Here is a 118,297-nt window from a genome sequence, read left to right as displayed (position 1 = left end):
GAACATCTCAAACTAATGGAATAGATTTTTTTTTCTTAAAGTTAATAGAATGCAAAGAGTTATGAGAAAATATTAATCTAAAAAAAAATTTGTTTTTGGAACACAATATCCAAAATTTTGCTCTATATTCATTAGATACACACTGAATTACACACTGATCCATGGAAGATCTCACATCCAATTCTCATTAGCGTATTTAAAAACTATACAATTCAATTGCGATGGCTGCATTTAAAAATTACAAATGCTAATTGGTATACATCATCGAGCTCTACTTTATGAAAATACAATATCCAAAAATTTGCTCTATATTCATCAGCTGGACACTCAGCTGTCCTTAATAATTATTATATATATAGGAAAAAGAATCCCATAGAAATAAACCCTAATATATATATATATATATATATATATATATATATATTTAAAGATGTTTGCATTAGGGAACTCGTGGTTTAAAGACGACAAAGTACAAAATCCATATGCAAATCTACCTTGTATATGTAAAGAAAGAGAGGTTACTGTAACAACTTCTCTTTTTGTCATATGTATAGTCTTTTCTTTTAACAAGTGGCAGTTTCTATTTTTAGTTGAATTTTTTCTCCATTATTTTCTTTGATTAGCCAAAAATCATAAACATCTCTTCTCCCAATTTTTCTCTTCTTTCTGTTTCTTCTTCTGCCTTCAACCCTTATCTCTATCTTTTTCTTCTTCATCTTTCTTTTTTCCCCTTCAAATTTTTTCTTTATAATTAATTATACTAAAATTAGTTTTTTACTATTATTTTAGGTGATTATTGTTAACCACAGACCAGTATCACAACAATCTATGAATTTATATTGTCACTTCTTCTTCCATCAATTTTAACTCTTTAATTCAGTATTTTGCTTGTTCCCTTCATCTTTTTCTTCATCCAAATTTTTCTTTGCCTTTCCTCCTTCCACTCAATTGATGCATCTTTTTCTTTTTCCTTTATAATTAACTGAGTGTATGTTTTTCTTACACGAGAATAGATATTTCTTTTGTTCCTTAGTTCAAAAATCATGATTCATGATCATCTCTTTCTTTTAGAAGAAACATAGATAATAGACCTTTTACCTCCACTACTCCTATTGTTTGATATGTTCCATTTTCTTTTTATTCCTAATTTTCCCATGTTTCATGCTGCCAAATATGGACTTAAGTTTTTTTTCATCAACTGTATTTTATTTATCCTTTATCCTTTTTCTTTTTTTTTTTTGCCTCTTTATCCTATTACCATGATGTATTTATTTATTTTGGCTTGATCTCTTTGACATTCATTAAGCCTTCCATTATTTTGGTTCTGTAAATCGATTCTCCTTTTGTGAGGTTTGTTTTAAATCTAAATGCAAAATTTGTATTTTGTAATTCTGATGTTTTAGTTCCTTTTCAATGCTTAATTGAATCTTGCACTTCCTTTAGTAATTCTTTGCTACTGAATTTTTGTACCTTTTTTATGCATTGAAAAGCCTTTCATTCGAATTTTGTTACAAGTTTTGTTGTGAATTTATAGGATGGATGCTTTTACATGATGGTGTCTTGTTTGAGAAAGAAATAGTAGTGAAATTTTATGCATATAATTATTATTATTTTTTTTTTGTCAACAGGGGTGTCCGGGTCAAGACCCGAAGGCGGCCCGACTAATCCCCTGCGCCTGGAGTACAGCACCACCCCAACCGCACCCAGGCGTTAAGTGAGGTTCGATCCCACGACCTGCAAGTGCCGGAAGCAGCTACAGAGCGCGTGATCTAGCCCCGGGGGGTTTATGCATATAATTATAGTAGCATGATATTTGAGTTTTGTGAATCATATATCATTTATGTTAACATTAAACAGATTTTGCATGTCTCACGTGCTTGGTTTTTTATTTCTTTACTGTTGTTTGTCCACATAATATAGTAAGATAAATCTCTACTACATCATAATAAATAAGTTGGAGCAAACTTTTGGAACATTCCACTAAAAACAATCTTTATTTTTTATACTCATTTTTTAGCAATTATAATTGCTCTTTATTTGAAAGTAAATTATAGTGTGACGAATCTTATCCAGAATTTTATAGGTGGGCCTAGGCTGTACTTGCACAGCCCGGTTCCTTCTAGTTACCAAGATACTAGCACAAAAGGTCATAATTGGAATAAAGTCACAAAATCAAAAAGGAGGACAGGAGCAATGGCAAACAAACCGCTCCACAGTGGGCCCCTATGATGCAAAAAGACAAAAAAGTCCAAAATCAGTTGGAGAATTACATTGAAACTGGCACAATTAACGATAGCTCAAATCTTGACGCATTATGTATTTAAAGATAAGATACAATCCTTAAATTTTTTTTTTCATATTTTTGGTAGTCATTGTATCACATTAAACATTCTAGGCTCTAGCATTGCCGATTCTTTCTAAAGTAATTCCTTGATAAACACAGAAGAATGAGCCAAAACTCATAGCAATTGTTTCTTTATCGAGGCTGGTAAGACTTTTGTTCTTTGATTTTAAGGAATCCCATTGTAATTCCTTGAAATCATTTTGTTCTTTGATTTTTCGATTCTACCTTCTCTGGATTCTTACTTGCAAAATGCAAAGCTAACAAGACCCAAATGTTGTTTTCAACTCAAATACATACTTTGATGTGGACTAATGTAAATCTTGTGCAGTCGTTAATCAAGAGAGGGAAGTACGTTGTAGGAAAACATCCAACTGATGCAATAAGCAGATTGGCACCCGCTCCTCGCCTCAGATCCCCGACAAGAACCGTAGTATTGATATCTTTGTGTTTGGATAGCAAATTATTTACATAAAATATTTGGATTAACAGTTTTTTGGAGTATTTTTAAAAATTCTATTGTAACTGTATATATGTATATGTATATATATAACTTTACTGTAAATATTTTTGAGGGTATTTTTAGAGATTTTTTAAAATGTATTTTAGGTTATTTTTAGAATTTATAACGTTTTTAGAGTATTTTATAAAAGGTCTACACCACCTACCATCACCATCCCCTCTCTCTCTCTCTCTCTCTCTCTCTCTCTCTCATTCGTTCCTCTTCCTTCCTCCTTTCCCTTCTCCCTCTCCTTCCTTGTGGTCGGGACTAACGGAGGGGATGGGTGGTCTGGGAGAAGGGGAGGGAATGGCCGGAGAAGGAGAGGGAGGAGGAGAGAGAATGAGATAGGAGGGTGATAGCGATGGTGAGAGGAAGGTGGGGTGGTGGCGGTGGCAATAGAGGGTGGTAGGTAATGTATGGAAGAAGAAATATGGGAATTTTTTTTTTTTGGTTTTTTTAGGTGTATTTAAGATGTTCTTTTTGGAGTTACTTTTTAAGTTGTTTTTAGAATTTATTAGACCTGAAATACAAAAGCATTTTTTCAAAAGCACCTTAAATCCATACAAGGTATTATAAACATATTTGTTAACCATTTTTTTTATCTCACATATATCACATCATAAAAATGCTAGCATTTTTTTTTTCAAATTCTTATCCCAAATAATCTCCTATCAAAATCAAACATAGCCTACCCATTTAAAACTACCACTCAGTGTCTTATAGTGAGTGAACCTTTAAGTAGACGTACAAACGAGCAAAGAGAGATCAGCTTTAGTAACGAACGTCAATTGGCGTTGCATACTTTAAAAAAGGAACAAGCGCTAACTAGACTGAGTGGTTTTTGTTTGCTTTATTTATTCTCTCAAGTCGATACTTTCGCCTCCATTTCTCCGGTATGATGCCATCTTCTTCACTGACATGTCCGCTTTCTTGAAGGAGAGAAGGGCTAAATTCACACCCCCTGTACTCATTGAACAACAATGCCCTAATATGTTAAGTTTATTTGATGCTTCTTATAGTTCCAAGTAATAAAGGTTGACAAAGTGAAAAAGAGGGGGGAAAATGTTTCTACGAAGAAAATATTTTCAAACATTTTACAAGTGATTAAGAATATTAATTTTAATTTAAAATTTAACTTATCAATCAAGATTTTTCAATTACAAATAAGCATGTGCATAGCAACATCTACGGATTTCGAATCTCTGAAATTAAAATCTCAATAGTTTTCAAGGTGGAACATGTAATCATAATAATTTTTTCATATAGTATATGTTATTTGATTATGTGTAAATTAGCATTAAAAAACAGTTTAATAAAATAAAAGTAGTAGGCTCATAAAAGGAAAGAAGAAAAAATTACTTTAAAGCAACTCCAAAGAAATTTCTCTATAGAACTAACATAAAGACTACGGTATATAATTTTTTTTTTCCTTTAGAAAAGATATTATTATTTCTATTTTCATTATGTAGAAAGATAATTCAAATAGTACAAAAAGTTTTAGTTTGATATATAAAGACTAAGGGTATTAACATCTAATAATTTTTAGCATTTGGATTTAGTATGAAGGGGTGTGGATTTAATCCTTTCTAATAATTACATGTAAAAAAAACTTTGAGTTTCTAGTACGGTAAACTATTGTCAAAATGCCCAAAAAAAGATATTGTCAAAGTACAAAATCATCTTCCTCAAAAAAAAAAAAAGGCACAAGTTCATCTCTCTCTCTCTCTCTGGTGGCACAACTTGGCATCAAATTACAAATTCCTAAGGATGCGTAAAATCAAGAATTGGCTGAAAGAATCTTCATCCCATAACTAGGGATGGCAATGCGGGCATCCGCCCCGCCCCGCCCCGCCCGAGGCTAATGGGGAGGGGATTGGGGGTGGAGCGGGGACGGGGGGAATTTTTTTTCTCTCGCTTAGAAACGGGGCGGGGGTGTGGGAGTGTACCTTCAACCCATCCCCGCCCCGCCTCCCGCTTAAAAAAATAATATATAAAATGTATGTGTTAGTGTGTGTTGTGTGTGTAAGAGAGAGAGAGAGAGAGTGTGTGTGAGGGAGTTGCGAGATGATAGATGGGGTTGGTCATGGGGTAGTCAAAAGAACCCATGTGACTAGTGGGAACAATCTTCCATGGATGGATCTGCCTTCTCCGATCATGAGGCAGCAGTCTCAAACCCAATACATCAAAAACCTCTGTCCGTATCTGTATCTCTGCCCCTCTCTGCTCTGTCACTGCCACCTAGGGATGGCAACGGGGCGGGGTTGGGGCGGGGGACCCCTCCCCCGTCCCCTGCCCCATTGCCTATTAGTTCCCCCCGTCCCCCGCCCCGTCCCCCGCCTCCTGCTCCCCCCGCCCCGCCCCGCCTTGCCCCGCTTCCCCCGCGGGTGCCCCCGCGGGGTTAATAAAATTTTATTATATAATTTTATTATAATTAAATTTTAATAAATAATCAAGTACTAAAATATTAACACATCACCAAATTATTATTCATTGTAATTTTACAATTGAAACTCATAAAAATAATCAAACATAAGTTATTTGAATACAATCCAATATGATGAAATAAATATAACTAAAATAGTCAAGTTTTCACTTTTAGTACAAATGCAATCACTAATTCATTATTGTGTTTGTGCTTTTTTTTGAGAAAAAAGTGTTATTATATTAAGTGTAATTAGAAATTTAGTATAAATGTATTAGTAAATTTAGTATAACTAATTAATAAATTCTATTAGTAGACATGTAGAATTATTCATATAATTGATAATATCAATTATATTACATAAACTAATATACATTATATAATACATCTAACTAATAATATCATTATCATAAGTTTATAACTAATTAACTTACATATTATATATAATTATATATATATTTATATATATATATATATATATATATTTTTTTTTTTTTTTTTTTTGCGGGGGGCGGGGCGGGGGATGGGGCGGGGGTATACTCCCCCGCCCCCCGCCCCGTTTCTAAGCGGGGGGAAAAAATTCCCCCCCGCCCCCGCCCCACCCCCCGCCCCGAGAGCCCCCCGCGGGGCGGGTGCCCGCGGGCACCCGCCCCCATTGCCATCCCTACTGCCACCCTCCCAATGAAAATGGAAAATGCCCCAAACTCACTCCGCCCCACCCTTCTTCAACGTCGTCCATCTCATGGGCCCAATTGCCAAGCCCTTTTACGGAGTATTTGGTTTTGTATCAGTAAAAAAGAAAGAAAATTTGTACTCATTTTTGCCTTTATCAGCTATGGTGTTCTTCTTAATTAGCAGCAGCACAGCTGAGTCCAAACTCAATATTTGAATAGGTGGTGATCAAAGAACTCTCAAACACAAACTTTTATTAGCACCCGCGAGGGAAGCGGAGCGGGGGACAGGGCGGGGGCGGGGGATGGGGAGGAGTCCCCCGCCCCAACCCCGCTCCGTTGCCATCCCTAATCAGCCCTATTGAATATGGATACCCAATTTGTAAATTGATTTGAGGATTGACCCAAAAAAAAAAAACAATAGTTTTATTTTTTTTCTCCGTAGTTTAGTCCTTAATAAATTCTTAGAAGCATTTATTAAAGGGGTAGAAGGGCTTTTATCCAATTGTTTACGTGCTATGTGCGGTACTCTGCTTTAACAAGCTGCTAAGCACATTTGTAGTCGACCCAAAACAAAGGGAAATAAAAGTTCCCTCTTTGTTTTTCTAATTAATTTTTTTAGCAGAAAAAAATGAGATTGAAGATAGGAGAAAATAGCGATATTTGAGAGAAAAAAATAATGAATTAAAAGAAGAAGAAGAAGAAAGATCAGAACTTGTATCATGCCAAAAAGAAAACAAAAAAATGGTCGATAAATTATTACAAGAAACGTAAGTTGATAAATATACAGTGCCAAAAGATTAAGAAAATGTATGTGTAGTTAGAAAATCTAAAAGAAAAGTTAGTTAGTCTAACTTTACCCTGAAAAAGCTTTTTAATATAGTTCTGAAGAATGGACAATAGGTTAGTTTAGATGTCTCAATTTGAGCAGCAGTGATGGACCCTCTCCACCGAAAAAGTATGAATTCTTGCCTTTAGACATTTAATTCATAATTCATGTAAGTTATCATGATCAAGACGACGCCGTGAAAGTTTGAAATCATATCAGGCATGAAAACAATAAAGCAAGGCTTTCACTTTGCAAGTCTTGCTTCTTTTGTTGTTTGTGTGCCAATGAAAAGTCACGTGAGATACAATACAATGCCAACAAGTTCGCATAATTAGTAAGGACGGTATTTTTTCACAAAAGATTATCTGCTCGAGTCTAGCATCTCGCGTGAGAAGTGTATTGACGAGCGATTTATAAAATTTATTATAAGTAATTTATAGTTTTAGAAATATGTCTTGATGGGAGCAAAAAAGACAGTACATTGAGTTTACATTGACTTTATTGCATCTATTTTAGGTTGAATTTTGGGATAATTTCATAAACCTCTCCTGAAATTTCTCACAATTACAAAGAGCTCCCCTTAGATTTTAAAAATTACATATATCTCTCTTACTTTTACTGTTTAGTAACAATGTAGGTTCAAGAACTTTGATTTTCTTTCAAAAATCCTAAATTGCCCTTTTGTACAAAATTAAGAAAGAAAAATATAATATATTCAATCATTTTCTTCCACACTTTGCATAAATCAACAAAACTAAATTCCTAATAACCATCTAAGTTCTAAAATCAAGTAACCATTCAAAAGATCCTAAATTGGATATACTGTATCAATACTGGACACAATAAAAAAAATACACACACAAAACACTATTGACAACCAATTTTATACCCCCAAATTAAATATCAATGCTCACATACCTCTTCAATATAAGCTAATTTAACCTAGAATTACCATTACAACTCTCCTATGGTATTAAAAATATTAATATATCGAAAGTAGAGAATAAATTCTACCTCCACAATAAAATCATAATAAAAATTTTCTAATCCAATGAAAGAAATCATTATGTAATTATTGACATTTTATAAAAGTTTTTCTTAACAATAAACAAAATATGACAAATTCCACATTTTTAGTTCTTGTTCCTATTTCAATCATGAATTTCATTATTTATTTCTCTATTATTGCGAGTCTCTTCATTTTCTTCTAGTTTGAAGCATAATCTATTCGCTTTGTAGGTTTTGTAATTTCAATTTGCTAATATCCACAAAACTGAAGATAATAAAAAGAGGTTATATTAACTAGAAAATAGACAAAAGATGGAAAAATAGATCTTTTTAGGTTTTGTAAGTTTATTGCTTTAAATTTAAAATTGTCTACTAAGTGGAGGGCATTATAAATATTTTATTATATTAAGGGAGGTAAGTGTAATTTTTTAAACCTGAGAGGAGCCGAGTGAAATTGTTAGAAACCTCAAGGGAGGTTTCTGAAATTATCCCTTGAATTTTTTTAGTGTATTTCTGGATTGAAATTTACTGGTGGCTCACATGATAGAGTATCTTTAGTTTTTTTTTTTTAATTAAATTTCTGGTTGAAATTTTTTGGGTATATGATACTGTCACGTGATATGTCACCTTCAATCATTGCTATCAAAATAGATTCTTAAAGCAAAATAAGAACATCAATTTAAAATTACTACAGATCTAATGTAGCACATGAACATTATTAAAACTGTTTGTATTCCGATATGCATAAGCAAATTTTCTAATACCAGAAACTAAAATCAACTAAAAGCAGAGTCAGTTGAGAATAGGCACATAGTTGTGAAGCAGCTGTATGTTTTTTAGAATAGGCTTCCCCCTAGTTATTCAATTAAAAAAAAAAAAAAAGCCTTCGAATGACTACTGATTTTTTTTCCAATAAATGTTTTTTTTCACTTACTTAATAAGCATGCTTTTCAATTATTTTTTTATCTTTTTATTCACCTTTTTATCTTATATACATCACATTAAAAATATATATTATTGTATTATATTAAAAAAAATTTCCCACATAATGATGTATCAAGCACCCTCAATAGCCAATAGGTCACCTCTAAACCTGCAAAGAAATATGCCAATTTATTATTCTTATTTGGCGGCTTCAAATTTAGAATTCCTATTAGTGATGGAAATGGGGCAGGAACGGTTGTCAGTGACAACCGTTCCTGAAGGTTCACGGTCACGATGTGGCCTAAAAAATTTGTGCGGCTCAGATTACAGCATGTAACTCGATTTTCACGTCATGTGTGGGGCCCACAAAAAAGTATTGTAAAATTATATCGTGTGCAATGGAAGTTACGCGCAGTGAAAAATGAATACAACCAGCTCAATCGGTTGCACCTGCAACCGTCGTGCCACTTGTGATGTATGCACATTATGTGTGTGTGTCAAGAGCACTATCCAACAAAAACAAAATAAAGAAAAGCAAGATGGTTAAATTGCTCAAAAGTATTTGTGTTAAAAAGAATTAATCTAAATTTTCGTGTGAATTTGTTTTACTCTATAAAAATTGAATGTATGTCACATGTGAGTTGAATAATTTAACTTTAAAGAAAGAATTTGTCCTAATATAGTTTAGAAAATAATAACCTTTAAATATTTATTTTGGTAAGTATACTCCTTTCCCATAGAGATCATGTAGATAAGCAATCAAGTTTTGTGCCATTTTCAATGAAATCAATTAGGTAATCATCCAAACTAATTAACCAACTTGCCACCTAGTGGGCAAAGTGGAAGTAAACAGCTCAACTAAAAGAAAAGCAAGTTTTACCATTTGTTTCATTTTTTCCTTTTTTGGTTTTTGCTTTATGTATAACAGTATCAGCTAGATCCTAGACAATTTCACATGGCATGGTAATGAGTCCAATGACTAATGAACATTTCTCACATTGCTTCAAAAAAATAGAAAAAAAAAAAAGACATTTGTTACATCTTTAGAGACTAACATAAAGTTTGGATTACAATTTTTTACTACAAAATTTTTACCTCACTCGCAATAATATATATATTTTTTATAAAAACTTAAAAAAAGAGCCATCCAAACTACAAAACTTCACTGAAAGCTTTAAATGCTATATACAAAACCCTGAGTGTCAACACTTTTAATATATTGTTTTCTAGTGCATCTGAATTTAATTACATTCATCCAAATCTCTAAACTCTCCGTAGAAATTAAACACCACATTCATTGCAGAAATTAATATGATAATCCGACTATCTGAGTTTCTTCCTTTATTTTTTTCATCTCTAGATCGTAGGTAAAAAAAAAAATGGGGCCACCTTTTAATCTAATTTTTCTCCCTAACCAATCAAGCAATTCGTGCCGGACGAATTTCAATAATTTAATTAATAATATTTTTTATCCAAAAAAAGAAAAAAAATCCCTAATAAATCATTCAATCTCAAATTAGCCCAAAACAAGCAAAATCACAAATAAAAAAAAATAAAAAATTTTCTCTTTCTCCTCCCCAAATCTAGATCTTCTCTACTCATTAATCCTTAAACGAAAAACTTAAAAAAAATTATAGGATAAAGAAATAAAACAAATTCCAGATCGTAATCTTTTTTTTTTTTTTAATTCTAGATCATAATCAAAATAAAAAATCCCTATATAAACAACTTTTCCCCACACAAAATCCACCTCACCTTATCATCATCCCATCCATCTCATGTCATCATCGTCGGATAGTTGTAACTCTCGCCACTTTTCATGGCTTATGAAATCTTGTTTTCCCGATCCCCACCACCACCTCCACCTCCACCATCCTCAACCGTGTTCCACCGCCGCCCCCACTACCACCTGTACTGCCACCACCATTTCTTCCCTCCCAGATGATCTTCTTCTAGAATGCCTCGCTAGAGCCTCTCACTCCTCACTCCCTTCTCTCCCTTTCGTCTGCAGGAGATGGGCCCACCTCCTAGATTCCAAAGATTTCCATTCTCTCCGGCGACATCATAATCTCCTTCACTTTACACTCTTCTCCGTTTCTATCCACAACTCCACCCTTTTCACGGCTAGCCACCGCTTGGATTTTGATTCATCGTGGAGAGTTTCGTCTTTTCTGCCCTCTGACGATGCCGTCACGCAACATGGGTCGCTGCATTCGTTGTTTTCTCATTCCAGAGTGGCAGCTATTGGCCGGAAAATCTACATAATTGGCCGGACGGCGATGCTTCGGTGTGACACGTGGACCGGGACACTAGTCCCGAAACCAGGAATGCTCGTCCAGAGGAAGAAATTCGCAGTCGGTGTCCTTGGCGGGAAAATCTACGTCGCCGGCGGGTGTTCGAGATCCGCTGAAGTGGAGGAATATGACCCATTGGAGAATTTGTGGCGCGTGGTCTCCCACGCGCCGAGAAGGAGATATGGGTGCGTTGGCGCAGCCGTGGACGGCTTGTTTTACGTGATTGGTGGGCTGAGGATAGGTAATTCAGGGAATGAATGGTTGAGCTTGTCCTCATGGGCCGCCGGTGCTGAGGCGGTGCATCTTTACGCCAGCTCAATGGATGTGTATGATGTGGCGGCGCGTTCATGGCTGAGGAGCCGGTCAGTGCCAGGAGGCGGCTGTGTGGTGGCAGCTTGTGCCGCAGGCGGACACGTCTATGTGCTTTCAAGCCATGCAGTGGAGCTCTCATTCTGGAGATTCAATGGCATACGAAACAGTAGTAGCTTCGGAGAGTGGTGTAGGATAAAGAGTCCGCCGCTACCGGCGCAGGTTAGACTCGACAGCTCGGTGAGGTTCTGCTGCATCGGGGTGGGGGAAAAGGTGGTTCTAATTCAAGTAATGGGTTGCATAGATGACTTGTTGAGGAGGAGTGGGAGGAATGAGAGGGGCTTAAAAGAAGGATTGGTGTTGATCTACGATTGCACCGCCGGAGAGTGGAGCAGAGGGGCTGACTTGCCGGAAGTGATCAGACGCGCCGCCTGTGTATGTGTTGAGTGCTAATTTAATCTGCGCCAAAGAAGGGCTACCAGATTCCTGCTACTCTACGACTAAGAGATGCGCATTGGCTCACGAGTCTTCTCGTTTGCGTATGGAGCTTTTGACCATTTGTGCTTTTTAGGCGAGAAAAATGGAGCTAGGGAACTTGGTCTGAAAGCATGGGAATCACCAGTTACCACATTGAAGTATTCAAAATATTTTTTAGCCAAATTGGTACAAATTGACTATTCTTTCCTTTTCTTTTGTATTTTTTTTACCTTGCTTGGGTTTTTGGGGTGCTGAGAATGAATGGTTTATAGGGGGGTATATACCACATTGGAATTCCATTTTTGAGTTGGGAAAAAAAAAACAAGAATTGAAGGAAGGTGATGATAGGGTGTGGGAAGATCTAGGAGGGGAATCTGGATTGTGGAGTGTATCTAGGGATGGATTGGTAGAATGGGATTAAGCATTAAACTATTGATTATTTTTTTTTCTTTGAAAACTTAAACTATTGATTTGGTAGGTGATGGGAGGTGGATTAGTAGTCAAAATTCTTAGTCACTTGTTTGTTCTTTTGCTAATGTGGTATTTGTCAAATCTGACAAACATAAATGAAAAAGAAGACAGCAATTTGTTAGTAGTATATTCTGACAGCTTCTTGGAAGCATTCTATGTATAACTTAGTGTTGTCTATTCATCCCATTGTAGTTAATTCTCTATTTCTTGGCTTGAGAGAGTGTGTTTGTATAACTGAATGAGAATTTAGACCACTGCTTAATACAGCTAAGTGCAGATTTTTCATTGATATCTGATGCAACAGAAACTTGCCTTGTAGAGTTGTGAAGTCCGGCCTGCTGTTTTCCATTTTTGTATAGATAATCAGCAATTATAGAATTTTGAATCCAATTCTAGAATATGATTTCTTATTGCTTAAAGAGACTGCATGTCATTGAACTCAAAAGGGCAATTGCCATATGGAGAAATTCAATAAAACTTGAACCCCTAACAAAGATTACCTGCCAAAAGGCCAAATTACTTGTACTAATTTAGCTTTCATTCATCAAATAATGGATCTAAGAAATAAAACAAATTAAAAAACAAAAATGTTATGCTTTCTTGGGTATTTTATGATCTTGTAAGACATCACAATCACAGCATATGTTAAAAACTTCATGTAAATGTAACATATAGACCACGGAAAGTTGAAGAAAAGGATAAAATTGTTAGGCAAAGTTTATAAGCTTTGGAATTAGTAGTGGAAGATGTTCTTAGGCTGTCACTTTTTACTAATGCATCCCCTCTAAGATGTCTGGAATAGATTGAGATAATAAAATGTAATGTAATGCCAATTTATATACATCAAACTGAAGAGATCCTACTTTGTAACATAAGCTTAGGAAAGCCATGACAACCGTAGTTAGTTAAGTCAATTGGGAAAAAAAAAAAAACAAAAGAGGACGTTTTGAGTTTAAAACCTTTTATTTATAAAAAAAAATTAAAAACGCAGCACTACCTTGGTTTAGATTTTTTTTAGCACATATTCATTAGAAGTTTATTTTAAAATTATTTATTGAAAATTAAATTAATTTATTAAAAAAATTAATTTATTAAATTAAATTAAATTAATTTATTAAAAATTTATTTATTGAAAATTAAATTAAAAGTTAGAATTTCATCTGGAAAAAACAAAATTTTAAACCATATTGAAATGTTTTGTTGAGAGTTCATACTTATTGAGTCAACTTTCCTCATGCGTCCCACATCGAGTGTTTTCAAGGAAAAAGCACCATATATATGTACGCAAGCGATTGTCCATCCCGTCCCTTCGGGGACATCCGATAAAATTGGAACAATACAGAGAAGATTAGCATGGCCCCTGCGCAAGGATGACACGCACAAATCGAGAAATGGTCCAAATTTTTTTTCACTCTATTTTTCTTAATCTTTCATCTCTCATGGATCAACTAGCAATTTGCAGCAATTCTGACACGACTTGTTTAAGATTCTGCCTTCTTTTTCATTACCCGTGTGTTTCTGTCTATTCACATAAGTTGGTCTGGTGCTATCTTCTGCATCATCTTTCATTCAATTCTCGATATTAGTCACGGTGGACAAATATTGGAATGCCCAGGGTGCAGCTCTGGCAGTTTAATAAATTTTAAATCAGAAGCACCTCTCTAATTAGTAGAAATTTTGCTGTGGTGATAAAGTTCTTTTATCGGCACAGTTGCAAAAATATGAAACGAATATACCTTTATGAGAATTGATTAATCTTTTATATACTTACAATATATAAACAAGTTGATTTACATGCACAATAAGTAATATCAAGTTGAATTTGAACGACGAATTCTATAAATATATCATGCATCTCTATATATAGTTGTTAATGTCATTCAAAACTATTACCATCACTTATTAATTTTCATCTTTGGTTATCACAAGTCACTTGGGATGGATGTCGAGGGCTAATTTGGGGGGGAGGGCGAAAATTTCCCCCTGTTGAGAAACGGAGCGGGCCACCCTACCATTCGTTAAAAAAAATAAATATATATGTATATAATATATAATTTAATTAGTTACAAACTTATGATAATAATATTATTAGTTATATGTATTATATAATGTATATTAGTATATATAATATAATTGGTATTATCAATTATACTATAATTATACATGTCTACTAATATAAATTATTAATTAGTTATACTAAATTTCTAATACATTTGTACTAAATTTTATATTACACTTAACACAATAACACTTTTTTCTCAATGAAAAAAGCACAATAGTAATTTAGTGATTGTATTTGTGTCAAAAGTAAAAACTTGATTACTTTAGTTGTATTTGTTTCATCATGTTGGATTGTATTCAAATAGCTTTTGTTTGATTGTTTTTATGAGTTTCAATTGGGAAATTACGATGAATAATAACTTGGTTATGTATTGGTATTTCAGTATTTGATTATTTGTTAAACTTTGACTATAATAAAATTATATAGCAAATTTTTATGAGTCCTGTGGGGGGAAGAGAGATGGGGAATTAGTAGGCAGCGGGCCTGTTGCCATCCCTACTTGGGTATTGTCCAACATGATTATGACGGATAATGCTAAACCCGGAATCTTTGTTCGACATGAAAAAACTAACTAATAGATCAGGGATTTACAAGTCCCACATGTCCCACATCAACTAAGCAAATCGAAGCCTCTAATATCTATTATGATGGCATATACCTAAAAAGGACATCTAATAAAATTGAAACGATACACAAAATATTAGGGAAGAAAAAGACCTTTCTTACTTCCACGATGAATCATGTTCATTGGAAGTTTTACCAATGATCATTCATGTAGAACCAAAAGATTCACCGAAAATATATAAGAGATATATTTGATAAAATTAATGTATACGCCATACGGGGAGGCAATTTACACACATATCAATAATAATTTATTAATCACATCATAAGAACACGTCTCTCAAATTTCACTCTTTTCAACTAAACATAATAATACAACTTCCTATTTATAGACTAGATGACTTGATAAGCAAATCTTACGCCACAAGAAAGTTCCTTATAAGATACTAATTTCTAAACAATAAAACTATCATAATTTGACTTCCATAAAATTACTAAAACCCTAACTTAACTACGACACTACTAAATAAGAATATAAAAAATTTCTAATTTTGAGTCTTGATTTAATATGCCAACAATACATAATCTTCTGCAATTGACAACTTAGGGAAGAAAACAAAAAAACCAATGAAGTTTCTGTTTTTCATGTGGCCTCTCTAGCTTGTTTCTTTCTGTTTTTATTGTGGCCTTTCTAGCCTTGCTTTATGTTTCGTGGTTAATCATGTTTTTAAGAAATCTCAAACCTACATATTACTTCGTGGTCATACCTTCTTTTCTGTAATTGACAACTTAGGTAAAGGAAAAAGAAAATGAAGTTTTGTTATCTTTTTTGTTTTGGCCTATCTAGTCATTTTCATCTTTCGTGGTAAATCATGCTGTTTTTGGGATCACATCATACCTCATCTTCTGCAATTTAACCACTTAGAAGAAAAGAGTTGAAACTTTTTTTTTTGGGTGGTAAATCATGATGGCTCCAAGTCTCAAAACCTGTACTTTGAGATCGTACCTTGTCTTTTGTAATTGAAAAAAAAAAGGCTCTTTTGATCCTCCATCTTATGTTTTCTAAAAAACATCTCTCTTTTTTTTTTTTTTTCCTGATCTGAAATAACATCTTAGTTAATCAGTCAAGCATACTATGTGCATCCAGTTTGAGCTTTTTCCTTTACTATGTGCATCAGTCAAGCTATTTTTGTTTATCATCTATTTTAGACTTACACTATCTGTTGTTTTGGTCATACTGAACTGACATCTGTCTGAAATTGTTTGAGCAAACATGAACAAGATTGAAAGCTTTCTTGCCCTAGTCTGGACTCTTTTTTGCAGTTTCGACTTCCAAGCTTGGCAATATCAACCTGTTATATCCACTTCATTCTTATTGATGAACTTCAAGAAAATCAGTGTGCTTTTCTAGTTCAAGAAACTAGCTGCTGAGTACTACCGGAGATATATTGCCCATGCCTGTAATGAATTTACCAATGCACAGAAATTCAGTAACTCAAAAAAGTAGTAAACTCACAACAACGAGGTGCATCTTTGCTACTCTTCAACTATCCTGACAATTTAAGATCAGATCATTCCCTATAGCTCTAACCAAGTTATCAAAATAATATCCAGTCCAACCAGTTAGATTCACTAACTTATGGCGAAAATCATTGAATTCCTCCTGAAGAACTCCTTCGCAGAAATACTTTTGCAGTTCTGTCTCCGCACATTGATGAAGTCTCTCCAAAGCAGCCTCAGCTTCCCCTTGGATGTACTCAAAAAGCCCCTTTTTCTTGTGCTGATCCTCCGGTAGATAGTAGCCGTAGGCATAGGTCCATTTTAAAACCCTCCTGCATTCCACAATTTGTGCCCAGGCACGGATGATGAACTGCAATTCAGTCTCAGGTTCGCCCTGGATTTCACTCAGCTTCTCAAGATGGATGGCTTCCATCAGTTTCAAATCCTTCAATGCTTTTTTCCTTGACTTTTCATTACCAGCCCACCTCTCGTAATAATGTGTATATTTCCGCAATGAATTCTTGGCCATCTCCCTCTTGTTTTTATCTTCATCGTATTCTGCACTTTGCTTTGCTCGCTCATAGGCGTTGCAGGCATAATACCCGCCTGTTCTCTCGCCGTGGGCTGACCATGGACCTAAACAAAGCCAACAGAAGTGATGGTTGCACGGGGACTTACAGGTCATGTGCATACAACCCTGATTCTTCTCGATTGGTTTCTTGCACTTTGGACATGGCTTCGTATAAGTCAAGATCCAATTCGTATTCTCCGCTTCTGAACTGTTTTTTACAATCCACTTCCCTGTGGTGTCACAATCCACCGGACTATGAGCCACCTCCAAACAATTCCAGCAAAATCCATACGAACAATTGCATGTAACATCAAAGTTTCTTCCATTACTACTACTTCCAACAATATAATAAACAGCGCAATCACATCCAGGGGCAGGACACCACTTAGTCTTCTTCCTATCTTCAATATAAGATCTAACAAGATAATTGTTGTATTTCTCCTTGTCTTCATTAGATGCCAAAGAATAAATCAGCTCTTCACCAACCGTGGCTCTGCACTTGGGTTCAGGGCATCTCAACATCAAGCAGCCGCGGCCATCATTGATGGATGTGCTAATATAAGTTTTCCAACAGGTCTTACAAAAGAGATGACCACATGCAATCCCAACAGCATCATAACGACAATCATGATTCTCCAAGCAAATCCCACAAAAGAACTCTTTTATTGAAAGATCACGAGCCGAATAGTTCTCCAACAATCCAGCAGCTTTTCGGACCTTTTCTTCATTGGCAAACCATTCTTCACTGATTTTATCAACATCCCAATTGTAGTTGCACAATAAAATCGTTGCTGCTTCTCTTGAAACGAAGAGAATGGATGAAACTTTCGCGATTTCATCCTGTAGAAGTTTTCGGATGTCTTCAGCCTCCAACACAATAAAATTCTTCTCCGTAATTCTATCCATGGATTCTTTGTCTTCATCAATATCATCAGCGATGTAGGCGTCTCCATCATCTTCATCATCAACAGCCTCGTCCTCATATATGTCATGTTCATCTTCATCACTCTCGTTGCTAATATAGGTTTCTTCATCATAGTCACTACCCATTGTTCCTGATCTCGCAGGACAAACAAGTTAAAACAAGATAGAAAAAAAGATTTTACAAAATTTGTTCTGACTTATAAAGTAGCGCTTTTAAGTACGCGAAGTTCTAAACCCTAAAAGAGGTCGGATAGGATACTGTAGCTTGTAAAATAGGAACCAACCCCGGAGGGGTCAATTGGTGAATACCAAATCCATCTCTGAACAGGATTGCTAAAAACAATTTCCATCGTTAAGGTCTTGTTTGGATTGCTGTTTTCCGCCAAAAAATTATGTCGTTTTTCGTGATCACATTTCTCTGTTATCTTTTTTTCTCACATACATCAAATCGCTACAATAATTTTTTTTATGAAAAATAATAAAAAATTCAATCCAAACGGGGCATCATACCAAAAATTTTCTTTACCCATTATTCTGTAACCTTTGTGTGTTCAGGAGCTTCTCCCTCTTTTTTCTCAAGTTCCCTAATTAAAGATTCAATTTTTATAGTATAAACAATCTCGTTTCGTCAAGTCAAATCATTCATCAGTGAAGTTATAGCCACTTGGGCGAAAAGACAAACACTTTAACTGCAACCTTGTCACCAAAATTCTTCCCAAAATTATGACAAACTTCTTTACATCCCACTATTAATCTACCAATAATAAAAAAAAAAAAACTGACCCACAAAAAAGAAAGACACTAAAACTATGATCATTAGCTCATTACCGCCTTGAATCAAATTGTGCAGTGACGAAGTTTGTTTGGTAAGCAACCTTCAACTTTTTTGGACTCCTTTCCATTTCCCTAATCCAATAATTTTTGGGGTGTTTTTTGGGAGGGGGGGGGGGGGGGGGAGGGGGATGGGTTTGGATTTGTAAAGGGTTGAAGAAGCAGAGGAGGATTGTTTTGTGAAAGGGTTGGAAGAATAATTTAACTAAATATTTTGTTAAATAAAACACAGTTATTAGACTATAAATAATATCACTAAATATTTTTTTTGGAAGGTTTCGAATTTGAGATATATATTTGTATATCTTTTTTTTGTACTGTACAATCTATTTCTCACCCATATTAATGATGCGTTTGGATTGCAATTTTTTAAAGAAAATTATTACGCTTTCTGTGGATATATTTTCTAATAATTTTTTATTTCACATATATAATTTTTCTACAAAAAATTCAGAAAAATGCAATCCAAATAAAGCCAAGTGGGAGGTCGATTCCGGGACCTCTCAATCACACTTTCTTCCTATTGTATCACTTAACCTGCCCCTCTCCCAATATTTTGTTAATTATCAATAGTTATTAGACTAACAATATTTTGTTAAATCAATTCTTTCAATTGAAACTATGACTATTTTGTTACTTATTAACACGTAAATGAACTGAAACACAAGAAATATGGTAGGTATGCACTAATTCATTATTTAAGGCAAAAGGAAATTGGAGTTTGGAAAGAAAATCAACAAGGAAAAGTCAAAAGAAAAAAATGTGTACTACTAATACACCCAACTAGCGCAAAATGTTGGAGATGCAGGGGATCGAACCCTGTACCTCTCGCATGCAAAGCGAGCGCTCTACCATTTGAGCTACATCCCCTGTTTGTTTTGGTGAATGAACTGATATCAAAATATTATATATATTTTTTAACAATAAACCTCTCCACTCTCCAGCCATCTTTTTTCAAAGAATTAGGAGAGAAAGAAGAAAATACATACTAGCCCCCATCCCAGCCCCCAAAACCCATAATTCCTTAAGCCCTGAAAATCCATTCCTCTATCATCCAAACAATATAATTCTGCAACCATGGATTTTCAAGTGGTTGTATTAGCAGGAGGCTTCTCCAAGACCCTTGTCCCTCTTGTTTCCAAGGTCAGCTCCCCTCAATACATCTTCACACCTTCACTCTAATTTTTTTTTTTTTTGTTTTCCTTAGTTGTTGGCATTGATGCAAGAATAAAAATGGGATTTTTAATTGCAGGAGGTGCCCAAAGCCTTGCTTCCCGTTGCGAACAGGCCAGTTCTTTCTTATGTTTTGGAGCTTCTTGAGCAAAATAACCTTAAGGATCTCATTGTTGTATGTTTGTTTTTTCTTCTTTTTATCCAATTTGGATTTTAAATTTCAATTTCTATTGCTTTAAGAGGGGGAAAAAGTGTTCTTGATTTGGAATTTTGATGTGGTTTACGTATTCTGATGTTGGGATTAAGTTGAAGGATATGGCTGGTTGTTTATGTGTTTGTGTAATTAGGTTGTTGAGAGCGAAAGCGCGGCTTTGCTTATAGGAGGTTGGATATCAAGTGCCTATGTTGATCGCTTGCACGTGGAGGTTAGGATTGGTGATTTATGTATTCTTTGAGTTTATTGCTTTTTATTATTATGAATTGTTAATTGTGCTGTGCTCATTCTTTAGTAATCCATGGGTTGCGTTGACATAATATACAGAGGAGGAACAAAATAAAAATACCAAAGCAACCTGAAAACCGAAAAGGCGAGGAACAATAGAGAAACTCAATTACTGCATTGTTGGTTGAATTTAGAGTTTCACCTCATCCTATTAGCTTGTAGGTTGTATATCAATTTTAGTTTGGTTTTGTACATATGAGAAATTTGAATTTGTGTCAAGTGAAAACATGTTGTATTTTGAGAGTGCTGTATGAAGGATGATTATATGTCTATGAGAACATGGTTTTGTTTGATCTTAGAAGGTTAGTTCGGCATTTGGCTAGAAGAGTTGCTGTTTACTAAAGAACATTTTAAGTTCTTTAGGCATTTGGCTATTTCTTCGAGGTGCAATGCCCACTGTATATGCCTTGTTGCAAAAGGGTTAGAACTTTGAAGTAGTGGTGGGATTCCAGAAGAGAGAAAGAAGTAAAGGAAAACAAAGAACATAAAATGGAGAGCTTTCTGGCTTCTGAGTTAGTAATGGCAAGAACTTGTAATCATACTGTTCTTTTACAAGCCATCATTTTTAAATCAATATCAACGGAATTGAAAGAATTTGGAAGTTTGGAGGGTTGTTTTCACTTTGTCTTTAAGCTATTGACTGCTTTATTTGGGCATGTATATTAGAAGACCATGTTAGAGGATGCCTTCCTTGAATTACTGGTTCATCTATAAATAACATATGTAACAATGCAGTTTCACATTTGACATATTTGGAATATTTATTTTCTTGCCCACTTTGATTATTTCATTCTCAATGTAGTCGTATCATATTTGTGTTCCCGAACTCTGAAAAACTTGTTAAAGTGAAAAAATGGAAGAAACAAAAAAGATATACTGCAATGGCAGTGTAAAAGATCTTGTTTGTTTTGTGTGTGGACTATTGGATGTCAGCATCAGATATATTTTCTCAATAAGTCCAGAGCTTGGATGTATAGTTAGTTGAAAGAAACATATGGTAGGTAATGATCAAAGAATTTTTGACATGGCAGAATACATGTACTGTGATCTTTTAAATTGGGTAGTCCCCCCTTTTTTTTGTTTTTAAATCCTCAATGTAGCCGATTGATTCTCCGCATTGACTATACGTCACCCAAGTCTTCCAAGTTGGGAGGTTTTGTTTCTGAAAGGAAGCCTTCAATGTAGTAGTAAATTTAGAAAAAAACTTCTCAGACTCTGTGTATAGAGATGGAGTGTATGGATTCTCTGTTTGGTGAAAATGAATCCAAATTTACTTTTTTGTTAACATTGGGGCGCTATTTTTCTGATCATTATTTTCCCCACAACCACCTGATTAAATCTGATTTTGATTTTCATGACAAAGCTATTATAGACTGTCCACATGTCCTTGATTTTTAGTGTAGAAATAGATCTGGATGACCGTCCTGTTCTATTTGATCTTTCTTCATGTCAATTTTATTTTAACTTGGACACTTTATGCTTAATCGATAAGCACAATTGACCTAAAAATATCTCAAGTATAATCTGCAGTGAATACCATCATGATGAATTTGTGATGTCTGTTGTTGACATTTAAAAAAATCCAGGTGGCAGCAGTTCCTGAAGAAATTGGGACAGCTGGTGCTCTGCGAGCTATTGATCACCACTTGACTGCTAGTGATATCTTGGTTGGGCCTCTCACTAGAAACTGAATGTGATATTTTAGTATGTTATTTCACGTCATAACTGAAATCCAGTAATTTGGCAGGTTGTGAGCGGTGATCTTGTTTGTGATGTTCCACCTGGGGCTGTAGCTGCTACTCATCGACGACACGATGCAGTAGTCACTACAATGCTTTGTTCTAATCCTGTTAGTGGATCAACAGAATCAGGTTCCTCTGGCGGAAAGGACAAAGCCAAGAAACACTATAACATAATAGGACTGGACCCCACAAAGCAGTTTTTGTTGCATGTAGCATCTGGTGAGATCCTTTCATGTATTTGTCTGTTTGTTTGTTGTAAATTTGTGACAAATTCTTATCTTGTATTTCCTTTTAACTTGTAGGAGTTGAAGTTGAGAAAGATGTACGAGTTCAGAAGAGCATCCTCAGAGAAGTAGGCCAGGTAAAAGAGAATGCACTGGTCGTTGCATGGAACACCACTCTATTACTAAGATGAGGATCCTCAAGTTATCCTTTTTCAATTCTGCTCCCTCCTTTTGCCCCTCTTGTTAACTTGATTTTGGCTGGATTAGGTGCTGAATTCTTTGTTTTTATGTATTCAGTCATATTGTTGGTCATTTTTCATGTGGGACTGATGGTGCTTTGGCTTAGCCATTTTGTTTCTGTATGCTGTAGATTCCTTGGCAGTTAAAGCAAAAGGATTTTATGTATGCAGAAGAATTTGCACTTATGAATGCAATCCCCTTTCCTTCTCCTTTCCAATAGTATTGCTCTTCCTGCTGTGAAGTTTGATTACTTATGATTTGAGCATTGGCAGTTATTTGAAGGAACATGTAAACCTGATGTATTGGATAAAGAAAAAGTCTATCCCCAGGGTAATGGTTGATACATTCCTAGTCCCTTTAGCTGGATGAAAAAGCTTTGTATTTCTTAAAGAAAGAGAAGATCTCTTTGTTTATATACTCTCCTTACTAAGTAATCTTGAGTCCTTCTCCCTTCCTCTTTTAACATTTGTCATCATCCAATTGGAAATTTCATAAAATCATACATTTACATCCAACCCTATCTTATAAGCATCCTCTTTGTCAAATCCTCATGCAGATGGATATTCGTGCTGATTTAATGGACGCTCATATGTATGCTTTCAAGAGGTTTGAGGTTTTGCTCTTTGCTTTAAAGCAATTGGTTTTAGGGGTTGGGGGGTGGAAAGGAGAGGGGTTTCAGTTTGCTCTAGATGTGTCTGAAACTCACTATTCATTTTGTTTTAGGTCTGTTTTGCAAGAGGTTCTGAATCAAAAAGAAGCTTTCCAGAGCCTAAGACGAGATGTTTTGCCTTATCTAGTTAGAAGCCAGCTGGTTTGTTTTGATAGCATATTTTCCTCTTATTCTAATGCCAAATCTATTGTTGGTGCCCTTTAGGAGTTGTGACTTTTATTGTGATGAATCCTCAGAGATCTGAACTGTTGTTAAATGGAGTGCAATCAGAAGAAAATGGGAATGATAAGGATGCTTCCCAGAATCCCAAAATTGTGCTGTCTCAGCTTCTGGCTAATGCATCTACCCCAAGTTTTCATGAATTGCATGCCTTGGGTCCAAATGGTTTCTCTCTTAGTCCAAGGAAAACTCATAAATGCTGTGTCTATATTGCCAGCAAGAGCAACTATTGTGTACGTTTGAATACCATCCAGGCATTCTCTGACATAAATCGAGATGTACGTTTCTAAAAATGATGCTCTTCATAAGCTTCACTGTTCTTTTGCTTCAGCATTTGATAAACTTCACTGTTCTTTTGCTTCAGCTTTTCATAAACTTGGATGTTCTTTTGCTTGAGCTCTGGTTTACAGTAACTATTAATTACCTCAGGTCATAGGGGATGCAAGTCACATTTCTGGCTATTCTTTCTCTGCTCAGAATAACATTATTGATCCATCTGCTGTGCTTGGTTCAAAGACAACTGTGAGTCCCAATATTTTTATATAGTTGTACTTTCCCTAAACATATGCCTATCAAGTTATGCACTTCAAGTACTTCCTCCATATGTTAGGCATTATCTGCATGCTTGTGGATTCATCTAGTTGAGCTGAAAATATCTACTGAGCCATTTATTTGATACAGGTGGGACCACAGTGTATGCTAGGGGAAGGTTCACAGATGGGTGATAAATGCAGTGTAAAGAAGTCAGTTATTGGCCGTCACTGCCGGATAGGTTCAAATGTTAAGGTATCACTAGATTTCTGTTATTCGTAGAAACTTACTGTCAAAGAATTTCCACAACAAAATTCCCAAATGCGGAGTTAATTTTGTATGCATTATGATCGTGTTCTTGATTATTCTAAAGAAGATTCACATTTTGACTAGGAGCTCAAAGAATTTTAATGATCTGATTCCTCCCTCTTGGGGTCTGAAAGACAACCTTTTCTCTATTCGCTTGCAGATTGTTAATTCCATTGTTATGAACCATGTCACCATTGGAGATGGTTGTTCAATCCAAGGTTCTGTTGTTTGTAGTAACGTGCAACTCCTAGAACGCGTTGTTTTGAAGGACTGTCAGGTAACGTCTCCCTGTCTTCTTTTCTCCCTCCTTTCTGCATGTGTTTGTGGGTGTGTGGAGTGTCTTAGTTAACTTTCTATTTGCTTTAATCAGGTTGGAGCAGGTTTTGTAGTCACTGCTGGGAGTGAACACAAGGGAGAATCATTGGCAAAGAAAGAGAAGTAGTGATAGTTTTGTTTTACTTTTTTTTTTCCTTGTTAAACAAGGCTACCCTTGTATTTTTTATTTTTGTGCCATCTTTTAGGAAAATCAGGTCAAGATCAGTTTTGTTTGATATTCATGTAGCTGTAGTTTTCCCTCCCGTTAAGAGTAGAAAAATGCCATTTGTTACCTCTTTTTGGGGAGTGGGCTCGTTGTACAAACATCTACTTCACACAGATTGTAGCAAAAGATTGGAAAATCGTTGCTGTTTGTATTTTTTGCACAAAAAGGAAAAAGAAATGTGATTTTATGCTTCTTTTCCCCAAGTCAATTATGATATTTCCTTGCTCAGGCCTAGAATTGTCTGCATAATCTATGTTTTGGGAACAGGTCGATGCAGCTGTTGCCAATATTTGCAGAACGTAGTTAAGATCTTTTGAAATCCAGGGTGAAGTCTTCTTCGATTGATGTCAAGGACATCAGGAATATCTTTCATCGGCTATTCTTTCCTTTTCTTTTTTGAACAGTAAACAATCATTTCCTTGTAAAAAGTGATGACCATCACCACCTTTGAACTTTCATTATGGCATATAGATGGGTGTTAAACATTTTACATCAAGAATTGTTTGTGTCTTGAAAAGAAAAGAAACCACCCTTATGTACTGATTAAGCTTTTGCAGATGAATTGAAGCATACCTTATTTGATCACCAGACCTCCAATTCCAATTTATTATGCAGTTTCATCATAGACCCTTTTTTAATTTTTTTTTTTCAGTCCAACATGAATTTTGCAACACATATGGTTCGTAATAATATTGTAGAGATCTTTGTTTACAGGTGCTGTTCAACCATTGATACCGGAAACATGATGGAAGGTACAAAAACATTAGTTCTTGAACACAAATTTGGCAAGAAGAGCCAATTTTAAGGTTTTACAGATAACAGATGCTCGGATAAACAAACATAAATACGGCATCAAGTTGGTCGATTGCATTGATATCTGAAATGTATTTTAACAAAAAGACACAAAGGAGAAGGGGAGGATCCTTGCTTTTTAACACTAAAATCCATTTCTGCTGGTTCAGTTGAGACTACCTTAATTTTGTTGGATAAACATCATATTTTAGCAAATTCAATTGTCTGCTTTCTGTCATCCCTTTTACTCAAGAAGTAGTTGAGGTAATCCGAGTAGATGACATGCTTATAAATTGGTTTCTTTCCATTCTCCAGGGATTGTGGAAATGGACCAACAACTGTATCAGCAGCAGGGCTTACGAATATAGGCACTGAAACCCTGTTTCTCCTTCCGTTAACAATCACCTGATGCTCAATGCTCTTATACCGATCATTGCTCGCAATTTGTAGTATGTCGCCTATGTTAACTGCAAGTGCCCCTTTGACTGGTGATACATGGATCCATTGATCAGCTGTTGTTCCTTTCACATAGAGGCCACCTACATCATCTTGGAGGAGGATAGTGATACTAGAGATATCAGAATGTCGACGCGCTCCACAAGCGAGCTCAGGGCTTGGACACATGGGATAGTGAATGAGGCTGATAGTTGTACGATCTATGAGTTGAGATTCTTGTGATTCATCAAATTCCTTCACATTAAGTCCCTGTAGTAGCACCTCAACTAGCTTTTTGATGACAGGTTTAGCCCACTTCATGTATTCCAGCACTTGATCTCTGTAACAAAGAGTACATAACTAGCCAACGATGAGGATGCAGAAAAATGCAGAAATCCCAATCAAAGTGAATACAAGGAGCTACATGACATAAAGAAGCAACACTAAGCGATACAATACACATGTTTCTCAATGTTGGATCCAGTATTAGAGGGTGTTAATGTGGCATTTTACAAAACCTGATATAGACCTCACTGGTCAAGTCATTGCCAGGAGTGAATGCTACTGTCATTACTGGAATCAGGTTTCGGATTCTCAAGAAAGTGATCCCATTTAAGCTTGGCCAATCAAGATACATCATGCATCTGAAAGAGGTTTCTTATACATTACTAAAAAAGAGTCATTTTAGGATTTGCTGTCTGACTATAGTGCCATAGTAAGAATATCCTATTTCCTGCATTGCACTGGATTTGAAAAATTATTGGAGTGATCACTTATACTAGAAATGCAGTACTTTGAAAAAGACAACGTATTAGAAAGTGCTGCATAAACTCTTTAGTTGTATCAGGTTAAAATGCACTGTGCTTAAGGTTTCTGGCCTTCATCAATCAGTTCAAGGCAGGATACACTGTAAGCACGACAAAGTTACATGAAACAGATAATCACTCTCAATTTCAGCGGGAAATTGAAAATTCCTTCAATAACATTTTAGTTTTGCTCCACCATAAAGACCAGATGAGGTATAGAAGTACAAGATCGGGAGCACTTTATACTGTTAGGTTTGATCCAATCTCTTTCTGTGATTCAGAACTCACAATCAGTGTCCATTGGAATAAAAAGGTAGCCGGGAGAGTATAGTCTAATTTTGCACTATCCAGGAAAGTTCTTAAATACAAGCCTCGTCATCTCTTCAGAAATGTCTTTTTATTTGTGGTAGTTTAAAGAGACAGAACATCAGTACTTTTGTCAACCTCAGAAGAACCTCTCATCTATCTTCTACGCTCAGTGTAATAGATATGACAGGCACTTAAATATGCTTGTACAAACAAGCCTCATGCAGATTGCTTTCATATTGACTTACAATTTGGTTGTACTTTCTGACAAATGAAACACAGCATATACTATTCTTGACTGGGAATACCGAAACCTCTACAAATTTGACAAGTAAATTTTCTCCTATGCAAAATAGTGTTGGTTCAAAAATCAAAGTAGGTAAAAGCTGATGATAAATGCACAACTTCAAATTTGTCTACCAGACTTCTCTTATGGGCTGCATCACTTTGCATAGTTCCATAGACACTGACAATTGAGAAATGTACCTCACACAGGTTATTAACAGCTACAAGCGTAAAAGTGGCGATTCAGTTGTAAGTAGTCACTGTCATTTGTTTCAGCAAGTCCAAAACTTCTGGCAAAGAAAAAAGCCAGGCGCATGACTGCTAGCTTTTGGGAACTATCTATTTTCATGCCTGCTGTGACTTTGATTATAACATTTACAGAGAAAGTATCCAACTTTCTCTCAGCTTCTGGTCAAAATGGAAAACATATCAATGAATTAATGCAGCCCAAATGGTCATATTTGCCAAAAATTTTAATACTATCGCACTCTCTTCATTTAATTATTTACTATTATTCTATACATCAAATAGATACCTTTCCTCATTACCTGTCTTGAGAGATCTTAATTTCATAATCAAATGCTTATTCTGTCAGCTCAACTCTGTATATTTCCATAAAAAGCAATGTTGGCATACTTTGTTAGTGCAGCAATAGCCCTCAACTGGAAAGCATCACAATTTCAGATAGAGAGTGAGAGAAAAAGACTGCTTCTTGTCTAAGTTTACATATAGGCTATCCTCGTAATATCTTCTTTAACGAGAATTGAATAACTGAAACAACTAGACAATGATGATATGACAAAATTATGTGTTTCAATTCAATACTCCTAAAACAGAAAACCGGATCCTTCAGCAACTATGACAAGCTTATCAAGCATACGGATAGCTAGGTTGTCTTCAGTTCTTTTCATCTAGTAAAAGTGGTGTACTAAAACCTTGTTGCCCTGCATTTTGTGTAGAAATAGCACTCATTACTTCCACACGCAGGAATTTGGCTATAAAAACCAACCAGTTCACTAAGGCCAGGTTCAGCAATCACTGCCTAACTTGGCTATACCTAAATTTCTAATGCTCATCCATGTCACTATATGATAGTAAGAGAGATGCTCAGAGAAAATTGTTGTCCAAAATTCTGTCCAAATCTCCCAATTGACACAGAATTCTAATAAATTTTGATTGATTTGTGGATAATAGTATGACGTGCTGAACAGACATTCAGATATTTAAGTCATCTTTGTAGATGTATATCCCTCATTTTCAACTGCTGTGAATGTCAAATGCAGTAAGATAAAGAATTGTGTAAAATTTGACAACAAAAAACCGTAGTCCTGTAGTACACATTGTGGTTTAAAGTTGGTGTATAAATTCTTGACATGGAGGCAAAATGTAGCTAAAATTTGGAATTCACTTTAGTCCATAAGAAGCTAGACGTAAACAATAATAGGTAAAATGAAAAGTCAAAATACAAGAGCAGTCATTACATTACAATTTTCTGTTTCCCCTAGTTATAAGCTATCAGATTCCAGTGTTCCTGAATTGGTTAAGTTCAACATTTTCAAGAATCTACCAAACCATGTAAACCTAATTACATTATCAAAAAAAGAGGACAGAAATTTGACTGGAAAAATCACACACGACAAAACTGACTACAACTCCACATAAATCTAGTTCTTGGTTGATATTGGAAAACCAAAACAAGAAGAAGATCCGAGCTTTGTGCTGCTTACTTGGACACAGAAGGCCACAAGTCTGAACTCACATTATCAGGAACATAATGGTGCACAAGATAATCTTTCCACTCGAAAACCTTTCCTGCTAAAGGACTAAAGCCAGTCTTCAACTGCACAGTGGGAGTAGGGGAATTTTCCTTCAAATACTTCCTCCTTTCCTCATTTGGTAACTCAAAGAACTTGTGCCCAGCTTCCAGTACATCTTCAAGAACCTCAAGTGGGATGCCGTGGTTGATGATTTGAAAGAAACCCCACTTGGCTGCAGCCTCACAGATTGACGCTGCAACTTCTGGATCACCCCAGTTGGATACATCAATGATTGGTATTGAATCTTCAAGAACTATCTGGTTCTGGTTAAGTCTTTCTTCTGGGGGTAATATGTACCTATGAGGGATGGATTTTAGGCCTAATTTTGATAGGCCATTGACCCCATTTCCTTGCTTTACTGCAAAGTCTACGACATCAGTGTGTTCAAATTCAATAGATTCTGCTGACATTTCAGAAACTAGTTATAGAAGCCCCAAAATGAAACAGTCTGCTGGCTTTTAAGCAGGAATAGCCAAGCAAGGGTGCGTGCAAGTTCAAATTTGGCTGAGGAATGCTTAATTGATTACATTCTTGCAGTATTACTTTTCCTTTTTCTTTTACCCTGAATATGAACATCTCTTATGATTTTTTTTGGGTCATAAAAGTTGTTGTTTGTAATTAGGCTTTGGTTAATTTTCAATCAACTTTCATATGTTACCCAATTTGCACAATTCCACTCCTTTCATCTCAAGATTTAGTTACTTTTCAATTTTGTCTTGTTACAGCCTTGAATCATTTGATTACATCTTGGCAAGCCTCCTAGAATCATAATCATGCCTTTGCACATTTCATTATCTAGTTTTGTTCAGCATCGTTGCCAGGAAGAAATAGGAAGTAGGAACAATTTTATTTTAAATCCGCATTTAAGGATTAAATATTGCATAAATTTCTCCCATATTGGCTATTGCAAGGATGTACTCAAGTTCTTTGAAACCAATGGTGGTGTGAATGCTCTATCCATGTTCTAATACTGCAGAGGATGTTGCCTTTTGCGACTCCATTATATGTTATGACTCTTCTAATTTTGATCGATGAATGAATAATCCTCCTTACTTTAAACTATTACCATTAATTGCAAAGATTCATATCTTGTATACTTTTGAAAGCAAAAGTGGTATGCCCCTTGGGCTAATACATTAGCTTTTCTAGATTATTAACGTCAATGTTAGACCTTTTATATACACTCTTAAAGTATCCCATTTTGTGTACCACTAATTTTTTCCTACATACTTTCCAATAAGTTTTGAGTACCAAAATGTTTCAGAACTACAGTCTCTACCTAGTTTTGAGATATCTTGTGTACTTCTGGAATAGATGAGGTTAAACGAATAGAATATGGTGGATTATAAAAAATGTACAGGGACATTTCTACTCTACCTCAAATTAACAGGAATATGGCCACTGTGCTGAGATTACAAATATGTTTGGATGGAGATATAAACCCTTGAACAGATGCATTGCAATCAACTGACAGATAGGTGATTGAAGGACCTTTTTTTAACATAACATTCAATTAACACTATTATGGTAGAGGCTACCTTAATTACATTCATCCACATTATTATTGCCCCATAATATTTGGTGCATACCACACCTGCAAAGAAATTTAGGGAACAAACTTTAAGTAGATGTGTAACCTGCAATGGCTAGTATATACCTTTTTAGACTCAGGTTAGAATTGTAAAGATTGCAGAAGGTACAAAACATTTGTCGATAACCAAACCTTATATAGATGTTTGGCTAAAGGTAAATTGACAGACAGACATGGCAAGGGAAGGATTCTTGCTTGACAGTTGGCACAGTATTCATTTTGTACTATAACAGTTGAGATTACCTTTATTTGATGAATATCATACTTTGGCAAATTCAATTGTTTGCTTTCCTGCAGGCCTTTTACTAAGGAAGTAGTTGAAATAGTCTTGAGTAGACAAGATGCTTATAGATTGGTTTCTCTCCGTTCTCCAGGACTTCTGGAAATGGACCAACAACTGCATCGGCTACAGGGTTTACAAATATAGGAACTGACACCCTGTTTCTTTTTGCATTAACACTGACCCGATGCTCAATGCTCTTATAACGATCATTGCTCACAATCTGTAGTACATCGCCTATGTTAATTACTAGTGCCCCTTTAACAGGATTTACATGGATCCACTGATCAGCTCTGGCTCCTTGCACGTAAAGGCCACCTACATCATCTTGAAGGAGGATAGTGATACTCGAAATATCAGACTGTCGACCAGCCCCAGAAACGAGCTCAGGGTGTGGACATATGGGATAGTGAGCAAGGCTGAGAACCAAAGAACCCATGAATTGAGATTCTTTCAATTCATCAAATTCGTTCACATTAAGTCCCTTTTATAGCACCTTGAGTAGCTTTCTCATTATAGGTTTAGTCCACTTCATGTATTCCAACACTTCATCTCTATAACAAGTTAGAATCAACCATTAGCCAATTAAGAGGATGCAGAAAAAAGTAGAACCTGAATACCAAAGTGAAGTCAAGCAGCTATAATTGATACATGTACATAATAGAAGCAACACTTAGCAATACAATAAACTTCTTTCTCAGTGTGTGATCCAGTGCTAGTGTTGACTGTGTTGCTATTTTGTAAACCTGATAAACAAGGTTGAGTCACAGCAATGGTAAGTCTGGAAGACTAAAGTTCTTCATGGAACAAGTAAGACGTATACTTCAAAGAAACAGACGTTGTAGATCAATCTGGATAGAAATGTAACAGAAGAAAACACACATGACCATAAGACTTGACTAAACTCCACATAAATCTATTTGTTGACTGATAGGAAAAGGCAAAACAAGAAATAGATCCAGAAATTATCTGCTTACTTGTACACCGAAGGCCATAATTGTGAAGTCTGATCATCTGGAACAAACAAATGCTTAAGATAATCTTTCCACAACAAACCTTGTGAACTAAAGGATTAACACTAGTGTTCAAATGCACAGTGGGACTAGGTGAGTTTTCCTTCAAATACTTTCTCCTTTCCTCATTTGGCAAGTCAAAGAACTTGTGCACAGCTGCCTTTAAATTTTCAAGAATGTCAAGTGGGATGCCATGATTAATGATTTGAAAGAAACCCCACTTGGCTGCAGCCTCACAGATTGAGCCTGCAACTTCTGGATCATCCCAGTTGGATACATCAATAATTGGTATCGACTCTTCAAGAACTACTTTGTTCTGGTCAAGTCTGTCTTTTGGGGGTAAGATGTATCTCTCAGGGAGCGTTTTTATGCCTAATTTGGACAGGCCACTGACCCCATTTCCTTGTGCATGGCAAAGTCTATGAGATCAGTGGGTACAATTCAGTAGATGCTGCTGACATTTCAGAAGTCAGTAGAGGAGCTCCAAGATGGAACAGAGAGTCTGATGTTTCCTACGCAAGAAAAAATTTTTTTGGATCGATTTCCTAAGCAGGATATTTTCAGGAATTGACTGTTTTATTAAGTTAAATGTTTCTAATGATTCATAAAAGTTGTTATTTGCAATTATTTTTTGTTTAATTCCTAATTAAACTTCATAATCTACTGAATTTGCACATTCCCCCCTCCGTCTTTTCGAATTGGATAAATTATCTTTTATCTCCTTGTGGTTTGGTACTTTATTATATAACCCCTTTATTATTTATAAAACTATATATAACCCTCTTATATTTTGAATTAAAGTGTTACTATTAGTTTTTCCATTAAAACTAACGGTTAATAGTAAAAAGTCAAAATCAAACTAATAAATTGACAAATTTACTCTTGCAATACTTCTTTTTTCCCTCCAAACATAAAAAAGAAGAAATTGAAATAAAAAATAGATAAATAAGAACTAGAAAATGCCATTAAAGATTCAGTTTAAAACCCTATAATGATATTTGTAGTAAAAAAAGATTTGGTACTTTTTGTTTCTTAATTATTTGTTTTATATTTTCCTTCCATCATTTTTGTTTCTTATTTATTTTTTTTTATTTTCCTTCCATCTCTTTTGTATTTGGAGAAAATTAAGATCTTGTCTACCAAAGTATATATTTTTTCAAATCACGTCTTCTATTCCTGTAAAAAAGAGAGAAAGAAAAGGAAAAAAGATAAAAAGTAGTAAAAGGGTGAATTTATCAATTTATTAGTTTGATTTTGATTTTTTACTATTGACCGTTAGTTTTAACTAGAAAAAAAAATAAAGGTGATACTTTAATTCAAATCATAAAAGGGTTATATATAAGTTTTTTAACTATAAGAAATTTATATGGTAAAACATCAAACCATAGGAGGGCAAAGGCAATTTACCCTTTCTAATTTCTGTCAAGCGCAAAACATTTGATTACATCTTCACATGACTCCTAGAATACCTTACCTTTGCAAATTCTATGGGAAAAATCCACTTTTCGTCCTTGAACTTTAAGATGGGAACACATTTTATCTCCAAATTTTTAGACATACCACATTTAGTGCATGAATTAATTATTTTGGACCACATTTCATCCAAAAACAGTAAAATATTCAATTTGGATGGAGAAGGCTGACGTGACTGTTAATTTTGACTGAGAAATTGGTTTTACTTAACGGCCACGTGCCAAACACATGACTTTTTTCCTCCAAATTAAGCAATTTACCGTTTTTGGACTAAATGTGGCAAAAATAATTAATTCATATATTAAATGCGGTGCGTCTAAAAGTTTGGGGACGAAATGTATCTTTAACTCAAAGTTGAAGGACCAAAAGTGGATTTTTCCTCAAATTCTATTGTCTAGTTTTCTTCAAATTTATTGCTGGGAAGGAGGAAGTTGGAAGAACATTTATTGATCGGTATGCAAGAATTATATATATTTCTTAATTATATATGTTTCTTCAAATCTCTCTATGTTTTAGTACTTCAGACTTGAGAGGCTGTTGTCTTTACTACTCTAGTGGCTATTTTTTTTTTTTTTTTTTTTTTTGTCAATCGTCAACCCTACTCCTATTTCTGCTCTATTCTAACCTAACTAGAGGGGAGACCCAACTGGGCCTATGGGGGGACCGATGGGGACAGAACCACCACCAGACCAGATGGGTGCATGGGTGCACCACGCACCCATCTGGATTTTTTGAAGAACCACAACTGTGGCAAATTGGTGGGAGGCAAGGTTCGAACCCTTGCCTCCCACCCCACCAAAGCCTTAAAGGCTTGGTGGTGGCCATCAGCCTAAGGCTGATGGTTACTCTAGTGGCTATTAAAACTATGCTAATTTGAGCAATGACTGAAAATCGTCTTTTATTTTAAACTCTAACTGTTAGTGTTAAAGATGGACGTAAAATTCATGATTCACATCTTTTGAAAGTAAAAGAGATAACAGGAATTCTACAGTCATTCTTAAGTACCAAATCTTTGTGTTAGATTTATCATTAAATGGTGAAATAAGTATTTTAACCTTTAGATTATAACAATTTCAATCATTTAAAATGTATAACGACTATTATTATTAGGTGATAGACATTGAGAAAATGATTCTTTAAAGGAACCATAGAATTTTCCAAAGACCTATGCCTTTTGGGCTGCTACATCAAGTCTTTTAGAGGTTGACCATAAATGATTCAAACCTTGAAATCTCAACTTTTATATACTTTGAGAATAGAAATTTTGGTGTATCTCTAATTTTTGACTACATAGTTCGAAGTAAATGTCTGTACCAAAAAGATATACCATGACATATCTGGAACAAATTATGACCTGTCTTGTACAGTGATTAGTAAAAATGAAGTTGATATCCAGTGACGTAGCCAGGATTTTTTTTTTTTGGGGGCCAAAATTGAAATTCCATTCAAAGATGACTAATTCATATATATATATATATATATATATATATATATATATCAACTCTCATAATATAAACTAAAATTGAAAAAATTTAGGGGGGGCCAATTTTATTTTACACACATATTTACATATTATGAATTAAAATTCTCAAAACTTAGGGGGGGCCATGGCCCCCCTCTGTCCCCCCTTGGCTCCGTCATTGTTGATATCTATTAGGATATGATACATAATAAAAGATGTGTACTAAACTTTTACTCAGCCTCAAATTAACAAGTATATAGCCACTATGCTAATATTACAAAGATGTGACGGGATGAACTTCAATACTTAGCAAATATTTTGAGTAAGCTGACCAAACAACATCCTCGTGTTGGTTTTTGGCCAGCTTGTGCTACGTACCAGGAGAAAAATATTTCAATGCTTCTACAGCTCCCTCACTCAATCCCATGTTGACTTTGGTATCTTTGACATTCGTTTGGCTTGATTCCCAAAGGGTAACATGAATATACCTCAGTTCTTTTGAGTTTTGAGTATCAACTCACCCCTTAGACTATTTAGTTATTTCAAAACGCTATTCTCCCACTAGATCTTTGATTGGATAGCTTTGGTTGATGGATAGGTGATGTCTGGTGTAAAGCAAAAATGTGCCGCACATAATGGTAGAGTATGAAGAATGAAGGCTTGTGACACTCCCTCTAACATATCTTCAGTTTCAGTTTCCCTCTGCAGAGTAAATAAAAAGTCAGCACCTAAGCTAAAAATTGTGATGAGAATGAAAATTGCGAAGATAACTACGAATTATCAAAGACAAGATAGCTTCTATTCCCTGAAAGTTAGAATAATACAAGAATTCTTGGTTATACTTCTAGAAAATGATTTCAAATTTCAAGCTATACTAAGAACCTTCATTTGCTGCTGCAGAATGTTTCAGCTTCACCCAATTCAAAAGTAAGTTGACAATTATAGCATGCCAAATTAATTAGTAATATTATCTAGGAAAGATACTGTTGCTGACTTGAAAATTTTGGAACGAATTGAAAAGAAAAACAAATGGTGATCAAAGATCTTACATAAAGCTTCCTACAAAAAATTTATCGGTCTAAACTCCAATATAATTTCACAAACAACTTCCACTTAGTTATTTCAAGTTGATCTCCAATATAGTTCAAAATCCTCATTAGAATCTCCAATATTCTGAGTTCTTATATCTAGCAATATATAAAATATCGTTGTTAATATAAAAACAAACTGAAGAATTCCAAATTCTCAAGTAGGTCTAAAGTGGGACGAATTTTATACTTTAGAAGATTAAATATCCAAAATTGAAGTTTAAGAGCTAAAACTGGGATTTAACCCTACAGAAATGTTTGGATAAAGGCAAACAACGTATCAGATCAAGAGACATAAAGAACAAGGGTAGGATCCTCGCTTAACACACTATTTTGTGCTATTTCAGTTGAGACTACCTTACATTTATTGGCTGAACATTATTTTTTAGCAAGTTCAATTGTCTGCTTTCTGCCAAGCCCTTTACTGAAGAAGTAGTTGAAGTAATCTGAGTAGACAAAATGCTTATAAATTGGTTTCTCTCCACTCTCCAGGGCTTCTGGAAATGGACCAACAACTGTGTCAGCTGCAGGGTCAACAAATATAGGCACTGAAACCCTGTTTCTCCTTCCATTAACAGTGACTTGATGTTCAACGCTCTTATAACGATCATTGCTCACAATTTGTAGTATATCTCCTATGTTGATGACCAGTGCCCCTTTAACTGGTGTTACATGGATCCACTGATCAGCTTTTGTTCCTTGCACGAAAAGGCCACCAACATCATCTTGAAGGAGGATAGTGATGGCGGAGATATCAGAATGACGACCAGCTCCAGAAGCAAGCTCAGGGTTTGGACAAATGGGATAGTAAACCAGGTTGACATAGAGGGAACCCATGAGTTGAGATTCTATTGTTTCATCAATTTTCTTGACATTAAGTCCCTTTAGAAGCAGCTCAAGTAGCTTTCTAATTATTGGTTTAGCCCACTTAATGTACTCCATTACTTGATCTCTATAACAAACAAAAAATTTCGATAGTTAGCTAACAAGATGCAGATAACAGAAATAGATATAATTGACATATGAACATAATAGAAGCAAGACATAGAAATGCGCAGAGTCTGTTTCTCAATGTCTGAGCCAGCATTACATGGCGTTATTGTTGCTGTTTGCTGAGCGAATACTAGTATAATCACAGGATTCAGGCTTGAAATTTTGAACAGAGTGATTCCCATTGAATCTTGTCCAATAAAGGGTGCATCTCGAAGAGGTAGGTGTATTAGGATTTGATGGCTGATGGTAATGCCATAGTAAGAGTTCCTATGTTCTACACTAGATAGGATCCCCATAAGTTATAGCAGTGACCAGTTATACTACAATGCAGTATTTGAGAAAAGGCAAATATCAGAAAGTGCAGAGTTACTCTTCAGGTCTATCTACTTAATGATGTGCATTGTACGAAGGTCCCTGACCTTCATCAAGATATTGAAGGCAGGACACAGCATAAACTCTGGAAAGTCGTTCTCAATTTCAGTAGAAAATTGTTTGGAATTCAGCAGCTTTCAGTTTCTTCTGGGTTCGATTAATTCCCTTTGTAAAGCTCAGAATTCGATAATCTTATTCAGTGGAATACATCGGCAGCCTACAGAATCCAGAGTCATTTCATATCATCCACAAAAGCTTCTTAAACCCAAGACTCACTCCTGTGTCGCTTTTCCATTCAACTTTTTATTTTTTGATAATTTTAATTTTACACCCTGCAAAGAGAATCAAACTAGTACTTTTGACAACCGTTGGAGATCCCCTTAGCTATCTTCTGCTCTCAATCAATAGATAAGGCAGCACTTCCATAAGCTTAAAGCAACTAGCCTCGTGTAGTTTGCTTCAATATTGACTTTTAGCCTGGTAGTACTTGCCGACAACAGAAACGCAACACGTAGGAAAGTTTCTTCAATTCTGGACCTTCCAGCATAGGTGTTACAGTAGCTGATTACAGTAAAAGCTATATGAAAGGGTTTTTCAAAGTCTGAAAAGCAGTTAATCCATCAGGGTTGGTTCTACTACAAGTCCCTTCATCTAATTATCATGCTGTTATTCTATTCATCAAATAGCTTCTTTTCTCGATCACTTTAAGTTCTCTTAGTTTCATAATCAAATTCTTATTCTGTCAGCTCAACTTTGTAGTCTTCTGTATGCAGTAATCATGTATTCTAATTTGTTAGCATGGTAAAGCACTAAAGGGGAAACATCACAATCTGGATAAAGCTTGAGAGAAAGCAGACTGCTTTTCATCTAAGGTTTTATATACTGGCTATCCTTATAATTTCTTTTTTAGTGACGAGCGTAGATTGTACAACTAGGCAATGATGATTTGCCAAATTGCATGTTTCTCTTCAATACCAATACAACAGAAATCTAACTACTTCAGCTATCACATATTACCCTGGGTAGGCATGGATTGATTGTGTCGATTGATCATCAGCTATCAAAATACAAGAGGATATATTAAACGAATGCTTTTTTATTTCCCCTGATTATAGTTCTTGAGTTGATTAAGATCAAAGTTGTTAAAGAAACAACTAAACCATGTATACCTAACTGAAAGATATTTTCTAAAAGAATCTGCATAGAAATGTAATTGGAGAAAACACATATATCATGATAATGGACTGCACTCCACATAATTCTGCTTCTTGGTATATAGGAAGAAGCAAAACAAGAAATGGTGGCAGAAATTAGCTTCTTACTTGGACACAGAAGGCCATAATTTTGAACTCTCATCATCTGGAATATACAAATGCGTAAGATAATCTTTCCACTCCAAAACCTTTTCTGCAAGAGGACTAAAGCTAGTTTTCAACTGCACAGTGGGAGTAGGTGAATTTTCCTTCAAATACTTCCTCCTTTCCTCATCTGGCAACTCAAAGAATTTGTGCCCAGCTTCCTTTACATTTTCAAGAACCTCAAGTGGGATGCCATGATTGATAATTTGAAAGCAACCCCTTTTGGCTGCAGCCTCACAGATTGAGGCTGCAATTTTTGGATCATCCCAGTTAGATACATCAATGACAGCTATTGATTCATCTTGCGCTATCTGGTTCTGATTTAGTCTATCTTCAGGGGGTAAGATGTATTTCTGAGGGATGGTTTTTATGCCTAAGTTGGATAGACCCTTGACCCCATTGCCTTGGTTTACTGCAAAGTCTATGAGATCAGTGAGTTCAAATTCAACAGACGCTGCTGACATTTCAGAAACTAATTATTGAAATTCCAAAATCAAGCAGAGTCTGGTATTTTCTTATTAATAGCCATGGAAGAACGCAAGAATAGTTTTCAGTACAGTTCTAGATCAGAGATTTGGATCTCATGAACCACTACTCTACCAGCACTTGCGTATCATCCATTTTGAGTGAGAAATTTTTGGGAAGACTTATTGTTTATTATCTTGTATACTTGTTTTGGAGTCAGTCCAATTTCTTGTGATAGTTTGGTGACAGAAGCTGTTACATGTCACTCGGCTTTGGGTAATTCAAGTAATCCTTTGCATTTCACCCCATTTGCACATTGCCCCTTGTTCTTTTGATTGAATCAATATACCTCCCAAAGAAGAAAATGTTACATATCTCACACAATCTATATATGGATTTATTATTACTCTAAACCTGCTCAAGGTTCAACATGTTTCTAATTTACCTTTGCATTCCCATAACAGCTCCAAATAAATTAATGACATCTTCTATAAGCTTCCTTGAACTGGATATATTTGTAAACTAGGCAACTCTCTTGTCTACTTGTCCTCACTGCAATGAATTTGAACTAATCTGAGAGAAAAAAAATCTATTAAACAGGTATTGAGGATATATGTTGCACAATATTTGTCTATATATTCACTAAAATGCAGTTATTCCTACTGTTTCAGAAGTTAAGCCATTCTGAAACGAGGAACAAATGGTATAGTTGATATTCTATGTAATAGTACTTACAGGAGTGTTGCCTTTATCTGTTGTAATCTGTGACGAAGCTTATTTAGAACTTCATTTCAAACTTTGCGTATTTCTGTGAGTAGAAAAGGGTGCCCTTTGGGCTGGCATGTGAGCTTTAGCAGATAATTTAGGTATGCGAAGCTCAGCCTCAATCCTCCAAATCCCATCTTTCATAAACTTTAGCATCACAACTCAGCAAACCAAATTGTCTACTTTCCCTCATGTCCTTTCCTATAGAAGAAGTATTAGTAATCCAACCGGACGACATCCTTATAAATTGGCTTCTATCCATTCTGTAGAATATCTGATAAAGGAATAACAGCTGCATTAGCTGCAGGGTTGACAACGGTAGGCGCAAGAACACTCAGTTTTTTGTTACATTAATAGTGTTGCGATGCTTAAGATACCAATATTGATCATTGCACACAATTCTAAGATGGATCCACTGATCTACTCTTGTTCCTCGCATGTAAAAACCTCCTATGTCATCCTGAAGCAGGATGCTGATGATCTAAATATCAGAATGATGGCTATCTCCATAAGTCAGTTCAGGATTTGGACAAAATGGTTAGAAAATATGGTTGAAAGTAAAAGCGTACATTAGGAGAGATTCTTTTTGCTTCATCAAACGCCTTCACATTTTAATCCCTTGAGTAGCTCTTCACATTGCAATACCTTCATATTTTAGTAGCACACTTCATCTATCCCAATACATGATGTCTAGAGTAGCACTAACAAATACTAGTTAGCCTAGAATACCGCAGACAGATATAAATAATGCAGAAGAGTCAAATAAAACTGATTTAAACTGAACTATAGCCGAAAGTAGTGTCCATAAGGGAAAAAAATCCAGATGATGCATCCTAAAAGTTTCATGAGACAGAAAATCACTCTCAATTTCAATATAAAATTCTCACTCCTTTTAGATTCAATCATGCTCCACATAAGGACTCAGATTAGTTACAGAAGCAAAGTATGCAAAGCTCTGTCCCACTGTTTGGTTAAGCACTACCCATTCCAACAGTTAGAAATTCAGTATACTGGCCTACATTATCCGTTTTTCCAAATTATGGCTTACATTACAAACATTTGAGTCAAACAGATATAAGATCCATTGAATAATTTTTCTTGCGATTAGCATCGGTGATACTTTTTTCAAATAAACCACAAAAGATAGTATCTGCCATGCTTGCCCTTAACATGACATCTTCAAAGATTCAAGAAAATCGTCTCTTTCCAAAGATACATGAAAAAATGACAAGCAAAAGCCAGAGATGCACAGGTTCATAACTGGAAGTACTTCAAATATATGAACAACTGTTTTCTAGCCTTTAGTAGCAAAAACAATAGACATATTGGATGCATTGTATTACTCTCCTTGACTGTTTAGAAATGTATTTAAGAGGTGATTGTACATTTGTTAGCTCAAATTATACGTTCTTTTGTAAGCTATGCTTTCAAAGATTTATCAGCCTTATGACAGCATCCCATTTCTGTACAAGTTTAGCGTACAAGGCCATTTTGATAACAGGTTGCTGCTCCAGTGAAGGCTCCAACAGTTGAGGTAAACTTGAAAAATAAGATGGTGGATTTGGCTGATTCAGAAGAGGCTGAGAAGCATATTATGTTAAAGTCAGTAACTTGCATCTTGAAAACATCCAATTTACTTTCCAGAAACAGGTAAAGAAAAATGCTGAACATGAATATAGAAAAGGTTTCCTTCGTGGAATCCCCAATTGAAACTTGACTACAACTTCCACTTTGATGGTTTCAAGTGGATCTTTTAGAGCTCAAAAATCACTATTCAGTCTTCCAAATTCACACGCCTGATATAAGGTGCATCTAGCAACAAGCAAGTTCCAATTTCTAACATGATAACAAAGTGAATGACTTCAATTTAATTCGTAGGAAACAGGTAGGAGAAGGCAGGGATCCCATCTAAACACAGTCCCATATCTTAAATTTATAAGCAGCTGGCAATAGTTACTAATCTGTTGACTCTCTCCCCCATACCTATATTTTAAGAAAACATCAAAAATTTTCTTGATTATTAAGAATGGTTTACACAAGGAAAAAGGGGCATTGCCCATGACAACATATACAGTAGAGAATAGGGCATAAGCTCATCTAACGCCAAAACAGTATGCTAATGACAAGAAAGCAGGGAATAAAGAAAAAACAAAGAGTGAGGAAGAACATACATACAACTTCATGAAAAATCTGATGGTCTACTCCCCATCAGAAATGTGCCCAAGAACTTACATATACATCTTCCACTTCATGATTTCAGGCTAATCTGTCTAATTGTATATCTAACATCATTACATATCTTCATAAAGAAACAAAATCAATCACTTTTGAATTCCTTCTTATGGAATGGAGAAACAGATAGGACAAGCACTGGAACCTCGGTAAAGACAGCATTCATTTCTCACCTTGCATGGTAGAACACCTTGCATCCTTATTATAGCCCAAATTCATTGTATTGCAACTTCCTAAGCCTCATAGAATTGGAAGTACATCATACCTTTGCAAATTCCAGAGTCTTCTTTCCTTCAGGGCCTTTGCTGAAGAAGAAGTTGAAGTAATCTGAGAAGACAACATTCTTATAAATTGGTTTTTCTCCACTCTCCAGCAATTCAGGAAAAGGACCAACAACTGCATCATCTTTAGGGTTCAGAAAGATTGGCACTGAAACCCTATTTCTACTTTTGTTAACAATCACACGATGCTCAATGCTTTTGTAACGGTCATTGCTCACAATTTGTAATATGTCGCCTATGTTAATCACGAGTGCCCCTTTGACTGGTGTTACATGGATCCACTGATCAGCTCTTGTTCCCTGAACATATAGGCCACCTACTTCGTCTTGGAGAAGGATTGTGATGCTTGAGATATCAGCATGACGACCAACTCCAGCAGCAAGCTCAGGGTTTGGACACAAGGGGTAGTGCATGAGGTCGACAATAAGAGCACCCATAAGCTGAGATTCTTTTGATTCATTGAACTCCTTCACATTAAGCCCTTTCAATAGCACCTCTAGTAGCTTTCTGATTACAGGCTTTGCCCAGTTTACGTATTCCAACACCTGATCCCTGTAAAAAGTAAGAAAAAAATAATTTGCCACCATAATGACTGAGATCTTGGAAACATAAAAATCAGAAAACCACAATCAAAGACAATTACTGACACCAATAAAGTGGAACTACAACGACATAAAGCAGAAGAAAATGTAGTATCTAGATGTCTGATCCACTCATAGTTTCAGGGTGGAATCAAATTTTGAATTCCAGGAAGATTAAAAATTTGATTTTCCCTAACTTTAGTGATGTTCAGTCTTTTCTGCTGTAACATTTTCGAAGCTACTATGATTCATTAAACACCTTAAATATTTCTTCATGTTTCACAGGAATACTATAAAGGAATCTTTGCAAGAATGGATGCCTAATATCATTAAAAGAACAATATCTCATGTTTTCTCATGCTCAATAGATTACATGACAAAGGGTAGTTAACCAATTACACTAGAAGTACAGTAGTACCTATGAACTCTATCTGGTTAACTTGGTGCTGTTAATAAAAGTCCATAGGAACTATCAGTTTGTTGAAGAGAGGACTTATATAAATAGTGCTTGAAAGCTACATGAAACAGAATATGATTCTCAATTTTCTGACGAAATTTTCATTGTCCTCATCCGTGAATCAGAAAAAAAAAAACAAAAAGGCATAAGTTAAACTAATGGCCATAAACCAGCATATCTGCAAAACTTATACCATCTTATCAGAGTTCCACACCTGAGGTTAAGCTAAATAGCACAAAGGATATTGATTGAAGAATCCTCTCCAGTTTAATAGGATAGAGGCCTGTAACTGAATATCCAAAGCACATTGAAACACGAATAGGTTTAGTCTTTAGCTTTCTCCTTCTTCATTCTTTCGCTTTCTTAGTTTCATGTCTGCTGCTTATTCTGTTCTCTCAATTCTACATTTTTCATTGTAAGTTATTGACATATAGCTATGTCAAGTTTACTATGACAAGATAAAGAACAACAAACACAAGAATAAGACCATGAAAGCATCAATAAGGCTGCTATAAAGTGTCAAAACAATTGGTGCAAATAAAACAACAGTGCAAGTTATATTGAACATTCATTGTTACTCTTTTAACGGATAGGATATATTTTTTCCTCAATCTAACATTACAACTCAGGCAAACTCGTCATGCTTTTGTATCCAAATGGAATGCATAATTACAGAATTTGCATAATTAGACAATTCATAAAACTAACCATTGGTTCCATTCCATCCCACTACTATTAACTGTCAGAGTCCACTGTTATTGATTTGAACAAATAAAAATTTTCCAAAACTAATTATATAACATACAAACTAAAGCAGTTAATCATCATGTTAAGAAGAATCAGGATAAACATCTAAATGCAAAATCCAAATTCATGATGATTCTCTGCTTCTTCATTGAATAATAATTACCCACATTTTACCCAGTAAATCGCTGAGAAAATAAAAAGGATCCATGAAATTAAGAACTTACTTGGACACAGCAGGCCAGAGATTAACACTTTCATCATCTGGGAAATACCAATGCATGAGAAAATCCTTCCACTCCAAAACCTTTTCTGCTAAACTAAAGCTAGTCTTCAACTGAACAGTGGGAGTAGGTGAATTTTCCTTCAAATACTTCCTCTTTTCCTCACTGGGTAACTCAAAGAATTTATGCCCTGCTTCCATCACATTTTCAAGAACCTCAAGTGGGATGCCATGATTAACAATTTGAAAGAAACCCCACTTGGCAGCAGCCTCACAGATTGAACTAACCACTTCCGGATCATCCCAGTTGGATACATCAATGATTGGTATTGACTCTTCATCAACTATTTGGTTCTGGTCTAGCCTTTCTTCTGGCGGTTGGATGTATTGGTGAGGAATGGTTTTTAGGCCTAATTTGGAAAGACCCTTTACTCCATTGCCTTGGTTTATTACATAGTCTATAAGATCAATGGCTTCTACTGATGCTGCTGCCGACATTTTTCAGAAGCTAGTGGAGGAAATGAAGCCTAGCAAGCTCGATGAATGATGTTGAATCAAGTGTTCATTTCAGTGGGAGGCCAACTATTTAAATCTTTGGTGACCTCCCAATAGATTCACTTGCCACAGTCACAAACTGACACGTTGCACCCATGATAGCCATGCAAAAGAACCTTCACAATTTTGTTTTTGGTTCGATGGTAAAGCACCATCAGGGCATCTTGATTGATGAGAGTTTTTTCCCTTTTTTGATGGTGTAACTTTCAAGTTCATCACTTTTCATTTACACTCTTTTCTCCGTGTCATTAAATCCATCTCTCCTCAGATTAAAGAGAGATTGTATAATGGTAGCTTGAATTAATTTTCTTGAAAATCTTATAATTACAATACCTACTAATCAAGAAGTCAAGATATACAAATGTGGGCTCTTCTATTTTTAACCCTTAGAGAATAAGGATGAGAAGTCAATATATTTTGTAAGCAACTGCTTACGTAATTGACGGACGGAGGATAACGTTTGAAATGTATATAACAATGGATTCATTTCTTTATTTTGTGTGCTTATTATGTATTTTAAAGCACGAAACTTAAAAAACCTATGAACATGGTCAAGAAATTTTTGGATAAGATCATTTGGAAAATAAATTTTTTAATATTCACAGTATTATGTTTTTGAACTACTTTTTCGTCACATATATATCACATTCAAAAAATGTTACTATAAATGATACCTAAAATTTTTTCAGATAATATTCAATCCAAATAAACCATGTGTGTTTGGATTGAATATTATTATTTAAAATATTTGTTATAATACTTTTGTAATTTGATGTGTGTGAAATTAGGAAAATAAAAAGTTAATGGAAAACCTATTTGTGATTGACTCAATGCACCCAAAAAATTAGTGCAACAACTTTACGTAATATGTTTTTTAATGTTTTTTTTTTTTTATAGAAAAGATCATTTTATTCAAACAAATCTGCACTAATGGTAGAAAATATATCAAACAAGCATAACACAAATACATGTAGATCTGAAATCGATAAATATAATAGATCTAAGAAAACAATACAAATAAAGATTTAATTAATGCTCCTATATATCTTCCAGATGAATTAGTCCAATATATCCTTGGCTTCAAAATGGGTCACTTTAGTGTTTAAAATTTAAAATTTGGTTTAGTCCTTAAAGCATAAAATATGTCCCACTTTAGTTTCGAGGGATAATTTCAAAAACTTCCCTTGAGATTTTTAACAATTTCATTTAGCTCCCTCGAGGTTTTTAAAATTACACATACCTCTCTTGTCATTTAAAATGACAATACTACCCTTAAATATTTTAATGCACTTCCCTTGTTTGGTATTCTTATACTTAGAATGACTTTTAAAATTATTTTTTCATTCTTTTTCTTCTTATTCCTTTTTATTTTAAAAATAAGCAAGCTTGCTCAACATAACATTCGAGTGATAGGTGGAGGATTGGGTTGGGTGTTAAAGTGGGAAGGGTTGTAAGTAAGAGATTTTGAATTCAAGATCTCTCACATACAAAAAATAATAATAAGTAAAAATTTTAAAAAAAATTGATAACGTTTATATTTGAATTTAAATCTGATTTATTTTACCATTACTCATAAAAATCCACCCCAAAACGAACTTATAAAAGGGTAAGATTCCTAATGACTGTTATCTTTCTTCGTTTCCTCAAAACAACACCAGCATGAAAGTTCAACTCTTTTTCCTGTCTGCAACACTGATATACGGTACATTTTCAGGTAAATTACAGAATCTTTTATAAATTCACGTCTAGCTCTATATGAGCTTCACAATTCTTTTCATGGACGAAAAGGACTCTTAACCTCGGGATTGTCTTAGCTTTTAGGTAGGGATTGTATAAGATTCTTGTACAAGAGTTTGATATCTATCACATTTTGCAGGAGAATTTGGTGTTGAAGGTTCACTATCGTAAGAAATCATCACGTAAAAATAATTATGGGATTGAAAAGCTCTTTGTTATCGGAGACTCCTATGCTGATACTGGAAATCTCCCAAAAATGTGGAAGGACAAACCTTATGGACTGACTTTTCCAGGCAAGCCAGACGGCCGATTCTCCGACGGCCATATCCTGACTGATTTCATTGGTAAGTCAACTACATAATATTTATTTCCAGCCTAGCTACAAATATCTTATGTTAATTTATTTGTGTAGATAAGTTTTTTTGGTGAAAGATGGGATTTTACCATTTTGAAATGTATCGCAGTTAATGCCAAGAATTTTCTTTTCCATGCATAAATTTTAAGCAGAACTCTCTCAAAACTAGATGATATGAGTTTTTTGACATTAGCATATTCTCCATGCTGGTTTCTGCATGATGTACTGAGTTTTGGTTGGGTAAATTTAGGAATGAGCAGCGGATTTCTTGGGACTAAAGTCTCCAGTGCCATATAGAATGAGGAATGCACAGAAGAAGGATTTGCAATATGGGATAAATTTTGCCTTTGGAGGGGCTGGTGTGGGCAAAACATTGTCTTCAGTGCCTAATTTCAGCACCCAAGTGGATTTTTTTGAAGAACTCATCAAGAAAGCGGTGTACTCAAAATGCGACCTTGAACACTCTTTGACTCTAGTTACTCTTTCAGGCAACGATTATTCTGCTTTTTTAGCAAGAGGAGGCACCATTTTGGTAAAATTACAATATATCAGAACCATTCGATTTTGGAGCATTATATATGATATTCGATCCATTTTCATAGGTTTAGCTTAGTTCAAGTTAATTTTAAAATAGAAAATAACATATTACTTCATAAATTAATCTGAATTTATCTATGGTATTTCCCTTTGAACTTCATATACTCATTTTTGTTTTTTAAAAAAGAAAAGTAAGTAGCATTAGAATCTATTCTCGGAAGTGATGGATATCTAAATGAGATTTTAGAGGTTTTGGATGATAGGATGAGTATCTGAAACGTAGGGGTGTGGCTAACATTTAGGGAGAAAGAAGGGAAAAAGATTTGGATTTGGGAGATTAATCAATTTGTCATCAAGTCAAGCTAGAATAGTACCATAATTTTTGTAAAGTGTTTGCATAAGTTTAAAGATTCTCAAGTTCTTCCATTTATCTCTCCATTTTTGTAAGGTTTGAAATCTCCCTCTAACTTGGGGTTAAAAAAATAGAATGCTTGTAGATATGTTACAATCTTTGGTACTCCTATTTTACTTTTGAATGCTCTTTGTGTTTTACCCCTGCCCCCAAGATACATGTATAATTTTGTCCGCTTCTGGAAATTGTAAGCTTTTACCCATGTGGAATCATGTATATTTTTTTGGGTACACCTTTGTTTATATTCTTGTGAAATACAAAATGTAAGGGTACCCAAAAGAAATTAATAAATGATGTAACACAACAACCAGTGGCAAATGAATTTGATGCAATTATGGTTTTACAAAACAGTTTTTCATTCACAGGATCTCATAATTACTTTCATCCCTGGTGTGGTGCAAAAACTTGCAGCAATCTTGAAACGCATTTCAGACTTAGGGGTGAAGAGAATAGCAGTGGGATCGCTGCCACCATTAGGATGTGTACCTGTAATTACAATAAGTAGTGGTTTCAAACAATGTAATTACACTGCAAATATGGCGTCTATACTACATAATTCCATTCTAGCAGATTCTGTGGCACAGTTGAACAATGAGAGCTTATCGACTCAATTCGAGATTCTTGATCTTGATGCTGCATTCACTACAATTATCCAACATGTTCAAGATCGCAAAGGTGCTTTATCTTACTTTCTTGATCTTGTTGTTTCTTCTGTTTTTCAAATGTTCACCCTGTTTAGTTATCTAGGATTTATCTTGTGGATTCTTTTATTCTATGCGGATAAAAAGTGGGGCCAAAAATTTGAAAATTATAAGCAAAAACGTGCAGTGTAGGTGAAATAAGAAGTAAGGGAGAGTGATATTTGCGGAAAGGTAAGGTAGGGTGGTAATTAAGATAGGAAGAGTTGTAAGTAAGTGGTTCTGAATTTAAATCTTCTTACTTATTAAAAAAAAAGAGTAAGGATATTTTTAGAATTTTATAATAGGTCTACTTTTTTTGGGTGTGCTTATCCTAGAAAAAACCTAATCTTATATAAAGGAGTCTTTTTAAAAAAAAAAAAAAATTAGTATACAGTGGTCCTTAGACAAGCTTTAAGTTTATATTTTCACTACATGTACGTCTTTTAACACAAATCTTATGCCAGAAAATATGGTTGCTTTTCCTGTTTTTCTTTCTTTTTCCTCCGTAGAACACAATGCTACTATGTAAGAGTGCGTTATTACCTCAGTTCAAGTCTAAAAATCTCTTCTCAAGAAAACAACTTGTACAATGGTTTTTTCCCTTTTTTTTTTTTTTGAAGGGCCTTCTCTTGTTGTTGTGCTCTTCCTATTCGTGAAGTAGTGATAACAAATTTTTTTTTTTTGGGGTTTGATGCACCAAAATTGCATGCAGAAGCTCCATTAACTCCTTGTTGTCAAGGGATAGCAAATTATTCTTGTGGAGATGTGGATAGCAATGGAAAACAAATGTATACAGTTTGTAGAAAACCCAAACATGCATTCTTTTGGGATAATGCGCACCCAACACAAGCAGGATGGCATGCAGTTTTTTCAGTTCTTAAGCCCACCATAAAGGACCTCTGCGAGTTTAGTTAGAAATTTGAAGTTTGATCTTATTTTCTTTGCTACTATTTTTTTTGGGGTGTTTCCTAAGATCTCAGCATCTGGTGTCACAAGCGTACTTCTGCAGCAAATTCTGAATAAGTACTCCTAAATCGTAGGAAATTCCCTCTAACACTGTCCAAGTAATTTGAATTTCTTTGACTACCATTTGTAAATACTTCAAACCCGCATGTGGCCCTATAGAAAATGCTAGTGACAATGAAGCATAGTTTGATTTTGGTAAAACTCTTTTCTTTTGGGACTATGTGAGGAGTCATTATTGATCCTCTTAAAAAAAAAAAGATAGTGAAAATATAGGCTATATTAGATGGGATATTACAGAATTAGGTTCCTCTACATTGACCTTAATTAAGTTTAAAATTGAATTGACTAAGTGATCGGATCATTTGTTTAACCGTTACAATCTTTCCATTATAATCTTTAATAGAGATTTTTGTTTCATTCTACACTATCAGTGTTCATTGCAATTCGTCTTACACTGCTATACTATCCAAATGTTCAGTACAAGGGAATTTGATTCATTGTATAGCATCCGAACGGATTTGAGTTTTCAATATGTTTATTTACTTGACAAACACACACACACACATATTGCAGCGTGATCAGATAATTTTAGAAGCCTTAGTGAGTAAATGATAGATAACTATGGAGAAAAGCTGTAGAAATCCTGATTGAATAGATAGTTGTCAATAAATAAGGCAAGTATTCTGCTATTCCTAGATGGATATGACTTTTCAATACGCTGATCATTATCTTATCAAAAATTTTATTTCCATTTCACAAAGTTGCCAAGAAAATAAGGCAAGTATTCTGCCCTTGTTACATGGCGTTTCAGTATGTTGATCATTATCTTATAAAAAATTGGGTTAAAAACAAAAAAAGCCCCCTGTAGTATATCTAATATACAGAAAAGTCCCCGTGATTTCAAAATATACAAAACGACGCGTTATGTTTTGAACTAAATTATAAACTAATAAAATTCGTTAAACTTAACGAAATCCGGTACATTTAACGGAAAACTTAACAGAATCCGGTAAATTTAACGGAATCTGATAAGTTTAACGGCCGAAACCGTCATTTTCGTTAAATTTAACGAATTTTGTTAGTTTACAATTTAGTTCAAAACATGAGGTGTTGTATATTTTGAAACCACAGGGGGATTTTCTGTATATTAGATATACCACAATGGATTTTTTTGTTTTTAACCCTAAAAAATTTTATATCGGAGGGGTAAACAAAGAAACTTTACTTCAATTTGGACCAACTTCCTCAATCGTTAGTTTTGACCAATTCGAAAGTATGAGAATGGATAAATAAGGACTCTACAACCTTAATCGGCCTTAATATCGAATTAATGTACTTTGTAATTTTATTTGGAACACTTTTATTGGTCAAAAGCTACATTGGTAGTTACTTTGGACTAAGATAAAATTTACCGTTATCGTTATACACCCAAACAGGGCAAAAAAAAATTGCTTTATTTCTCTTTCCAAAAAGAGAAAAAGGAAACAAACAATCAATATCAATTAAGCCTGATTGAATTTAAACTCAATCCTTTTCCGACTCTACTAGGGACATCATGGAAAATTCTGCGTATATAAGAAATAGAAGTAATAATAGTTATCTTGCTTGATCTCTGCCTTATAATTCCTTCCTCCGAACCCCTTTTTATCTGTTTTTCTGCTTAAGTATGATTCATTCCGGAGCTTCTGCGATGAGTTTTGCACATACAACGGCGGCGTTTGCTTGTCTCCTTGGTACCAATATGTATACAACAAGGTTTGCGAAAGAGATTAGATAGCTCGATGTGAGGATTCCATGCAGTCGGACAGAAGTCGTGATCTTGTCAAACGTGAAGTTTGAAGACTTGTTTTATTCATCCATGTAATAGCTAGGCAACAATTCGTTTTAGTTGGTTTACCGTTTTCCACATTTACAGAATTTCTGTTTTTTCTTAAGTGGTGAAGTTGTAGTAGTTAAGGTCTTTTTCCTTTTTTGGATGTATGCAAGTCCAATCGTAATTTATAGGGCAAATTATTTAAATAATCACTGTACTATTTAAATAGTCGAGTTTTAGCCACTCAACTATTAGTAGTATGTTTGAACCCATTAAACTATCAAAAAGTATAATTTTGGTTCATTCTGTCTAATTTTATCGTTGATTCTGGTATGTCTCATAAATCGTGTGGACTCTTATATCTAACAGAATTAATGGTGGAATTAGACGGTCAAATTTTATACTTTTGATAGTTCAGTAGGTAAAAACGTACCATTAACAGTTTAATGGCCAAATCTTCATTATTGAAAAAGTTTAGTGGCTATTCAGATAATTTGCTCTAATTTATATGATATCCGATTTACAATTTGGTTCAGTTCCCACATATAGTTATTGTTGATCATATATCTTTCTCCAATCAAGATTTCTGCTAGAGCAAAGGCTGGTGTAAATGTCAGATCGATTCATATACTGCTAGAGCAAATTTGCGTTAAACAGATTGAATTGTCAAGTGTTAATCCCAATTACTAGCTCATACCGATTCGTCAGGTGCCCCACAGCTGCTGTTTCTGATTTTGCTGTCTCTCTGCTTGTACGGACATGTCTTCTCTCCCACTCTTACCTCTATCCCCCCTTCTTACTGGTTTCCCTTTGGAGCGGTACTTTCGATCTCGTTTAGAATTGCATAATGCGTAACTTTCCGTGGCAAGAATTGCCATATCCACCAAGTCGAGAATTGCACCAAATGTTATGGCACCAATGAGTCCTGCTGCCGCAGATGGTGTTACGATAAGAGCTGAAATTGTATAGCATACACTAAAATGTAGTAATGACAAATTCAGAATACCATTCAACAGGTCATTTGCTTGAAATAGAAAATAAATGGTGAAAAGCGACGACAAAAATGGCACTGAGTTAAACGTTAAAAGATTAAGAAACCGAAAAGCCACGTCTGGGCTCGGGAATAATGGTACTGGTGCAAATAGGCGCCCTACATCAGTGCGGTTTGAAGTTGGACCACTGCTTATATCAGTAATTCCAGAAATTAATCCTCTTGGTGGGCTTAAAATAGCTTGATAAGTGGCTGCTATGATTAGCACGGCCACCACGATTACCGCGCTGTGCGTTTCGCCAGACATAGAAATAACACTGGGAGTTCTAGGATTTGGCGCTTTAACCTGTATGAAATATTTCCCACAAAGTGTTCCGAGAAACGATCCTTTTTTTTTTTCGGAAACGATAGAATTTTATTATAATAAGGAAGTAAAATTACATAGGTTGAGCAAGGGCTCAAATTGGTCTTTACAAAAGTGGACTAGGCCACTGATGAACTGAAATTTCATCCTCAAAGTATAATCATAGCTAATCTACTCAGTTTAGTACTGAGTCTATCCATAGCAACAGGCAAACTATCAAATGAGCATTTCCTAAACATTGAGCAAAAGTCTTTTATGTCGTCCAAGTGAGTTGCCAGCCTTAAGTTACCAGAACCTTGATAGCGTATCATATTAAGAAGGGTAAATTACATTTTACCCCCCTGTGGTTTACCCTTTTTTTACATAACCCCCCTATGGTTTCAAAAGCTATACATAACCCCCTCATAGTTTGGATTAAAGTGTCAAAGTAACAGAAATAGTCACTTGTAACGGAACTTTTAAAAATGTCGAAATTACCCTTATAAATACATGACACATTAACCCCCTATGATTTTTATATTTTACCATATAACCCCCTTATAGTTTAATACTTTACCATATAACCCCCTTATGATTTTCAAAATATACACATAACCCCCCTTGGTTAATACATAAATTTCAACCTTACATAAGGGTATTTTTGACATTTTAGGTGACGCCGTTACGAGTGACTATTTCCGTTACTTTGACACTTTAATTCAAACCATAATGGGGTTATGTATAGCTTTTGAAACTATAGGGGGGTTATGTGAAAAAATGCTAAACCACAGGGGGGTAAAGTGGAATTTGCCCTATTAAGAACCTGACTGCATGGAGTTCGAATATTGACATGCTGCCAACCTTTGTCCTTGAGCTTCTGAAGTGTCAGTTTTATAGCCAAGAGATTGTCCAAAACTGCTGAACCAGTGCTTCTCTCGCTCAGTATCCAAGCATCACGTCTTTGGCTCAGATTGTTTTCTGCTGTCACCCCAATTCCCATATTTTGGCCCTCAACATGTTGACCCACCTCAACACTGATGTTCAGCAAGCACTCCTCATCCCCCATCCATTCCTCCTCATCTTGTGTTGTTTCTGTTTCGAGAATGCTCAACTGATGTTGTTTCTGTTGTGATTGTTGATACTCCTCCCAATCCTTCATGGCTTTCCTAATGACTTGCATAGGATGTCTATCCTTCCCTTCAAATTCAGCTTCATTTCTAACTTTCCAGATCTGCCAAAGTATTTCCACTGTTAAGTTTATGTGCTCCCTTCCCTCCTTTCGCACCTGCACTTTCATTAACATACTCCACCATCTGCTGAAGTCAGCTGTGTGCTCTTTAAGTCCATCCCACTGGGAGGGCGCCATCCGCCATATCATTTGCGCTTGTTTGCACTGAAAGAAAATATGTTCCACAGTTTCAGTATTTTCCCCACACCGCTTGCAGATTAAATCACCTTTGCCCGTTCGTTTATGTACTACCTCCCTACATGGCAAGGCTCGGTTCAGAATTTTCCATACAAACAGCTTTTGTTTGTGTTTGATCTTCATCTTCCAGAGCTGTTTCCAAGCTTTTCGGCTCCCTCCTTCCCAGCTTGTCTCTCCTTTATCTCTGCCGTTGCCTTCCAACCAATTTTTCCTTCTTGTTATTGCGTCATATGCTGAACTCACTGTGTACTGTCCATTCTCACTATGGCTCCAAAAGTAGGAGTCTGGTCTGCTAGTAAGACTAATAGGAATTTTGAGAATCTGTCTGGCTTCTCTCGGATTGAAAGTTCTAAACACAAGAGGTGCATTCCATCTGAAGTTACAAATCAGGTCACTCACTTTACTCATCGTACTAGTTGGGGGCTTTGTGGACACCACTTTACCTTCTTTGCCATCCTGGATCCAAGCATCCTCCCAAATTCTAGTGTCTTTGCCATTCCCTATCTTCCTCCTTGCTCCTCTTCTTACCTCCTCTCTTGCGCTCATCATGCTTTTCCATATCCAAGAGGAGTTGGCTTTGGCTCCGCAGCTTAGGGGTGACTCATGTTGGTAATACTTGGCTTTCATCACCTTACTTATCAGCAGGTTTGAACAGGTGAGAAGCCTCCAGATTTGTTTACCCAACAATGCTTTATTAAAGCCTTGTAAGTCTTTAAAGCCTAAGCCATCATTATGATTTCCTTTTGCCAGCTTTTGCCATGAACACCAATGCACTTTCCTTTTGTCATTTTCCTCTCCCCACCAGAACCTTGCCATAAGCGCTTGAATGTCTTTACATAGCTTGACTGGAAACTTAAAACATGACATGGCATAGGTTGGCATTGCCATAGTTATAGCTTTCATTAAAACCTCTTTGCCTGCTTGGGAGAGCTGCTTATTGCACCAACTAGCAACCGTTTTCTGACATTTATCTCTGATAAAACCAAAGATCTGGTACTTTGTTTTGGTAATGACCATAGGCAGCCCCAAATACTTCCCTTGATGTACCACCTGGATATGTCCTAGTCTACTGCATATTTCCTTTTGTTCCTCAGGTTCCACATTCTTGCTAAAAAAGACCGATGATTTTTCCATATTTATCAATTGTCCTGAGCCTTGTTCATACATTGCCAATATCCTCATCACTTCTTCAGCTTGATCCTTGTCAGCTTTGCAAAAAATGAGAGAATCGTCTGCGAAAAAAAGGTGACTAATTGATGGTCCAGCTCTACTTATCTTCAATCCTGATAGCTTGTGATTGTTCTCCGCTTGAGTCAACAAATTGGAGAAGCCTTCGGATACTAATAAGAAAAGGTAAGGTGACAGCGGATCACCTTGCCTAATTCCCCTTGAAGGTGTTAAGTAACCTTTAGACTCCCCATTTATATTGAAAGAAAAAGTAGTTGTAGTGATGCACTCCATTATCCAACTAATCCAAATCTCACTGAAACCCATTTTGTTCATCACAGCCTTCAAATAGCTCCACTCCACCCTGTCATAGGCCTTAGACATGTCTAACTTTAAAGCCATAAATCCTTGAGACCCTTGCCTTTTGTTTTTAAGGTAGTGCAAGTACTCGTGAGAAACAATAATGTTGTCCAAAATTTGTCTTCCAGGCACAAAGGCTGCCTGGTTTTTACTGATGCATTTGTCCAGCACTTTTTTCAATCTATTAGCAAGAATTTTGGAAATGATTTTGTACAAAACATTGCAAAGACTTATAGGCCTGAACTGCTTGATCTCAGTGGGATTTTCTACCTTAGGAATCAGGGAAATGAGTGTATGATTGACTGCCTTTAGCATATGGCTAGAATGAAAGAAGCTTTTGATAGCTTGAATGATGTCTGTTTTGAGGAACTGCCAAAATTTCTGAAAGAAAATTGGAGTCATGCCATCCGGACCAGGGGATTTTGTTGGGTTCATAGAGAATAAGGCTTGTTTAATTTCTCTCTCCCTAACAGGTGCAATAAGTCCTACGTTCATTTGGTTAGTGATGGTCAATGATATTCCTTTTAGGACCTTATCTATTTGCCCAGCCCCCTTACTGCCGAAGAGATCTTGATAATGCTTCAAAACTTCCTCTCCTATCTCCTCTTCAGTTTTTGCCCAAGATTTATCCTTTCTTTGTAATCTTGTTATCCTATTTCTCTTGCGTCTTCCTTTAACACTTGAGTGAAAGAAATGTGTATTTCTATCTCCCTCCTTGAGCCATTGAACTCTAGCCTTCTGGCTCCAGAAAGTCTCTTCCTCATCATAAGCCTCCTTCAATTTCCTTTTCAGCATCTGTTTTCTCCCTTTTTTGTCTTGACAGTCACTATTTCTGAGATCCTCCAGCTGTTTCTTACATGTTTCAATGCTCTTCCTAGCATTTTTTTGGAAGTTATTTCTCCACTTGAGGATTGCCACTCGACACCTCGCAATTTTCCTATGTACTTGATACATTCTAGATCCTAGCTGACCCTCTTCCCAAGCCTGTTTAACCACCTGTTCGAGTCCCTCATTTTTCAGCCACCTCCTGTTGAAGAGGAACCTTTTTTTCCGGTGTTACGTAATAGGGTTGGAATCTAGTAATATCATGCTATGATCAGACCCAACATTTTCAATGTGCCTTACACGTGCTCTATCAAACTCTTGGCTCCAGTCACAGCTCCCAAAAGCTCGATCAAGTCTTTGCTTGATTTCCCCTTGTTGAGTCCAATGATTACTCCATGTCCAGGGGTTCCCTTCAAATCCCAAATCGATGAGTCCATTGTGGTTAATAAATTGTCTAAAGTCCTGAAAAGAACTTTCCTCTCTGCGTCGTCCTCCCCACTTTTCATCATTGGAAGTGATATCATTAAAGTCGCCTGAAATAAGCCACCTTTGCCCCCATAACACTTTCCTCCGAGAAACGATCTCGCCAGGATCAAAACATAATAGTAAGCTAAATTTACAGTGCTGAACGGAGTGATGAATCTTCACCTACAGAACACCAAGCTTTTGGAGTGCTTCCATTCTCTTCCGCATTTGGATCTCTTAAAGCTATATCGAGTGCAGTTAAACCCTCCGCATTGCAACAATTGATACCCCTTGTTCTATACCCAATCAATGTCTTATACTTCAATTGCTTGATTATTAATCTCAAGGCTTGAGCAAAAATCGACATATTATTATCCCTATATAATGCAATTTAAGAAAACAATTGCAACATTTTTTTGGTAGAAAACAGTTGCTGATGCTGATTAGGAAAGGTGTATTAGGTACATCTAAATCATGCTTCATAAGTCCTAACAAGGGGCTGACAACCCAATTCCTTAAAAAAAAAAAAAAAGAGGGTAGAATATGTATATTTCTATTTAGGTATATTTCACTTCCAGTAGAGTCGTGAGTGTTTACTATTTAGAATTGTTGATTGAGTGTTTGAGCAAATATCTCAAGAGTGAGGCTTTAAGAAGATATTCTCCATTACGAGACTCAATTAATGGTGTCTAACATGATTACCACAAGTTGAAGATCATGATGATGATGTCGATGCTTATAGGACTTTCCCAGTTAGATGTCTGAGAAAACATTGTTTGTGTAGGTTGTAGGTTGCCAGTATGGAAAAGCTCATCAACTTCCATATGAGGAGTCAAATCTTAGAGCAAAGGGGTCTCTAGAACTAATTCACTTAGCTATATTTGGTTGAGTGAAAAAACCATGGTATGGGGTACATGATTATCTTTATTAATGATTTTTCTAGATGTGTTTGGAGTGACTTTATGAAGGAAAAGTCAGAAGCCTTGAACAAAGTTATAGAGTTCAAGGAGAAGATCTAGAAAGAAATAGGCAGAAAGATATGGTGTCTACACATAGACAATGAGGTGAATAGACATCAAATGAGTTCACCAGATTCTTGCAAGAATGCAAGATAAGGTGGCAGCTGACCTTTCCTGGTGCACCTCAGCAAAATTGGAGTAGTTGAGCAGAAGAATAGGCATCTCACAGAGATTTGCAAAAGTATGCTACATGCCAAAAATGTGCCTCCACATTTTTTGGTTGAGTGTATGAAAATGGTATTCAATGTGACCACTAGACTAATTTAACCTAAGTTGGATTTTATATCTCTAATATAGAAGTTATGGAATGTTAAATGCAATGTTGCTCACTTTAAAATATTTGGGTATGTTTGTTATGTGTTTGTACCATATCATCTCTGAACCAAATTTGATAAGAAAGCCATGCATTGTTTATTCATGGGCTATAATAATTAACAAAAAGGCTAGAATTGCGGCAGTCAATGTGACCAATAGACTATCTCAGCCTAAGTTGGATTGTATCTCTTCAATCGAGAAGCTTGGGTATGTTAAACCTCATGTTACTCATTTTAGAGTATTTGGATATGTTTGATATGTGTTTGTGCCGTATCATCTCTGAACCAAGTTTGATAAGAAAGCCATTCGTTGTATATTCATGGGCTATCATAATTAACAAAAAGGCTGAAATTGTTCTGACCCTACAACTGGAAAACGCTATGCCTCACGAAATGTGATATATAATGAGGCATAATTGTGGTGGTCATTACAGGCATTACTGTTGCCGTATTCGCAGGAGTTAGAAGAAAAGATACAGGAGAGATCTGCCCAAAACCAACAAGCTAGAAAAGAGCAAAAGTCCTTGGCAAATAAGGATACACACTCCAACTCGAACAGAGGTCAATGCCAGATATTGTTCTATAGGGCAAAGACCTTAATGATGTTATCATATATAGATAGTTGGTAGATAATTTAATCTATTTCACTTTGACTATACATGACATATCATATGCAATTGGGCTCTGAGTAGATTCATGCAAAATAAAAAAAAAAACATACTTGGAAGCTGTGAGTTGGATTTTGAGATACATTAAATGGACCATTGACTATGATCTATTGTATGGAATGAAATGGAATTCAATGGTAAGGAAAAACAGCCTTGGAAGATAGTACAGAGGGCGCATCAGGAATGGTTAGAATTGGTAGAACTTGATACAAAGGAATGTGGAATGAGTACAAACGAAACAGCAACCCTCCAAGCACCCATACCGCAGTTACATTCAGCATTTGGGACACTGGAAGTGACGGTAGGGGCAACTTCGACCATGAACAATCACAACATGGGTATTGGAATTGTTACTAAGCAGCCTGATCAAGGATTACACAGAGGGTGGGCACTTCGAGCAAGAAGTTCTGGTTCAGCACTGCTGGATGATGCTAATGCACTTAAGCTGGCCATGTGTAAGATTGGCTCTATGCCAGTCCGGACACACATCAGGGAAGTGCAGTTCCAAGTGCAAAACCCACAACTTCTCAGTCAAATTCGCACAAACAGCGTAGGTGACATTAGATTAGCTACTGTTGTGGATGACATTGTTCATTTGAGAGAGCTGTTTCCTTTGTGCTCCTTTTGTTTAATTAAAAAGGATAAGACTCAACTAAGCTCCAAGCTTAGCATTCATGCCTTGGGCATTATTTTTGATGAGGAACATTGGTTTCCTTAGTGGTAGCATTGCTACTTGTAAAGTTCAATCGAGCCTTTGCTCGCACTTGTACAGCTTTTGTCTAGTAATACAATCATCTATCGTTTCGAAAAAAAAAAAAAAGACTATGATCTATTGTACAAGAAAGGGCAAACATGCAAAGTAACTGGATATTATGATTCAAACTATGCCAGTAATCATGACACAAGGAGGTCAACCACAGGTTATATGCTCAACCTTAGATCTGCCACAATTTTTAATGTAGTAAGAGAGCCGACAATGTCATTATCCAATACATAAGTAGTATAAAGCAGCAGCTTTAACAGCACAAGAAAGTACGTGGTTAATGCAACTTATAAAGAATTTACACGAACAATTGATCACTCGATTCAATTATACTATGACAATCAGTTAGCTACTCGCTCGGCTGAAAATCCAATTTTCCATGCAAGGACAAAGCATGTTGAACTCTACTATCACTTTGTTCGAGAGAAGACGTTGCAAGGAGAAGTTAACTTGAAGTATGTCAACACATATAACCAAGTTGTAGATATATTCACAAAAAAGTTTAAATCCTTCCAAATTTGTGAAATTTTGAGAGATGTTCGGAATGACTATGAGAAAAGTCAATGTTGAGAGGGAGTGTTAAAATAGTACAACATTGTCTTTTGGTAAAATATTGCAAGCCACAGTAAAATTGTTAGCAATAATTTTTTACTACTACTCTAAACTAAAGGCCTATCTTATGTATTTGTGGCTGTAGAGATAGCAAAGTAAAGTAGCTTTAATAGAACGTGGGAATTGTAGGCCCTTGGGCCATACTTGTTTCTCGAGCCAGATTTGCTCATAAATTTCACTGGATTTTCTAGTAATTGGGCATTAAATAAGAAAAGGAAAATGAAGATAATTGTTGGATGTTGACTAGTATAAGTAGGAAGCTTAAATTTATTTTGTGAGTGTTGTCACTGTATACACCTCGAGTGTAATAAAATTGTTCAGCCTCTATTATCAGTGGATCTAATTCAATGATTTGGTAATACCCACCATAATCCTACAAGGCCAAGTATTTAAATCTTTGGAGACATCCTAATCGATTCAGTTGCCACAATTATTAACTTGACACGATGCGCCAACGATAGCCATGCAAAATAACCTTCACATTTTCGTTTTTGGTTTAATGGCAAAAAATTGCACCATCGAGGCATGAGTCAATTAATTGGTTGAAGAGAGATTGTTTAATGGTAACTTTAATTAATTTCCATAAATCTTTTAATTACGATACCTACTTGTATGAATCCCCATAGTTATGTATTGATGTTGCTAGATTGTATTCACATCAGGTTAATCTTGCTAGATTATAGACTAATGTATTGATCCCACCACATTGTGCGTCAATTTTACCCACATAAAAAGAATATATAGTATTAATATAGTGAGTAAATTTGATGGGAAATTTTACTTAATGTTACTGGAAATCAATGAAAGTTGCATGAAATTTATTGTTGTTCATATATGATCTTCTTCTTTTAGTTATTAATCATTCGGTCTCATTAAAATTAGTGAACAATATATATATAGTGAAGTTTGGGAAGCTCGTGTCCTTCAAACTTTGCTAGAATTCGACATCTTTAAAATTCAAGGACATTTGAACTTCTAAACAATGCTTGTGGTATATATAACTCTGCGATGCTTTTGAAACCAATAGTTTTAAGAATAGTCCTTTGCTGCAACGCCTCTGAAATTATTGAAACAATACCTCAACATGGTAAGCACATCTGTCCTGTCTACTATTTGTCCTTTCAACATGTATAGTTTCACTCGGATCCTCGGTCACATATTTTGAATGCCAATCCAATGCCACCTCTAATATTATGCTAAGTGTTCTGTTATTATTTATATTTTAATTTTTTAATAATTCAAATTGATTTGATTTAATACAAATTTTCTCTGCCATCTAAATCTTTGAACCAAAATTAATGGGCCGGTTTAATTCAAATACCATCACTTTTGAGTTAACTACTCACGATCTGGGGAAAAAGAAAAAGAAAACCTCAAGACGATGAACCTCAAGATCTCAAATTCATTTACCTAGTTTTCTCTATCAATTATGGCGACCCCTCAGATTTTGCAGAGAGAAGAAGATCTTCTCTTATGGCAGTCCCTCTTTGATGACCCCAAAGGTCCTACGATTTCCATCATTCTTTTTCCATTTTGTCAGCTGCCAGTTTATTGGGTTTTTTTTTTTGGGTTTCTTTTTAATCGTCTGAACCAGTTAAAGCAAGTTTTTAAATAGCTTTGGATATTAGGATATTTGTAAATTATTTTCTGGTCCAGTATAAATCTTGCTGATCTAGATTTTCTTGATTCCCTGGGTCTTCCCGACAGACATTATTCTGTTTCCGGGATGTATTATATACTTTTGGGACTTTTGGGAAAAATCACTGATTTTTCTATAGGGGATAATTGCAGGAGAAAATGAGAAGTGCAGAGGAACGGATATTGAGAAAAAGATCGAGTTCCTGGAGAGCTTGACTGGAAAAGTAACTTCCCAAGTTCTCATTTTTTCTTCTACGCTTTTAGCAAGATTTTATCTTTCCCCTATTATCTCTAGCTTGGATACTGTTGTTCTTCAGTTACTAGTTACTAACAATAGTTATGGCTAAGTTTGCAGTAGCAACTTGCATTTGTAGGTTATTATTTATCTTCAAGACTGTTAGATTGCACTGCAGGTGATAAAATTGGTTTAATGTTTTTATCTGATTATCTAATGGAATGGATGTCTAGGACGTGCAGCTAGTCATGAATCTTTCTAAATTTAGGATTCAAATCTCATGGCAAATTTGAACGGTCAATGGTATGCTTGAAATGATGTAATCATTGATTCCACTCTGTTTCTATCATTTCGGCCATCAGATTCATAAAATGTGAACGTTCAATTGCAGCCCTGCTTAGCTATATTCCTCCTGATTTTTCTCAAATTGTTGCAGGTCAGCAACCGGAGATCTCGAAGATGGTTAAATGATCGCCTTTTAATGGAGCTCGTTCCTCGTCTAAATGCAGAAGAAATTAGAGGCTTGTTTGCTCCACCGCCTTGGGGTAGGAGACAACCCTCTGGAAGCAGCTTTGTCATGATTTGTATCAGTTGTTTAATACATATGTTTTCGCAGTTTTAATTTGTTAGCAGTCATCTTGGTGTAACTTCCTTACTATTCAGTATGGCCTGAATTTGTAAATATTTCTGATCTAGCTTCATCTTACAGGTGATGATGTGCCACTGTCCCCATTTAGCATGACAAATATAGGAGAATGGGACAAATTTAGAACCGTGGATATGGATAAAGAGGTATTATTCTCGTTACCACATGATTACGAACATTATCTCTAAACTATTTTTGCATGATATTTGGGTTGCATTACACTGGTCCTTTCACTGTTGAAGTCAACTTACGCTCTCTCCTGCTAACTTTAAATCTTACATAAAGATTACATTCATTAAGTCCTCTTGCATGGATAAACAAAATTAGTACATGTGTTTGTTGAGGGATCAGTAAACAAGGTGTGGGTGAGCCATGAACCTTAAAGACCATGGATGCCTTTAGCCCTTGGTTCACCTCTCCGTGTTGGATGATATATTTTCTCTAACATTTTCGTGACTTATTGAATTAAATATGCCATTGTCTTCATCCTTATTTTTCTTTATTTGCTTGCTATTTTTCATGTTGTATCCATTTCATTTTTGAATGCCTTAGTTCTGGATAGGGTTTGCTCTAATTTAGTATTTTGTTCTTTGTTGTATGTGTTCTATTTATTTTCCTTGTTTGCGGCGGCTGAAACCTTTGAATTTCAAATAATGTCACTATCTTTGTCATGTATTTGATGAGCTGCACATGTATAATTGAGTTTGCTGGACTTTAGGGAATGTACTTACTTTAATACTGTAATATCACAGAGGAGAGCAGGTGCACATCATGTGTCTGATGGAAGAATTGATGCCCTCAGTCGGAACACCGGTTCCTTGTCCTCCAATTCTTGCAGTTGTGGTCTCCCAAACAGATTCCACCCTCCAAAATATCAGCAAGCTTTGCTCTGATGTACACAGCTCAACATGAAATGGATTTTAATAATCCCTTTGATTTTTGTGATGAATCTCTCGTTATCTCAAAGACAAATATGATATCCATATCTGATGATGGCAAAATATGGAAATGGCTCCTAACTGCTGAAGGATTTGGTGATGGATCAACTAATTCAGGCCCGTCAAAGACAAAGATCTTCTTTAGGCAAATGGTGGGACAGCAGCGCCGTCTGCTGATGATGATCCATTGAATGTGGTTGGCCCATCAAATGATAGTTTTAGCCATAGGATTAGCCAAAGGATAGTGAGGAAATGGTTTGTGTGCAGGTGCACTTCTTTATTCTCCAGTATGTACTGCATGCTTGGTTGCACTTTTCTGTTAGAAATCATACCACGCTTGGGCACTAGCAGCATAGCTGTTTCACAAAAATAATAGTTGGAATCCCTGATTGGTACGCTATTTATTCCTTGTCCAGTCTATAACCAATAGATTTGAAATGCTGTTTGACTTTCTACTTTCTCTGTTTCTGCTTGTACACTTTTGAATTTATGATTTAGGTTCAAATTCCTGTGGTTCTTGTTCTCTAGCTTAAATTTGGGTTGACACCCTCATTCATCACTATCTGCTGCTATTTTTCAATTTAAGTACTAGGTTGAAGTTGACAACTTTGTACATAGTACTGAATGAAGATAAGCTTGTTGCTCATTCAAGGCAAGATGAAAAGGAGCAAATAAAAAGTTTTATAGCTAATGGTGATAAGTGACAAGTTATGTTGCAACTGATGTTGAACTTATGTTTGTTGTTTTGAATTTTTCTATATAATGAGATACGCTAAAAATGAAATCTGCTTCAAGAATTGTGGGATTGTTGTAAAGATATGGAGTTCATATATGTAATAAAGTATAGTGGTGGACTATAGTTCGGAGAGACATAATCCAAGCACTAAAGATCAGTTCCCAAATCCAGATAGCAAAGCAGCCTCAAAGTAATACAAAACAGAGGAATCAGGGGATAACCATAATGAATATTGCACACAGAATATTGCGCAACTTCCTGCATATGGCCAAACTATGTTGCACATGCCGGGATTTCTAATGCACCAAAGTGGCTGAATGGGTTCCGTGGCTGAATGGGTTCCGCACCAACCCCTCTGGTCAACATTTTGTTCACTCGCTCAATCTATGCGGACAATTGCATACCTCTTCATTGCAATCAGCTCCAACTTTTTGTCCCATAGTACAAGATTTGTCATTCAATTCGAACTGATTTATTTTTGCTCCTCCGAAACCATGTAATTCTTGTGCCTATGGTTAGATTTGCATCACAAAAAAAAATTGAACACATAAATAAATGGATGAATACAAATAGACGATACATAATATTTTCTTAAAGAAGTAATTATTCATGATCACAACAGTAATAATTTACCTTGAGCAAGCTAGTCATGTTCATGGAACTGAAAGTGCATAGTTGGCCATAATTTTGTTGATACTGTAAAGATTCTATCATGCTCACCTCATTTGTATTTGCCTAAAAATAAAAGATGTATAATACATTAAAAAAGAAAAAAAAAAGTTAGAACAATATATTGTTTGGAACTTGAAAGATAGTGATTATGCTCAATGATCAACTGACATATACGAAACTTACCAGTTTGTCTACTATTAACCTTCATCTTTGCCGAACAATTAAATCGTGTTTCAGGACGAGGGGCTCTTACATTGAGATCTCTTTTATCATTTCCTCGTTTTCCTTCAGCACTACAACAAAATACCCTATCCACGAGCCTACCATTGCTATCTTTGTGGAAGCTACTTCTTTTGATTCCAAAACCAACTTCCTTTGCATACGCTAAGTAAAAATTATAAGCATCTTCTTCACTCTCAAATTCCATACCCATCTTCGGAAGTAGTTCAGGAGGAATCGATGCATGAATTTTGTTTACATCTTTTATCACATTTAAAACTGGTGGAGTGAAAACCTCATCATTGATAATTTGATCTACCTTGTCAAAATCCAATTTGCGACAGGATGATACCTCAATTTCCATAGAAGTCGTAGCATCCATATCTTGCAAACTTTCACACAAAGTTAATTGCAATACAAAGTTAATTATACTACTACTTGCAACTAGTCACAAAAGCTATTGTTACTTCTTGTATTTTTTTTCAATTTGGTACATTAGTAAAATTTATAAGAATTCTTGAAATAATAAACAATTTTTTAATCCCACAAAGTAACTTATTTTCCAGGTATATCACAATTAGCATGTAAATAGTCAATTTGACCACTCAACTAATATTTAACCTTTCCAAACTCACAATTCAATGTAGATTTGCACTTTCACGGAAATGAAAATGAAGAATTCAAATATGAAAATAAAAAATTGCATAACACAAGGTAGGTGATGTTACTGTTAGTAATTACATAGGCTACAAAACCCAATGCCACCTCTAAAATTTTGCAGTGCCATAATTGGTTAAAGTATTCAACAGCTCAGTTTGTTCTTTCGGAACCATTGAATGATTATTTAAATACTTTCCTACAGAATTTCACTCTCCCTCTGTCATTAATGTAACTTCATTCTTTAGGGGACAACATATTCGGGACAAATGCAACTACTATGACCAAGAATCTACTATGCAGTTTAGGGGAATCATGACCAAGAATCTACTATGACCCATGCAGTAAATATTTTTTCAATATCAAAAGTATTCATACATAGTAAATTATTTGAAAACAATAAACAATAATTCATGTTAAATCAATAACAATAAAAACAAAAATAAAAAAATAGTGCAATCAGATTTATGAAAATTTATGTACAATCAGATTTTTAACTTATGGGTGACGGATGTCACTTTGATCTTTTAAGGGTGGATGCAGCTTTGAAGCGATTGATTGGAGGATTTCAAAACGAGAACAACCCAGGTTTATGTGGAGCTGGTTTTTAATCTTTGAGGGCTTGCACTGCTTCAGATGATCAAGAATTACTATGACCCATGAAGTAAATATTTTTTTAATATCAAAAGTATTCATACATAGTAAATTATTTGTAAATAATAAACAATAATTCATGTTAAATCAATAACAATAAAAACAAAAGTAAAAAAATAGGGCATATAAATTACCTAGAATTGAAGATAGTAATAAAATCTCTTTTTAATTCCCTTGCTGATGTTCGCTCCAGCAATCGTCCTTGACAGCAATATGGAGGAGAATCTCGTTATCCAAGAAAGGGGAAGAAAAGTCACCTCTTGGCATTAAAACGCAGGCAAAACTTTAGAGTGGTGATGCAAGGTCTTTTCCTAACTTTTAGCTTATTGGGCAACGGTGCCACAAGCTTCCAGGGACTTTGTCTCTTTTTGGCTTTGTTCAAAGCAATCACCGATGAAAGACTTTGGTGGCATTCATCGCCTTGAGGTTTTCTTTTTCTTTTTCCCCAGATCGTGAGTAGTTAACTCAAAAGTGAAGATGGTATTTGAATTAGATCGGCCCATTAATTTTGGTTCAAAGGTTTAGATGGTAGAGAAAACTTGTATTAAATCAAACCAATTTGAATTATTAAAAAATTAAAATATAAATAATAACAGGACACTTGGCGTAATATTAGAGGTGGCATTGGATTGGCACTCAAAATATGTCACCGAAGATCCCAAGTGGTATAGTTTTTGCCTTTTGTTTCGCTAAAACAGAAAAAAATAAAAGAATCTTTCTATTTTTCAAAAACTAGTTTTTCAAATACTATAAAATTTTTAAAAAGTACTCTAAAAAATAGTTTAAATTTTTTGTAATGTTTAAAAAATATCCCAAAATATATTTTTAAAACTGTACTACTCTTAAATATTCCAAAATATACTCTAAAAATTCTGCTACAGTAAAATTTTTCAAAAATACTCCCAAAATAATTAATCCAAACGTTTACCAAGCATACAACCATAAATAGGCCAGCACCACCCAGAGCACCTGAGCCAAAGGGTGAGGCAAAAGACCTACTCAACATGAAAAACGAGAACCATGGAATGAGATCATACATGAAAAATAAGAACAATATATGATTTTCTGGACGCCCTTACATGGTCATACAAAGGTGGGTATTAATATTATTGTCAGAGCAATTCATGTACTGCTAGAGCAATTTTTCTTTAGACTGACTGAATTACCATCAGGTGTTAATCTCAGTTACTCATATCCGATCCCTCATGTGCCCCACAGCTGCTTGCTTCTGATTTTGCTCGTCTCTCTCCTTGTACGGACGCGTCTTCTCTCCTACTCTTATTACCTCTATCCTCCCGTCTTACTGGTTTCCCTTGGGAGTGGTATTATTGTCTCTCCTCGAATTGCATTACGCACGACTCTTGCAGTTGCTGACGATACTTGCAACATCCCCCGAGGCCAGCAGAACACTACGAGCATTCCTACGGCGCCAGCGCCTCCCGATAGTAGATCTGGTGTTATTATCAACAGTGAAATTGCATAGCATATACTAAAATACGCTAATGCCGGTTTCAGCAATTTACCCCAAGTGTCATTTGCTTCAACTAGAAAACAAATGGTGAGGAGTGACAACGCAAAAAGGACTGAGTTAAACGTTATAAAAATTATGAAAGGAAGTTCCCACGCTTGGGCTGTTCCTACCCCAAAGTTTGGGAATAACAACAATGGAGCTGATCCTGCTTGCGGATTCCCGTAACCTGCATCTGTGCTGTTTGAAGTTGAGTTGGTGCTTATATCAGTATTTCCAGAAGCTAGTCCTCCAGGTGGGTTTAAAATAGCTTGATAGGTTGCTGTTGCGATTAGCACGGCCACCACAAGCAACGCGCTGCGTTTCTCGCCAGACATGGAATTAATACTAGGATTTCTAGGATTTGGCACTTTAACCAATCTGTAATTTGGCGCAGAAAAATGTCCCAGCCATGATCTCGCCGGAATCAAAGCACAATAATCAGCTAAATTTATAGTTTTTGAATGGGATGTTGATCTTTTTGCACCTGCAGCACACAAAGCTTTTGCAATACTTCCATGCTCTTCTGCATTTGGATGTCCCAAGGCAATATCAAGTGCAGTTAAACCCGCCACGTTGCAACAGTTGATAGCCCTCCTAAACGTCCGTTGCTTAATAATTAATCTCGCGGCCTGAGCCAAATCGACATAATATTATGATACAAAGTCAAAATTCCCCGTATAATGCAATTTAAGAAAACAATTGTTGATTTTTTTTTTTGGGTGGAAACCAATAGCTGATGCTGATTAGGAAAGGTATATTAGGTACATCTAAATCATGCTTCCTAACATTCCAAAAAAAGGGTAGAAGATGTACATTTCTATTTAGGAGTTTGTAAGTAGCAGGTGGATTGTGCCTAACAAAAGGCTAATTGATACAAAAGAATGAACAGTCAAAAATAAAGACCAACTACTAGAATGAAGATAAGGGATCAGGAGTCGTGCCTCAATATTGTTTCTGCTGGATGCTGCAAGGTGTAAGACCGTATTACCATTCTCATCTTCCCATTCCAAGATGTGTTTGTTGCCAGTTTCTTCCATCCAACCTAGTAGTACCTTGAAGCCTCTCAAGTTGCTGTTGTTAACAGCAATATGAACAGCACTCTCTCCTGCAATTGTCAAGTCTTCAATGGATTTTGGGCATCTGTACAAAAACTCAGCCAGGAGATCAGCTCTATCCTCTGCTTCAGAAACATAGTGCAAGGGGGTAATGCCTTTTTTTCCTTCGACACGAATGAGCTGAGGGTCATGCTTGATGAGCCCTCTTACAGTTTGAGTATGTCCACCGCGCAACGCGAGATCCAGTGCACTTAAACCATCAAGGCTGAGCTTCTTACCAAACGAAGGCTTCAAGCGAAGGACTTCACTTGCGAAGTGAGTTGAGCCGGCAGATGCAGCAGTGTGTAAAGGTGTCTGCACAAATGGGATTGTATCTATGCGATCTAAAATGTATGGATCCTGCCCGAGTAACCCATAAAAGGCATCGATGTTGTTTTCTTGAGCAGCCATCAAGACCTGTTGAACCACGTCCAAGGTTTGCTCCATCAAGGTCTATTTTGGGTACGAGGGTCTTAATTTGATACCCCGAATAGTTGTGTGAATGGGTGGCAATGTGATTCGAAGAGGAACTTTTTATTGAAAATAGAAATTTGGTACAACAGGGATATTTAGAATGAAAGGCTTTGTAATGCTATTGCTACTTTCTGTAACTGGCTGTTTTCTTGCTACCGTGCTGACGGTTTGGTGCTGCATTTATAGAGTAGTCCATTCGCTAATTTTATTTTTTTTTTAATTTTTTTCCAGCAGAGAAGGATAGAACTTAAGAAGAAGGGAGGGGTAGGGGAATTTGAAGCCAAATGACTCTAATTCTTGGGTTTGAACCATAAATCATTCAACCAAGATCTCCTCGGCGTAGCCCACTTACTAATGACCTCAACTTTTACTTCATGGTTATAGATTATGCATTTCACCCTATAATCCACCATAGTACCCAGTATATTAGTCTAGATAAATTACTTCGACATCTTTTCACTTTTTGTCTAGAAATTTACCAAGACATGCTCAGATTGTTCTAGAGAGATGCTTCTAGCTAGAATTGGATTACAAGTTATCCCACATTTTACCCCTTTAATTTGTGATCTTCATATATTGTTGAAATTGCACAACCATTTTGTTAGTCATGCTTTTTTGGATACGTCTGCAAGGTGCACCCTTGATACTGAGAGATTTTTTTTTTTTTTTTTTTTTGAGAGACTTCGGTTGTATTTCTCCTGTTCTTACCAAATCGTTGATCGAATTTAATAATAATAATATTATTATTAATTAATTGTATCCTATCATTGACAGTTTGATATAATTTCGGAGTTAGAGGTGAAAGCAAGCTTTTCCAGTCTCTTTTTCAAAAAAAAGACAAAAAGCTTTTCCAGTCTCTGAGGAGAAGCACCGGAACTCGACGCTAGACCCATCTTTGTCACGAGGGGACACACGGTCCGAACGGTTGTTACGAAAATTGTTGTGCCAGTTTTATGCAAAATATATAATATGTAATTTTATACATACGCGGTGTAATTTATTTTTAATAAGTGTAATTATATAATAAAATTTTATAAATTTTATAAATTATATATGTAATATAAAAAATAATATATAAGATATAATTTAAATTTTATATTTTTTTAATTAAATCTTAACCACTAACTTTTAGTAGAATCGATTGCTTCCTGCCCCATCTCTTTTACAAGTGTCTCTAATCTAATGGAAGACTTCAAGTCTTCTTTTTGTCGGTGTATGAAAGACTCGGACTCGGAGTCTCCTCGGAGAAAAGTTGTTCCATCCGTACGTAGCAACTATGATTTCTCAATCTAGCAAATTAAATAAGTCAGAAAGTGATTTTGATATGTATTTAAATATATTAAATTTAATAATTTAATAAATTTAGATTTCAGATTTCAATTTTATCAAAACGCATCTAAAGTTGCACTTGCACCTTGACGTCCAAAGAGTAGTGAATAATGCGGGTTGAGTTCACCCAATTCCACCTTGGAAAGGCCTTGGCTTTTTTTTTTTTTTTGCAGAGTAAATTAAGGCATCCTTATATAGCCCAGATTTACCCGCACATTTGTGACAGGTGTCGAACCTGTGCAATAATAAATACCTGCTCAAATAAAATATAAATTCTGTATATAGCGGTAAGCAGGGTCGAATCCACAGGGACTGGGGATAATTTAATTTCTTCTCAAGTTCCAGATATGGGGGGGGGGTTTTTGAAAATGAGAGTAACTAAATTATTTGGAATAAATTAAAATAAAATAAAATAACTACAACTCAAATAACTAATTATCACAATAAAAATAATAATGGACGAACTCTAGCCAAGAGACAACTTCGGAGATGGTTCACTTAATTCGATCACAGATGCAAGGATTATTCCAGTTACTATCTGATAAATTAGTTATAGTTGTCATACACGCGATAAACAACCAACTCTTCCTCAATTTGTCGATAGCCAAGGTACGACCGTTGACTATTTCTCTAATCAGGAAACAACCCTAGGTACGACCATAGAAGTTCAATTCCCTAATTGCATGAATAATTAGAAGAGCCTAATTCTAACCAATCAACACGCTACGAGGGTCTCTTTAAGTTAGCCCGTCTATCTCCCTGACACAAACCCAATCATGCCAGTTGCCACCAGTTTAGAATAATTAAACAATTACGGATTTAACTACCCTAATTGGCTTCAGGTTATTGAATTAATCTAGAATCCGGGCCCTGGATAATCGAATAATAAAACAACCATATAAACATAAAGCAGAAGATAGACAAATACCAGTGAATAATGGAAATAAATAAAAACTAATTCGATCTCACAAATTTAGTAGAACCAAGTCCTCCGTTGTTCCTCGACTAGATAAACTTAGCCACGCCTCATGAGAAAATCTTCAAGTAATTTCACTGAGATCCAGGCCATCAAAAGAGCCAAGAAAGGAAAGAAAACTAAACTATGCTAAAAGCTGTCCCCCGAAGAAACGGAAAAAGGGCAAAATAAATAAACGAAAGAGTTGGACCAAACCAAAAGAATGAAGTTCCCTATTCTAAAACAATTGCCTAACTTTTCTCCGTGGTCCCCACCGAATTAGGAACAAAAGCCACCCTCTATACGTTTGTTTCTCATTTTAAAGTCCAAAAGATGACTTATGCTTCTTATCCGTGGTCTCCGCCGAATAAATTGGAAGTCCAAGTACAAGAGGAAAGCTCCTGCCAATTCCACTCTTCTTGTTTCCTTTTGGTAGGAGGACTCCTACACGTACAAACAACTACCGATAATAAGAGCTCTCCATCGGCAACCGAAAATGGAGTTTTTGGTAGCACCATATGGGCCCGACTTGTATATCTGCTGGAGGCTCTAAGGTGTGGAGGATTTGTCTCAATAAAATTCCCTTTTTAGCATTTCTCAGTTCCACTTCCTGTAGATAGGTCCAAATACCAAAAATGAGTATATATCAACAATTAAAACAATATTTGGCAAGGACAAAAGGAAAAATTAACAATAAAATTACTAACAATTAACACCCTATCAATTTGAAATAAGAAAAGGGCTAATTTATACATAGATGAGAAACCAATTTTATTTGTTTTGACATGCTTTGGAGTATGTTGAAATATGAAGCGTTAGAAATATTAATACTGTTGAACTTTTTTTATTTGGGTATACAAAGAAATGCATAAATAGACAAAAACACAAGAGTTCACCTGCTATTACGGTCCGTGTAGTTTCCAAGTGGAGCACGTTGATGTGGACTAACATTTTTGGACAATATCCTTATCATGTTTTAGTAATACACGTCCTTGAAAAATTATGGGATGACAATTACAGGTTCACCTATATTGCATATTAATTTTAACATAGACTTTTGAATAGCACAAATTAGACTAATTATAATTATATCAAATTATTGATATTACATGCATGTATATGAAAGTAGTATAATATAGGTTAGGGTTATTCTTTCAATGACTCATAAAATACATATTAATCGGAATAAAAAAATAAAAAATTTAACATAAATTGAACAATTACCCATGAAGTATAATACAAAAAAAAATTTAGTAAATGTATTTTTAAATATATTTTAAAAAAATGATACATGAGTTATTTTTTTAATCATACTTGCGGACACGTAACCTGAGTTTGCATTACATATGTTGCTGCTGAATCTTAACGTATACATAGCAATATTAATCAAACAAAAAGGTTCAGGAAAATTTTAGCAATATTAAAGTATTCTTATATCCATTATCTGTAGTAAAAAGCAATATTTCCATAATTTGTAGACATACTTCAATTCTTGAGGTATGATTTTATATGCATTATTTTGCTAAACTTGTACTTTTCTGCCGAATTTTAAGCGTCCTTTTATAAAGAAGTCCCGTTTATGATATTCTTAGGTATAATATTTTGTATTATTTTTATGTGTTTTATCAATTATGCTCAGAAAAGTCATTTTTATAAGGGTTAATCACATTTTATCCCATTAAAAAATACCCCATTTCTCAGTTTACCCCCTAACCTTTAATTTTGTTCACTTAACCCCCTTTAGGACAAAATTGCCCTTGCATTATTTTGACTTTTCATTTACCTTATTTTCCTTTCTTTTATTTCTTTTTCTCTTTCTTCTTTATTTAATTCTTCCTCTTTCCCACAAAAATCTTCACCTTAATGATTGAAATTAAAAAAGAGGAATTGCAGAGATCTATCTTTTCCTTAAATGATTAAAAAAAATTCAAATCACTTTCCTAAAATACAATTTTTTTTAGCCTTTCAATTCTTTTAATTTTGGGTTTTCCTCTTTCCTTTCTAGTTTCTCATTTTATTCCCAAGAAAATATCTTAAGATGAAATTGTGACCTGATTAATAATTATCAATTGAAATTTGTGACACGTGGCATCATACAAAAAATCAAAATTAGTTTTTGATGTCTTTTAAACCTTCGCCCAGAAATATGCAATTACAAACTCAAAACAAAAATTTTCGTGGAAATCGAATTTTCTATTGGGAAGGATGATAGAGAGAAGAAAGAGAAAAAAAAATAAAAGAAAGTTCCTTTCTAGTTTCTCATTTTATTCCCAAGAAAATATCTTAAGATGAAATTGTGACCTGATTAATAATTATCAATTGAAATTTGTGACACGTGGCATCATACAAAAAATCAAAATTAGTTTTTGATATCTTTTAAACCTTCGCCCAGAAATATGCAATTACAAACTCAAAACAAAAATTTTCGTGGAAATCGAATTTTCTATTGGGAAGGATGATAGAGAGAAGAAAAAGAAAAAGAAATAAAAGAAAGGAAAACAATTTCATCTTATGATATTTTCTTGAGAATAAAATGAGAAACTAGAAAGGAAAGAGGAAAACCCAAAATTAAAAGAATTGAAAGGCTAAAAAAATTGTATTTTAGGAAAGTGGTTTGAATATTTTTTTGATCATTTAAGAAGAAAATAGATCTCTGTAATTTCTCTTTTTTAATTTCAATCATTAAGGTGAAGATTTTTGTGGGAAAGAGGAAGAATTAAATAAAGAAGAAAGAGAAAAAGAAATAAAAGAAAGGAAAACAAGGTAAATGAAAAGTCAAAATAATGCAAGGGCAATTTTGTCCTAAAGGGGGTTAAGTGAGCAAAATTAAAAGTTAGGGGGTAAACTGAGAAATGGGGTATTCTTTAAGGGGATAAAATGTGATTAACCCTTTTTATTAAAATAAATTCTCTCAAGGAGAGTAAAAGGATATTTTGCAAAAGTGTTGGTCCTCACTCGTCAACAAGTCCTAGTATTTTTTTTTCATCGTCATATTATTTATATTCTATTCTATTTTAATCTATTTATAAGAAGGACCAACTGCATCCATAAGAGGCTCCTGAAGATTAAAACACCGCGGGATCAGACATGAAATTGCAAGAATTCAGCCTCTTTAAAAGTCTTGAAGCCATGGCCCATGGACATGGAGCAGTAACCAGTCAATGAAGTAGACTTAGCAACAATCAGTTTCCATCGTTGATGATGAAAATTTCCACATGTTTTCTACGTAAGACTACTTGCTACATTGAGGGAACCTCGTGGCAAAAGGTACTGGACAGGAGCTTGCTCCGGCAGGTGAAGAAATTTACTCGGAGGAGACAGGACATGGGGTCTCCTACAGCTATTACAGCAGCAGATTAACGCGGTTACTGGGCCAAACTAGCATGAACAAAAAGACGAGGAAGGGTGGTGGATGGAATAATCAATTTGTGATAGGTTTGCCCGTACACTTTGAGTTTCCCGCACCTTTTGCCTCGAGTTTCCTGTGGTCTTATATCATGGATAGAGACGACAATCTGTCTCAAGTCCCAGTAAACTACTTATGACTAAAAGAACTTTGGACGGAACGTCTATTCTAATTTTGAGGTTGGGTTTGAAACAGAACTAATTCCATTCATGCCCGTTCGTTAATTAATGGGAATTCTTGAAAAAACTTGCGTACCTGTTGAGGTTCAGACATCTCAGTATCTCACCAATTAATTCATCCAAAAACCCCTCTCCCCCAAACGAATAGACTTTTTGTTGTTGTTACTAAAGATATGGGAAATAAAACAAGGTTCTAGTTCAAGTTCCAATGGGCTACGGGTATTCTAATTTTGAAATTGAGCTTAAAATAGACCTAATTTTATTTATACCCATCAATTGATGAACATTCTTGAAAAATACTTAGGTCCCTATTGAGGACTTGACATCTCACTAATTATTTAATCCAAAACTGTCTCCCCAAATGAATAAACTTTGTTGTTGTTGTTACTAAAAATATGAAAAATAAAGCAGAGTCACGTGGTTAGAAGTTCTTTTATCCTCAAATCCTATTCTCATTTCTCTTCTATATTGCAAGGGAAGGATCAAGATAGGAATTCTAGATTGAGTTTTAAATTAGACCATCTAGTTACCTAGGCAAAATGATTCTGAAAATTTGTTTGGCGTTAAGTGAAATAAAATATAGGAAATTGTACTATTTTTTACTTGTTTACCTAAAGCATTCAAGTTGATGTGTCTCTGGTGCATATGTGAAAAGTTTTACTGCATCCAAACTTTCATCCGTGCACTTTATTATTGGGCTACAACTAATTTCATTAGTCATGCTTTTTCACAGGCTATAGCAGCATAAATACAGGTCCATACAATGACATTTCTTTATAATCATAAATATAAGTCTTTTTATATTTTATAAGACTTATTTTTTTCTTAACTAAAATTTAGCAATATTAGAAATCAAAGATTAAAAATATATATACATAGAAAATAAATAAAAAATTTGAGGAAAAAAATTCAGGAAAATATGAATTCACAATAATTCATCTCAAACCCCCGTCTATCCCACCCATTTTGCCACATCTAATCATGGACCCCTTTATGGTAGGAACGCTTTGACCGTTTCTTCCCACTGTTGGTAGTGGTAGGACAGTTGGGCACATGTGGCAGTCATAAATGTAGGGCAGTGGCGGAGCCAGAAAAAATTTTCAATGGGAACAAAAGCAACACTAAAATTTTTTACTTACCTTTTTTTTTTAGTTTTTTAAGCAAAAAAAAAAAAAAAATTTCACCAACAAGTTAAAATGAAAAACCTTTTTTTAGCTTACTTCAAATGGAAGTTTGTGGCCTACATATCTTTTTAGAATATTAGTTCATGAACCAACTTAGATGATTATGTAATTCTTTCACTTCTTTCGTAAAAATACCTCTGGTGACACACTTGAAATTATATCAAAATTCTATAGATATTATAGAAATTTAAGGGGGACAGTGGGGCCGTGCCCCCACCTTAAATCTGCCACTGATGCAGGCACATGCCCTGAATTTCAAGGTGGAAGGTGCATGGCATGTATCATAATGTAAAGGGATAATTTCAGAAACCTCCCTTGAGTTTTCTAACTATTGTAGGAAACTCCCCTTTTCTTTAAAAAATTACACCTACCTCGCCCATGATTAGGATTTTAGCAATAATATAGACCCAGTATGGTAAATTTGTTCTCAAAAATCCTAAAATACCTCTTTGTTACTTAGAAGGGGGCAAAAGTTACTAATAAAATTTTTCCACATTGCAACTATTGTAAACGACATAACCATCACCTTAACAAACACAATAAACCACTTTAGCTTAATTCCTATATTCTCACAATTTTGACAGCCTACCATTGCCGCCCTGAAGCTTCCCATGCAAATCAATTGAGACAATTAAAGTTTGCATTAACCTAATATTTAGCCTCATTTTTTCCCCTAAATTCAGTGTGTAAATTGACCAATGTCACTATCCAAACTTAATCCAAATGGATGTAGCCTTATTGATACTAAAATAATCTATCCTACTAAGAATACCGATACGAAACAACCAAAAACAACACTAGAGACCACATCCCATGTTTCAATGCAAATATGATTGTAGTTTTTATATTCCAAAATTTCTTTTTACACAATTGGCATAATAACGTAACCTTCCTTAATCTATGTTCCCTTCTTATCTATCACTTTTATTTTTTTGATTGTACTCTGTATCATCACCATCCTTTTCACCTTTATTTAGTTTGACAACAAATTTGATCCGACAACTTGTCATTTGGTAATTTCATTTCAATAATACTTACAAAAAAAAAGGAAAACAAAAAAAGAGAGAGAGAGGATCTATTTTCATAATAATGAGGATTTAGATGTATTAGATGGTTGGGTAGATGGTAGTTACGAAAAAAAATAGTAGATTATGAGATGCAAGAGAAAGAATGTAGGAGAGACTAGTTGTATGGCGGCTATTGCTTTAAAATGGAAGACTAGTTGTAGTTGTAGGGTTTTTTTTGTTCGTAGGAATTATTTAAAAGTAAAAGATATTATAGTCATTTTACTATATGAAAGGAAGATAGTGTAATTATTTAAACTTGGAGCGAGGTGAATGAAATTTTCAGATACCTCAGGGGAGGTTTCTGAAATTATCCCCAAAAACTATTAAAGAACTTTTCAATCTTGTTATCAACTTTTATAGTTTTATTAAAGAACTACGTCGATCAAATTTCTAAAAATTATGAGATAGATTTGGTATGTTAGAAAATTAAGAAAAGGGCAAATTTAGAATGAAATTGTATTCTCTCTCCCAAAATGATTTTTTTAATATTATATTTTGAAATAGGTTTCAAATGTTACAAAAAGTTTAAAATAGGGGAGTCAAGTGAGATTTTTTAAAATTCTAGGATGCCAAGTAAAATTGTCAGAAACTAAAGGAGAGGGTTTTGAGATTATCCTGATAAAAAAGGTACATTCAAATGGCATCTTGGCCTAAATTTTGATTGAAATTGTGAGGTAAAACACTTACTTAATCATAGTTGTGTTCTGAGCAAACTTTTTAACTGCACTAATTATCAATTAGTCTCATAAAGACATTTAAAGTTAGGCCTTGTTTGATAACTCAATTCAACATTTAAATTTAAAAGGTTCAAAACTTAATATGTTCAAACGCGTTTGATAAACAAAAATAAAATATTTAAATTAATTAAGTAGTATTGAATTTTTTAAACAAAATTGATTTCAAAAAATAAGTGATAAATTATTTATTTATTACTTAATGTGATATATACTCAAATGTATCGGATTTAGTACTTAATAATTCAATAACTAATAAACTTAGACTTCAAATTTCAAACTTCATATTTTTGTTTTTAAACTTTAATTTTGTTAAATGCACCCTTAGTCATGTATCTATAGATACAAGCAAATTTGTACCGAAATATAAAGAAGTGTCAAATGAAATGAGAAGACATAAACTATGGATGGTAGCTAGACTTACAGATGGAACAACTTTACTCCGAGGAGACTCCGAGTCATTAATGTACTGACAAAAAGAAGACTTCAAGTCTTCTATTGTACACGAGTCAATTTCGACTGCCAAGTTTAAAATTTTTCCTGTTTGAATTTTCAAAGGGATGATTTCAAAAACTACTCCTAGGTTTTTAACTATTTCACTAGCCTCCTTTTAAGTTTTAAAAATTATATTAATCTTTCTTGAATTCTAAGTTTTTAACTATTATCTTGTAATATTTAGGTCCAATCAACAATTAAAAAATGATATTAGGAAAAAGGAAATACTATGATTTCACCATTGGTCTCATCTACTAAATTGTTTAATTAATATAATACCAGTCCAAACATTAAAGAAAACATTAGAGTTTACTGTTTATTATCAAAGTTTAAATCACATATGGCATCAAAAATAGTATACCATTTTATATATTTTAGTTAATGTAAGATTCAAATTACTCTTTTCAGTTTCAAACTAATTGCCAAAAATGATTAGCAACAAATAATAAAAAATCTACAACCAAAATATTACAAGGAGCAAACTTTAATATCATAAAAATCTCAATAACTAACATTATTTTGTTGAAAGGAATATTTATGATGTTAAAGTTCGTTCTCTATAATATTTTAATTGTAAATTTTTTGATTATTTGTTGTTGATCAATATTTGATAATGGGTATGTAACTGAAAAAAGTAACTTAGATCTTGTATTAAGTGAAAAATATAAAATGATATACTATTTTTTAATACTATATATGATTTGAACCCTAATAATAAACAGTAAATTTTAATTTTTTCTTTAATATGTGAGTAGATATTAAATTAATTAAATAATATAGTAGATGAGGGACAATAATGGAATCATATTATCTTCTCTCTCCTAATATTATTTTTAATGATTGGTTGAACCTAAATGTTACTCCCTCCTTTTTTTATAACTGACGTTTAAGAAATTTGCTCTTAAGTACTTTTATCTGTCGTTTTACTATCCCCATGCAGCATTAATTATTTTTTCGCAATTTTACCCTTTTATCTCTCTTTTTCAATACGGGGTTCTTAATTACTACTCCTAATAAAACAGCACCATTTAGTACTCTAGTGAGAGAAAATATGGGTGAATTGGATAATTAATGAGGGTACAAAAGGAAAGTAGTGTATAGATTTAAACAATGAAAAACTTTTCTTAATTGGTGTGCAAAACCTTAAACGTCAGTTATAAAAAAAGGGAGGGAGTACAAGATAATTAACCTTAAAGGAGGTTATTGCAATTTTTGAAACCCAAAGGGAAACCAGTGAAATGGTCAGAAACCTCAGGGGAGGTTTCTGAGATTATCCCATTTTCAGATTGTGCAGCTCTATCTGGGGTATACAAACATGGCTTAATTGGTATACTGTCTTTCTAAAAATTAAATGTTAGTCAGAAAATCCAATGAAAAATACTATAATGTGAATTTAAATGCACTTTTACTAGCAATAGCATGTAACATAAGTACACAATAGTTTCCAAATTTGAGTAAATATAGGGTAGAGACTGAAGAGGTCTTGGCCGACTAGGAAAAGAAAAATAAAACAAATAATTGGAATATGAAAGTTGAGAGCGCTAGTAGTGCAAGTCCAAGAACTTTTGGCTGCAGACGAGAAAATTCGGGGCATGCCGCTGCGAGTTGCTAACAAGCAAGTACAGCGACATTCGATTATGTAAAATGCCAAGAAATTACTACCAATGAACTTTTACTTATATATTTAAAAGAAAAGGGTAAATTATACATAAATCCCTTATAGATTCATAGATTGTTACCTGACCTCCTAATATTTTAAAATATTCATATCAAGCTATTGAGATTTCACACAAAGTGAATATTTGATGAAAAATGATCTCCATAATGCCATTAGCCAAAATATTAATGTTGTCCTTATTTAAACACTAAATCAAACAACTGCTTGACCACCTTACATAAAAATATAAGATAATTATATAAATAAATATAAAAATTACAAGGAATAAAGTGCATAATAGGATAACTAAATAGATATTATAATTCCATCATACATATTCTCGAATGCTTCTGCTTCGTTCACCGTAAACATTGGTACTTTCTGTCTATTTTCTAGGGATTGTGTAGGGGTGGTCATAAGGATGCTCATATAGACATTTTTAAACTTTAAGGAGAATATGTGATAATACAAAAAACCATAGAGAGATTATGTGTAGTTTGCCCAAAAGAAAATGACATGGGTAGGTTGGAAAAAATTCACTTTTCGTCCTCAAACTTTGAGTTAGGAATACATTTCATCTCCAAACTTTTAGACGCATCGCATTTAGTATATAAATTAATTATTTTGAGCTATATTTAATTCAAAAATTTAAATTTGGAGGGAGAAAGCTGATGTGGCCGTTGATTTTGACTGAAATTTTTTTTTAACTTAACGGTCATGTGCAAAGCATGTGACTTTTTTCATCCAAATTAAGCAATTTATCATTTTTAGATTAAATGTGACAAAAAATAATGAATTCATGTACTAAATATGGTGCATCAAAAAGTTTGGGAATAAAATGTGTCCCTAACTCAGTTTATGGACAAAAAGTGGACGTTTCGTTCGGTAGTTGAATTTTGATCTATTCCTTTTGGTCAATGCTACAATTTCGTTGAAACATCTGATCAAGTTCTTGGTGCCATGTAGTAGTAAAGCAATATACACATATTCATTGCAATGTTATACGAGGAAAGCGGTTGCTAAATCAAGTCTTTGTAGCAAGTTATGGAGCGGAAATTGACCGATGCTGCACAATCAGGAGACATAAACATCTTGTATGAATTACTTCGGCTGGATCCAACCCTCTTGGATAAATTTAATAAGCCATCATTCATGGATACACCTTTACACACAGCTGCAAAAAAAGTAATATTAATATTATACACACGGTAATGTTACACACAGTGTAATATTATATACACACGGTATATACATATAATATATATATGTATATATTTTTTCTTTTATAATCACTTTTTAATGTACATGTGTTAGATGAAAAGCATCTAGTTGCATGTACAATAGTAATAAAGAGTTTATTCTAAGTGCAAAATAAAATGTCAAAACTATTATTCATATACTCCAAATTTAGCGTACAGAGGATAAATTCCAACATTGATAGTGTATAAATTAAAAAAATCCCTAATGCATAAAGTGCGATATTAAAAAATATAAAACTTAGGAAACAATACCTACTGAAGTGCCTAAGTTCATGAGTACCAAAAAAAATGAAGAAAATTTCTTAATTTTATAATCGTATCACTTGCTGCCATTATTGACCATTAAAATATGGTATGAAATTTTAGATTCTGTTAAAATTTGAATTATAAGACTGAGACATGAAATGAGTCAAGAAGTTATTATTTTTAAGGAGGAAAAACATATTTACATATTTAAGTTCAAATAACCATAAAAGAAAGTTTGGAATATAAACAGTTGTTTTAGCTTATTCATTTGAATGTGTGTTTTTTGTTTTCATAATATACTGCTTTGACTTCAAATTTTGCATTGCCAAATTAAATGATTTGGGATGTTGTTATTTTCGTTTTATTTTTTTGAATTATAGTCATTTATAAGTTTGATAAGTTTTCAAAAATGAGGTGGTAAGTGAAAATTTTAAATTATCAATTTTAGAAAATGTTGCTAATTGAAAGGCACAACATGATAATGTGTAATCTAAAGGTTAAATATTGTTTTATCTAATTAAAATATATCAAAATTCAAAGGAAAAAGAATAGGAGGTCGGGAGCACTCTAAGAGGCGTAGGCTGAAAAGTCCGTTTGCAGTACACACACACATATATATCTGTGTGTATGTGTATATATACACACACATACACATATGTATGTGTGTATTTAAGACAAGCAAAAGTAGATTTACTTTGGCATAAATACTCTGAATTAAAATCAATAGAAAGACAAAAATTAGAAGAACAAGAAAAATATAAAAATAAAAGGAATTTTTGTAATAAAGTTTGTAGAACATCTGATTAACATTTAATTAATCACGAAAAAGACTTTAATTAGAGCCGTAAAAGTCCAACATAGTCCAACATAGTGTAGTCCAACATAGGTCTTTAATTGGAGCCGTAAAAGTCCAACCACTAGTGTGTTTGGTATCAGAGCTTGCCTTCCCGGTGAGCCTGATTCCTTAAAGTCAAAGATAGATAAAAGATTAGAATACTTAGATCTAGAAATAAAAAATAGATCTAGAAACATAATAACTTTGGATAACCATAAGCATATTTGTTATTTTCAAAACACCTATAAACATATTTTACACAGCAAAGAAGATAAAAATTATAATAGCCTTATTGATCTAGTAATATCTTTAGGGGAGTCTTTAGAGAAACATAAAGAAAATAATTCTCGGATAATAGAAAATTTATTAGAATCAATAAAGAATAAAAATAAAGTAATAAAGACGCTAGTAGAAAATCAGGATTACTTAAAGGAACAAAATAATAAAATAATAAAAAGAATAAAATATTTAGAAGAACTAAAACAATTAAAAATAGAACATAAAATTAATACAGAAAAAATAACTAAAGAAGTATTAGAAGAGATAAGACAAAAATCTATAGAATTAAAACAATCTTACAATCAAGTAGAAGTACTATTACATAAAATAGAAAAAATCATTTTAAGTTGATATATGAGTAGTAATAGTAATAAGCCACTTCCCTCACAATATGTCTTTTATCCAGATTATTTAAAAACATTAGAAGAATTAAAATATTATCATCAAGACTCGTTGGGATTAACAGATTATTCAGGAGCTAGTGCATCAGATAAAATATATCCTAAACAAAATAACTCTATAATAGCATTATTAATATCCTTACATAAAAAAGTAGATACAATAACAGAAAAGGTCAGAGTCTTACAAATAGATAAGTTTGAAAAAGATTTGGAAGAAATAACGGACCAATTTAAAAAATTACCTGTAACAAAGAAAGAAAGTAAACCACATCTTAGTAATATATTTTCAGTAAATCCTAAACCACAAAAATTTTAAGATGGCTAGTAGAACATCATTTTCAGGACCTAGTAGAACAATCAACGAAAACACACAAGTAGGAACTAGTGTATTAAATATAGGGAGACAATTAAGAAGGAGTAGGAGCATGCATTTAGAAGAAGCAATAGACGTAGATAGAGACTTGGAGATATATAGGAATAATGAAATAAGTTTATTAAACCCAAGAACCTTGTACTCAGTAGGATTTCTTAGAAGTAATACAGGATTATTTAGACAAAGCAGAGAAGAACCAGTGAGCGCATTAAGTAACCCCGTAAATCTTAGAATGATAACACAACAAAGCATAAACCAAATTAGAAGACAGTATACATATATGCATATAGGATTAATAGTTATAGGAATTAAAGGACTAACAAGAAAAGGATTGGGGAAAAAAGTATTATTAGCAGTATTAGACAAGAGACATAAAAAAGTAGAAGATGCATTAATAGCCAGTATAGAAGTAGATATGAATCAGAATGGAGGAATATTTTATTGTAGCCCAGATTTTATGATAACCTTAGAAGATATAAAAAATTTAGAAATAGGAATACAAACTAAAGGATATGAAAATTTTCAAGGAGATAATTTAACAATAAGTATCGGATTTATAGGAAGATTAACAAATAGTAGTAAAACCAGATATAAGGTAGAAATAAAGCCAATAGTAGAAGCAATGGCAAGTAAAGGAATAAGATTAATAAAACCAATAGAAGTAAGTTCAGAAAATTTGGCAGGAGAAGAATGGGAGATTAGTAAATTTGTAGAAGAAAATAATCCAATAATACCAAAGGATAGTATAATATATAAAAATAGTCAAGGAAGAACAAGCCTTAGATTTTTTAATTATGAACCAACAACTTTAGGAACAGATAATGAAGAGATAGACAAATCTGACATAGAATCAGACCTTATCGAAATAAATTTATTAGAAGAAGAATTAATAGAAATAAATCATAGGATCCTTTATCCAAAAGAATTAAAAATGGACTTAACAGAGAAAGAACTATTTGATTTAGAAAGAAAATTAGAAGCAAATGGACAAATAGCATTAAACGAAGTATTATACTGTGATAACGTAGGAAATATTAGAGTTAAAGAAGAAGACGAAAATTCTGAAGAAGAAAATTTAGAAGTAGCCAGCATAATGTCATATAGAGAATTAATGGACCAACAACAACAAAGTGGTGAAAGTAGTAATAGGTCAACAGATATGCAGACTGATCCTAGTCAAACAGGAAATGTTAGAACATATGAACCAGGACAACCACCCAGAATAGTCTATAATGAATATAGAGAACCAGAGGAAAAATATAGTTCTAGGGGAAAAAGAAGACCATTAGAATTAGAAATAAAAGAGCATTCAGCAGATGAAGGAAAAACTTTAATGTTAACATCTTACGATCCACAAATGATAGAAGATGTAATAGGAAGCTGGAAAGCTAGAGTAGTAAGAAATTATATACAAAAAGGATTCGATCATAACGTAATAGAGATGTATACATATTTAGAAACATTTTTAGGAGGAGTAGCAAGAGCAGCATGAGAAGCATTTAAACAAAAATTTCCAGATAGGTTACAACAAGATCAGGCACATGGGGTCAATCCAATGAATTTTGTTAATCGAGTAGAAGAAATTCTATTAGCAACAAGTCCAAATAGAGGAGGAGTAATGACACAGATAGAATCGGTAAGAAAACTAGAACAATTATCAATTAGAAACTGGAAATATATTAAACCTTTTTTACAAGACTTTTTATATTATAGTTGTTTAGCAGGATGTTTTTATGATGAAGGAATTATAGAAAAATTATTTGCAAAATTACCAGACGACTTAGGAAAGAAAATATATACTTTATATAAAGCAACGCCCATGGAACCAACATTAAAAAATGTAAGTACGGCAGTAAGATTTATAATCAATAGACTAGTAGAAGAATGTACTTTTATAAAAATACAAAGACAATTAAAAGGAGAATATAGCTTTTGCTCAGAAATATACACACCACAAAAATATGGAGAAAAAGATAAAGATAAAAGAAAATATAGAAAGCCTTATAAAAATTATAAAAGATACCCTAGAAAACAATATTATCTTAGGAAAAGCAAAGCTAGAAAACCATTTCTCAAAAAAGAACACCATGTTAGAAGATATAGACCAGAAAGAACTTATGGAAATAGATTATCTTGTTTTATTTGTAAACAACCAAATCATTTAGCAACAAATTGTCCACAAAAACATAACTCTTTTAATAGAGAAGCTCACTTAATAGAATTATTTTCGGAAGATTTAATAGAAATAGATGATAATATACTAGAGACAGAAAGTATTTATAGTATAGTATCTGAAGACTTAAATTTAACAGATTTTATAGAACAAGAAGACACAAGTTTTATAGATGAAATTTTAGAAAAATCAGAAAACAAAACTATCATGGATAATATATATTTAGAAGAAATGAAAGAAGATTTTAAAATGTTAGAAGACTTAGAACTAGTTGAAGTAGAGTGTATCCATAAATGGGAACATAGAAAAGGAAATTATAGTAAATCATGTTATAACTGTAATAAATATCCGTCAATAGAATTAAGGTTTCAATGTCAGCTATGTTATATAGAAGGATGCAAATACTGTTTAGAAAAGTCTGCACAGGAATATGTTTTAATAGAAAATATTAAAAAAGAAAAAACTGAAGAAAATCTGCCTTTAGAACATTATTTAGAAAGAAGGATAAGAATTTTAGAAAATAAAGTTGAACATTTAGAGCAAAAAATAGAAAAATTAAATAAGGGAAAAATAATAGAAAGCGAAGTATCTATTGAAAACATAGATCTAGAAATCTTTCCAGAAATAGAAGAAATAAAACATAATTATGATTTAGAATTATTACAAGCAGGAACATCAAATATAACATCAATAGAAGTAAAAACTCGAATAAAAATAGGAGATTTTGAAACACAATTATTAGCAGTAATAGACACAGGAGCTAGTAATATAGTAATCCAACAAGAATTAATTCCAGAAAAATATTATGAAAAAGCATATCATATTAGAACGGCTAGACAAATGGATGGAAGTACATATACATATGACACAGCATTACATAATTCTTTATTATTTTTTGAAATAGATAGCATGCACTGTACACAACCATATCCGGTAACAGAAATATATATTAGGAGTTTTCCTTATCAAATGATATTAGGACTATCATTTATTTTACAGGCATACCATGGCATGATTCTTACTAGAACAGGATTAACATTCCTTAGAGAACATTTTTTACCATATAATACCTTTTTAACAAACAATAAATTTAAAGATAAATTTACAAATAAACAAATAAGACTTTTAGGATTAGAAGAAAAAGATAATTGTAAATGTGATATAAAAGGTAGCTGTAAGAATGATTCAACCCAGGAATATAGGGGGAAGAATCAGAAAATAAATTCTTTTGACAATATGGAGATGACTGGAGAAAGGCCTTTATATTCGTCACAAAGAATTCAAAACTGTTTAGAAGACAAAGAATTTGAAGAATATTTAGAGATAGAAAATTATGACATAATAGAAACTATTTTAAATAATGAAAAATTATATGATCTGTTAGAAACGGGACATAGAGATATAGACCAACTAATAAGTGAATTAGAAAAATTAGAAATTTTTGGAGAAAATCCAACTATTCATTGGGATAAGGACAAAACAGAATGTAAGTTAGATATTTTAAATCCAAATTTAAAAATTAGCACAGCAAAAATAGAAGCTAGTAATGATGATATAAAAGAATTCGAAATGCATATAGCTGACCTAAATAAGTTAAAAATAATTAGAAGAAGTACTAGTCCACACAGAAGTGCAGCATTTATAGTAAAAAAACATAGTGAAATAGTTCGAGGAAAAAGTAGAATGGTAATAAATTATAAAAGATTAAATGACAATACTAAAGAAGATAGCTATGATATACCAGATAAAAATGAGTTAATAAATAGAATCCAATATAGATATATTTTCAGTAAATTTGATTGTAAGTCAGGATTTTGGCAGGTAAAAATGCATAAAGAAAGTATAGAATGGACAGCTTTTACATGTCCTTTAGGACACTATGAGTGGTTAGTAATGCCTTTTGGGTTAAAAAATGCACCAGCCATATTTCAAAGAAAAATGGATTATATTTTTAATAAATATAAAGATTTTGTCATAGTATACATAGATGATATATTAGTATTTTCAAAAAACAAAGAAGAACATGTAAGCCATCTAAAATTAGTTTTCTCAGAATTTATTAAACACGGAATAATAATCAGTAATAAAAAAGCACAATTTTTTAGAAAAAATATAGAATTTTTAGGAACAGAAATAGGACAAGGAAAAATAAAATTACAACCACATATTTGTAAAAAGGTTTTAGAATTTCCAGATAAGATAGAAGAAACAAAGAAACTTCAACAATTCTTAGGATTATTAAATTATGCAAGACCTTTTATTAAAAATTTAAATAATCTAGTAGCACCATTGTATAATAAAACCTCTTTAAAAGGGCAAAAATTCTTTAATAAAGAAGATGTCAAACTAATACAAGAAATTAAACAAACAATAGGCAATTTACATGATCTAAAATTACCATTAGACACAGATTACTTGATAATAGAATGTGATGGCAGTAGTACCGGATGGGGAGCAGTTCTTTTTGCAAAACCAAACAAATATAGTAATAAAAACAATGAACAAATCTGTAGATACGCTAGTGGTAAATATAAGGAAAAAGGCAATAGAAGTAGCATAGATAATGAATTATTAGCAGTAAAATATAGTTTGGATAATTTTAGACTCTTTATAATCAACAAATCTGAAATAACTATTAGAACAGACTGTGAAGCAATAAAAAAGTTTTTTGATAAACATAATGAAAAAAGAAGTTCTACTAGAAGATGGTTAAATAGTATTATTGGTAATGGATATAAAGTAGTCTTCGAACACATTAAAGGTAAAGATAATAATTTAGCAGATTTTTTATCACGACTTTTTAACAATTCTTCTGATCTCTTAGCAGATGGCATATAACTTCCAGAAAGTCAAAATTGGCCAGTGGGAACTTACAAAGTACCCTAAAGGTACAAGTCTACATTTCCATAGCCAAGAGGAAGGTAATTTAGAAGACATCCAGCAGGATATCTTAAATAACCTCTGGAATAGCAGAAATAGCACTGATAAAGTTAGAAATCTTAATATCTTAGCATTTTATTTTAGTAATCTTCCAAAACAAAGTTTTTCATATTATGTAGTGGTAAAAGGAAAAATACCTGGAATCTATTCTAAATGGATTTCCGTTATAGAACAAATAAATCATTTTCATAATCCTTTATGGAAAGCATTTCATAGCATACATGAAGCATTAGAATTTGCTAGGCATAATATAGGAACAACATTTTATGTAGATTCTAAGGCTAGCATGGACAGCATGAGGGCTCCAGTATATCAAAATACAGATGCCCCTAGTAGCAGTAGAAATTATCAATATGCATTAGAAAAAGATAACACAAATAGAATAGAATTTTGTAGACATTGTAAGAGCATGGAGCAAGCTATTAGAAGTTTAAATTTAAAGTGTAGAAATTTTGAAGAAGAAGATCTTTCTCAAAAAGAAAAGATAAAATCTTTAACTGAACAACTGAAAGAAATGTATAAGATCTCAGGCTCACAAGGAGATACTATTCTCTCACAAATTTCTGAAATTGGGGAGCTCAAAGGAAGGCTGTCTCATACAGCATCTCAAATGGCCAGTTCTTCATCCGGCCCAATAAAACAGACAATTTTTATAAAAGAAAAGCCCATTTCAGAAAGACCATTTGAATTTCTTAAGCCCAGAATATCCTTTAAACCATATCACCTACTTAATTTCCTCCCTTTACATATCCAAGAAATTATTAGCCAAAAAGCCCAAGCCCAATATTATTCAAAATTAATGGCAGTCCAACAATACTTTTATGAAATAGCAAAAGACCCAATTAGAAATACAGCAGCCATTAGACTACATCCATCTTTCTTCATTAACCCAGAAAAACATTGCCCAAACAATCCAGAAGCCTGTGACCACCAGAAAATAAATAGCCATTGTATACATACACTCAGTCATTTTTTCCTCAGAGCAACTATTATCTTATCAAAATATTCATCCCCAAAGATACTAAGAGTGAATGGGGAACGAGTTATTTTAACACCACAATTTCTTATGGATGCCGGATTCCTGGAAAAAATTATTGTTACAAATCCAGAAGATACTCATTGTCTTGGAACTCATCTCGGATACTTCATCAGAAAAATGTTAGACTATGGACAGTGGGCAACTGTACATATCAAATCCGCGCCAGCAGAATGGATAGGACTTTTTGATATAGAACCAGCAATACATAGAATGATGATTACAGTTAGCAATATACCACCAGCAAGGAGAACGACAGAAGAACTAGAAAAAATCAGCAGCAGTCTAGTGGAATGTCCATTAGAATTAAAAGAACAATTGATAAATGCTAAAATGATCCAATTAGCTTACAGACATTTCATAGATCAATGGGAAAATGGGATTAGATTAGTATATGAAAATAAGATACAAAAGATATATGTCCCATACAGGTTTAAGTTAGAAAAAGATTTCACTATAAGCACCAATTATCCAGAAGTTTTTGAAAAATATTTAGAAGGATATTATATGAGCTCAGGAGCAAGGCATTTGGATATCGAAGCAGATGAAGAATATAATGATGATCATTATTGGGAAACAATGGGACCAGAAGAAATGAGCAACATCGAGAATATGATGGAAGGATAATTCTTCGGCCATCTTGTCCAAAGCTATAATAGATCGGTCATAAAAGCTTTTATTGTATAGTTTGGCCAAATTACTTTTTGTATAGGACGGCCATAGAGCTTTTAGCCTTTATTCGCTGACAGCCACATTGTATAGATAGGCAATATTGATTTGATGTTTTTACGGATTTCAGTAGGTTTTAAGTCCGTAAAAGTTAACATGTCATATCCACGGACTTTTAGTCAAAAATTTTAAGTCCGCACAGTTTACACAAGAAGTCTATAAAGGCATACGTCCCAAACCAATGTTGGGTACGATGCACTTACATCCTGTAAATTAAAGCATCCAATAAAAATTCCAATTTCATACGTTCTTTAGCAGTTTTTTACAAGTCTTTAGCTCTCTCATATTTCTAAGCATAAGACGAAAGAGAAATAAGAAAGTAGAGATTTAGGCAGCCAACCCTAGATTAGATCCAAACAACCGGAAACTCTGAAAAAGATACCTTGTTTTTAGGATCCTAAAAGACCAAAAGACGGTGTAGTACCCATTAAAGCCTTTCAGTTACAAAGCAGGCGCCAGGGGAAGATCCGGTGAGGCAAAACTCCTAATCACAAGATTCCCATTTTCACAGTATCAGAAGGAAAATTTGGATTTAAAGCAAGGAAGGTAAAATCTCAGTTATCTTTCTTAAAGTATCTAGTAGTCATCAATTTCTTAAATTCCAGTTAATCATCCTGATATTTTATATGAATTTTGAACCGCCTTTTCAATTTACATCCACTCCAGAAAACGCATACAGATTAGCATTACAAAGCCTCAGACAACCAGATACCTATTATTATTTTGACAAAATTTTAGAGGAAATTGAAACAACAGACCAGTGTTTAGCACATATACAAATAGAAGAAGCTAGATTATCTAAAGTAGCACACCACCATCCCGCATCATTTCTAAAAAATTTAAGACAAGCAAAAGTAGATTTACTTTGGCATAAATACTCTGAATTAAAATCAATAGAAAGACAAAAATTAGAAGAACAAGAAAAATATAAAAATAAAAGGAATTTTTGTAATAAAGTTTGTAGAACATCTGATTAACATTTAATTAATCACGTAAAAGACTTTAATTAGAGCCGTAAAAGTCCAACATAGTCCAACATAGTGTAGTCCAACATAGGTCTTTAATTGGAGCCGTAAAAGTCCAAACTAAACACTGGTCTGTTGTTTCAATTTCCTCTAAAATTTTGTCAAAATAATAATAGGTATCTGGTTGTCTGAGGCTTTGTAATGCTAATCTGTATGCGTTTTCTGGAGTGGATGTAAATTGAAAAGGCGGTTCAAAATTCATATAAAATATCAGGATGATTAACTGGAATTTAAGAAATTGATGACTACTAGATACTTTAAGAAAGATAACTGAGATTTTACCTTCCTTGCTTTAAATCCAAATTTTCCTTCTGATGCTGTGAAAATGGGAATCTTGTGATTAGGAGTTTTGCCTCACCGGATCTTCCCCTGGCGCCTGCTTTGTAACTGAAAGGCTTTAATGGGTACTACACCGTCTTTTGGTCTTTTAGGATCCTAAAAACAAGGTATCTTTTTCAGAGTTTCCGGTTGTTTGGATCTAATCTAGGGTTGGCTGCCTAAATCTCTACTTTCTTATTTCTCTTTCGTCTTATGCTTAGAAATATGAGAGAGCTAAAGACTTGTAAAAAACTGCTAAAGAACGTATGAAATTGGAATTTTTATTGGATGCTTTAATTTACAGGATGTAAGTGCATCGTACCCAACATTGGTTTGGGACGTATGCCTTTATAGACTTCTTGTGTAAACTGTGCGGACTTAAAATTTTTGACTAAAAGTCCGTGGATATGACATGTTAACTTTTACACACACACATATATATCTGTGTGTATGTGTATATATACACACACATACACATATGTATGTGTGTATTTATATTTGGCATCAACCATGTTGTTCAATTTATGTACTATTGGTATTGATAGTGGCCGAAAAAGAAGGGACGGGTGCGTGCAAGTTGCTTGACTAGACCCTTATTTTTTTTTCAAAATAAAAATATTATTAATGCATCCAAGAAAAGCACAAACGTCGGCGCCATCCCTTCCCCAGGAGTACAAGAACTATCACCCTGAACCAACTCTAGCCAACCCCTACCGATGACATCTACGGAAACTTGGGAACCCAAACACATCTAAGGTAATATCACCCCTCACCAACCTAGGTAATGCGTTATAGTCCTCATAAATCATCGTACACCTAGCCTCCACTCCAACATTAGACAATCTATCTACCTGCTTGTTAGCCTCCCGATAGTAGTGAGACCGGACTTCAAAATACTTGTTATATTGCTGCAACTCTAACAACTGACAAGGATACCTAACATTTCCCTGAATAATACGGATCAACATCAGGGAATCAGATTCCAGATGCAACATTCCCAAGCCACGAGATACCTCTAATCTGACACCAAACAGGAGAGCTTTCAACTCCGCCTGAAGACTTGAAGCTTTCAACTCCAGGGCTTTACTAGCCCCTTAGATTACACAGAGGATATTCATCTTCGTGCATCGCATGTTGCAATGGGAGTTCACAATAATTTTTACCAAAGACACAAGGGAGCACATAATGAATTTTACCAAAAAAAAAGAAAAAATGGGAGCACATATAAAAACTTTGACTAGGTCCAAACAAAAAAAAATTAAAAACATGAACTTTACTTAAAATGTGTATTGAAGTGTGCCAAAAATAAATAAATAAAAGAAAATACGAATGAAGCGTGAAACATATGAAGAATCAATCAATTTCACGGGTTTCTGAAACTGAAAGGTGATATGTAGGTCATATTTTAATAAAGGGATAATTTCACAAACCTCTCTTGAGGTTTATGACAATTTCACTCGGCTCCCCTTAGGTTTTACAAATTACACTGATCTCCCTTGTCATAATAAAATAACTATAATGACCTTTACTTAATAAATAATTCACAATATAATGAAATGAGATTAGAAAAAAAGAAAAAGAAACCTAATCTTTCGATTATAATATTTACAAGTTATAGCCAACAACGATTCTCTGTCACTTACTATTACTATGCTCTCATCCATCAACCTCTTCCTCCTATAACTTGCTCTCAAATTATCACCAACGATTATCTATAATTGTAGCCAATCACATCACAAGTGATCCCTCAAACTCTACTATATATTCCTATTCCTGCTTTCTTCTCTTTGGAATTGCCAAATCACAAGTTTTGTTGAGGGATTAGATTTGATGGTTAAAGTAAAATCCGATTTCATGGTCAAACTAAGAGAAGATGAAGAGGCACACAATAATACTGGAACAAATAATGCAATCATCAGCCAAAAAAGGAAGAGGGATTGAAATTGATAAATTTGCTAATTTGTCTATCATTCATCCAATAGACTTTTTAAGATGTTAATAAGTACATTTATATTTCTTTTTATACTTGACAATTGTTGGTTGTAGTTTCACTGTGGGGATAGAGTTTTTTCTCTGTATTTAAGACGTTAACATGTTTGGAGATATAATGGTAGGCTCATTCATATGTGCATGAGAAAGCGATTTTATTTGTTTTAGTATGCTGTGGAGTAAGGCTGAAAGATTTAAGTGTTAGAAATATATGTATACTATTGAACTTTCATTAATAATTGTAAATAATTTTGCAGTGAAAATAAGGCCTCGTTTGGATTGTATTTTTCTGAATTTTTTGTAGAAAAATTACTACAATGATTTGATTTATGTGAGATAAAAAAGTGATTGAAAAATGTGTTCACGGAAAACGTAATAATTTTTCTTTGAAAAATGGCAATCTAAACACACCCTCAGTCTTTGGGAAGATCAGTCTTTGGCAATCCAAACACACCCTAAGCTTTTCCAGTCTTTGGGAAGTTGTAGTGATGCACTAGAACTAGAAGTCAGACTCATCACAAAAAAACTAAAAAAATATATAAATGACATCAACAACAACAACAAAATAATAATAATAATTAATTAATTAATTGTATCCTATCATTGACAGTTTGATATAATTTCGGAGTTAGAATGTGAAAGCAATCTTTTCCAGTCTCTGAGGAGATGCACTGGCACTAGACGCTAGTCCCATCTTTGACACAAAAAGTCTCCAATCTTTTCGTCGGTATACGAAAGACTTGGAGTCTCCTCGGGAAAAGTTGTTCCATCTATGGGAAAGATGGATGGTTATACAGTGGAGACAGTACGGATGTCTCCAGCAAGAGTAAAGCCATGGTTGTGAAGCAATGATGGGGAGGTCAGTATGTTTGAAAGTGAGAGATTTCTCAATCTAACAAATTAAATAAGTTATATCAATCAGAAAGTGATTTTGATATGACAAATTAAAAAAAAAAAGATCGTACGGAAAATTTTTGCATGGTCCCAAATTTTGGACCATATTGTAGTTCTTAAGGAACCACAAAACTTGAATAAAAGATTATTTGGAATAATATTTTAAAAAAATAATGTACCATTTTTTATTATTGAATGTATGTGAAACAAAAAAAAATGATTGAAAAGATACACATGTAATTGAAATAACATGTGATTGAAAAGATAGACATGTAATTAAATAATGGAGGGGACTTTAATGCGATTGCGTCGTCCAAAGAGTAGTGAATAGTGCAGGTTGAGTTCCCCCAATTTCCACCTAGGAAAGGATTTGGCTGTTTTTTTTTTTTTTTTTTTTTTTTGCAGAGTAAATTAAGGCATGTTCATATAGCCCAGATTTTCCTGCACATTTGAAATAAGAAAAGGGCTAATTCATACATAGATGAGAAACCAATTTTATTTGTTTTGACATGCTTTGGAGTATGTTGAAATATGAAGTGTTAGAAATATTAATAATGTTGAACCTTTTTTTTTGGGTATAAAAAGAAATGCAAAAATAGACAAAAACACAAGAGTTCACCTACTGTTACTGTCCGTCCCAACGCCATGAGGGAAACAGCTCCCCTGGTGTTCCGTCAAAAGCAAAATAAAGTTCAAGAAGACGTTTTTTTATTTTGATAATAAGAGGAAATATGTTAAAAATCACAAAGTCCTCATCTAGCTTACTTGCTAACGAGGGGTTTTGGGACACGTACAATAGAATTAGGTGCAACTCGTACCGTTGTTATATACATATATATATATATATTCATGATTTAGTATGTATTTACATAATTTTATTATATTTTTTGATGTATAATAAAAATTATATAAATATATATCAAATTATGAAATATAATAAAATTATGTAAATTTATTAAAAAAATATAATAACAATACGAACAACACCTAAATTTAATTGTACTTTGTCCCGTTCCCCTACCGAGGATATGAATCCAACGCACGTCTGTGCACATCTTCTCCTGTCAGATCTAACGTTTAACTGTTTCAAACCCTTATATGAAGTTGAGATTGAAAATACACGGATATTCTTTCGTCATTAACGATGAAAAAGTTATTGTTGTTGTTAACTCTAATTTATTGAATTGGCTTACGGTTCCAGGACTTGAAGAAGGTACTGGTCACCCCTGGAAAAAGGACAGGAGTTTGCTCCGGCAGATGAAGAAATTTACTCGGCGGAGGCAACATATGGGGTCTCCTACAGCTATGACAGCACCAATTAACGCGGTTACTGGGCTAAATTAGCATGAACAAAAAGACGAGGAAGGGTGGTCGATGGAATCAACTTTTTGCGATAGGTCTACATCTTGTTATGCACCCGGACGTATCCTGTCCATGGTAGGCACGCTTTGAGCTTCTCGCACCTTTTGCCTCGAGTTTCCCGCAGTCTTAGTCATGGATAGAGATGAATCTAACTCAAGACTCGATGAACTACTCATGACTAAAAGAAATTTGGACGAAAATTGGGTCGGACAGGTATTCTAATTTTGAGGTTGGGTTTAAAATAGAACTAATTCCGTTCATACCCATTAATTGATGAAAATTTTGGAAAAAAACTTGAGTACTCGTTGAGGTACAAGCATCTCACCAATTAATTCATTCAAAAACTCCTTTCTCCTAAACGAATAAACTTTGTTGTTGTTACTAAAGATATGGGAAATAAAGCAGGGTTCTGTTCCGAGTTCCAATGGACATTCTAATTTTGAAATTAGACTTAAAATGGAACTAATTTCATTTATACCCATCAATTGATGGAAATTCTAGAGAAATACTTAGATACCTATTGAGCCCCTGACATCTCACTAATTAATTAATCCAAAATCTCTTGTCTCCCCAGATGAATAAACTTTGTTGTTGTTACCAAAGATATGGAAAATAAAGCAGGGTCACGTGGTTAGAAGTTCTTTTGTCCTCAAATCCTATTCTCATTCTCTTTTATATTGCAAGGGAAAGATCAAGATAGTAATTCTAGATTGAGTTTTAAATCAGACCATCTAGTTACCTAGGCAAAATGATTCTGAAAATTTGTTGGGTGTTAAGTGAAATAAAATATAGGAAATTGTGTTATTTTTTACTTGTTAAGCTAAAGCATTCAAGTTGATGCGTCTCTAGTGCATATGTGAAAAGTTTTAATGCAACTAAACTTTCGTCCTCACACTTTATTGTTGGGCTACAACTAATTTCACTAACCATGCTTTTTCACAGGCTACCGCAACATAAATATAGGTCGATACAATGACATTTCTTTATAATCATAAATACAAGTCTTTTTATGTTTTATAAGACTTATTTTTTTCTCAACTAAAATTTTGCGATATTAGAATCAAAGATTAAAAATATATATACATATAAAATAAATAAAAGAAAATTTGAGGAAAAAAAATTCAAAAAAATATAAATTTACAATAAGATCAAAAGAAAGTTAATAAGTAAAAAATATTAAAGTTATATAAAAAATAAAAAAATTAAAGCCAAAGAGAATACATGAAATAGATTTGAGTATTGGATGAGATCAATTTAAATCCATCTAGAAATGATCCCATCCAAATTAGTTCCCAAAACATATATTATTCCGCCTAACCCGATATTATTCAATCTCATCTCAAACCCCGCCCAACCGACCCATTTTGCCACGTCTAATAATGGACCCTTTATGATAGGAACGCGTTGGCCGTTTCTTCCTACGGTAGGCAGCGGCAGGATAGTTGGACACACGTGACAGTCACAAATGCAGGGCACATGCACTGAATTTCAAGGTGGAAGGTGCATGCGCATGTACAATAATGTAAAGGGACAATTTCAAAACCTCTCAAAATTGGGCTGCTTGGTTGAAGGGTTTGGGAATCAAATAATGGAATGAACCCCTTATTTGTTGCTTGGGTTAAGTCTATTGGAATGCAATTTCTGGAATCATTTCTAAAAAATCGTACTTTCACCATTCCTGAGTAAATTGGGATGTTTTGGACAAAACCCTCAACTTATTCCCGAGCAAAAATATTTATGACGAACCTACCCTCTTTTTTTCTTCATTACACGCTGCACCTTCTGTTCTTCTTTTTCATCAGATTTTCTACCTCTTCTACTTCACCGATTGGACAACCATAAAGATCAGTGGCTTTCAACTCTCCTTGGACAACGAATTCTAGAGTTGAAGAGTTTTCTACTAGGGTGAATTCCTTGATCTCAGGTCAGTGGATTACAAACTCCCTTGCCTCTGCAATTTTCTTTTCGTATGCAAGCTTTTCTCTTTCTTCTTCTTTGTTTTTTCAGGCTACTCACTGGGTAGCTAAAAATAAAGAAGAAAAGAAGGGAATATGATACAATAACACTAACTGGACCAAAATGCTATGCTCTGGACCCATCACCTTCTCACTTTATTCCACTCACGCTACACAATCTGTCAGTTTTGCAAAAAAGTCTTCCTTCCATGAATTCATATTCTTTTGTCACAAAATCCAATAAGAAATTAATTAAGAAGATTGCTTAGTACTTTACACATTATTTCCGCAACAAATACACTATTATTGGTGAGAATAATACATGTTTTTAATCCATGTATTTTGTTGTAATACATGTATTTTAATTCACGTACTTCAACAGATACATTATTTTGTTCTTTTTTTTGGTGAGATAAATGTTAATGTCACTAGATTTGTCATTTTTATGTTTTTAATGTGTTTTCTTGGATTACGCATTCAATGGAGGTCAATCAATTCTTGATCTTTTGGTTATTTGATCCGTGAATACTGGTATAGTTTGGGTGGGTTTCTAAATGCCTTGTACCTGTTTGTAAAATTGTCTGCTTGAATAGCTTTCAGTTTCATAGTTATTCGTACATTAGGATTTCAAGTTTCAACCATCAATTTTGTTTGTTTATGCTTATTTATATCTATACATCATTGTGTTTACGGATGTATGATGCATGTCTAGGCCCTTTTAATAAGATCAATTGATGTTTAATGCATTTGAAGATTTTGATGTCGTAATCTAGTTTGGTGAATACTTACGTTTGGTTGTCATATTGTTATGTAGACAAAGATGCCACGTTTGCCTATTGAAAACAGAAGACGCAAAAAATATCGAGGGCAAAGCCAGATTTTATCAGAAATGATAATGGTTGTTATTGCACTGTTTATGATGTGGTACCAGTTAATATTCATTCATCTCAAAAGTAGGAGACGCCAAATAAAATCAAAAGAAGAAAAAGTCACTGAGTGCATGCAACACTTATTCAATTTGACTAGGGAGAGTAATGCTTATTGTATTAGCGAACTTCGTATGGATAGACGAACATTTGGGATATTATGTGAAATGATTAGAGACACTGGAGGTTTGAAAGCTACAAGAAACATGTCAATAGAAGAAATTGTTGCCATGTTTGTATATGTTTTGGCTCACCACAAGAAAAGTAGAACAATTTGTGGTCTATTTTGGAGAAGTAGAGAAACGGTGAGTCGTCAATTTAATCTTTGCCTCCTAGCAGTTTTGAAATTGCATACTATATTACTTAAGAAGTCTGAGCCTATTACCGAAAATTGGACAGATGAGAGATGGAAATGTTTTAAGGTAATTCAAACATTAAAATACAATCATTTAATAAAATGTATATTTTCATCTAAACTATCCAATATAGACATTTTAACTCATTTATATTTTTTATTTTTTGTTAAAATAGAATTGTTTAGGTGCCTTAGATGGGACATTAATAGATGTGACACCACCCACCGAACAAAAATCAAGATACCGAACGAGAAAAGGAAGTATTGCAACGAATGTATTAGGGGTTTGTTCTCCTAATATGCAATTTATCTATGTCTTGCCTGGTTGGGAAGGTTCGGCACATGATGGTCGTGTGCTTCGAAATGCTATCTCTAGACCAAATGGTCTTAGAGTCCCACAAGGTAAACATATATTGCAGTATTCAATACCATTCAATCAATTTTTTTTCGAAAATAAGGTAGTCTAGTATTAATTTGTGCATGATTGAATTTTGAAGGTTGTTATTACTTGGTGGATGCTGGATATTGTAATGCTGATGGATTTCTTGCCCCTTATCGAGGGCAAAGATATCACCTTAATGAATTGAATGGTTATCGACCACAAAGACCAGAGGAATATTTCAACATGAAACATTCTAAAGCTAGAAATATCATAGAAAGATGTTTTGGATTACTAAAAGGAAGGTGGAAGATTCTAGCATCCCCTTCATTTTTTCCAATTCAAACACAAGTGCGAATAATTATGGCATGTTGTCTGCTGCACAACTTGATAAGGAAGTTCATGACTTTTGATCCACAAGAATTACTACAAAGTGAAGAAAATGAAAGTGAAGATGAAGACAGTGATGAAGAAGTAGAGTACATATTAGGGGTGAAATCGAGCCGAGTCGAGCTCGAGTAGTGACGTACTCGAGCTCGAACTCGACGCCATCCACCAGCTCGAGCTCGAGCAAGCTCGGGAAATTAAGATCGGAATTGACTCGAGAATAAAATGAGCAGGCTCGAACTCGACTCAATCGAGCTCGAGTTGCATTCGAGCTCACTATCGAGTCGAGTACTCGATGTCGATGACAGCATTTGTTTCTAGCTAATCAGCAATGACAACAGCTGATGCTATACTAAAGCTTTTGCTTTCTACCCCACATCAAAGTAGGTAAAACTAGGGAAGGCATTTTCCTACTCCTTTGTTCTAATTTTCTCACAGGAAATGCATCCTTATTATACAAAAAAGAAAGCAAATAGTTACTGATCTAATCAAGATTCAAATGTGCTTTCTTTTGTGCTTAAAGCACACACAGACAAAGATTGGGTGGACCCTTCTCTACCATAAACCAAAAAGAATGCAGAAAAGAGGACTGCGTAAAAGACAGCAAAGGAATCAACTGAAACTCTTTTGCAATAGGGTTTCGATATTAAAAATTAATATTACATTTACAAAATTTAACCTCATAATGCACATATTTACTACAGATATGCACAATAAGTACCTCAATTTGTCAAATGCAGCTGTTGAAATTGGTGGGTTTTGATTAATTTAATCCCTCGCTCAAAGGTCGGCTGCCCACCGCTGCTATCTACTCCATTTTGAGCTCCAGGAGAAGGAAGAGGGAAGATTAGCTTAACTGAAGATTATCTACTCCTTGCAACGTGTAACAGTTGAGAGAATGAGGGATTGAGATTTGAGACTGAAGCTGAGCTGCTGAAGAGGAACGAAGAAGAACTGAAGAAGAATGAAGGACGACGGAAGGAAGGACCAAGGAGTTTTCAGTTTTCGTTTTTAGTTTTCATCATTTCATCACATTTCTCAAGCCAAAATTACTTATTCACCCTTCATTATTACTACAACATAACTGGTTAAGCCCGTAAATAGACTAGCTAACAAACCTAAAAGAGTAAATTGATAACTAAAATAACATACAATACACAATCAAGCTATCGATCTCAAGCTACTTGACGAGCTAACAATTCTTCCTTCTAACTACTCGAACTCGACTCGTTTCCTGTAGCGAGTAGCTCGAGATCGACTCGAGATCGAATCCGATCGAGCTCGAGTCAAGTGCCTAATCAAGCTACTCGCGAGCTCGATTCAAGCTACTCAATTTCTCTGCACCCCTAGTACATATCCACTATTTTGCCAAGTGATCAATGGGCAAATTTTAGAAATAATTTAGCACATGAAATGTTTGACAATTGGAGGGCTGGACTTAGTATTTAGCTATGAATGGATGTTTAGCTCTTAGACTCATTAAATTTGGATTGACATTTGATGTACTCTTGTAATGGATTTGTGAATTAGATTGACACTTGATGTATGTTCTTTTAAATTTGGATTGACTTTTAATTGTATGTTCTTTTATGTGTTTTGTTATATTATAAATTTCAGTTATATGCTATTGTGTATCAAAATTAATTGATATATATGGGTTGACTTCTAAATGATAGGATGGAGAATGATGAAATTGTACGTGGAAGAGGGAAAAATAAATGTTTTTGGACTGGTGAAGAGGTAAAAGTGCTCATAGAAGTATTGCAAGAGTTGGCTTGTGATCCAATGTGGAAATCAAATGGAGGATTTAAAAATAATTATATGAGCGAATTGCTTAAAATTATCTTGCATAAGCAACCTACTTTTACCAAACAAGTCAGCCCACATATTGAATCAAAAGTTAAGTGGCTGAAAAATAGGTTCCATGCAATTGTTGAAATGTGCAAAGAAAGTGGTTGTAGTTGGAATGATGCTGAGAAAAAGATTTCTTGTGAAAAACAGTGGTATGATGATTGGTGCATGGTAAGAAATTGATTACTTTTTACATTTTGATATGTTCTTTTTCAACCTTTTATTACGATTATCATTTATCTTTCTATTCTATCTCTAGACTCATAAGGATGCGAAGGGCCTTTGGGATGTCAAATTTCCATATTTAGGAGATCTTGAAATTGTATATGGAAGAGACAGAGCCATTGGAAATGTTGCTGAAGATTTTGCACAAGCTGTCCAAGATATGGAAGATGTCCAAAATTTGGAGGAAGGAGATGAAGGGCTTGATGCTATGTCAAACTCGGATAATGATAAGGTAGAAGAAGATGAAGTAAATTCCATGGAGCAATCAACTCAACCAAGCTCAACAAGCACAAGAAATTCCAAGAAACAAAAGAAACAATCACCTCCCATTGCAAATGTGTCAAAAAAAATGAAATCTGCATCAACAACAAGGGGTGATCTTGATGCATCATTGCAACTTCTCACTAGCAAATTTGGAGATTTCGTGGAGGGAATTCAAGCTAATTTCACAACTATGGCAGCAGCCATGTCAAATGAGGATAAACGTGAGCAATTGGTCTCCGATAGAAGAGATCAAGTTGTTGCTGAGTTAATGAAACTTGCTTTACCGAGTGGAGATGTAATGAATGCAGCCAACATACTTTCGGAGTAGATTTCCAAGCTTTATGTGTTCTACAATCTTCCTGCAGAAATAAAACGACAATATGTAATTAACCTCCTTTATCCTCCATCTACTCGCTGAAGTAAAATTATTGTTAGTTGGAAAGTGATGATTTGATGGCAATTTCTTTTTGTTATGGTGATTGTTAGATGGTTATATGATTAGTCTTTTGGATATTGTGGATATTGAGTGGCACTCTCGACTGGATTAGACAATTGATTTGTATTTGGTATGGTTAGCTTTTGTGATTTGAGTCTCCTTCTTTTGTTCATATATGTAAGGAGAGATCTATTTCATATCATTATCTAATGTAAGAACCACAAACGACTTATTACTGGAGTAAATTTTCAAAAAGAAAGAGTTTTTAAACTAACTTCCTAAAGGGTGACAATTTTTGAGTCTCTTCCCAAAGGGTGAAAAACATATTCAAGAAATGCATTCTTCCAAATAAAAATGCAACTTTCAAATACGTTATTTTAATTTTCGTAAATTTGTTTAAATATAAAAAATTGGTTAAATAGCGTATTAAATACAAAACCTGCCAATTTTCCATAAAGACCTGGTATCTTATGGGTAATTTCTTTTTTTTTTTTTTAACTTTCACATATTTAATTTATGTTAAATACAAAACATACTAGTTTTCTTTTGGGCGCTATTTAATCAATTTTTTCCATAAAGAGCTGGTATGTTTCCCATAAAGAGTTGGTACAAAACATACTACAATACCTGCCAATTTCCCTTAAAGAGCTGATATCTTATGGGCAATTTCTTTTTTTTTTTTTAACTTTCACATATTTAATTTATGTTAAATACAAAACATACTAGTATTCCTTTGGACGCTATTTAACCAATTTTTTCCATAAAGAGCTGGTATGTTTCCCATAAAGAGTTGCTACAAAACATACTACAAAACCTGCCAATTTCCCTTAAAGAGCTGGTATCTTATGGGTAATTTCTTTTTTTTTTTTTAACTTTCACATATTTAATTTATGTTAAATACAAAACATACTCGTTTTCCTTTGGGCACTATTTAATCAATTTTTCTCATAAATAGCTGGTATGTTTCCCATAAAGTTGGTACCAAACATATTACAAAACCTGCCTGTTTCCCATAAAGAGCTGGTATCTTATGGGCTATTTAACCAATTTTTCATATTTAAATAAATTTCCAAAACATAAAATAACATATTTGAAAGTTGCGTTTTTATTTGGAAGAACACATTCCTTGGATGCATTTTTCACCCTTTGGGAAGAGACTCAAAAATCGTCACCTTTTGGGTGATTGTTTAAAAACTCCTTTTTTTGGGAATTTACTCCTTGTTAATGCAACCACTATATTTATTTTCTGGTATTAATTTTTTTATTATTTATGATTTTCTTATGTTTTATCAAAAATTTAATAACTATTGTAGTTACAATTATGAAGATGTTAATTTGTCGTATGTGTAATTCTTTTGTTTTAGAAGAATTGTTATATCAGGGGTAAATTTGGAATTTAATTGCATTTAATTCCGAAACACTCATCAAACTAAATGTGGCAAATCAACCCACTTAATTAAATTTACCCATACCCGCCCATGAATAGATGGGTATGGGTATCTTAAATTTTTGTATATGGGTATAAATGGGTTACCCAATAATACTCATTTATTAAATGGGTATTATTGGGTAACCTATCAAACCCAATTAACCCATTTAAAATTCTCTTCCCTCCATGTCTCTTCTTTTCTCCCACCCATTTTTTTTTTCAAAATTTTCATTTTGTCTTGTTGTTAACTACTTTTGTTTCATTATTATTATTATTATTATTATTATTATTATTATTATTATTATTATTATTATTATTATTATTTGTTGGTTTTATCTTATTATTTTATTTTATCTTAATTTGTTAACTTGCTTATTTTTCAGCATTACTAATTTATGATAAATTTTAGCCTATTTTCTTCTCTTTCTAAAATGAAATTTTAAATTTATATATGAAAAAAATGTTAAGGGTTCAAAATTTTTGAATTAAGTTTTTATATTAATTTTTATAGTACTTAGTTCAAATTTTTATATTCTTATTATTCAATTATTAAATAATAGGTAATTTTGTGATATAGAGTATAAATGAAAAAAAATTGGTAATTAAGTTTATTGAACATTATAAATAAATATTTAAAACTAATGATAGATACAAAGAGTGGTATAAATTGATAACTTAGTTTGCAAAAATGAATTTAAATGAGTTTACAAAAAGTTAAAATAAATGGGTTATAAATGGGTAATTGAGTTACCCAATTTATTTTTTGACTTACCCATTTATACCCATCTAATTAAATGGGTATAAATGAGTTGACTCACTTATACCCATTACCCATTTTACCCAATCCAAACCCGCCCAAATCACCCATTTTGACACCTCTACATCAAACCAAGCATCAGGAATTGGAATGATGCTAATTCCAATGTGTGAACCAAGCTAGATATTGGAATGAAAAGTTTTAATTCCAAAACCAGAGTCTATGATTCCATTTCCATTTCCGATTCCAATCTGTAAAACAAGCAGCCCCTAAGTGTTATAGTAAACTCCTTTTTATTTAAAAAATTATACCTATCTTACCTATGATTAATATTTCAGTAACAATATAGACCCAGTATATTAAATTTGTTCTAAAAAAATCCTAAAATACCCCTTTGTTACTTAGAAGGGGGCAAACCTCACTAATAAATTTTTTCCACATTGTAACTATTATAAACGACATAACCACCACTTTAATGAATTCAATAAACCACTTTAGTTTAATTCCTATATTCTCACAATTTTGACAGCCTACCATTGTCGCCCCAAAGCTTTTCATGCAAATCAACTGAGACAATTAAAGTTGCATTTACCTAATCTTTAGCCTCATTTTTTTTGCCTAAATTCTGTGTTTGAATTGACCATTGTCACTATCCAAATTCAATCCAAATGGCTGCAACCTTATTGATGCTAAAATAATGGAATAATTTTAGCAACACTAGACACCACATCCCATGTTTCAACGCAAATATGATTGTAGTTTTTATATTCCATTTACACAATTGGTATAATACGTAACCTTTCTTAATGTATGTTCCCTTTTTATCGATAAATTTTATTTATTTTTTTGTCTGTACTCTATATCACTACCATCTTTTTCATCTTCATTTAATTTGACAACAAATGATCTGACAACTTGTCATTTGATAATTTCATTGTAATAATAATTACAGAGAGAGAGAGAGAGAGAGAGAGAGAGAGGATCTATTTTCATAATAATGAGGTTTTCATAAGTATTAGACAGCTGTGTAAATGGTAGTTGTGGAAAAAATAGTGAATTATGAGATACGGGAAAAAGAAAGTAGGAGAGAGAATAAGAGCTTATTTTGTATGGCAGCTGTTGTTTTAAAATGAAAGACTAGTTGTAGTTGTAGGGTTTTTTTTGTAGAAATTATGTAAAATTGAAGGATATTATAATTATTTTACTACATGAAAGGAGGTTAGTATAATTATTCAAACCTGAAAGGAGGTGAGTGAAGTTTTCAAAAACCTTAGGGGAGATTTCTAAAATTATCCCCAAAAACTATTAAAGAAATTTTCAATCTTGTTATCAACTTCTATATTTTTATTAAAGAGCGAGGAACCTAAAAGCAATTAGTTTGATTATTGGCCACCATTTGCATTTGTTGGAAGTTACCTAACTAATTGCTTTAGATATTTCTTTTTAGTTCTCACGGCTTGTTGCTGCACATGTTTCCAATTAAAGTTCGAAATAGAAATTGGATGCTTACTTCACCTCGGTTGGATTCACATCTCTAGTTCGATTCACATCTCTAGTTCCCCTCACACAGAGTGCTTGTCAAAATTTGCTTTCCTCCGTCAGTGAGGTCCTCTTATTTTCTTTGTCCATTAATTTCTAAAACTTAAGAGATAGATTTGGTATGTTATAAAATTAAGAAAACGGCAAATTTAGAATGAAATTGTATTCTCTCCCCCAAAATGGGTTTCTTAATATTATATTTTGAAATAGGTTTCAAATGTTACAAAAAAGTTTAAAATAGGGAAGTTAAGTGAGATTTTTTAAAATTTTAGGGTGCCAAGTAAAGTTGTCAGGAACTAAAGGAGAGGGTTTTGAGATTATCCCGATAAAAAGGTACATTCAAATGGCATCTTGGCCTAAAAATTTGATTGAAATTGTGAGGTAAAACACTTACTTAATCATAGCCGTGTTCTGAGCAAACTCTTTAACTGCACTAATTATCAATTAGTCTCATAAGACATCTAAACTTAGGTCTTGTTAGATAATTCAATTCAGCACTTAAATTTAAAAGGTTTAGAACTTAACATGTTCAAATGTATTTGATAAACAAAAATAAAATATTTGAATTAATTAAATAGCACTGAATTTTTTAAGCAAAATTTGTTTCAAAAAATAAGTGATAAACTATTTATTTATTACTTAATGTGCTATATACTCAAATGTATCGAATTTAGTATTTAATAATTTAAAAACTAATGAACTCAAATTTCAAATTTCATATTTTATATTTTAATTTTTAAACTTTAACTTTATTAAACGCAGCATTAGTCATGTATCTAAAGATACAAGCAAATTTATACCGAAATATAAAGAAGTGTCAAATGAAATGAGAAGACATAAACGATGGATGGTAGCTGGACTGAGCAATCATTATAACTACGTACAGATGGAACGACTTTACTCCGAGGAGACTCCGAGTCTTTTGTATGCCGACAAAAAGAAGACTTCAAGTCTTCTATTGTACATGAGTCAATTTCGACAGCCACGTTTAAAATTTTTCCGGGTTGAATTTTCAAAGGGGTAATTTCAAAAACCTCTCTTGAGGTTTTAGACTATTCACTAGCCTCCCTCTAGTTTTTAAAAATTATATTAATCTCCCTTAAATTTTATTATTTTGTAACGTAATAGATTCAATTAACAATTAAAAAATAATAGTAGGAGAAAGAAGATACTATGATTTCCCCATTGCTCTCATCTACTAAATTGTTTAATTAATCTAATTCAGTCCAAACATTAAAGAAAACATTAGCATTTGCTGTTTATTATTAAAGTTCAAATCATATGGCATCAAAAATAGCATATCATTTTATATATTTTACTTAATACAAGATCTAAATTACTCTTTTCAGTTTCGAACTAATTGTCAAAGATGATCAATAACAAATAATAAAAAAATCTGTAACCAAAATATTACAAGGAGCGAACTTTAATACCATAAAAATCTTAATATCCAACGTTATTATGTTGACAAAAATATTTATGATATTAAAGTTTGTTCTCTATAATATTTTAGTTATAAATTTTTTGATTATTTGTTGTTGATTAATATTTGACAATGGGTATGTAACTGAAAAAAATAACTTGAATCTTGTATTAAGTGAAAAATATAAAATGATATACTTTTTTTTAATGCTATATATGATTTGATCCCTAATGATAAACAACAATGTGTGAGTAGATATTAAATTAATTAAATAATGTAGTAGATAAGGGACAATAATGGAATCATATTATCTTCTCTCATTTAATATCATTTTTCAATTATTGGTTGGACCTAAATTGATAGAGCAACTATTGGGCACCTTTTCGCTATTATTTGGTCATAATCTTGGTTACTTACGGTGCTAAGTGTTGAGATTTTGCTCATATTTGGTATTTGTATAAAGTGTAGGTGGTTAGTGTAAGAAGTGTTCTCGCGAGGTAAATTTTCAGAAGACTCTCTATTTCATGGAGTGCCTACGCCAGAAACTCTAGAAGGATACCCAAAAGCCGAATCCGCGAGATTGGTAGCAGCAGGGCCAATTAGGAAATCAGGTCCACGTGAACCGCGAAGATGCATGGGATTAAAACCCCTACACAAAGTCTTGCTCCCTGACGTTTCTTTGCTTCTGCTGGCTACAAAAGGCTAAAAAGCCAGAATCACGTGCAAGGAATAGATGAGCTTTTGTTTTCCCCGGTCAGACAATTTTTTTACTCGCTGCTTTTGCTCTTGATTGTAGCCGACTTTTCCTAGTGCTTCTCTTTTACTTTTTGCTTCAGTACGAACACAGACCCAGAGATAATTAAGATTTTTCCTTTTGCTTTCTGCGTTACTCTACCTTTCCAAATTTTTTGACAATTGTGTGGATGGAATCAATTAAACTATGCGAGAGTGACACGATGAGGAGCGGCTAGGTTTCTCCTCTATCCAAAGGTCGACGCGAAGGCACGGTCGACAACATCTGTGAGATCTAATCAAACTGTCACTATTTTTTTCAATTCGTTACTATTCGTGCGTTTTCTGGATTAATTGTTCATGAGTATTTTATTAAATGAATATCAACGGCCGGATATTTAATTTAATCTAATAGCCTACTATCACATTAACTAAATTGAATCCGTAATTGTTCGTTTAGTTGATAAATAGTGACAACCATCATAATTGACTTTGTGTTGGGGAAACGTAAGATCTAGTTTAAATAAACCCTCTTAACGCGTTTATTGGTTAGGGTTGAGTTTTTCTAGCTTTAATGCAACTGGATAATTAAATTCCTACGGTCGTACCTAGAATTGTTTTCTGGTTAGAGAAGCAGTCAACGGTCGTACCTTGGTTGTCGAAAAAGTAAGGAAAGACTGGCTGTCAGAGCTTGTTGACAGCTATAACCAACCTAGAGACGAATGAATGGAATATCTTTGCATCGATGATCATTTAATTAGACCGTGCCTGAAAAGTTGATCATTTGGGTAGAATTTTATTAATTGCTATTTTTAGTAAATTGCACTTGGTGAATTAGCTTTTGAATTTTGTTTATTTTAATTTTATTTTCACTCCATTAAATATCCCCAAATTCTGTTCTATTGATTTGGAAAGAAATAACTTCCTACCCGTTTCCTGTGGAATCGACCCTACCTGCCATTGTACGCAAATTTAATACTTTTATAGACAATTCAGGTATATCGGATCAAGCAAACTCTTCGGGAACAGGGTGAATCAAGTAACCCATTGCACACTTAAGATCCCTGCTCCAGTACTTGGATTTGTTCTATAATTAATTGTGGTGGTCATTAGGACTTTTTAGTAATTATTATTGCACAGGTTCGACAACCTGTCATAAATATTATAAGATAATTAACCTTAAGGGGGGTTATTATAATTTTTGAAACATAAAAAAACCAGTGAAATAGTTAGAAATCTCAAAGGAGGTTTCTGAAATTATCCCATTTTCAGATGTGCAGCTCTACCTGGGCACTCAAACATCGCTTAATTGGTATATTGACTTTCTAAAAATTTAAATATTAGTCAAAAAATCCAATGAAAAATACAGTACTATAATGTGAATTTAAATGCCCTTTTACTCTGTGTTTTAAAAGTCGGATCAGACCGGCCGGTTCGATCGATTGAACCGGGAACCGGCCAAGTGTCCGGTCCGAGTTATGCTAAAAAATCGGGTAAGTAAAAATCCGGTCAAATCCGGTCAAGAACCGGGTTTGACTGGGAAAAAACTAGATTTTCCGGTTCAAGCAGAATTTTAAAAAAAAAACTCAAACTTTTTCAATATTATATTTTGACCCTTAGATTGTTAAAAATTATTAATATACCTCAAATATTTCATACTTTATCAATGTTTTCTTAAAGTTTGGTGTTATTTTTCAATTAAATCCATAATTTTAATTCTAAACTTGTTAATACTCATTAAATAATATAAATTGCTATTTGATTGTTCTAATTTTTTTGTATTTTCTTGTTAAATATATTTGAAACATCAAATATATATGAATATACCTTTATTAATATTAACATGTTATTAGGTATTTTACATATAATATTTTAATTTTTAAATAATTTTATTTATGACGTCATTCGGTTCAATTCCTATCGAACCCGGTTGAACCCATTGACCCCTGACTCCTGAGCTTGACCGAGTCGATACCCGGTCTGGTTCTGAAAACATAGCTTTTACTAGCTATAGCATGTAACATAAGTACACAATAGTTTCCAAATTTTAGTAAATATAGGGTAGAGACTGAAGAGGCCTTGGCCAACTAGGAAAAGAAAAATAAAACAAATAGTCGGAATATGAAAGTTGAGACCGCTAGTAATGCAAGTCCAAGAACTTTTGGCTCCAGACGAGAAAATTCGGGGCATGCCTCTGCGAGTTGCTAAGAAGCAAGTACAGCGACATTCGATTACGTAAAATGCCAAGAAATTACTGCCAATGAACTTTTACTTATATATTTAAAAGAAAAAGGTAAATAGATTCATAGATTGTTACATGACCTTCTAACGTTTTAAAATATTCATATCAAAAAATTGATTTCACACAAAGTGAAAATTTGATGAAAAATGTTCTCCATAATGCCATTAGCCAAAATATTAATATTGTCCTTATTTAAACACTAAATCAAACAACTGCTTGACCACCTTACATAAAAATATAAGATAATTATATAAATAAATATAAAAATTACAAGAAATAAAGTGCATAATAGGATAACTAAATAGATATTATAATTCCATCATACATATTCTCGAATGCTTCTGCTTCGTTCACAGTAAACATTCATACTTTCTGTCTATTTTCTAGGGATTGTGTAGGGGTGGTCATAAGGATGCTCATACAGACATTTTTAAACTTTAAGGAGAATATGTGATAATACAAAAAATCATAGAGAGATTATGCGTAGATTATGCGTAGTCTGCCCAAAAGAAAACGACATCGGTAGGTTGGGAAAAAATTCACTTTTCGTTCTCAAACTTTGAATTAGGAACACATTTCATCCCCAAACTTTTAGACGCATTACATTTAGTACATGAATTAATTATTTTGAGCCACATTTAATTCAAAAATGGTAAATTTGGATGGAGAAAGCTGATGTGGCCATTCATTTTGACTGAAAATTTTTTTTACTTAACAGTCATGTGCCAAACACGTGGCTTTTTCGATTCAAATTAAGCAATTTTTCGTTTTTGGACTAAATATAGTAAAAAATAATAAATTCATGTACTAAATGTGATGCGTCAAAAAGTTTGGTAATGAAATATGTCCGTAGCTCAAAGTTTAGACACGAAAAGCGGATTTTTCCCTCGTAGGTTGAATTTTGATCTATTCCTTTTGGTCAATGCTGCAATTTCGTTGAAACATCTGATCAAGCTCTTAGTGCGATGTAGTAGAAAAGCAATATACACATATTCATTGCAATGTTGTACGAGGAAAGCGGTTGCTAAATCAAGTCTTTGTAGCAAGTTATGGAGCGGAAATTGACCGAGGCTGCACAATCAGGAGACATAAACATCTTGTATGAATTACTTCGGCTGGATCCAGCTCTCTTGGATAAATTTGATAAGCCATCATTCATGGATACACCTTTACACACAGCAGCAGCTGTCGGCTCTACAGCCTCTACCCACTTCGCCCTTGAAGTCCTAAGCTTAAAGCCCTCATTCGGCGTGAAGCTCAACCCCGATGGCTATACTCCACTGGACTTGGCGCTACAGAACCGAAGATTCCAAACAATTAAACGGCTCATACAGCAAGATCCTGAGCTCATTCGTGGCAAAGGAAGAGAGAGGTATACGCCTTTGCACCACGTAGCTGAAGTGGGTAATGCTGATCTTTTGGCTGATTTCCTAGTGACATGCCAAAATCCATTCAAGATTTGACAATTCGAGGAGAAACGGCTGTTCATATTGCTGTGAGAAATATGAATGTCAGAGCTTTACAGGTGCTGTTAGGTTGGCTTCAGAGGACAAACAATGAACAGATTTTGAACAGGAAAGACGATAATGGAGATACAGTCTTGCATGTTGCGGCCTCTAAAAACCAACTGGAGGCAAGTGTTTTTTCCTTTTTTATTTTTAAAGATTTTTCGTGTGTGTTTGCTACGTGATGTTTAGGCACCTTTTTGGAAAATTTTTTTTTCTTGGGTTATCATTTTCACTTTTTAACACTTTACTCCTTCAATCACCTTTGCAGTTAACCTTTAGCACCTCTAGCAATTTAATCGCTAACATTATTTTTTGTTAAATTACAATTTGAGAAAAAATTAGGGAAAAAAGAATATTTTATCTGGAGAATTTATGACCAAGATCAATACACCATTGAAATCCTTAAATCAAGAGAAATTATTTGGTCTGTAAATCTTCAAAGTTGGGTTATGAAATTTGACTCTGTGCTAGAGAGTACTCAAATTCTTTGCTATTGGCTAGATTTTATATGATTGTGGTGTTTAATCATGTCCTTTGTATTGAAATAATATTATGAAAATATATTTTTATTCAACAGCTTAGAGAATTTCATGGGTTTCGTACATTGTATAACGTAAATCATGGCTTGATTTTCAATATATTGTTAATTTCTTAGTCAACTATTGTTAATTTTGTCTTCCACTCGTCATGAGTGAAATTTTGGTGTGAAATTTATGTTATTTAATGTCAGTTTACGCAAGTAAAGGAAAAGCGGCAAAAAAAAAGGGAAAAAAAAGAAGAAATGGAGAAACTGAAGTACTAAAAGTGCTAAAGTTTAAAAAAGGTATAATAAAGTTGTTGTTATTTTATTTTATTTTTTAGCGGAGTTGGCATAGTAGAGGGGGCTGACCGGCTGAGTAGCAAAAAATTAACGTTTGGAACTAAAGTGATTGTGACCCTAAAGATTGAGAGGGTTAAGTGATATAAATCCTATTCCTATGTTAACTTTTTATTTGAATTCCAGATCAAAACTCCATCTTTTTTCGGATGAGGAAATAGTGTGCTTGTGTTGTGTTTGGTTCGCTCCAATTATCGTACATATTTAAAATTTTTGGTGTACGATCACATAGTTAGTAAATACTAATATTATACATGTACAATGCTTGTATCATCCGAAAAAACTTTCGCATTTTGTGCATTTCAAAAATACTCTGAAAAATACTCATACTTTTCAATTGATTGTATAAAACTGGAAGATAATAACATACTTCAATTTTTGCAGTATAAAACTGTATAAATTTTACTTCACTTTTTCAAAAAATTTTAAAATTAGATAATAACATACTTTTTGAGTTATATAGAAAATAAGAGCTATATATATCATAAAACTGGTAGATGTATACATATTTAAATAGTAAAGTGATAAAATTTTAAAAATTTTAATTTCTCATACATGAAAATAAATTTAAAATTAGAATAAATATAGCATGGTCTTTGATATCTATAGTGTACTTATCCGTATTTTTAGTTTTGTAACTTTCAAATATATTCGTACTATTCATGTACGAATTTATATGCATAATTTTGCTGAACATATATTTTTATGCCAAACTTTTCATCGTACTTTTGAAAAAAATTTGTATAATATGCATATGTATAACATTTTGTATTATACGCATCCCATATTTTACTATCACATTACAATGTTGTATTATTCTTATGTAAATTATTTTATTTACATATATAACCTTTCTTACAAATATGTATACTATATAAAAAGGGAGAGGTTGGGGTTTGGGGTGAACACTTTTTATCACTTTATATATTTTCAATTTTAACCTTACGAAAATCACTTATTACTTTGCTATCAAAACATAAAGTGCCAAGATAACTATCTGGAATTATTCTTAGCCACAATTATCTACACATATCTTGACAAAATATCTACAACCATAATTATTATCTACACATCTTGACTAAACATCTAACTTTAAGCACTATATCTACCAAAATAACAAAATCATCTGATTGGAAAAAAAATGTAAAAATACCATATTTTGCTTTAGTGATGAAATTTTATATAAAATTAATTTACAAAAAATAGAGTATTTCTGAATTGTATACAAATCACTCGTACCTTTAACACTAGCGATAATAAAATATGACCGCAGACAAAATAGTGTAACCAGTAAAAAATGGGAACAAAACACAACCGCATTAGCATTGTCCCCTTGTTTTTGGTGCGACAAAAAGCTGAGGGGTCGACAATACAGCACCAATCAGATGCGGCTAAATAGCCCACCAAAGTTCTATTTAGTGGCCAGTCAAATGTACAATTATATATTATAATGCATGGAGTTTATAATTTATATATAACTTTATAATAATATATTACATTAAATACATAATTACGTATTAATTATAGTATTAATTATGAGTTTGGGTGAAGTCCAAAGTTAGGCTCACAACTCTCATAATATTTGTGAGTTGAATTTCGATATCAAAATGTCAGCCCAAAAGCCCGAACTATAAAAGCCTAAATATTGTACCTTTTTTCTGTGAATTGAGTTTTGACTTGTCAAAGCTGAACTTATAAATCTTAATTGACACCCCTAGGATTTGCATAATTTTTGTAGCTAGAAGATTTTATTGGTGACAGTTCCCTCCCACAAAATTATGTAACTATTAACAAGATCAAAAGCAAGTCCTCATGCTCATTGCGTCATTTGCTTAAGGTTTTTTTTTTTTTTTTTTTTAAATTACTAAGAGGATTCACAATAGTTCCTTACTTTAGTCCTTCAATCACTTGAACCCGCAACCGCTTAGTGAAGCGGTTTACCAATTGAGTTATGATTCACTGTCTTTGCACAAGGATTATAAGAAGAATATAAAAAAAAAAATCTAAATACAATTTCTATAAAAATAATAAACTTTTACTCTAGTAATCCACTGATAGTCTTATTAAAATCTTGATATTTCTTCAGGTTGTTAGGTTGCTGATCAACAAAGTCAAAATAAATGAAAAGAATTTACAAGGTTTAACATGCCTCGATACTTTTACGGCACTTGCAACCGCAGGAGATCAGAATATTGCCATAGCTTTACGTGGTGCAGGTGCTAAAACATCTTCAGCTCTGCCCCCAGTTGACACTTTAGCTGATAGTTTGAGTTCAAAGGAATCATTAACCAGAAAAGCTTTCAGGCAAATGGAATGTGATGTTGGTTTGGATGGTTTGTCCAGTGAGATGCGAAATGCCCTCCTAGTGGTAGCTGTTCTAATTGCAACAGCTACCTATCAAGCCGTACTAAGCCCTCCCGGAGGAATTTCATCAGGAGGTGATACCTCTGTTTTCAAATTCGGACCGGACCGGCCGGTCGAACCGGTTGAACCGGGAACCGGCCAGGTAGCCGGTCCGAGTCACATTAGAAAACCGGAAATTTAAAACCCGGTCAAAGCCGGTCAAAAACCGGGTTTGACCGGGTTTGACCGGGAAAAAACCGGTTTTTCCGGTTCAACAGTATTTTTTTAAAAAAAAAATTCAAACTTTTTAATATTATGTTTTGACCCCCTAAATTGTTAAAACTTATTGATATACCTCAAATATTTGATACTTTATAAATATTGTCCTAAAATTTGATGTTATTTTTCAATTAAATTCATAATTTTAATTCTAAACTTGTTAATATTTATTAAATAATATAAATTGCTACTTGATTGTTCTAATTTCTTTGTATTTTCTTGTTAAATATATTTGAAACATCAAATATATATGAATATGCCTTTATTAATATCAATATATTATTAGATATTATATATATAACATTTTAATTTTAAAATAATTTTTATTTATGACGTCATCCGGTTCGACCCCTATCGACCCCCGGTCGAACCCATTGACCCCTGACCCCTGACCTCGGCCGAGTCGCTATCCGGTCCGGTTCTGAAAACATAGGGTGATACCACTTTATTTTTCAGCAATTCTAGCGACATTTCTCCTATTTCAGATTTTGCCAGAAAAACTAAAATTACAGAGAGCACAGGAAAAGTGCAAATGGGAGAGGCTTACTTCTATGTTTTTATTACCTTGAACACGGTAGCTTTCGCAGCCTCCCTTGGCATTATCTTCAGTCTGCTCCCCACAAGCCGTTACAATTTGTTGCTGTTTATCCCTCTGTCAACTCTATTGATGAGCTATACATTTTCGATAACCATCATAGCACCGCACTCACGTTCTTTACAAATGCATGCTTTCTACCCAGTCATGATCGGATTCGGTTTGACTATGTTGATAATGAGGTGCAAATTTCCTGAATTCCTTGGGCAAGCTCCAAATCGGTATAAGCGTGACCAGATGGAACGAGATGAAATCCGTGGTGCCGGCAATCAAGTTTGAGATTCTCTACAACCATGAAAATTCTGCATCCTGAACTTCTACTGGCGAGATTCCTAACCTTGTCGCTAAGTATACCAACTACGTTCAAGATCTTAATATTTTCAGCCTCTTCTATTCACATTAATGCAGAAGCGTTTCTGCTTAAAGTGGCACAGGTTACCAATTGAGCAGCTGGCCTGGCATGCCAAGAGGGTCACTCTCTACTCTGATCAAAACAAGTTCTGAGCAACGTGATTAATCCTAAAAGGTTGGGGCGGCGATACCCTGACTTCCTTCGTGGCTGGTTTTGGGATGAATTAAGGATATTAAGTCAATGTAGTTAAGTTCCCTGATCAAATTAATGTGATCATGTAAAGGCATCATTTGTTGACCCGTTAGGAAAGCATGTTTTAAGGGAATGGGCAGGTGTAGTTGGATCTGTCAGGTTATTTCCAGTTTGTTGTAGTACATGATTTTGCATGACTCGAATTTAGAGTTTTAATAATAATTAATGTGTGTAG

General features: G+C 34.0%; 13 protein-coding genes, 1 long non-coding RNA gene and 2 other non-coding genes across 18 annotated transcripts; 7 read left to right on the top strand and 9 right to left on the bottom strand.

Annotated features, from left to right (window-relative positions):
- The first annotated feature begins 10,463 nt into the window (after positions 1-10,463).
- LOC113703817 (F-box/kelch-repeat protein At5g26960-like) lies at positions 10,464-12,537 on the top strand. Its single transcript, XM_027225301.2, has one exon. It carries the CDS (start codon positions 10,476-10,478, stop codon positions 11,751-11,753), a length of 1,278 nt encoding a protein of 425 aa, XP_027081102.1. The 5' UTR covers positions 10,464-10,475; the 3' UTR covers positions 11,754-12,537.
- Positions 12,538-13,551: 1,014 nt separating this feature from the next.
- On the top strand, positions 13,552-13,654 carry LOC113719678 (U6 spliceosomal RNA). The gene has a single exon (XR_003454974.1). It is a non-coding gene; the product is annotated as a U6 spliceosomal RNA (small nuclear RNA).
- Positions 13,655-16,212: 2,558 nt separating this feature from the next.
- On the bottom strand, positions 16,213-18,154 carry LOC113689351 (probable E3 ubiquitin-protein ligase ARI8). The gene has a single exon (XM_027207138.2). The coding sequence runs from the start codon at positions 17,993-17,995 to the stop codon at positions 16,418-16,420; it is 1,578 nt and encodes a 525-aa protein (XP_027062939.1). The 5' UTR covers positions 17,996-18,154; the 3' UTR covers positions 16,213-16,417.
- Positions 18,155-19,497: 1,343 nt separating this feature from the next.
- TRNAA-UGC (transfer RNA alanine (anticodon UGC)) lies at positions 19,498-19,570 on the bottom strand. The gene has a single exon. It is a non-coding gene; the product is annotated as a tRNA-Ala (tRNA).
- An 85-nt stretch (positions 19,571-19,655) lies between these two features.
- Positions 19,656-25,059, top strand: LOC113703800 (uncharacterized). Its single transcript, XM_027225284.2, has 13 exons — positions 19,656-19,843; positions 19,953-20,048; positions 20,221-20,298; positions 21,962-22,042; positions 22,123-22,336; positions 22,420-22,478; positions 23,138-23,187; positions 23,305-23,392; positions 23,488-23,748; positions 23,900-23,992; positions 24,152-24,256; positions 24,471-24,587; positions 24,681-25,059. The coding sequence occupies exons 1-13, from the start codon at positions 19,778-19,780 to the stop codon at positions 24,750-24,752; spliced, it is 1,380 nt and encodes a 459-aa protein (XP_027081085.1). The 5' UTR covers positions 19,656-19,777; the 3' UTR covers positions 24,753-25,059.
- A 637-nt stretch (positions 25,060-25,696) lies between these two features.
- Positions 25,697-32,735, bottom strand: LOC113703809 (feruloyl CoA ortho-hydroxylase F6H1-3-like). Of its 2 annotated transcripts, XM_072056160.1 has the most exons (5): positions 32,141-32,735; positions 31,910-32,014; positions 31,127-31,717; positions 29,203-30,886; positions 25,697-26,418 (listed from the first exon to the last, which is right to left on the bottom strand). In XM_072056160.1, the coding sequence occupies exons 4-5, from the start codon at positions 29,700-29,702 to the stop codon at positions 25,845-25,847; spliced, it is 1,074 nt and encodes a 357-aa protein (XP_071912261.1). In that variant the 5' UTR covers positions 29,703-30,886; positions 31,127-31,717; positions 31,910-32,014; positions 32,141-32,735; the 3' UTR covers positions 25,697-25,844. The 2 variants fall into 2 exon arrangements, with proteins under 2 accessions (XP_071912261.1, XP_027081093.1); XM_027225292.2 differs by lacking the exon at positions 31,910-32,014.
- On the bottom strand, positions 31,189-35,538 carry LOC113694283 (bi-functional coumaroyl CoA and feruloyl CoA ortho-hydroxylase F6H2-1-1-like). Its single transcript, XM_072071487.1, has 4 exons — positions 35,490-35,538; positions 32,220-32,578; positions 31,821-31,909; positions 31,189-31,582 (listed from the first exon to the last, which is right to left on the bottom strand). The coding sequence occupies exons 1-4, from the start codon at positions 35,536-35,538 to the stop codon at positions 31,189-31,191; spliced, it is 891 nt and encodes a 296-aa protein (XP_071927588.1).
- Positions 35,539-36,433: 895 nt separating this feature from the next.
- LOC113694529 (bi-functional coumaroyl CoA and feruloyl CoA ortho-hydroxylase F6H2-2-1-like) lies at positions 36,434-42,165 on the bottom strand. Its single transcript, XM_027213361.2, has 3 exons — positions 40,123-42,165; positions 38,887-39,960; positions 36,434-37,151 (listed from the first exon to the last, which is right to left on the bottom strand). The coding sequence occupies exons 2-3, from the start codon at positions 39,384-39,386 to the stop codon at positions 36,578-36,580; spliced, it is 1,074 nt and encodes a 357-aa protein (XP_027069162.2). The 5' UTR covers positions 39,387-39,960; positions 40,123-42,165; the 3' UTR covers positions 36,434-36,577.
- A 143-nt stretch (positions 42,166-42,308) lies between these two features.
- Positions 42,309-45,240, bottom strand: LOC113704312 (feruloyl CoA ortho-hydroxylase F6H1-3). Its single transcript, XM_027226131.2, has 2 exons — positions 44,675-45,240; positions 42,309-43,217 (listed from the first exon to the last, which is right to left on the bottom strand). The coding sequence occupies exons 1-2, from the start codon at positions 45,166-45,168 to the stop codon at positions 42,644-42,646; spliced, it is 1,068 nt and encodes a 355-aa protein (XP_027081932.1). The 5' UTR covers positions 45,169-45,240; the 3' UTR covers positions 42,309-42,643.
- A 1,644-nt stretch (positions 45,241-46,884) lies between these two features.
- LOC113694537 (GDSL esterase/lipase At5g03610-like) lies at positions 46,885-49,861 on the top strand. Its single transcript, XM_027213375.2, has 5 exons — positions 46,885-46,939; positions 47,076-47,306; positions 47,578-47,849; positions 48,632-48,990; positions 49,567-49,861. Exons 1-5 carry the CDS (start codon positions 46,885-46,887, stop codon positions 49,859-49,861), a joined length of 1,212 nt encoding a protein of 403 aa, XP_027069176.2.
- A 2,568-nt stretch (positions 49,862-52,429) lies between these two features.
- Positions 52,430-57,274, bottom strand: LOC113694545 (uncharacterized). The gene is made up of 3 exons (XM_027213382.1): positions 57,138-57,274; positions 53,883-57,039; positions 52,430-53,062 (listed from the first exon to the last, which is right to left on the bottom strand). Exons 1-3 carry the CDS (start codon positions 57,272-57,274, stop codon positions 52,430-52,432), a joined length of 3,927 nt encoding a protein of 1,308 aa, XP_027069183.1.
- A 4,750-nt stretch (positions 57,275-62,024) lies between these two features.
- On the top strand, positions 62,025-64,662 carry LOC113704319 (uncharacterized). Of its 2 annotated transcripts, none has more exons than XM_027226144.2 (5): positions 62,025-62,180; positions 62,470-62,540; positions 62,988-63,096; positions 63,261-63,343; positions 63,950-64,662. In XM_027226144.2, exons 1-5 carry the CDS (start codon positions 62,108-62,110, stop codon positions 64,088-64,090), a joined length of 477 nt encoding a protein of 158 aa, XP_027081945.1. In that variant the 5' UTR covers positions 62,025-62,107; the 3' UTR covers positions 64,091-64,662. The 2 variants fall into 2 exon arrangements, with proteins under 2 accessions (XP_027081945.1, XP_071912246.1); XM_072056145.1 differs by having other exon boundaries at positions 62,058-62,180; positions 62,457-62,540.
- A 278-nt stretch (positions 64,663-64,940) lies between these two features.
- On the bottom strand, positions 64,941-67,163 carry LOC113689369 (uncharacterized). The gene is made up of 3 exons (XR_003448186.2): positions 65,727-67,163; positions 65,505-65,606; positions 64,941-65,380 (listed from the first exon to the last, which is right to left on the bottom strand). It is a non-coding gene; the product is annotated as an uncharacterized lncRNA (long non-coding RNA).
- Positions 67,164-67,959: 796 nt separating this feature from the next.
- LOC113704327 (ankyrin repeat-containing protein BDA1) lies at positions 67,960-70,315 on the bottom strand. The gene is made up of 2 exons (XM_027226156.2): positions 69,525-70,315; positions 67,960-69,212 (listed from the first exon to the last, which is right to left on the bottom strand). The coding sequence occupies exons 1-2, from the start codon at positions 70,122-70,124 to the stop codon at positions 68,361-68,363; spliced, it is 1,452 nt and encodes a 483-aa protein (XP_027081957.1). The 5' UTR covers positions 70,125-70,315; the 3' UTR covers positions 67,960-68,360.
- Positions 70,316-100,432: 30,117 nt separating this feature from the next.
- Positions 100,433-103,686, top strand: LOC113689376 (uncharacterized). Its single transcript, XM_072071485.1, has 2 exons — positions 100,433-100,654; positions 103,129-103,686. The coding sequence occupies exons 1-2, from the start codon at positions 100,565-100,567 to the stop codon at positions 103,684-103,686; spliced, it is 648 nt and encodes a 215-aa protein (XP_071927586.1). The 5' UTR covers positions 100,433-100,564.
- A 9,279-nt stretch (positions 103,687-112,965) lies between these two features.
- LOC113694555 (ankyrin repeat-containing protein BDA1-like) lies at positions 112,966-114,454 on the top strand. The gene is made up of 3 exons (XM_027213391.1): positions 112,966-113,288; positions 113,351-113,549; positions 114,428-114,454. The coding sequence occupies exons 1-3, from the start codon at positions 112,966-112,968 to the stop codon at positions 114,452-114,454; spliced, it is 549 nt and encodes a 182-aa protein (XP_027069192.1).
- The last annotated feature ends 3,843 nt before the right edge of the window (positions 114,455-118,297 follow it).

This window comes from Coffea arabica, chromosome 1e (assembly GCF_036785885.1).
Source record: "Coffea arabica cultivar ET-39 chromosome 1e, Coffea Arabica ET-39 HiFi, whole genome shotgun sequence".
Classification (NCBI taxonomy): Eukaryota; Viridiplantae; Streptophyta; class Magnoliopsida; order Gentianales; family Rubiaceae; genus Coffea; species Coffea arabica.
Note: the sequence above shows the minus strand (reverse complement) of the source record. Positions and strands in the feature narration are given on the sequence as shown.

What these genes read in the sequence shown, in the direction of transcription:
- LOC113703817 (XM_027225301.2), top strand. Translation starts at nt 10,476, where the DNA reads ATGTCATCATCGTCGGATAGTTGTAACTCTCGCCACTTTTCATGGCTT.
- LOC113694529 (XM_027213361.2), bottom strand. Translation starts at nt 39,386, where the DNA reads ATGTCAGCAGCGTCTGTTGAATTTGAACTCACTGATCTCATAGACTTT. An exon ending in TTATGGCCTTCTGTGTCCAA is followed by an intron (nt 37,152 to 38,886) that starts GTAAGAAGCTAA and finishes TGTTTGTTATAG; the next exon opens with AGATCAAGTAATGGAGTACA.
- LOC113704327 (XM_027226156.2), bottom strand. Translation starts at nt 70,124, where the DNA reads ATGGAGCAAACCTTGGACGTGGTTCAACAGGTCTTGATGGCTGCTCAA. An exon ending in CCAGCAGAAACAATATTGAG is followed by an intron (nt 69,213 to 69,524) that starts GCACGACTCCTG and finishes GATTTGGCTCAG; the next exon opens with GCCGCGAGATTAATTATTAA.
- LOC113694545 (XM_027213382.1), bottom strand. Translation starts at nt 57,274, where the DNA reads ATGGACTCATCGATTTGGGATTTGAAGGGAACCCCTGGACATGGAGTA. An exon ending in AAGAGTTTGATAGAGCACGT is followed by an intron (nt 57,040 to 57,137) that starts GTAAGGCACATT and finishes CCTCTTCAACAG; the next exon opens with GAGGTGGCTGAAAAATGAGG. An exon ending in TTCGAACTCCATGCAGTCAG is followed by an intron (nt 53,063 to 53,882) that starts GTTCTTAATAGG and finishes TATTTCATACAG; the next exon opens with GTTAAAGCGCCAAATCCTAG.
- LOC113704319 (XM_027226144.2), top strand. Translation starts at nt 62,108, where the DNA reads ATGGCGACCCCTCAGATTTTGCAGAGAGAAGAAGATCTTCTCTTATGG. An exon ending in TGGAGAGCTTGACTGGAAAA is followed by an intron (nt 62,541 to 62,987) that starts GTAACTTCCCAA and finishes AAATTGTTGCAG; the next exon opens with GTCAGCAACCGGAGATCTCG. An exon ending in CCGTGGATATGGATAAAGAG is followed by an intron (nt 63,344 to 63,949) that starts GTATTATTCTCG and finishes GTAATATCACAG; the next exon opens with AGGAGAGCAGGTGCACATCA.
- LOC113689376 (XM_072071485.1), top strand. Translation starts at nt 100,565, where the DNA reads ATGTCTTGCCTGGTTGGGAAGGTTCGGCACATGATGGTCGTGTGCTTC. An exon ending in TGGTCTTAGAGTCCCACAAG is followed by an intron (nt 100,655 to 103,128) that starts GTAAACATATAT and finishes TTCTATCTCTAG; the next exon opens with ACTCATAAGGATGCGAAGGG.
- LOC113703800 (XM_027225284.2), top strand. Translation starts at nt 19,778, where the DNA reads ATGGATTTTCAAGTGGTTGTATTAGCAGGAGGCTTCTCCAAGACCCTT. An exon ending in ACCTTAAGGATCTCATTGTT is followed by an intron (nt 20,049 to 20,220) that starts GTATGTTTGTTT and finishes TTGTGTAATTAG; the next exon opens with GTTGTTGAGAGCGAAAGCGC. An exon ending in TTGATCGCTTGCACGTGGAG is followed by an intron (nt 20,299 to 21,961) that starts GTTAGGATTGGT and finishes AAAAAAATCCAG; the next exon opens with GTGGCAGCAGTTCCTGAAGA.
- LOC113689351 (XM_027207138.2), bottom strand. Translation starts at nt 17,995, where the DNA reads ATGGGTAGTGACTATGATGAAGAAACCTATATTAGCAACGAGAGTGAT.
- LOC113703809 (XM_072056160.1), bottom strand. Translation starts at nt 29,702, where the DNA reads ATGTCAGCAGAATCTATTGAATTTGAACACACTGATGTCGTAGACTTT. An exon ending in TTGTGGCCTTCTGTGTCCAA is followed by an intron (nt 26,419 to 29,202) that starts GTAAGCAGCACA and finishes TCTTTGTTACAG; the next exon opens with AGATCAAGTGCTGGAATACA.
- LOC113704312 (XM_027226131.2), bottom strand. Translation starts at nt 45,168, where the DNA reads ATGTCGGCAGCAGCATCAGTAGAAGCCATTGATCTTATAGACTATGTA. An exon ending in CTCTGGCCTGCTGTGTCCAA is followed by an intron (nt 43,218 to 44,674) that starts GTAAGTTCTTAA and finishes TACTTTTTACAG; the next exon opens with GGATCAGGTGTTGGAATACG.
- LOC113694537 (XM_027213375.2), top strand. Translation starts at nt 46,885, where the DNA reads ATGAAAGTTCAACTCTTTTTCCTGTCTGCAACACTGATATACGGTACA. An exon ending in CAAGAGGAGGCACCATTTTG is followed by an intron (nt 47,850 to 48,631) that starts GTAAAATTACAA and finishes TTTCATTCACAG; the next exon opens with GATCTCATAATTACTTTCAT. An exon ending in GTTTCTTCTGTTTTTCAAAT is followed by an intron (nt 48,991 to 49,566) that starts GTTCACCCTGTT and finishes TTTTTTTTGAAG; the next exon opens with GGCCTTCTCTTGTTGTTGTG.
- LOC113694555 (XM_027213391.1), top strand. Translation starts at nt 112,966, where the DNA reads ATGGAGCGGAAATTGACCGAGGCTGCACAATCAGGAGACATAAACATC. An exon ending in CGTGGCAAAGGAAGAGAGAG is followed by an intron (nt 113,289 to 113,350) that starts GTATACGCCTTT and finishes CTGATTTCCTAG; the next exon opens with TGACATGCCAAAATCCATTC. An exon ending in CCTCTAAAAACCAACTGGAG is followed by an intron (nt 113,550 to 114,427) that starts GCAAGTGTTTTT and finishes TTTGAATTCCAG; the next exon opens with ATCAAAACTCCATCTTTTTT.
- LOC113694283 (XM_072071487.1), bottom strand. Translation starts at nt 35,538, where the DNA reads ATGGGATTGAGTGAGGGAGCTGTAGAAGCATTGAAATATTTTTCTCCT. An exon ending in TTAATCCTTTAGTTCACAAG is followed by an intron (nt 31,910 to 32,219) that starts GTTTGTTGTGGA and finishes CTTGTTTATCAG; the next exon opens with GTTTACAAAATAGCAACACA. An exon ending in CTAAGTGTTGCTTCTATTAT is followed by an intron (nt 31,583 to 31,820) that starts GTACATGTATCA and finishes TTTGGTTCTCAG; the next exon opens with CCTTGCTCACTATCCCATAT.